The following is a 141,793-nucleotide window of genomic DNA, read 5'->3' on the forward strand; positions in this document are numbered from 1 at the left end:
TTCCATGCTAGCATGGGTAACACTGGATTCAGTGAGGTAGATTTTCTACAGCTGGATGCCTTTCTAATTGCCAATCAACACCTGATTCCAATGAAAGTTAATATATTTTCTCATGGTTGAACATTTTCATGGACAATTGGAGCTGAAGGTCACTACTTGTATGACAGTGATGCTCATTTACGACTATTATGCAATGTAGGAGATACAAACACACACATGCATATACATAGAATTGGCTTCTTTCAGTTTCCATTAACCAAATCCATTCTTGAGCTTCTTCCAGTTTCTGTTGACCAAATCCATTTGCAAGACTTTGGCCAGGAGTTATAACAGAAGGCATTTGCCCAAGGTCTGACAGAGTGAGACTGAACTCAAAACCAAATGGTTGGGAAAATAACTTAACCACATGACCATGCCAGCACCTCTCTAGCTTATCAAAATTGGATGAAATCAGCATTAAAAAAAAACAAAAAGCAAACAAATAGTCAGGGTTAGTTTGAATAACATTTTTATTTACAGCTTTTTTCCTCCAGCAATATCTGAAAGGATGTATATATATATAAAATAGTGTATTGCACAGTAAGTTTATACACCTCGTCTCACAGCTATTTGAAGATAAGTAGTATTCAATTAAACAAATATGATAATAATATATTTTCTTAAATAATAATAGAGATAATAATAATGAACAGCAGCAATTAAACAACTTTCTTTTTGATAAAAGCAATTAAAGCGGAACTATTTTAACATCAAATTAAAATCTGTTATAAATACATGATTATTTCTCGATATGTTTTTTTTAATTATGTTTATTTATCATTATGAAACAGAAAACAATTTTTTTTTAAACATCAGTACCATTTTAGGATGAATTTAGTTTTACCTTATAAATCCTTAATAAAACTATGGCTAGAACTAGGGACATTCCTCTTAAAGCTCATACCTATAGGGCTTGTTGTGTAATAGATATAATTACACCCGAGCTAATTATGATTTCTTCTGATAATGTTGAGAGGAAAGACCCTATATTTTGGAAGTGGTAATTGTTATAATATCCACACTTTTTCTCAAGTGCATTGGCAATGGAAGTGAATTAAAATAACTTGAACTGTAAACTGAAATCTAGCTGCAGTTTTAGCTTACCAGAAATTTCTGCTGAACATACTAGAGTGTGGCAGAAAAAGCTCCCACATTTTATATGGCCATTTGTATGGCACTAGTGAAATTAAAGCTGTTGTTTTACCATATCTTTTTTTTTTTTTTACTATCATGTTTTAGATTGGTGCACACCATGCTGATACTTTTCAAGTATATATTAAAAGAGGTGAATCTGGGAGTGTTTTTGTCACACCCTGTACAACAACACAATAATAATAATAATAGATTTTCATTCTGAAAGTCAGTTTTGCCCAAATAATTTCAAAATACACACACACACACACACCTTCTTTCCCTAGATGTTCTAAAATGCTTTCCTTTCAGAATATAAATTTAATAAAGTAAGTCAATTTTGAAGGATTTCATTGACTTAAAAAAAAAGAAAAGCTGGATTGACAATGGCTATTGATTTGTTTTTATTTTATTTAATTTTAGATATCTGAACTGACCTCACTATATTGGTGGTACTGTTGTGGCAGGATTAAGGATTTGAACCCAGAACTGCTATAGGTAGAACTAAATATTTTATGGCATTTAGTCTAGTGCTCAGTCAACTTGACCATCTACTCTCCCCTTGGAGATCAACAAATATAATTAATTAAAAGAATATTCAAAGAAAGGCGTTGTTTGTATTTTTTGTCTTGTTTTTCTTTTTCCAAAGAAACTCCACTATTTACAAAGATTGAGGAATGAAAAACAATGTCCTGTAAGGATCATGATGATGTAAGGTCTACTGTGTATCACCTTACTGTCTTGAGAGAAAGAAAGCTGTGCATAATAAGTCTGCTCAGTGAATCAATGACAGCAAACTCAAATTGGAAATCCAGTGGATCATTAAAATGAGGAGATCAATTTAGAGATTACTTCGATTAGAATCAATCCAATTAAGTAGACAAATCCACTATTAGCTGATCTATTATTGAGAAAATTATTAAAGCTTACACTTCAGCCAATGCAAAGAATTGCTTGCTAACAAACAATTTAAACAAGTTAGTACATGAACATAGTCTATGTAGTAACATAAAATGTGACCAATGGTTGAACTACCATTTAAATCGGGATTAAATTAAGACAGAGATCAAACCACAATTGTTCTGAATTTTCCGCTTTTCAAAATACAGAAAAATTGCAATCTGTAATGTCCTATTGTTATCATCATCATCGTCGTCACCACTCTCAAACTGGTCAGCATTATTATTATTATTATAGTGTGAGGCAAGATTTTAGTGAACCAAGTTCACAATTTTTTCCCTTTTTTTAAACGTGAGGTTGTAACCTCTGTACCTTACTAAACCCTTGGGAAAAGAATGAAGACATCAACTTTTCATTTCAACAAATTATCAAGGGTCCATATATATTTAAAAAAATTTTACTTTAAAAAATGTAAAAATATTATAATTATTATTATAAATCTGAAACCCAGGAAATGACAATTAATTGCTTTAAGAAAACACAGAAGAATACAAAATATTTATATGATTTAAAACAACTCAGCTGAAGAATGAAAGTGTCAACTGTAATTTATGATATACAGCTACGTCATACAGACCATTTCATAATAATAATAACATATTCCATGAATTCATGTAAATGATACCAATGCTCCAGCATGGCCACACGCAACAGGCTGAGACCATAAAGAAGAACAGATCTTTACATAATCTTAACCACCATGGAAGAATTATGTGACCCATGCTAGCATGGAAAAAAATGAATGTAAAAACAAATGAATATATATATATATATCATTACCATCATATATAGGAATGTATAGGGAAATAAGGTCCAGGAGAATACCAAATCAGCACTCCATGTGATATACTAACAGAATATATAAAGAAATCAGAAACTATATATATATATATTATACACACACATTCTTTTGAGATTTAAGTTTTCCTTTGTAGAATTGAAGCTGGTCCCTAACAAAATAATCTATGGATTTGTTAACGAGAGACTTAATGTTTGCAAATATGTATTTGAAGATGCAGGTGATAATGGTGTCTTTATATAGCTAATAATTTACTGTTTATTTTTAATGTTTTTTTTTTTCAGTTACCACTGTCAATCAGATCAGTATACACTGTGTGTTTGCTGTTGAAACATTTATCAAGAACGGTGAATCTGAGAAGTTTCTTTTTCTAAACTCTGTATATGAGTGTGAGATTAATCTTTATAAATGTATATGCATATGTCATATGTACACATGTAATTGTGTATGTCTATATATATATATATATATATATATATATATATATAGGAAGGTTAAATGGGAAGATAGTTTTTGTGTGTGGCAAATGCTCAGGAGCAATAAACACTGAAAATGTGCAGAAAACAGCTGCCGTCACATTTCAGGGGGAAAAACTACAAGTAGTTGATAGTTTGTTCCTAGGTGACCAAGTCAGTAGCAGAGGAATGCTCTGAAAGTGTAGCTGCTAGTATAAGAATACCTTGAGCAAAGTTCAGAGAGCTCCTACCTCTGCTAGTGACAAAGGGCCTCTCACTCAGAGTAAAAGGTAGACTGTATGATGCATGTGTGCGAACAGCCAAGCTACATGGCAGTGAAACATGGGCCGTGGCTGCTGAGGAGATGCCTAAGCTTGCAAGGAATGAAGCCAGTATGCTCCACTGGATGTGTAATGTCAGTGTGCATACATGACAGAGCGTAAGCATCCTGAGAGAAAAGTTGGACTTAAGCATCAGTTGTGGTGTGCAAGAGAGACAACTGCGCTGGTATGGTCATGTATTGAGAATGAATGAGGACAGCTGTGTAAAAAAGTGTCACACGCTAGCAGTGGAGACATGGGATGAGGTGGTGAAGCACGACCTTCAGACATTGGGCCTCACTGAGGCAATGACAAGTGACCAAGACCTTTGGAGATATGCTGTGCTTGAGAAGACCTGGCAAGCCAAGTGAGACCATAACCGAGGCCTATGGCTGTGCAGCATTACCAGCCCATTTAAGAATACTTTTCAATCATTGGGCAATAAACTGTGCTTGTGAAGGCCTGTTGAGGTAAGTGAAATCGTTGTCATGGCCAATGACAGTACCCCTGATTAGCACCCATGCCAATGACATGTTAAAAGCACCATTAGAGCATGATTGTTGCCAGTGTCGCCTGACTGGCTCCTGTGCCAGTGGCACGTAAAAAGCACTATTCAAGCATGATCATTGCCAGCATCGTCTGAATGGCTCGTGTGCCGGTGGCAGGTAAAAAGCACCATTCGAGTGTGGTTGTTGCCAGTGCCACCTAACTGGTTCCTGTGCAGGTGGCATGTAAAAAGCACCATTTGAGCATGGTTGATGCCAGTACTGCCTGAATGGGCCTCGTACTGGTGGCACATAAAAAGCACCCACTACAGTTTCGGAGAGGTTGGCATTAGGAAGGGCATCCAGCTGTAGAAACTTTGCAAGATCAGATTGGAGCCTGGTGCAGCCTTCTGGCTTGCCAGCCCTCAGTCAAACTGTCCAATCCATGCCAGCATGAAAAGTGGACATCATGATATACGTCTATATCTATGTATACTTATTTTCATTTCAGGAAACTCAAACAGCAAATTGAAGAATTTAGAGAATGCAAATCAGGCCTGTTTGTCTTTCCCTTTTAAAAAAAATCTGATCGCATCATAGCCCAGTGCATCTATAATAATAATAATAACCCTTTCTACTATAGGCACAAGGCCTGAAATTTGAGGTGGGGGACTAGCCGATTACATCGACCCAAGTGTTTCACTGGTACTTAATTTATAGATCCTGAAAGGATGAAAAGCGAAGTTGACCTCAGCAGAATTTGAACTCAGAACGTAAAGACAGGTAAAATGTCACTAAGCATTTTGCCTGGCATGCTAATGATTCAGCCAGCTCACTACCTTAATAATAATAATAATAATAATAATAATAATAATAATAATGATGATCTGTTCTACTATAGGCACAAAGCCTGAAATTTTGGGAGAAGGGGCAAGTTGATTACATTGACCCCATTGTCCAACTGGTAGTTATTTTATCAAACCTGATAGGATGAAAGGCAAAGTCAACCTTGGCAGAATTTGAGCTCAGAATGTAGTAAAGACGAATGAAATGCCACTAAGCATTTTGTCCAGTATGCTAAACAATTCTGCCAGCTCACCACTTTAGGTACAAATGTGAACATATAGGCAGGATACAACAAAAGCTGTAAGGTTTGTCAAGTTAATCACAGATGTATTCCCCACCCCCTTTTAGACAAGACATTCATCACCACTGGACAGCTGACCTCATCAAAAGTGCATGACATTTTTTTCTCCTGCCCCCTAGAATGATATATCTATTATGTTTGCAATTGATTTTTATTTTTAAAGGTGTAGCTATATTCTGGTTCTAGAGTCTCTCTGCATGAGTATCAAGTCAATTCTTCCTGAGACTGGTATTATCAACAGCTTGGAAAATGAAGTTGTCTATGTATGAATTTATGTATGAGCATATATATATACATATATATATATATATGTGTGTGTGTGTGTGTGGGGGGGGGTCTGTTAATATGTGCTTATGTATATAGCTGCATGGTTAAGAAGTTCTATTGACTACATGATTTTTGGCTTAGTACCACTACATGGTGCCTTGAGCAAGTGTCTTTTACAATAGCCAGACCAATCAATACATTACAAAAGAATGATAGATGGAAACTGTGTGCCAGCCTACTGTGTGTGTGTGTGTGTGTGTGTGTGTGTGTGTGTGTGTGTGTGTGTGTGTGTGTGTGTGTGTGTGTGTGTTCATCTGTCACTGCTTGGCAATTGGTGTTGGTTTGTTTCTGCCCTTGTCACCTTGTGGTTCAGCAAAAGTAACTAATAAAATAAGTGTCAAGCTCAAACAGAATAAGTGAGGTCAAATTGATTGACTAAACCCTTCAATGCGAAGCCCCACCATGGTGGTAGTCTGAAACAAGTGAAAGAATAAAAAGAATGTACGTGTGTGTGTGTGTGTACACATCTTCATGTATATGTATACCTACATATGTGTAAATGTATAAGCATGCCAGCATACATGTGTGTGTGTGTGTGTGTGTGTATATATATATATATATACACATACACACGTCTACACACACAACCAAATATACATATACGTGCATATGTATTGTTTACAAATAATAATATATTTTAGTTCCCTATTTCTTTGATATTCAGTCACACCAGAGAAAATGTGATGAAATAAATTTACAAGAAAAAAAAAAATCATTTTTTAAACAATATTACATTTTTCAAAAAGCTTTGAATTATTCCCAAGTAATATAGAGTAACAAAAATGGAATTTTATTTAAATGCATGAAATATTTGGAAAAAAACCCCAAAAAACAATGTATTAAAGGTACTGTTTATATATGTGGAGGTTCACTTATTTGATGTGCAGTACATTATCTCATCTGTACAATATACTGCACATAATTGCGTATATATAAGTATGTGTATTCAACTGCAGTGATTGAACAATCATATTGATTTATAGACAATTTCTAGTTATCTTTGTAAAACAACATATTTACAACGTTTTGGAACAGGTTCCTTATAATCTCCCATCAATAAGTGGAGAATGTTTGTTCATTATATTGTGCTTCTTCTGCTTACAGTAATAAAATACTCATTTAATTACAGCTGGGCCAGCTAGTGCAATGAGAGTAAGATATCATTACCATGGATACTGCAGAAAGCTATTATTGATAGGATTTAAATCATCAATCCTTTCAGCTGGTAGAATAACGCCCGTCTATTACCTCTGATTATCTGTGCAAATGCTTTTGTTGTTGTTATGGAGATTCAATGCAACAAATTAAGTTGAAGTCATAGACTGGCTTCAACTCAAATTGACATAAGATTTGAAACTTCTGAGAAAAACTTGAACATGAAGACTGTGCCGCAAACAAGTTTGGTAGAATAGTCTGCATTCTGTTCAGTATATGGCTCCATACCGAAAAAGCTGCTCCACTGGAACCAACTATACAGATCAATAACACCAATGCTAAGCTATACCATGTAATACATAGCAGCTGACATCAACAGAGGTATTTTATGATATACACATCAGATTAAGACTAGAGACACTAAAGGATGGGGGGTAATAAGGGGTTTTTAAATAAAACATAATACAACAAAAAATGCAGCCAGTTGTTGCATTCATGTAGAATAAGATTACATTTCAGACATTACTAGCCAGGTTCGGGCCGGGCTATGTAAAACATTGTTAATCAGGTAGGGTTTATTAAATACATGACAAGAAATTGTAATTGTTTTACTTTTAAAAATATTATTTTGTCAACACTTCATAAGTCAAGAGTAAATTGATAAAACTTAAAATGAAAAGTGAGAAGGAGGAGAGAGAGGATAAGATGTAATATAGTAGCATTTGTGAGTTGTAAGTTTAGTTGGAATAAAGTGTGAAGATGTTAGAAAATTGGACCAAAATTCTGAAACTAGAAAGGAATGTTGAACAAGAAGTAGCACTGAACATTTCAGAAAAACAATTGCTTCTAATTTAGGTACAGGGCCAGCAATTTATGGGATGGGGGAAGGAATGGTTAATCAATATCATCAACTCCAGTATATGACATGTTAGTGACTTTTCTTTGTAGTTTAGTTTTGTATAGAATGAAAAGCAAAGTTAACTTCAGCAGGATTTGAACTCTAAATGTAAAGAACCAGTTCAAATACCATAAAGTATTTTGTTTCAACAAGTGAATGATTCTGCTAGCTCGCTATCTTTATTTCAGATAAATAATGATTTCTGACCAAACACAAACACAGCAACACTGACACAATGACAAATGCCCCAAATACAACAGACACAATTTTTGTAGTAAAGAAGGAATTATTAAGGTCAATGCTGTCCTAATGTAACCAATCATACCTAAACTGGTAGAAGCAGGAACATATTAATGGGTCACCCTATACAATTGGTAGTTTTCAAACATATTTTTCACTCACATTTGGTGCACTTTGCACATTAACTTAATAATAAAGGCATTTAGAAAATTATATATTTAGGTGCAGGCATGGTTGCTTCCCAACCACATGGTTCTGGGTTCAGTCCCACTGTGAGGCACCTTGGGTAAGTGTCTTCCACTATAGCCTTGGGCTGTCCAAAGCTTTGTGAGAAGATTTGGTGGACAGAAACTGAAAAGAAGACCACCATATGTGTGTGCATGTGTCTATGTTTCTGTGCTTGTTTCCCATCACCATCTGACAACCAATGTTGGTGTGTTGACATCCCTGTAACTTGGCAGTTCTACAAAGAAGGCTGCTAGAATAAGTACAAGGTTAAAAAAAAATAATAAGTACAGGGGTTGATTTGTTTAACTAAACTTCTTCAAGGCAGTGCCCCAGTATGGTCAGAGTGTAATGACTGGAACCAGTAAGAGATAAAAGACATTTCTTTGTTTTAACCTATAAATAATGGATAATAATGAACTAGTATGTTCCTTAATCAATACAACATCGATATCACAACTTCATATTTAGAATTTTAGTCAGCATTTCTCATATATTTTAAATAGACCTGGAAGTGTTCATCTATTTAAAATCTTTATAATTTGTTACCTAAGGCAGTAAATTGGCATAGTCAATAGAGCATCAGATAGAATACTCTGTGGTATTTATTCTGATGCTCTGTACTCAGAATTCAAATCCATTTAAGGTCAAATTCCCTCCACTCCAGAATTCCCAACCCACTTGACTCTTCATCTCATATTCAATCCACCAGGCTTTGCACTAATTTCTGTACTCAATTCTTCTTTATCAATGTAAATCCTCTCCCCACCCACCTAGATTTTCCTCTCTGCTCAAGTCTTTCCCCCACACACACATTGACTACAAATGATCAAGAAGACAACCAGGCAAGAAGTTGAGAGTTGCATGCTGACTGTGTAAGATTTAGTAAGGGACATGGGAAACTCAGAGTAGCAACAGAGAGTATCTCAGCACTATACAGATACATACCTACATATACTTCCTTATATATATATATATATATATATATATATATAGGAAAATGAAAAAAAGCCAGAATGCTGAACTGGAAGCATATTTTAATAAAGATTTCTTCTAACCGGTTTTCATTGCGAAAAAGCAAATTATCAAGAAGGAGAATGAAAATGTTTTTTTACAAAGAAGTACAAAATGAAGAAAATAATATATAAAACAATAATATATAAAAAAAAAAAAAAATAAATATACCCATACATTATATTGTCTTTGAGCTTTTGTAGTTCAATAGTAGTTCATGTATAAACTGGTAGGAAAAATAAGGATGCATGAGAGTTGAGAGTTTTGTTAGGTTTAAAAAAAGGGTTAAAAGTTTGTGTTAAGCAGGAAATGTGGTGTCAAAACAGGAAGTGTGTGTAAGGGGAGACAAGTGTTTTTAGTTGGAGGTATATTTATTTATTTATTTTTTTATATATTATTGTTTTATATATTATTTTCTTCATTTTGTACTTCTTTGTAAAAAAACATTTTCATTCTCCTTCTTGATAATTTGCTTTTTCGCAATGAAAACCGGTTAGAAGAAATCTTTATTAAAATATGCTTCCAGTTCAGCATTCTGGCTTTTTTTCATTTTCCTATTATTTCTCCACGTGCGGTTAACACAACCCCACTTTTTACTGACTTATATATATATATATATATATGTACACACACACACATACATGTATGTATATAATGTATCTGCATATATGTATGTATATGAATGTAAACAAGGGGGTGCTGAAAAGTTCCTGGTTTTAAGGTATCACGAAAGGCCTGGTTGGAGGCCCAACCTTCTGAGTTCTTTTATAGGGCTTAGAAAAATTGAAGGCCCAATACAGTGTGTGAATCTGAGAGGGAAATATGTTGAATAAAATCATAATTAACTGATCTTCCTGTGTTTCCTTTTACCCAAAACCAGGAACTTTTCAGTAACCTCTCATATATATATGTGTGTGTGTGTGTGTGTGTGTGTGTGTGTGTGTGTACATATATATATACATACCCATGAATGTATACATGCATATATATATATATATATATATATATATATATATATAAACATACACATATGCAAATATATAGGCATATATACACACATCACCATAATTTGACATCCATCCTTCATGTGCCAATATCTACCTTGGCATGGCTTCTACAGCTAGATACATTTCCTAATGCGAGACACTTTAGACTGTATCGGGTGCTTTTTATACCGAAATAGCTCCAGTGAGGTTGCCATGTAACTCACAAGACTAAAGATCTCCATCATCTGAGTGAAAGCATAATTGAGAGAGATGCAGCTTTGTACTGCATATCAAGAGGTTGAAATATGAAAGAAGAGTCAGCAACAAGTTCTTTGGGAGGTTTTTTTGCTGTAGAGGAGATACATGGAAACCCCACAATACATAAAAGTCAGCAGGAGTAAATGGGATAAAGCTGCTGAGAGGAGCCATGAGAAATGTTTCTATATTATGAGAGGCAAGAATTTCGAAACAAATAAGACATTAAGGTGGCAAGCAGGCAAAATCTTACAAAATGTTTAGCGCCAATCTTCTGACTCCTTACATTTAAAGATCAAATCCTTAAGCAGTTACATATCAAAATAAGTGATGAGGTGTCAGAGTGTACCCTCAAAATACAAGGAGGTAAACAGAAGAGAGAGAAATAATGGACATAATGATGGTGATATTCTGAACTGAGAATAATTTCTATTACTAATCAGACTTTTGTGTTAAGCATTGCTCATGCTTTACAACAGGCTGAGAATGCTGATACACAAGTACAAGGGTCGATTTGTTTGACTAAACTTCTTCAAGATGGTGCCCCAGTATGGCCATAGTCTAATGACTGAGACCAGTAAGAGATAAAAGACATTTATTTGTTTTAGCCTATAAATATAAATAATGGATAATTATGAACTACCGTGTTCTTTATTCAATAAAACATTGATATGATGATTTCACATTTAAAATTTTAGTTGGTATTTCTAATATTTTTTAAAATACACCTGAAAGTGTTCATTTGTTTAAAATCTTTTTAGGCACAAGGCCAGCAATTTGAGGGAGTGGATAAGTTGATTACATTGACCCCCATACTCAATAGGTACTTATTTTACCGACTTTAAAAGGGTGAAAGGGTTGACCACTGTGGAATTTGAATTCAGAACATAAAGATAGATGAAAAATGCTGCTAACAATTCTGCCAGGTTGTCACCTTATCTACATATAAAATACTGGGTTGCTTAGTCGTTATGAAAAAGAAAATTATATATATAAAACTTATAATGAAAAATAATGGAAAAAAAATATATATATAATTGAGAAAAGAGAGAAAGGAAGAGGGTGTATACATATGTGTATGTGTTTGTGTATATGTTCCAGTCCAAATATCCATATTTGTGACTAAATATGTGAAGTTAATGTATGTTAGCGCCTACTATATGTATGTCTGTTGCATTAATGTGATGATGATTTCAGATTTAAGTTAGTGTATATGGAGGGAGACTATATTTATTGTACAAGTTTGTAGAAGTGTGCATGCATATATGTATAAGGGCTTCACATTGCATTACCAATGACTAATTTCAATGATTCTTTCTAGCAATGGCTTTGCTTGTGTATGAGAAAGCAGCCACTATGTATGTAAGTATGGCTCTTCCTTTTGGGCAAATGCATAGCTATGCAAAGCCTTTCTTCATTTTAAAAAGCTTTGAGTTTAGACATTGCTTGATTTTTAACATCTCTATTATGTGTTGTATACTATGCTTGTTCATAGCCAAGAAAAGCAAAAATACTCAATGAAAAATTTCATGGAATGAAGACATGTGTTAAAATGGGTGGTAACTCTATAAACACTGGCTGCAAGAGGCAACCATCACTGCCAAGTCTGTGCAAAAATGTGTAGGTTGCTAGCAAGACTGAAAAACGCATCTGTTGCACTCATGTTTAAGAGAACAATCAAGCAAAGGCACTGCTTGAAATTGAGTTGCAACCAACGTGCATGCATGCATGCATGTATGTATATGTATGTGTGTGTGTGTGTATATATATATATATATATATATATATATATTCATTAGAAATGCAGAGACGCCTATAATAGGACATCTACTCGCTAGAAATAGCAGCAAAAATACTACATACCACAAAAGTTAGGGATAATTTCGAAAGGAAATGAAAAATAAAAACTTTTACCAATCTATATTCTGTACCATGGTTTCAAGTCAATTTTAGTAAGATAAAGATTTTAGTAAGATAATATTAATATATATATATATATATATATATATACACATACATACATATATACATATATATAGGTGGGGGTGAAAACTACTTTTGAAACATTTGACTTTATTAGCTAGTAAAATACTTAGAAACATACTTCAACTGATAATAGACATATTTTTGCATGGATGTCTGTGAAAGAGATTCATATTGTGTGTGTGTGAGTGTGTGTGTGTGTGTGTGTGTGTGTGCGTGTAATAGTTATGTGTTAAGATCCAAGAGACACTAACTCATATTAGTGAGGGTATTTAGATATAAAATAGGAATGAAACAATAATTTCTATATTAAAATGAATGTAATAATTAATGCACGAAAACTAAAATGTAAACTCTTGACTTACCATATTTGCCAGCGTATAAGATGCACTGTTTTTTTTATTTTTAAATGTATCAAAAAATTGTCCTGTATCTAATGTGGTCATATGATGGATGGGAGACTGCATGTTGTAGGCTAGTGATCCAGATAAACATAAATCTGCTTAGTAAAATAATTGTTACTAATAATAAAATATAAAAAACAAGCCAAAATATCACAGACTGTTAGCACAAACTTAGGAAAACTTACTTATAATAGGTTGGCAGTTATGTGGAGAGGACACATCATCCCATTATACCCCCTTCCTCAGCATACATAACCCAGATCTGATATGCATCTTACTTTATTTAATGAAATTTGTTACTTTTAAAAAACAGTTTTTAATAGTCTAAAATTTTCCCAGAAAGATGAAAGGAATGTTAACAAACTTAGCAAACTTTCACCCACTCTCAGATGCTGGCAATGCACGGATGATGACAAAACCAGAGATGGTGCAACACCATAGTGGCTGATTGTGGTTACATAAAACATCACAGCCAAAATATAAATAACTATAAAGTCGAACTATGAGAAGATGAAATTAAAATATGATATTCCCATAAAATAGTTTATCTATGACACACTTAGGGTTTCAAATTTTATTGCTGTATGCTATCAATATCGTTTTTTTACTTTCAGAGAATCATATTTTCCCCAACAAAACCAGGGGTATGTTTTATGCAAGGGTGTGTTTTATATGCTGGCAAATATGGTAAAGGGTTGAAGATAGGATTTTAAAGACTAATCTCAGAGCTCTGGTTCAGTTGGCATGACACCGACACCAACTCCACCTTCATGAGCACACATCGAAGCAGCAAAAGTCCATGTGTCCATTTCAGGGTCATACATCTCAACTGAGTTCAGGTTAGCCACACCATCATAGCCACCAATAGCATAGAGCTTGCCACATGTTGCAACAAGCGCCACTCTGCTACGTTTCAAGTTCATATGTTTTACGTACGTCCATGTTTGTGTGCAAGGATCGTAACGCTCTACCGTTCGCAGAAATACAGATCCATCGTAGCCACCGGCAGCATAGAGCTTGCCATTGAGGGTAGCCACTCCCAGACGGCATCGCTTGGACTGCATGGGTTGAACCATCCACCAGGTGTTTGTCGCTGGGTTGTAGCACTCAACCTGCAATAAAGAAAATATCCAGTTCCAGAAAATAAGACTCTTACTATAGGCATTCTATAAATATTTCCTTAGAAATAGAGCAACTGCCCTTGTTGTGACAAATATTACATACTATGGAACACTTAACTAGCAAAAGGTTTGTCTTATTAGGTAAGGTTAACTGCTAAGTCAGCTATAATGGCTCAAGGCTCTTAAAATGTTGCAATGGAAAAATACAAAAAGAACCTAGTTTAATCATGAAGAAAGATCAACAAGTTTGGAACTTTGAGTGGAAAACAAAAATTTCCCATAAATTCTAATGTTTTCTTTTTCTTACAAATATTAATAATGCGAAATGGCATGATTTAGAAGATTGCTTCCCAATCACGTGGTCTTAGGTTCAGTCCCCGTGTATGGTACTTTAGGTAAGTAACTTCTATTATAGTTCTAGGTCAGTCAAAGCCTTGTGAATGGATTTGGTAGACAGAAACTAAAAGAAGCCAATCACGAGAGTGTGCAAGCATGTGTGTGAACCCTTATGTTGACAACATGTGATGCTTGTAAACAAGTGTCACTGTCATACAAGCAATGTTGTTGATTTCTGATCTTTCATAAAAAACATGCATGGCCAAGCGAAAATATTACTTTGCTTGGAAATAGGTGAGGATTGGCAACAGGAAGGGGGTCCAGCCTTAGAAAATCTGCCACAACAAATTCTGTTTGACTCATGCAAGCATGAAAAAGTGGACATTATATGATGATGATGATGAATATTAGAAAAGCTTAATTTACAACAAGGTTAATTCAGCACTTGATCAACAATCCAGCTGTGACCTTTCCATCTTTCATAGAAAGATCTTTCAAATTTTCAACCTTTTTGAGAAACAGGGTGTTTATTATATGAAGTAAACCATAGCAATAACATAGAAGCATCCTCTGTGGCAATAATTCACAGGAGGTATCTGATATTTTGACAGGAACCACTACAGTTTTGTGAAATGGTCACTACAATCTGATAGGTTTTTTTTGAAGAGTTTACTTTAAAACCTCTATGACTCAACCAATTTAATATGCTAACTGTTCGGACTATCTGATAAAAAAAATATTTGAAATATTCTCTTACAGAGTCAAATATCGAAAGACCATCATGTCCTCCGCAAGCATATATCTCTTCGTCTAAAACAGCTACTCCTGCTGCACTGCGGTGCTTTAACATATTGGAAATAATTGTCCACCTGAAAAAATATAAACAAATAATAGTTTGGAAATATCCACTGGAATAAGTTCAAATACTACCATGGAGTAATGGCAGTGGTTAGGTAATAAGGAGGTTGAGTAAATTCCCAAATATAAGAACACTTAGGACATTCTACTTCATGAACAATAGTTCAAATACCATGGGGAGGGGAGGGCCTTTGTCTGAGAGTAAAAAGATAGGAATAAGAAAATACATTTAACCATAGGTGTTAAACCATACACATCTATTGCTTGTGCCACTGAATAACACCAAGAAACAAGAACAATAAAATAAAATATAGAAGATACCTACACATTGATCTTTGGATCATAGACTTCTACAGATCGTAGAGAAGACACACCATCATAGCCGCCACAGATGTAGAGTTTCCTTCCAAGGGATGCAGCACCAAGGGCACTGAAATAATTGTGAAATAAAATTCTTGATTAGAGGTAGAATTACTTCAATATATTCTGAGATAGCAGCCATACATTAATATTTTAATACTTGTTTCTGATTTATTCACAAGGATAGCAACTTTGATGGGAGGGGATCAGACGATTTCATCAACCCCTAGAACTTGCTTGGTACTTTGAGACCTTTGGAAATGGGCTGTGCGTGAGAAGACCCGGCAAGCCAAGTAAGATCGTTGCCAGTGCCCCTGGACTGGTTCTTGTGCGGGTGGCACATGAGATGCACCATTTTGAGCGTGGCCGTTGCCAGTACCGCCTGACTGGCTCCTGTAGGATTTTCGAGCGAGATCGTTGCCAGTGCCCCTGGACTGGCTTGTGCGGGTGGCACATAAAAGACACCATTTCGAGCGTGGCCGTTTTCGTGCGGGTGACACGTAAAAGCACCCACTACACTCTCTGAGTGGTTGGCGTTAGGAAGGGCATCCAGCTGTAGAAACTCTGCCAAATCAGACTGGAGCCTGGTGTTGCCATCCGGTTTCACCAGTCCTCAGTCAAATCGTCCAACCCATGCTAGCATGGAAAGCGGACGTTAAACGATGATGATGATGAAAGGGTGAAAGGCAAAGTTGACTTTAGCAACATGTGAACTGAAACTGTAAAGAGCAGGAACGGATATAGAAAAGCATATTGTCCAACACTCTAACCATTCTGCCAGCTTGCCACCTTAGTAAACATTTTAATAATAGTACAAGCAAAAGGGCTAGGTTTAGAATTTGTTTTTGTTTGGTGTTTGACATCTATTGTTTTCTGTTTCCAATGAGAGAATGTTTGAGTAAATTTAATATATTTTATATTCATTTACCTTGTTTTATTAGGAGTAGCAAATTGGTTTAACTGCTTATTTTTTAAACATTCAACCTTCAAATGAGAATGAAGCTTGTTAGCAAATCAGACTGAAACAAGTTCAGTTAGATGTCATAACAGGGTGTCTGTAGTGGTAAGCACTGCAGCACCTTACCTCACTGATATTGAGCACTCAATAATGCAAAAATGTGAAAATTCAGTTGGTCTTCAATTTAAAGAAAAAATAACTGTAAATTGTCCACAAAAATTTCAAAATTATAATAGTGTATGAATGCTTATATGATGATGAACTTATTCGCAACTACCACACAATATCAAACAAAGGACACGGACATATAGGTAACAATCTCAGTATTCCAAGTTAGCAAACTGGCTTTGATACCAAGTTGTAGTTAGTTCCCTTTACTTTCAATCTTACTGATCCTAAGAAAAGGTATGAACATTGCAATTCAAATACAGCCATCTTCTAAAAGACCAAGATTTAATGTTTTCGTTACAATATTTCATTTAAAATACACTGCATTTATTTCCAGTTACTTGGAAGATACAGAATTCAGTAAAATAAACTTGTTATCAAGCTGCAAGTGTCTTCAACTATAACTCCAGGCTAACCTAAGCTTTGTGAGTGGTTTTGATAGAGAGAAACTGAAAAAAAAACATTGCATATGTATGTGTGTATTTGTCCTTTTGGGAGACGGAAACTGAAAGAAGCTCCTTGTGTGTGTGTGCGTGAGTGTGAGTATGTGTGTGTGTAAGTATGTATGTAAGAGAGAGAGTGTGCATGCGTGAGTGTGTTTGTGTGTATTTATGTGAGTGTGTGGATGTATGTCTCCTTCTCTCTATCTCTTTGTTTTGGCAACACAAAATCAATATAAATGGGTGTCACTATCATATTAGTGGTGTCTCTCATGCCCAGTGCTGGGCAAATATTTCCTAATTTAAAAAAAGGTGACGTTGGTACATCCATTGTAGAGTATAAAAGTAAACAAGTAAAGGAATAAAGGTTGATGAACTTATACTTTTTAAATCAGTGACTTTCATTTCAGTAAAAGACGGAAATTTTTATTTCAATCAAAATGGGTTATACATATAAAAAAAAACTATCCAGTGAGCTTGTTAAAAAATATATATATATTAGTAACAGAAGCAGTATTTAATACCAAGAGGTAATATTTATTCCTACTTTAAATGTGGATATTCTCTGTTAGTACAAAGTATACTGCAATAGATAACATGAGAGAAACTCTCATATTGGCTTTTGGTGCAAAATGCACTCTTGTTCATATTGTAAGTGGGGAGATAAATTCCCACCACTTCTAGCACCAAAACCACCAGATCATGTGATTTCAACCTTCCTTGGTCTTGTCAATGGTGGGTGCTCAATCACTAGAGATAGCAGTGACTCATCTCTCCACCAACAATATATAGAAAACAGTGCCAGAATAGGCCCCAAGGTCATGATTATTCAGTGATATTGTTAAAAAATATATATTTGCAACAGAGGCAGTACTAACACCGAGAGGTAATATTTATTCCCACTTAAACATAGATGTTCTTTTAGAACAAAGTATGGTGCAGTAGATACTTTGAAAAATTATATAAGTCTACATGTTATTAAATGAAAGTTCCTCTAATCATTTCTTCAGACTAAGTTATGACCAGAGGTAAAGGTAGTGGTTTTCACCAGGTCCAGGTGAGGGTGGGTAACAAGAAAGACATGTGGCCACAGAAAATTTGCTTCAACAAATTCTGACTGACCCATACAAGTATGGAAAAGTGGACATTAAAAGGCTATGATGATGATGACTTGTTTTGAAGTACAAATAAAATGGATCTGTTTATAAATATGGCCACATTATCGGATGGACATATGTTATGTGACACTATATACACTGGAAGGTGTTGTACATTTAAGAAAATCGGTATATATAAAATATCAGGCTTAAATAATTCTATATTTTAGTGTCTGTGTATGAAATCTCCAGCATCAACTTAAGGAGTACAGTAGTTGTTTCTAAGGGAGATAATTCTTATAATTTTTTTAACAGGAAAACTAGTTCTTAGTAGCTGGCTGGTATTTCTGGTTGTAACTGAACTTTTATAAAGTAATTATTGATTTCTAACATAGGTTAGGACATAAAATTTTAAGAGCGATGTATAATCAATATTTAGTTTCTCAACACTACTTTATTTCATTGACACCAAAATTATGATAGGTGAAGTTGACATCATTTACTCAGTATAAAAGGCTGTAATTAAATCATCGTCCACTTTTTCAAGCTTGCATGAATCAGATCGAATTCTTTGAGACATATTTTCAATGTTCAAATGCCTTACCTGTCGCCAACTCTCACCTGTTTCCAAGCAAGGTAATATTTTGCTATGGTCAGACATGTTTTTTTGACATTAATTGGAAATGAATGACAGTGTATGAATGCTTATATGATGGTGAACTTGTTTGCAACTACCACACAATATCAAACAAAGGACACAGACATATAGGTATATAAATATGTGTGTGTGTATATATATATATATATATATGATGGGCTTCTTTCAGTTTCTGTCTACCATATCTATCCTCAAGGTTGTGGTCAACCAAGGACTAGAGCAGAAGACACTTGCTGCACTGTGAAGTCAAACTCAAAACCATGTGGCTGGGAAGCAAACATTCTAACTGCACAGCCATGCCTGTGCCTTGTCAAAACATAAAATAATAAAGTTAAATTGGAATAATGAATTGAAAGTGTGATTAAACAATTGAAGCCAAAAGAAACTTAGAAAAATTATTGGTTTCAAATTTTGCACAAGGCCAACAATTTTGGGGTAAGGGGTAAGTCTTTTACATTGACCCGTGATCAACTGGTACTTTTTTTTATCAAACCCGAAAGGATGAAAAGCAAAGTTGACCTTAGTGGAATTTGAACTCAGGACATATATATAGATAAAATGCAGCTAAGTATTTTGCCTGATGTACTAACGAGTCTGTCAGCTTACTGCCTTAAACCTAGAAAATATTAAAATTTTTTAACTATAAGAAAATGTATTTAAAGCAAATTGAATCTATTTTTCACTACACAAATAGGCACAGGTGTGAGTATATAGTTGAGAGGTTTACTTCTCAACCACATTGTTTCAAGTTCAGTGTTATTGTACCTTGCATGGTACCTTAAGCAAGTGTCTTCTACTATAGACCCAGGCAGACTAAAGCTTTAAGTAGATTTGGTAGATGGAAACTGAAAGAAGCCCATCTTTTCTGTATGTGTGTGTGCGTGCACATGCACACACTAGAGTCTCTCTTGACATTGCATGATATTAGTAAAGGAGCATCACAGTCATATAAGAGGTGTCCATTTCCAATCTTCCATGAAAATAAATCTGGCTAGGGCAAATACGACTTTATTTGGAAACAGGTGAAGGTTGGTGACAGGAAGGACATCTGGGACCCATGTGAACATAGGAAAGTGGATGTTATAATGATAATTAATATACAATTTTTTAAAATTGTTATTTAATTATTTTTCTTTTTAAAGAAAGGTGGGTAATGGAGTAGCAAGCTTGAACTAAATATCTTGAAAGAGTTAGTATGTCTTCTAACAATCAGAATTCCTAAGTTTTAATTCCTCTGAAACTAACTCAAATGCCAGAAATATATTGGCATTAGTTTTAAATCCATTACACTCTTTTACTCCAAAATAATAACTTTTCACCTAAGAGTGAATAATGTGGTCTCGTGATAATAAACTCAAAGCTTGCTAGTAGTTTTAATGCTGCCACAGATACATTATTTCCTAATTCTCTCCAACAACAAAATAATCATATCTAATAACATAATATCAACAGACACAGGCCTCTCTGTGTTTAAGAAGTTCACTTCTCAATCACATGGTTCTGGATTCAATGCTACTGCATAAAACTTTGGGCAAATGTCTTCTATAGCCTCAGGCTAACCAAAGCCTTATGAGTGGTTTGGTAGACAAAAACTGATAAAAGCCTGTCGTGTGTGTTTTCTCCCCTTGTTTCGACATCTTATGATAGAGATGAGTGAATGTTACTATCATGCATGCAGTGGTCATTTGTTTTCAGTCTTCTTTGAAAACATTTCCAGTTTGGGATGATATTACATTACCTAGAAACAGGTGAGGGTTGGTTACAAGAAGGGCATCTGGCTGTAGAAAACCTGCTACAATAAACTCTGTCTGCCCCATGGATATTAAAATAATGATGATGGTGAATCCCATGAACAAATAATATATTATTTAGTGTGATAATACTTATAAGATCCTTTCACAGGTTACATAGTTCAATGCTGATGATGTCAGTAGAGGAAAATGTGGCAGGGAAGGAATTTTAGCGAGTTGTAGTTCTGTGAAAGAAGGATAAAAGACAAAAATGCTTAGTAAAAGTTGGTGTAATGGAATGAGAGGCGAAGGTACTATAACTGGTTTAGATGATGAAAGTACCCTAGCAAATTCTGTTTTTGATCCTTCAATGTTAAAGTAAGTACCAGTACTATACTTGACGAACTAATAAACTACATCTTTGCTCTAAAAACCTTCAGTTTTATATAAATCAATATAGATTTGTAAGAACGGAAATTAGAAATAGCTTACCTTCTTTTACAGTTCATAGATGCAACTTTCCTCCATCGTTTTGTATCAGGCTTAAATACTTCAACTGTACTCAGCCTATCTTGACCATCATATCCTCCAATGGCATAAAGCTTTGCTACAAAAATCAACAGTGATATTTGTTTTACTAGCGAACAATTTTCAAAAGAACAAATTTTTAATTGTCTTTACATCTGTATTACCTGCTAGCTTTTTATTTTGTCTTTTTATTGGTTTCATCTGCAAGAAAAGACTGTAGCCATGGTCCTCACAGGCTCTCCAAGATTAATAAGACTGATATCATTAGCCCTTGTTACCATATTTCCGCTAAAATACTGCTTTGTTTCTATCAATTTTGAACATAATGAAAAACTTAGTGAAATGACTTGTTATTAAGGTGGTGTTTGGAACATAACATGAAATTTTAATGGAAAGTTATAATTTAATCACTTTAAAACAGGAAGTTTGTATCACAGAACAGAAGCAATCTCAGGCAGATTGGCATGAAGAAGGTTGACATTCCTCTTGGAAAGTTGCAAGTCAATGGCTGCAGGGAAGGCTGACATTGAGACAAGGAAGGACTACCAATAGTGCCTGAACACAGGTAGCACATGATCAGCCAGCAGCAAGGGTAAGAGGCCATCCACTGTGGTAGTAGTAGAAAAGGCTAAGAGAGGAAATAGCAGGTTTGTGGGCCAGAAATTGGATTGTAATGATGAGCAGCTAACATTTGGGACAAAATATTACAAATCCAAGTGAATTGCTATTCAATCAGCATTGTGCATCCAATTTTAAACTAAGAACTTCTCCTTACAGTGCTGATACAGTGAGAAGGTGAAAAATTCAATACAGGACTGTATTTGCTTGTTCCTGTTATTCTTTAATATTACTCAGGTGATTGAGACCACACAACACTATAGAATAGTGGGATCACAGCACTATAGAATAGTAGGATCAACGTCATAGAATAGTAGTACTATACAACACCAATTTAACAATGTCTTTCCCAAATAATGAAAGGCCTAGCAAACTGAACTGATTAGAAGTCAAACTTGCTTCAGCAAAATCCTAACCAATGTTAAAATGAGAATCTAATGATAAAGTGTTACCTCAGCAGCAACATCACCAATGTCTCACCTAAATTTACTCACAAACAAGACAATATGATGAATATATTTTTGTTACTTAATCAAGGGATAGATGATGTATGTCCATGATATGTACAAGTCCTCTCAAATGGTGAGATTAATGTAGATTGATATTTATAGAGAAAACATAACCATGGAGAAAGAGTCGCCTTACTGTTGTCCCAGACAGGAAAGATTGAGAAGCGCTTATTTTGGTGTTTATTGAGACAGTAATGATGACAAGAGGAGGGATGTGTTTATGAAGTGATAGTGCAAAATAAGTATCTCAGAAGAACACAAGCCCCTATAGTGGGAATAACTGAAGCAGTTAGAAGAATCAGTACAGCTGTGAGCTAGAGATTGTAGAGATTATGTTTGTGAGTGGTCTTTATTTTCTAAATGTTGTGTCAGATATTAGTGCATGTAACTGCAACATGATCCCAGATATGTGAGAGCAGTTCTTTAACCCTTTTGTTATCATATTTCTATTGAAAAACACAGCTGATATTTCAAATAATTTTGAAAATAATGAAGAACTTGGTAAAAAAAATTGTGTCATTATTCAGCTGGTGCTTGGAATATAAACTAATATGAAAATTTGATGGAAGGTTTTCAATTAAGATCACTTTAAATGGAAAGTTTGTGTTAGAGAATCAAGGGCAATGTCAGGTAGGTTGGTATGAAAAGGGTTAAATGTGGGATGCATTTATGAAAGTTTTTCAGTAGCTGAAGAGACATTTAAAATTCATAGATGAAAGTATTAATATATTCATGGTGCAGGAATGGTTGTGTTTTTAAGAAGCTTACTTCCCAAACACACTGGTTTGTATTCAGTCCTTCTGCATGGCACCTGGGGTAAATGTTTTCTACTACAGCTCCAGGCTAACCAAACCCTTAAGAGTGGATTTGGTAGATGGTAACACACACACACACATATATAAATATATATACAACATGGAAGTTTGCCATATACAGATCATCATCATCATCATCATTTTGCATCCATTTTCCATGCTGGCATAGTTTGACTGAAACTGGTAAGCCAGAGAGCTGCACCAGGCTCTAGTCTGTTTTGGCTTGGTGTCTACAGCTAGATGCCCTTCCTAACACCAACCGCTCCATAGAGTGTACTGGGTACCTTTTATGTATAGCCAATACAGGTGCCTTTAACATCTCACTGGAATGGGTGCCTTTAGCATGTCACCGACATGGGTGCTTTTATGTGTCACTGGCATAGATGCCTTTTACATGTCACCAGCATGGATGCCTCACATGTGTCATTGTCATGGCTGCCTCACACATGGCACCAGCACTTGTGCCATTCAAGTGTCACTGGCCATGATTATGATTTTACTTAGCTTGACATGTCTTCTCAAGTACAATAAATTGCCAAAAGTTTTAGTCACTTATATACATGCTTATAAATGTAAGTAAATATGTGGTATGTATGCGTGAGTGTTCGTGTCTCCTTGCATTGATAATGTGTGATAGCTGTAAATGAGAATCAACATCATACAAATGGTGTCCTTTATTTTCCATCTTCCATGAAAGTATATCCCTCCATGGGGAAATATTATGTTGCTCAGAAACAAGTGAGGGTGGCAGAAAAGACATCCAGCTTTAAAGAAAGTCAGTTTCAATGAATTCTGTCTGGTCCATGCAAACATGGAAAAAATAGGTGTTAAAATGATGATGATGATGATTTTTATTATTAATAATGGTTTTGAGTTTTGGCACAAAACCAGCAAGTTTGGGGAAGTGGAGAAGTCGATTACATCAGTTCTAGTCCTTATCTTATTTCATTGGCTCTGAAAGAGTGAAAAGCAAAGTCAACATCAGCAGAATTTGAACTCGGAACATAAAGACAGATGAAATGCCACTAAACATTTAGCCTGGTGTGCTAACGATCCTGCCAGCTCACTACGCTGTTTATCATTAGTAATAACAGTAGTGAAGGTAACAGTTCAACAATCTACTAAATCACACATATTTGATACACACACAGAGCAGTAATGACAGCAGAAATAGCAGCAATAGTTTTCTTGACATACGGTAGCACAATTATAGTAAATTATAACTAATGAAACTGCTTTCATATGAAGAAGGTATTTAGTAACTTACAATTAAGGACAGCCACACCAACTCGACTGCGCATGGTACTCATGGCTTCAGCTATTTTCCATCTTCTGTTCACAGGGTCAAAACATTCCACTGTACTGAGAGAATCCCCTGTAGAGGTACAAAGTAGAATTAAGAGAATCGTCCAAACACTTCTCTTTGATTCAGACATAAAATGAAAATAAATTTCTGCAGCTCTGGAGCTTTCTTGATGTATAAAATCATAAATATGGTTATAAAATGTATCAGTGTTGTCAAAATAGTCTAGATGTGATGCTATAATCCCTAGGATGTCTAACTAATTTTTAGCGTAGTGGTTAGGCATATATTCTTCTTAGTGTGTTCACAATATATAAAGTAGGTTGCAAGTTTAGACAATGATCACACTAAAGTTTCATTGAGGTTTTCAAATATTTTATTTATCAGCTTTGTTATACTTACAAATGTACATCCAATAAATTAATGGAACAACATTCACTGATAGTAACAGTTAGGAATCTTCTGAATATAACTTGCTAGATAATATTATGAAAGTAGTACAAGGAATTTAAGCCACTGCATATGATTCATGTGCATTACTCAACACTACCAGTTACGTTTGGTGCTTTTGTTGAATATAATACAAACATGTTAAGTAAGAAAAGTGAAGAGGGGTAGAGACAAGTGATATAGATCCCTCTAGATGGCTGAGTGACTCTGGCCTGAGGTTGACTCTGCCAGCTTTTTATAAACATAAGCCAGATTCTAGAATCTTTGGTCAAACAGTTTGGCAAGAAAACTTGATGCATTACTTTGAAGTTTGCTGTATCAATCATAAGTCAGCCAGTATTGATTGACCAAGGCATATTTATGAAGACATTCATGTCTTTTATAACAATGCTTTTCCTTTTATGGAGATACATTAGGTCATGGTTCTGAATTGAAGAATCTGAAAGTTATACTCCAAAACTCAACAGGGGTTTCACAACAAAATCAAATGATAAGATTTGGTCGAGAATAAAATATTAATCAAACAATAAGATTTGGTCAATCAATAAAATATTTTATTTCATCCAGGATCAGTCTCCCAATTGGAGAGTTAGCAATGGTGGGCATTATAAGGAACACTATAAATTGGTGGCTCTCAACCATTTTTTTGCTTATGGATCCCTTTGGTTTTTATTTTACTCAGGTGAACCTTCATAGCCAATCAATGTTTAAAAAAATCGTATTATATTTTGATACTTAAATATTATAAGGAATTGTATTAAAAAAATTGTTAAAATATTTTGTGTAGTGTCAAAGTATAATCAATTTGTTGCACATAAATCTTAACAAGAAAATCTTATGTGGGCTTCCAAGGGTCATCTGGACTCCACTTGAGAACCACTGATATAAATGATTGTAGTTGATTTTACTTACCTGAGGAAGTTAATCCTCCAACAGCATATATTATTCCTGGTATATCAGTACAGCAGCGGGGCCGTGTCTTGAATGTTTGAAGTAGTGGGCGTCTTTCTGGCATCAAATGATAATCTTTAGCTTCATCCAGTAAGTCTCTACAAGTTTAAAACATTGAATAAAACGAGCTGCTCAACAAGTGATATCCATAAATCTTCATAATAAAGTAAAGAAAAGAACAACAAACACATCAAGTAAAAGAAGTTTTGCTTTCCAGCCACATGGTTCCAGGTTCAGTCCCACTGTGTGGCACCTTGAGCAAGTGTTTTCTACTCTAGCCTTGGGCTGACCAAAGCCTTGTGAGTGAATTTGGTAGATGAAAATCAAAGAAGCCCGTCATATATGTGTGTGTGTGTGTGTGTGTGTGTGTGTGTGTGTGTGTGTGTGTGTGTGTGTGTGTGTGTGTGTGTATGTATTTGTGTCTGTATTTGGACCCCTACCATTGCTTGACAACTGATGTTGGTGTGTTTATGTCCCCGTAACTTAGCTGTTTGGCAGAGGCCACTAGAATTATGACTAGGCTTACAAAGAATAAGTCCTGGGTTCGATTTGTTTGACTAAAAGGTGGTGCTCCAGCAAGGCCACAGTCAAATGACAAACAAGTAAAAGAATAAAAGAATTGGCAGTTGAGAATTTCCTTTGTTTATCAAGTATTTAAAAGCAATCAAGTGATAAAGAGGGACAAAACAGTACAGTAGTCACATTAAAGGATTAACTACTCAAATCTGAGGTAGTGCTCAGTATTAGAAATTACATCTTAAGAAATAGACAATGTGTCTATATTTTGACACTAACATTAGCAATGACCTTGCATTTGAATATTTCAACCCTTTAGAAAGACTTTTACTGCTTTCTGTATTTGGCAGGTTACCAGCAAATACAGTTGGGTATGAATATGAGGTGATACATAAAAGGCACTCGCGCTGGTGGCACGTGAGAGGCACTCGCGCTGGTGGCACGTGAGAGGCACTCGCGCTGGTGGCACGTGAGAGGCACTCGCGCTGGTGACACGTGAGAGGCACTCGCGCTGGTGGCACGTGAGAGGCACTCGCGCTGGTGGCACGTGAGAGGCACTCGCGCTGGTGGCACGTGAGAGGCACTCGCGCTGGTGGCACGTGAGAGGCACTCGCGCTGGTGGCACGTGAGAGGCACTCGCGCTGGTGGCACGTGAGAGGCACTCGCGCTGGTGGCACGTGAGAGGCACTCGCGCTGGTGGCACGTGAGAGGCACTCGCGCTGGTGGCACGTGAGAGGCACTCGCGCTGGTGGCACGTGAGAGGCACTCGCGCTGGTGGCACGTGAGAGGCACTCGCGCTGGTGGCACGTGAGAGGCACTCGCGCTGGTGGCACGTGAGAGGCACTCGCGCTGGTGGCACGTGAGAGGCACTCGCGCTGGTGGCACGTGAGAGGCACTCGCGCTGGTGGCACGTGAAAGGCACTCGCGCTGGTGGCACGTGAAAGGCACTCGCGCTGGTGGCACGTGAAAGGCACTCGCGCTGGTGGCACGTGAAAGGCACTCGCGCTGGTGGCACGTGAAAGGCACTCTTGCTGGTGACACGTGAAAGGCACTCTTGCTGGTGACACGTGAAAGGCACTCACGCTGGTGGCACATAAAAGGCACTCATGCTGGTGGCGCATATAAGGTGTTTTTTTATGTGGCCACAGGCATGGATGCATTTATGCATCATGGGTGCATTTACACAGCACTGGCATGGGTGTATTAACACAGCACTGGCACAGGTGTTTTTTAAGTGGTACTGGCACCTGAAAGAACAAGCCTACATGTGTGGAAGACAGCGATTTTACTTAGACAGATGTAGTAATAACAAAAGTCATGTACATATAATTTACCTGCATGGTATAGAACTCTTTATCAATTCTTCTGGGGCAACGTAGTCTGAAAGGTACTGTGGCGTCAGCAAAGGAAGGCGGACTTTTACCATAAGTTCAGGTAGAGCTTCTTTTCTTAATACAGGGTTTCTTTTTACCCAGGCGATCACAGCTTCAAATACCTATAACATAACATCAGATATTTTTTTCTTTTACTTCTTTCAGTCTTTAGGCTGGAGCACTGCCTATATATATTTATTACAATTCATCACTACTACCAACATCATCATGATCATTTTAATATTGTTTTTACTTTTCGGGTTTCTTTTTCATGCAAAGGTATATTGGATGTGAACAGGCATAGCTGTGTGTTAAGAAGCTTGCTTCTCAACTACATGGTTCCAGGTTCAGTCCCACTGCATGGCACCTTGGGCAAGTGTCTTCTATAGCCTCGGGCCAACCAAGGCCTTGTGAGTAGATTTAGCAGACAGAACTGAAAGAAGCCTATTGTGTGTGTGTGTGTGTGTGTCCTACCACCACTTGACAATCAGTGTTGGCATGTTTATGTCCCTATAACTTAGCGGTTTGGTGAAAGAGACCGACAGAATAAGTACCTGGCTTCAAAAAATATAAGCATTGGGGTCAACTCGTTCACTAAAAATTCTTTAAGCTGGTACCCCAGCATGGCCACAGTCTGATGACTGAAACAAATAAAAGAATAAAAAGAAAAGGCCACAGTACAATATATTACAATTCCTTTTAATTCTGTATTATACTGAAGTTGGTCTACTTCTTACTGTTCTGTATTAAAATTGGGTGGAGAGTAGCTACTCTAGAACAAAACTGATAGATATTTCTAAATAACCTTTCTGGTTAGTGTCTGTGGTAAAAGAAATACACCATTTCACTCCGTTTTTAGTTGATAGCAGAAACAGCATCCAATCACAAAGTCACAGACAAACCAAATGTGTAGAACAATAATTAGTTGTTCAATTCAGATTACCAGAAGTGTATTAAGCCACTAGTTGCATATCAACTATCAGTAAATTCTCTTTTCTAGAAGAAACCTAAAATAAATGTGTATGAAAGTTCCAAGGTTACAAGTAACATAATGATAACAAATGATAGTAAGTTAATAAATATGCATAGAAAACCATATCTATATCAATATAAACACTTGAAACAGAATGACATTAAAATAACAATGTGTATGTCATTTATAATGTATATACATATGTAGAACAGCACTGGCTGTAGGATTTTGTCTTAGAGAAACTTCAGTTTAGAGACAGTTCCTTCTGAATTATGTCAGAAGACCATTAGACACCAGCATTCAGATTAATTTCATCTCCTCAGTGACAGACACTCCTGGTTATTTGAAACTTTGAGAAATGATTCAATTAGTTTAATCTTTCTTAAGGCACACCACTTACCTCTGCCTTTCAAATTGCTGAATTTAGGTAGAAGAGAACTACAGAAGAAGAATATAAACGAGATTGTACATAGAACAACCCCATTCACATAACTGAGCAGCTTGTTGCTTATATCATCATTTCAAAAGGCTGAAAGCCAGTAATCAAACTACTGAATCTACTTTCAAAGCAAGATTAAATATATGCTTATTAAAAATATAGATGCGACTCCATCATTACCACCATCATCAATATTATTATCATTACCTCCATCAGCATCATTATTATTACCATTTTTATATCTGCTTTTCCATGCTGATATGAATCAGACAGCTGTTTTTGAGGCAGTGTTTTGCAATCAGATGGTTTTTCTGATGCCACCTCCTTTAGCCACTTCATGCCAAATGCAGAGTGACAGTATACCTATTCTAAAAACCAAGATATATAACTATCACATAATTCATAAGCTATACTCTCTTGTTACTCTAGCTAATAAGATAATAACATCTCAGATTAAAACAACGTTCTGTGCAGGTATGTACTAATAATTTCTTCATAATACCTCTCTTTTGATCATTTGTATCTTTAGTGTTCTTTCTAACTTCTTACATCATTGTCAGTTCTAAAAGTATCAAAGTCTAATATTTGACTCCATCCTCCTAAATCTTGTCATTGATTAGTTTGTTATTATTGATTATGGCTAAGTGGTTAGAGCATTGGGCTCACAATCATAAGGCAGTGAGTTTGATTCCCAGACCGGACTGTGTGTTATGTTCTTGAGCAAGACACTTTATTTCATGTTGTTCTAGTTCACTCAGTTGTAGAAACGAGTTGCGATGTCACTGGTGCCAAGCTGTATTGACCTTTGCCTTTCCCTTGGATAACATCGGTGACCTTGAAAATGGAGGCTGGGTATGGGCAACTGCTGGTCTTCTATAAACAACCTTGCCTGGACTTGTGCCTTGAAGGACAACTTCCTAGGTGCAATTTCATGGTCATTCATGACCGAAGGGGGTCATTACCTTTTTTCAGCCTATTATTGATTAGACAAAGGGTCTAACCAAGTTAACATTTACCTTCAAAGTCAGGAACAGAAAACCCCCTCACTCACAAGAGAAATTTTGCACACATTCAAAATTTAAACCACCCATTGTCAAAGCCTCTAAAAACAAAAGGAAAAAAATTAGTTTAAGCCTAAAGACAAAAACAGTAGCATAATGCAAGGTGTATATCTATACATTTAAAAGTAAAAATCTTTCATTTTTCTCAGCATAGATGAACACTCACAGGTTCTATTCTATACAGGCAATTCACACCTGAAACTAAAAAGGTGTCCCACCCCTCTTCTAACCCCTTTGATATCAAAAGTGATCTGAATTAAGACTTTCTATTTAAATTTCATGTTAATTTGTGTTTCAAACATTTCAAACACCAGCTTAATAACAACAAAGTTATTTCAATTAAATTCTCCTTTATTTTCAAAAGTAATTGAAACAAAGTGATTTTCAACAGAAATATGGTAACAAGAGGGTTAAAGTGATATAAATTAAAACTTCAAAATTTTATGTTAATTTGTTTCAAACTCCAGCTTGGTACATGGAAACAGAAAGAAGCCTGCCATATATATGTGTATGTGTGTTTGAGCCTATATTTGTCCACCACCACTGCTATCAACCGGTGTTGATGTGCTTACACCCCTATAACTCAGCAGTTCAGCAAAAGAGACAGATAGAATAAGTACCAAGCTTATAAAAAAAAGTACTGGGGCTGATTCATACAAAATTTTTCAGGGCAGTGCCCCAGTATGACCAAAGTCTAATGACTGAAACAAGTTAAAGATAGAAGATAAAAACCTATATTTTAACATTGTTTTTAGTGGTGGAGGGCAGTTATTTTAAATAGAAATAACCTAAAGAAGGAACCAAATAAATACAGTTAGATATATCCCCAATTACTTGAGATGCTTTGCTTTGATCCTTTTTTCTGAAAAACTTACCAATTCTTCTGTTTTTACATGCAGTTCATCACGAGAAATTATCTCTAAAATTTCAGCTTTGTCAAGATTCAGGAATTCCTCAGAATTGGCAACATCTTTGAAATGTTTCTGAATGTACTTGTTCGCAGCCTCCACTAAGCTGGGGCACATGTACTGTTCACCAAAACTACGAATTCCAAGGCAATTCTGCGGATGAAGTCTATATAGAAAATGGAAAAAAAAAAAAAATTTTTTAATGGATTTAAAAAAAAATAAATATAAGAGAAAATGTTTTAGGAGTGTTTAACTAATTATACCAAACACAGTATATTACTGGTATTTTATCATATTGACTAAGCGAAATGAAAGACAAGGGGACCTAGATTTGAAGTCAAGATATATAAAAAATATAAAAGAATAAAGCTATAAGGGATTTCTTCTGATAATGCGATTGTTTCTGCCAGCTTTCTTGAATAACAGAGAGAGAATAAATGAAGAATTAAGGTTTAAGTAAAAGATTAAGATAATAGTGCGTCTCTATAAAATAGATAAATAAGATAAAGAAAAAAGAAGAAAATGGGCAAGAAAGGAAGAAAGAAAATAGGCGCTAAGAACAAATAGGAGATAGAAAACAGAGAAGAAAGCCAAAGTGAAAGTGTGATAGAAGAGAAGAGTAATAGAGGAGAATAAGAGAGCTAGAAGGGGGGAGGGCGAGAAAAGAAAGTTACCAATTCAATAATTCTTTCTAATCTTGGTACAAGGCTAGTAATTTTTTGAGGGGAGGGGTAAATAAAATTATATTGAGCCCACTGCTCAACTGGTACTTATTTTATTGATCCTGAATGGATGAAAGGCAAAGTCGACTGGCAGCATTTAAAATTCAGAATGTAAAGAACTGGAAGAAATGCTGCAAAAGCATGTTGTCCAGCATGTTAATGATTCTGTCAGCTTGTCAGCTTTACCAATTTAATAAAGATAAAGCTATTTCAGTAAATGCTTCATTATTTTAAAAATGAATTGAAATAAAGACAGTATGTTTCAACAGAAATATGATGGTTAACATAAGTGTTATTTTAGACAAAATCAGAGATAAACGGAAATTGTATCAGTTGAATATTTACCTGGTCTTCAGAAAATTACAACAAGCTTCTTTAACACATTGCAGCTGAAGAAAACAAGATGCCACTAGCAGAGATTGGACCGTGTTTATGTTGATTTCCAGACGACCATTGTAGGCAAAATTCACAAGTGATTCCAATGCACTGAGGAAATAAAAGACATAATGGTTCAATGAGCTAACATGAAATATTAATATTTTTATGTAACAAGGACACAAGAAATGGTGTAGGGGTGGGGCTTTAGTAGAGGAAATGAAGTGCATTAGCTTTAACTTGAGTTTGAAACTAAGTTTCTCACAGTTCACTGGTAACTTACCTTTTATCAGAAGATACTCGTCAAAGAAATAACACAATATGTTACATATTTTACATCATTTCTTCACACAAGATGAACATGGTTAAAGAAATGCAAGCAAATGTGGCTATGTGGTAAGAAGTTTGTTTCCTAACCACATGGTTCCAGGTTCAGTCCCATTGTGTGGCATGTTGGGCAAGTGTCTTCTATTATAGCCCCAGGCTGACCAAAGCCTTGCGAACAAACTTGGTAGATTGAAATTGGAAGAAGCTTGTTGAATATGTGTGAGTGGGTGCGCATATCTTTGTGTCTGTGTTTGTCCCCCACCACTGCTTGACGACCAGTGTGGGTTTGTTTATGTCCCCATAACTTAGCAGTTTGGCAATAAGGCCTGATAGAATAAGTACCAGGCTTTAAAAAATAATTAGTGGGATTGGTTAATTCAATTAAAAATTCTTCAAGGCAGTGCCCCAGCATGGTTGCAGTCTAATGACTGACACAATTAATTTACAGATGGATGTGCTTCTTAAACTCTAAAATATTGTAACATGTTCCATATAACCTATAGCCATGAGGGTGCATGGCCTAGTGGTTAGGGTGTTGCACTCACAACTGAGAGACTATGATTTCAATTTCTAGACTGGGTGGTGCATTGTGTCCTTGAGCAAAACACTATCTCATGTTGCTCTGTGATCACTTTGACACCTAATTAGAAAATCTCTATAAGACAGGTCTTCTCAAGCACAGTATATTGCCAAAAGTCTTGGTCACTTGTCACTGTCTCTATGAAGCCCAAAGTTTGAAGGGTGCTTTTTACATGCCTCCTGCATGGGTACCAGATATGTGACACTGGCATCAGCAACAACTACGATTTCACTTGGCTTAGCAAAGTAACTAATTAGAAAATCTCTATAAGATATGAAAGTAACTATACTGAAAAGTAATGTTTATCACCCTATCAATATGACTGTTTGATGTTACTACTGTTTTTAACCTCAGGAAGAGCCTCTTCCAGCTGGTTATCAATGCAATATGCACCCTGCTTGCAATATATACTGGATGCAGATTGCATTGATAACCAGCTGGAGGAGGCTCTTCCTGGGGTTAAAAATGGTAGTAACATCAAATAACCATATTGATGTAGTAATAAACATTACTTATATATATATATATATATATATATATATAATAACATAGTCTGCCATGGACACCTGTGCTTTGGTTCTTTCTTTCTTTTTCTTTTCTTCCTCCCTTTGTCACTTTTGCTATGAATTAAATTAATGAATTCAACGGGATACACCATCTGCAAGTAGTTGGGTTCAGCATATTATCCTCCATTTTCTAATTGTTACACAAATTTTGGGTAAAACCTCCACTTTTACCCGCTCCCATTGATTGCACCTAGTATAGCACTAGCGTAGCAATAATTGGGTACCCTCCCAGCAGTATACTAACTCTCTCACGTTATATATATATATATATATATATATATATTTGTTCCTGGAGGTCACTTGTAAAGTGAAAACTCATAAAGCAAAGCAATAATTTCCCATACTACCAATGTTAGAAATCATAATTCGTTCCTAGAAAAATATTTTACGTGTAAAATTTATAATACTCGTAAATAAATGGCAATAAAACAATAGTAGAATGTAGAGAATATTTTATGTAAAGTAAAAAACATGTCAAGATCATTTATAATAAAAAAATATTATTATTATAATCGTTTTCTGAAGCACTTTCACTCGCACTAGACTCATGTACACCATCACTTGTAGGCACGATCGCTGATTTACACGCACTTGTAGATTTCCTTTTAAAAAACAAGTCTAGAGTTGTTTGTTTAGGTTTTTTTTTTTTGCTCTCTATAAATTTCTCAGTAACATGCAGAAGCAGTTATGGTGGTAGAAACTTTTGCACTTCATTCAAAATTTGGATCTTGTGTTTGAAAAATAAAACTTGTAAACCCAGCATCTCAAAGTGGATCCTCTTAAAGTGAGGTATACTGTATATACACATATATACATGTGTGTGTCATTGGAGCAACTTTTGTTCCCTACCACCACTTGACAACTGGTATTGGCATGTTTATGTCTCCATAACTTAACAGTTTGGCAAGAGACACCAACAGAATAAATACCAGGAATTTAAAAAAAGATATATTAGGGTCAATTTGTTTGATTAAAATCCTTCAAGGTGATGCCCTAGCATGGTCGCAGTCTAATGATTGAAACATGTAAAAGATAAAGAAAAGATAAAAGGGATCTTTTCTGCTTGGCTGAACCTGTAAAATTTCAAAGTTTAATGAAAATTTTAAAATTTGGTGTATTGATGTAATTTTCCAAGCTGAATCTCAGGGGCTAATTCACTTTTTCCAGTAAAATTCTTAAAAAAAGTTACAAAGGTTTAAAGTTTGATCATTTTTACTCATTCAGAAAAACAAGATTTGGAAGCTGTCATTTTGTGCTTGACTGTATGTGTTCTCAATTGTAAACAAATGAAATATTGGTAGAATTCTGCTTTATGCACACCATATAACCCTTCATAACTTTTCTTATTTGTTGGAATTTTCAGAAAATTTTTGTGAATTTGTATTCTACACATGGGAATTCACATGCTTATGCAAAAACCATAAAAAAAAATTCAAAAGAATTTTTTTTTAAAAATCAGTGCGTGATTTAAGACCTATATATCTATTATTTGTAGAACATCTCACAAACACCTCATATCTCATGTGTTTTAAGCATTTAATAAGTGAAAAATGACTATGTGGCCAAGCAGCTTAGTAACAGCCTCGCTTGTTACTATGAAAACAGACACCTATATGTCTGTGGCTTTCAAATGGCTAAAATTACTCAAAATTTGTGAACTTTAAAAGCTATTAACTCTTTATTTATTGATTTCTGGTGAAAATGAATTTCCTGTCAATGATTACCATACAAAACTATACCAAGACACCAAACATGAAATCAACTGGAACAGAAATTGAAGAAATTGAAAAGTGGCAGCCAAACAGAAAAGATCCAATAAAAGACATATTTGAATTATGTATTAGAAGCAGTTCTGGAGTAAAAATATTATCAACATAACATAATGTACATTATGTTATGTTGATAATTATGTTGATAAAGCCAGAAGCTGTGGGTTTTGTCTGGGGAAAACATTGTGTGTGGCAGATGCACAAGGGCAATAAACACTGATGATGTACAGAAAACAGATTCCATCACATGCCAAAGGTAAAAACTAGAAGTAGTTGATAGCTTCCTCTACCTAGGTAATCAAGTCTGTAGTGGGGGTGGTTGCTCTGAGAGTGTAGCGGCTAGAATAGCCTGGGCAAAGTTCAGGGAGCTCCTACCTCTGCTGGCAACTAAAGGCTTCTCGCTCAGAATGAACGGTAGACTGTATGATGCATGTGTGCGAACTGCAATGCTAGATGGCAGTGATACATGGGCCATGAATGCTGAGGACATGCATAGACTTGAAGGAAATGAAGCTAGTATGATCCGCTGGATGTGTAATGTCAGTGTGCATACACGACAGAGTGTAAGCGCCCTGAGAGAAAAGTTGGGCATAAGAAGCATCAAATGTGGTGTGCAAGAGAGGTGAGTGCACTGGTATGGCCATGTGTTACATATGAAGGAAGGCAGCTGTGTGAGGAAGTGCCAGTCCCTAACTGTAGAAGGAACATGTGGAAGAGGTAGATCCAGGAAGACATAGGATGAGGTGGTGAAGCATGATCTTTGAACATTAGGCCTCACAGAGGCAATGGCAGGAGACCAGGACTGTAGGAGATACGCTGTGATTGAGAAGACCTGGCAACTAAAGTGAGATTGCAGCTACGCATATCCAGCCCTATTAAGAACACTTCTGATGTGTTGGGCGATATGATATGCTTGAGAAGACCTGTTGAGTCAAGTAAAACCAATATCGTAGCTGGAGCTGGTACCCGCTGACTGGCTCCTGTGCTGATGACACATAAAAAGCACCATCCGAACATGGCTGATGCTAGTACCCCTTGACTGGCTCCTGTGCCGGTGGCACATAAAAAGCACCATCTAAACGTGATCGTTGCCAGGCCCGCCTTATTAACTCCTGTGTTGGTGGCATGTAAAAAGCACCCACTACACTCTCAGAGTGGTTGGCATTAGGAAGGGCATCCAGCTGAAGAAAATCTGTCAGACCAGATTGGAGCCTACTACAGCCGCTAGCTCCTCAGACCTCAGTCAAACCATCCAAACATGCCAGCATGGAAAACGGACATTAATTGATGATGATGATGATGTTTGTATGCTTGTCCCCGCCACCATCACTTGACAACCAATGTTGGTGTGTTTATGTCCCTATAACTTAGCAGTTCGGCAAAGAGACCGATAGAATAAGTACTAGGCTTACAAAGAATAAGTCCTGGGGTCGATTTGTTCCACTAAAGGCAGTGCTCCAGCATGGCCCCAGTCAAATGACTGAAACAAGTAAAAGAATAAAAGAACATATATAGTTTAGAGATCCAATATAGGTAGAATCAACAAAAAAAGTACTCCATTCAGTGAAAGATAAATATCAATTTAATACACATATCAGATGAACTGCTAATAGCTTTATGCTTTTATGATACTTTAAATAGGCATATTTATAGAATACACTGTGTATCTCCAAGCAATTTTTCAAGCTCTTTTTATGCATTTGTTATATTTTAAAAACTAGGATGCTGGACAGTGAGAAAATAAGGAAAAAATCGAGAGAAGGTTGATATAAAAAATGGAATGATAAGAAAGAAAGGTAACACCTAAAATATCACTAAATAGCATGCTAATAAAAACAGTATGAATAAAGCATGAAAATAGTAAACTTAATAGTTGGACTATAAGAAAATAAATGAAACAACTGTTGTTACCTGGATTCGATACCATGCATAAGGATTTCATCTTGTTTTGACTCTACCATATCATGAGTAAACATAGAATGGAAGTAAGGGATGGTAGCCGCAAGGATAATTCTGTGGGCAGTGAATTTTTGGTCTCCAACCTGAAATATCGTAAACAAAACAGTGAGAATATAAAATTGTACTTGTTGTCATTTTAGAGATTACTTCAAACTTGCATGGGTTAGATGCAATTCATGGGGGCAGATTTCCTACAGCCAAATGTCCTTCTTGTCATTAATCCACACTTGTTTCTCAATGGCTAGATATGTTTCTATAGAAGATTGGAAAGAAATGACACTGCTTGTATGATGGTAATGCTCATTTACAACTAATATGTGAAGGTGCATGGCCTAGTGGTTTGGGGGTTGTACTCACTCATGACTGCATGAACGTGGGTTCGATTCCTAGACCGAGCAGCACGTGTTCTTGAGCAAAATACTTCATTTTACATTGCTTTAATCCCCCTTTTAATCAGGGGAAATGTTGGCCTGCTTGTCTAGCCAGCAGAGTGGCATCAATTGAAGGCTAAAACAATGCAAAGTGCATTGTGACCAGTGATGTATAACAACATTTGATAATCTGGTCGGTCATATGATCATGTGATGTGATGTCATTATAAAACACAAACATACATACACATAAATCTATTTCATTATCATCATCTTATGTATATCATCATCATCATCATCATCATCGTTTAACGTCCGCTTTCCATGCTAGCATGGGTTGGACGATTTGACTGAGGACTGGTGAAACCGGATGGCAACACCAGGCTCCAGTATATATATATATATATATATGATCCTACCAAATTCACTTGCAAAGACTTTGGTCAACCAAAGAAGGCACTTGGCTGAGGTACCACACATTAGGACTGAACCTGAAACTATGTAGTCAAGAAGTAAACTTCTTATCCACACAGCCATGTCTGTACATATGTTTCTAATACTAACTGATGTAGAAGTTGGGGGATAGAGAATAAAAGAGAGATACAGAGAGAGTTAACAAAAAGGTTCATCATGAGTGCACATATGAGGCTTGGTGACAGGCAATGAATAAAAGAATGCATGCTACATACAAAGTGAGAAGGAATCATAGACATGAAGGAGAGGGACTCAATGACAGAGTAGATATGGGAGGAATTATACATGTAAGAAATTAATTTAATTTTAAGTGCTCCGCTGTACGTTGACTATCATACCACACAAAATGCCCAACTAAGTTTAATAAATTTCTCTAGCTTTTAATCACTCATCATTCTCTTATCTAACTTGTAATACTAACATGTTTACATGTGATGTTAATATGTATTTTGAGTTAAAATAACTTTTGTGGCTTATAATTCTTTAGATTTTTCAATAACTTTTCAAATAATATTACATACCCTTCATATTTCCATACTTTGCTATGATCCTCGCCTTGCTAAAAACTCAAGTCTCATACTACTATTTCTCTCTCTATCTCTTGTGTATGGTGATGTTGACCACTGATTATAATTCTTTAAATTTTCCAATAACTTATCAAACTGTATTACATACACCTTGTGTTTCTAAACTTTGCTATGCTCCTTGCCTCACTAAAAGCCTCAAGTCCCTTACTGCTATCTCTCTCTCTCTATCTCTTGCATGTGGCGATGCTGGCCATTGCTTGATGCGCCCACCCATTCTCACCCCCACCACCACTACTGGAAATCTCTTATACCTGAAATGCCAACAGAGCTCTGCCTCACTTCTGTACCAGAAGACTTGCATACCTCTGTCCCTCCAACCCACCTACCTCTCTGTCTATACATAGTGGACTAACCAATAATAGCTCATTTACTTAACTTAAACATTGACCTTTCAATTGCTTGATTTTTGCACAAGGAATGACAAAGAGAAGGAATGCAGAAGAAATCTGAAAGAAAATTCTATCAAAACTGCAAATGAACCAGGATTTGACATTGCAGAAACTGTTGGAAGAGTGTGACAGGATAATAAATTAAGGCATGACATGGAAGAAATTCAATGAAAGAGCGTTTCCACATAAGAGTAGTGCAAAAAAAGTTGGAAGACAAAGTGTTGCAGGAAAAACAGAAAAAATATTGGGATGTAGACCAATGTATGGCACATGGTGGGATGCACCTGAAAAAAGATTGCATAAAAAGCAAAGTGTTTTTGCTGCGGGTTTACAGGACATATAAAATCGCACTGCAAAACTAGAATGATAGGAAAATGGAACAAGAAAAATAAATATTTTGTCAGCAGGAAAAGTTGTGATTACAACAAACAGAAAATTTGTATCACAACCATAAATGAGAAAACATGGGAACAAATGGGTAAACCAAAATTATATAGTTCAAACAAAAGAATGTATGGTGTTACAGGAAGAAAATTATATTTCACATGTGACTATGTTTGTAATATCATGTTCAAAGGTCGAACCAAAAAAGTGAATGTGTTGAAAAATCCATGCATTTATTTAGCACCAAATGTATGGAGAAATTCAATTTATGGGATGCACCCATAAGCACTTTGTGCAATAGTGTAAACAGAGCAGTTAAACGATCGAATGAGGTTGATGAACTGATACAAAAAAAGTGACGTGGAACATTGTGTGTGAACTGCCAGTAATTTTGGAAGAAATAAAAAGAATTGCAAAAAAATGAAAAATTTTATTAATGAGACTAAAAGAAAACTGTGGTTGACAAAAGGAAATAAAAAAAAGGTCTGATGCAAAGAGCCACCAAGATGTGAACGTGTACTCTAGGTATGATGGTGCACTAATGTATGCTCAGAGGGTGGTCATATCACATATATTACAGAAAACACTGCTAAAGGAGTTTCATGTGGGACACCCATGCATTTCTAGAATGAAAGCACTGATGCAAAATTTCATATACAGGCCAAGCATGGATAAGAAAGTTGAAAACCTGGTAAAAGGCTGCTGAGGATGTGCGCTGGCAGTAAAACTACCAACTACAAAATGTGAAACTTAGCTGGAAATGAAAATACCATGGTCCCGATTGCATATTGATTTTGCAGGCCTGGTAAATGGATATTATTACTTAATAGTAGTGGACAGCTACACAAAATGGCGAGGTATAAACAACCAACCTCATAGCTGGTAATAAACTTCTTACATGAGCTGTTTGCAAGATTTGGTATACTAGATATAATTGTCTCTGATAACAGAACACAGTTTGTATCCTGTGAGTTTAAAAGATTCTGCGAGATGCTCACGGCAGAACATAAAACTATAGCACTGCATCACCCTGGATTGAATGGAAGGGCTGAACAGTTTGTGGACACTTTAAGAGAGCTTTAAAGAAAGCTAATAAGGAAGCCATGGACAAGGTCACAATCCAACAATTCTTAAGGTAACTCTTAGGGTAATTCTTAGGGTAACTCTGAACCTAAATGTGCCAGAAGGAAGTTCACCAGCAGAATTAATGTTTGCCAGAAAGGTGAAGTTAGTATTCAATAAACTGTTACCAGTGAAGAAAAAATACGTGCTAGTAAAGATATGCTAAAATTCTTTAGAATCAGTGATAAGGCATATGTAAGAATGTACAAAAATGGCAAGCAATATTGGGAAGAAGGAGAAATTGTAACATACATAGGAAGAATAATGTATGGTGTAAGAAGCAGAAATGGAATGGAAAGGAGACATAGAAATCAGCTTAAGGAAAGATTCCTAGAAAAGGAACCAACAAGAATAGAATTACTGATGGATTGGCTATATGACACTTTTCAGGTTCCAACACCGTTAAGAGAAATTGAAACCACACATACAAGGAAAAGGAAGAACATTGGATTCCTAAAAGTAGACTCTAAGAAGAAAAGATATTGAGGGTATATTTTAATATATATACATATATACACATATATAAAGCAAAGGTGGGGGTGAATAAAAGAAATTGATTGTTAATAAAAAAAATTTTAAGGGGTGATGTATAGTGAAACTGTACACCCCGCCCGGTAAAAAGTGCTAGTAGTCAGCCATTATAAATAGACCAGTAGCCGGTCGACAGTAGAAGGTCAAGAATGTGAAGAAGGTCGAGAGTACGTAGAGTATGTGTTAGACTGTGTTGATAGTTGTGTCTGAACTGATATAGTAATTATACTGTGATATTGAGTGAACATTATTATGATCCAACCTTTTGAGGATAATAACACTGAATGACTGGGGGGGGGGGCGTACAGTGCCAGACAGAAACATTCTATCAACGACTTCAGAATATAACAAAATCTGTCAGAGTAACAACCGTCATCAAAAGATGGATACCACAGTGGCAAAAGATGGCTTTACAACAATTATTTTACTTGTTTCAGTCATTTAACTGCAGCCATGCTGGAGTACTGCTTTAAATAGTTTTAATCAAAGAAGTCAACCCCAGGACTTATTCTTTATAAGCCCAGTACTTATTCTATTGGTTATTTTTGGTGAACTGCTAAGTTACAGGGACATAAACACACCAACATCGGTTATCAAGCAATGGTGGGTGGACAAAACACAAATACAAAGACACACATAAATATATATTATATATATATATATATATATATATATATGCACAACAGGCTTTTTTTACTTTCCATCTACCAAATCCACTAACAAGGCTTTGGTTAGCCCAAGACTATAATAGAAAACATTTGCCCAAAGTGCCATGTAGTGGGACTGAACCTGGAACCATGTGGCTGAGAAGCAAGCTTCTTACCACACAGCCACACCTGCACTATATATATATATATATATATATATATATATATATATATATATATATATAAACAATATATGAGTATATGCATATATATGTACATGTATGTACATACCTTCATCTACATGTACATATAGATACATAACTGGGTACATGACGTGGCAAAAGAACATGGACAAAATGATAAACAAGGTACAACAAACAAGCAAGCCACATAGAAACATCTTCATCAGCTGCCACCATTAAAACACCGGCGTTTCGAAGAATTAAGGCAGTACGCATCGTTGAAATGGTTCTTCCCATGAACACAAATTAAATTATTTTCGTGGAGGGTAGTGACAATCATTGCTAGAAATAACAGCAGGTAAGTTTTCAGTGCTCTGTAAAATTTCACTGAATATTTACATGCAGAGATGTGTGCAGGCAGTGAATATAGGAAAATTCTGTTTTACCTCTACGGAGACCATTAGTGGAATAAAGGGTAACTCAGTACTGTAGTTTCAAACTCTTCAGATCATGTGCGAGTATGCCCAAGTCTTATTTGTTATCATCAGTTGAGTCTACCACAAACGACCAAATTTTAAAATATCCTCTACATCTCTGCCTGTTTACTCGGCTGATAGCCCCAGTCATAATCAGAACAAAAGATCAGTGAAAAATATGCAAGAAAATATAAATATCATTAAAATAATATTAATATCCAGCAAGAATAAAGCACCATATAGGTAGAATTATAACTATATGCTTTATATATATATATAATTCTACCTATATGGTGCTTTATTCTTGCTGGATATTAATATTATCTTAATGATAATAACAATAATAATAATAATAATAATAATAAATATATATATATATATATATATATATATATATATAAGGAAACAATAAGATAAAGAGACCAATGGCAAAGGTAGAATTATATTTTATGTATAAGTCTTACAGCTGTTTCAGGGAAAATCCAATGTATCCCTTCATCGGAAACGGTAATAGTAGAAGAATGGATTATTACATCTATAAGAGGAGAATTGTAGTAAGAAGTGAGAGCGATGCGCTGAAAAAGAACAAAGAAGAAAAAGTACTTGGAGTATATATAGTTCCATTCCAACAGTAGACATCCATGTAAAGAATCCTTGTGGGTATTTTCCGGAGATAATTGTAGTTGCAAAGGTGGATATGATACGATATATATCCACCTTTGCAACTACAGTTATCTCCGGAAAATACCCACAAGGATTCTTTACATAGATGTCTACTGTTGGAATGGAACTATACTCCAAGTACTTTTTCTTCTTTGTTCTTTTTTCAGCGCATCGCTCTCACTTCTTACTACAAATCTCCTCTTATAGATGTAATAATCCATTCTTCTACTATTACCGTCTCCGATGCAGGGATACATTGGATTTTCACTGAAACAGCTGTAAGACTTTATACATAAAATATAATTCTACCTTTGCCATTGGTCTCTTTATCTTATTCTTTTTTATATATACGCACACACTAATACACGACCCATGTTATATTCCCCACTCATGTTACAACCACGTCAGAGGCAAAACTAGTCGGTATACGGCACTTATTCGGTATTACCTGTATCGTTAGGGTTTGGTTGACTCCAATACCCTTCATATATATATATATATATATATATATATATATACACTTAGTAATAATCTTATAACCAGGTGTACACCTTGTAGCATGCTGTTTAAAGCCTGCTATCTGATGTCAGCAACAGTATGGAGGTATAAGCCACTGGATTTACTTCAGATATTCCTTTCTGTCTGTAGAGTTTATATAAAAAGATGAGACAGAAAATAGAATTCACAAAACTCTTATTCAGAACCACTATGATCGTTTCAACTTATCATGCACCTGCACCTCACAGATGAGATGTTGTACAATCAATTGTCATGCATCACAGGTGCAGATGTACATTGAAGCAGCAATGAACTTAATGAAAGCCAATTAGGGCCAAATAATAATAAAGGAAAAACTAATAGCAGAAATACTGAGAATGGAAGAAAAAGAATAATGAAGCATTAAATAGAGAACTAAAGAACAATTGAACCTCCAGAGATAAAGATGTATGTCCTCTACAAAAGTGATGCATGCATCATAACATAATATACAAATGCACAGTAAGCATCAGAGGTGCTGCATATAGGTAGATAAGGGTCTTTGCAGATTTTTTTCAAAAATAGACATTGCAACCATGTTGCTTGTTTCAATAGAATTGATAAGAAACATTCTACCTCATTAGCAGGCCTTATATGGAGACTAAAGGAAGATACAATAAAATAAAGTATTACTTGGTCCATCATAAAAAATGCATTTCCATATGATACTTTTTATAGGAATTGCCATCTATGCTTGGAGGAATCCTTGTGCACTTTATTGAATAAAGAGAACTTAGTCAACAGATGCTCTGAGACTTAACCACAGACTCAAGATGTAACCACAGACTGAAGTATACATTTTCATCATATCATAGGGACAATTATTATTATTAATTATCTCTAGTTAGCAAGCTTAATTTTTCTTCCTGTTTATACACACTAACATATCTCTTGACTAAATATACTATGTATTTGATTTTCAAAATTTTCCAAAATAACTTGATGTTTAAACTGGATATGTATGCATATAAATATATCCATGTACTCATGCATGTGAATATATGTGGATACAGATATATAGCTATGTGTGTGTGCAGGTGTATTATATATATATGTATAACATTTCTTTCAGCCATTTCTGCAGCCAATGTTAGTTGGTGCATATGAAAGGAATTCCGAAAATAATATTCGTCATCTTCATAGCACATTCGATCTAGTACAGGGAGCTTCATCAGAGTGAGTACAAATACATAAAATAGAATAAAATAAATGAAAAGAAGAGGGAAGAAGAAAGAACAGAGCCTAGAGATGAGGCCAGAAGGCTCAGTATATTAAAATCATACCATCTTGCAGCATGGAGCTTGAAGTCAATAAGTAAAAGAGTGAACTAGGAAATATTTATGGGTTATTTCTATATGAAGGGGAACCAGGGTGCTTAAATAGTAGTGAAATGAAGCTAGTACTAAAATAAGACTGGAATTACCAATATGTCTAGAAAAAGAATAGTACTGGTGATGTCATGAATAGGGCTAATTAATATTTATCCACAAACAAAAACTGTAGAGTTCTTATAATGGTGTTCTTACTGAAATATTTTAGAGACCACCACCTGTTGTCTGTAATAGAGTTGACTAAAGTCCATCCATCTCTACAATTGGTCAGTTATATTTAAACCAGGGGCAAATTTAAGACCGTTACAGGGGTAGATATAAATAAAGAAGAAAATGAACCAGTAAATAAAGGGTGCAGGGGAGAAGACTGTGACATAAGTAGCACTAGGACACTTATGCCCTTCTACAACAGCTAGGCCTAGTGCTTTGACAGTTCCATTTCAGGTAATTATAACAACAGTGAAAAAAATATCAATGTTAATTTATGGATGCATTTGGGCATATCTATGTCTGTACTATCTGACAATTGCAAAAGAACATTAAAAAAAAATAATTCAAAACTCTACAAAAGTCCGGTACAAATTCTTCATTGTTCAAAATGTTTACTTTTTACTCAGCCTGATATTTACAAGTCAGAGGGGGTGAGAGCTTTCACTGAGGCAAGTTTGGAGATCCTGCTTTTCAGGAAAACTGATATATAATGGAGCCCATGCAACCAATGACAATCCAAGATGTTCATCCATTGTTTTGATGATTCAACAACCAACAGAACTTGTAATGTTTGTTTTGATCCACTATACCACTTTACGAAGGAATAAAGTCCCAATGTTATTTTAAAGATGGCTTCTTTTGCTACTTATACAAATGAACACACAAAATATATTATTCCATGATTCTTCAGTAAAACCTGGGAAACTTCTTTTGAAAAAAAAACTTTTGTGTACAACAACAAACATTCATAATCGTTATCATTCTCACTATAGACCTTTTGAAACAGTGAGGAATTGTGAGCATGTACCTTGATTATATTTACTTCAGTGATAACAGCACTCATCAATTTGTTAAGTCTACCATTTAGTTTATTAGCAACCATTTGTTGCCTGTGGATTATAGAGTGTGCCGTAAACACTAGGTAAAACTTTCTCAATAAAACAAAGCTGTGGTAACAACCTACCATCAATGGTGTCCCATCTATTGCTTAAAAACAAAATACTGACTCTTTGTTTGTATCTGTTTCTAGCTGTCTTTCAAATAGCTCTTGTTGAAGGAAACATAAGTAAGAAACATACTTTTATTGCTTGTTTGCTTATAAGCTAAGTTTGGTTGTTCTAAGTATGTTGTACAATATATATTCAATGTTATAGTATTCCACATTTTGAAAGATTTGTAATATGCCTTTACGGAGAAAAAGTTTTGAACTTCCATTTCTTCATTTTAAAAAGTCATGGATCAAAAAATTTTGAAGGAAGTCCTTCCGTGAATGTTTTAAAATATGGTATACTATAAAATGTGGTAAAACCTAACCCCCTACTCACCCCACAAAAATGAGAAATTCCAATTTATGTAAGACAGTTATTCTGAAAGTCAAACAAATGATTAAATGTCTTTCATTTTGAATTTGTAATGATAGAATTTCTAACACAATTTGAAAAAACTGTAGGAAACATCAAAAAACAAAAGATATTATTATATTTGGGGATGGTCATATTTTTGTCAATTAAATACATGCACTGTATACTTGTTCTTCACTTCAGCTTTATTATTATTGTTATTATTTTAGTGTCTTTTGTCTAAGCTCTTTTGTCACACATCCTGTGACCTCTTCAATGACTATTTATCCCAGGTGCCTCCTTTTACGTGGCATGAAGAGTCGCTGAAGAGGTCACAGGATGTGTGACTAAAGACACTAAAATAATAATAAAGCTGAAGTGAATACTAAGTATACAGTGCATGTGTTTACTTGGCAAAAATATGACCATCCCCAGATATAACAACATATATATATATTTTTGTATTAATATTTAACAGAAGTAATAGAGTGACTCAAGGTCCAAGAGTTTCATGCGTTGGCACAATAAGTGTCAATGCACGAAACTCTTGGACAATAAGTGCCAATGCACAAAACTCTCAGACCTTGCGGCACTATTACTTTTACTAAATATTAATAAAAATATACATATACTCATATTTTGAGTTCTATTTTTCATGTTTGCACCAATATATATATATGTATATATATATATATATACATATATATATATATATATACCCATATTCCTTTCATTTTGTTGTTGTGGTTGTCGACTACCTTATCTAATGTGTTCTTTCTTTGTTTTTAAAAATGGTAAGGTGTGATTTGAGGGTGGTTTCACTACGATTTCTCGCAAGTCAAGTGACCATGTAAAGGTTTCTTTGTCGCCCTTTCAGCTGGTGGAGAGGGCTTATATGAAAAAGATCTGTTGATGTGTATTCTTCTTTGCTACACATTGATGTCTGGCTGTTCAAAATTCTACTGGAGTTGATTTAATACACACTGGAACAGTGGTTTTTCAACCAGGGTCCAACAGAAGAATTTATTGTTAAAATTCACAGGCTCTAAATTTGATATACTTCTACAATACACAAAATATTTCAACAATTTTTTTTATACAATTCCTAATATTTAATTATAAAAATAAAATAGGATATTTTTTAAGCATCAAATGGCTATGGGGCTCCAGTAGAGTACAATAGAAATCAGGGTGGGGTGGTCTTTAGGTAAAAGTTGGTTGAAAACCACTACTCTAAAAGGGAGAAAGAAGAGAGATGTCTGAGTGAATGAGGAAATGAACTTGCACCTAATGGATTTATAAGTTCACATAATTATTTTTTTACTTGTTTCAGATTGCAGTCATGCTGGGACACCACCTTGAAGAATTAAGTTGAATAAATCAACCCCAGCACTTAAACTGTTTTTTTTTAAAGCCTGGTACTTATTCTATCGGTCTCTTTGGCAGGAACCTCTAAGGTATGGGAACATAAACACACCAACACTGGTTGCTATTCGGTGGTGGGGGACAAACACACACATATATATATACATCATGTAAAAGGCATTCAGTCCACACTGTAAAGTGGTTGGCATTTTGGAAGGGTATCCAGCTATAAAAAGCATGTGAAAAATTGACCTTACCTGTGCTGGGAAGGACCTCCAGCCACAGAAACCATGCCAAAACAAACACAGAATGTCTGGTGCAGTCTTCTGCTTGGGCAGCTCCTGTTGAATTGTCCAACTTATGCCAGCATGGAAGGCGAATATTAATCAATGATGATGATGATGATGATGATATATATATATATGTATATATAGCAATATCAAAGGCAGGTTAACTAGTAAGTTAGTTTTTGTTTGTGGCAGATGTTCAGGTGCAATAAAAACTGTAAACAAACAGGAAACAACTTCTATCTCATTCCAAGGTGAAAAACTAGAGGTAGTCGATAGCTTCCGCTATCTGGGTGACCAAGTTAGTAGTGGGGGTGGGTGCGCTGAAAGTGTAGCTGCTAGAATAAGAATAGCCTGGGCAAAGTTTAGAGAGCTCTTACCCCTGCTGGCGACAAAGGGACTCTCACTCAGAGTAAAAGGCAGAATGTATGACGCATGTGTACGAACAGCAATGCTACATGGCAGTGAAACATGCGCTGTAACTGCTGAGGACATACGTAAGCTTGCAAGGAATGAAGCCAGTATGCTCCGTTGGATGTGTAATGTCAATGTGAATACCCGTCAGAGTGTAAGTATCTTGAGAGAAAAGCTGAACATTAGAAGCATCAGATGTGGTGTGCAAGAGAGACGATTGCACTGGTATGGACATGTGGTGAGAATGGATGAGGATAGCTGCCTGAAAAAGTGCCACACCCTAACAGTTGAGGGAACCCGTGGAAGAGGTAGGTCCAGGAAGACCTGGGCTGAGGTGGTGAGGCAAGACCTTCGTACATTGGGCCTCACCGAGGCGATGACTACTGACCGAGACCTTTGGAAGTGTGCTGTGCGTGAGAAGACCCGGCAAGCCAAGTAAGATCGTTGCCAGTGCCCCTGGACTGGCTCTTGTGCGGGTGGCACATGAGATGCACCATTTTCAGCGTGGCCGTTGCCAGTACCGCCTGACTGGCTCCCGTAGGATTTTCGAGTGAGATCGTTGCCAGTGCCCCTGGACTGGCTTGTGCGGGTGGCACATAAAAGACACCATTTCGAGCGTGGCCGTTGCCAGTATCGCCTGACTGGCCTTCGTGTGGGTGACACGTAGAAGCACCTACTACACTCTCTGAGTGGTTGGCGTTAGGAAGGGCATCCAGCTGTAGAAACTCTGCTAAATTTAGATTGGAGCCTGGTGTTGCCATCCGGTTTCACCAGTCCTCAGTCAAATCGTCCAACCCATGCTAGCATGGAAAGCGGATGTTAAACGATGATGATGATATATATATAATTACAAATTAAAAGGGTAAAGGTTTATCAATTTATTAATAAACCAACAATTAATAATCTTTACCAAGCCCTTCGGTATGTAAGCACCATTATCGGTGGAGAACTTATTTAAAAGTTCATATACATTTATAAACATAATTAAGGGATCAGCAAATATTTATGTTTATATATATATATATATATATATATATATATATATCTATATAGATTGGAGCAATCATGAGTATAATCAGCCGAAATTGCGAAGATAATCTGGTACTCGACTGAGGAAAGAAAACTTTGAATGACCCGTCCTTGTTTCCTTTGTATCATCTATCTGGATGTTTTATTGTCCCATTTTTGTATCACCTAACTGTCTGGATGTTTTGCGTTCTTGTCTCATTTTGTATTTTATATATATATATATATATAATTTAAATATAGGAAAATCTTTATAAGAATTTATGAAGTAGTTAGCGTGAAAAAAACCTCATAAGAGAAAAATTTATTAATTATTCCCTATAAATATATTAATTTATATTAAGGGCATTACTATACATAAATGCCTCACGCTAGGAGGGACTATAAAAGTCAAACTACCATAATAAACATGGTAGTTTGACTTTTAGAGTCCCTCCTAGCCGGAGACATTTATGTATAGTAATGCCCTTAATATATATATATATATCATCATCATCATCGTTTAACGTCCGCTTTCCATGCTAGCATGGGTTGGACGATTTGACTGAGGACTGGTGAAACCGGATGGCAACACCAGGCTCCAATCTAATTTGGCAGAGTTTCTACAGCTGGATGCCCTTTCTAACGCCAACCACTCAGAGAGTGTAGTGGGTGCTTTTACGTGTCACCCGCACGAAAACGGCCACGCTCGAAATGGTGTCTTTTATGTGCCACCCGCACAAGCCAGTCCAGGGGCACTGGCAACGATCTCACTCGAAAATCCTACGGGAGCCAGTCAGGCGGTACTGGCAACGGCCACGCTCAAAATGGTGCATCTCATGTGCCACCCGCACAAGAGCCAGTCCAGGGGCACTGGCAACGATCTTACTTGGCTTGCCGGGTCTTCTCACGCACAGCACATTTCCAAAGGTCTCGGTCAGTAGTCATCGCCTCGGTGAGGCCCAATGTACGAAGGTCTTGCCTCACCACCTCAGCCCAGGTCTTCCTGGGCCTACCTCTTCCACGGGTTCCCTCAACTGTTAGGGTGTGGCACTTTTTCACGCAGCTATCCTCATCCATTCTCACCACATGTCCATACCAGCGCAATCGTCTCTCTTGCACACCACATCTGATGCTTCTAATGTTCAGCTTTTCTCTCAAGATACTTACACTGACGGGTATTCACATTGACATTACACATCCAACGGAGCATACTGGCTTCATTCCTTGCGAGCTTACGTATGTCCTCAGCAGTTACAGCGCATGTTTCACTGCCATGTAGCATGGCTGTTCGTACGCATGCGTCATACAGTCTGCCTTTTACTCTGAGTGAGAGTCCCTTTGTCGCCAGCAGGGACACATACAGCAGGCTTCTTTCAGTTTCCATCTACTAAGTACACTCACAAGGCTTTGGCTGGCCTGAGGCTATAGTAGAAGACACCTACCCAAGGTGCTACAAGAAAGGACTTAACCTGGAACCATGTGGTTGGGAAGCAAACTTCTTACCACACAACCATGCCTGAGTGAATATTTCGTTTTCTGGGTAGAATGCTTTGTTGGTTCGAGTTCATATACATACAAGATCAAATGAATTGTTACCTATGATAGAATAATATCTGATCATGGGAAGATTTACTTTACATACACTAAGTGCTATGAAACTGGAATTAAGTGCCAGAAATACTCCAAAGAATCTTCTTTACAACTAGAATATATTCATATTAAAGTTGGTCTTTCATGAAACCAACAAGACTTTGTACACGAGGTTAGGCTTAGTCACTTTTGCAAGGAGTGTGGGGAACAAAACTCTAAGATGAGGCGTGAATGTTCATGTTTTTCTCAATAACGTCGAGTGAGTGAAGTAAAAAGGTTTCAGATACATGGTTTCCTTTAAGTGCACTTACTGTAGGGTGCCACTCACGAGGTAGTACCACACTTTAATAAAACTAATCAAAGGAATTTTTACATCAGAAGTGGGTAGGAGCACTCTTAGTACCAGGGGCGAATTGCAAAGTTAGAACTTGTGGAATGCATCTGTACTGAGAAAAATAAAATGAAGTTGTAAGTTCACAAATTCTTAATTATGCAACTTAAATTAAATTATTGTTTAGATCTTAAAACTATTTTTTTTCTAGTGTTTTTTAGAGACTTCGTAAGTGGATACCTTCAAATTTTAAGGCGAGCAGGGTTACCCACCCCTGTTCAACGTGGTCACTCTACTCACTAAAAATAACAGCTAAATCTTCCTCAAACCATTCTCCACGCGTTTAAAGGATACATGAAATAATGTAATTCGGAGTACGCTGTGACTGAAAAAAATAATATGACGTGATGGTCATGGTTAGATATCTTGGATAGAATCCAGGTAAAAAAGTCACAGGGGTTTTGTCTGGATCCCATAAATTGTGACTTTATTACCGGTCACCCTTGGATCATTGGCTGACTTTGTGGCTAGACAACAGCCATCAATAATTAACTTTTCAATTAATTAGGTAATACGGAGCTTAATAGAGTACGTGGGTGACAAATTTCAATCGAGAGCTTAACAAAGATGTTACTTACCTTTAGTGTTACATCACAGAGTTTCCCTTTTCGACGGATGTCTTCGATGGCCGGAAAGGCATTAGTAGGTAAATTGTTGTTGATGTAGACAGCAGATTCTTCTGACGTGGTCTCCCCACATAACCCTGGCAACTGGGTCCCGGCCCCAACACCGGTTGCAATCAGGGATGAAGATGTGGAGGGCGTTGTCGCCATAGACGACAGCGGCGAGGGTGCTGCCGCAGCGGCAGCACCCCTCAAGGCCGCCACCGTGGCCCAGGGTGGGAATATATCTTGCTCCAACTCCTCGGCACACCAAGCCGACGGTACCTCGCTGTTGCTTGGTACACATTCGGCTCCAGGCTGTTGTTGATCCAGAATTGCTGTTTAACGAAACAATATTAAAGAGATAATAATATCAGTGTAACAAAGTAGAGAAAACAGCAGGTCTGTGAGAACCTAGTTGTTCAATAGTTCTGACATCCTGGTGTTCTTTGTAATAACTGATTTAGAATAATGAGCTTTCTTCACTGATTCTTATTGGTGACAGTCAATATTGTTAGTTCAGATTCCGTAATCTCATTATCTCCGGATGTTTATTCTGCTTCAGTTAATTACAGCTTTAGCGCGAAACAATATAATATTCTAAATGACTGTAACTGGTCTACTTATCATTGTCAAGAAGAAATATTTCGAAATGTTTTTTGCCACCTATAATAATACATTAGCTGTATTTCTTTGGATAATCCATCGTCTGTCCGAAGAGGTAGAAGTTTGTTGACTTGAAGATTAGAATATTGTTGTTCTAACACCAGTCCCAGTGGTTCAAACGATGGAACTGGTTGGTAGTACAATCTTCGATTAGGAAAGAATGAATGCTGCATTGGGGAGAGAGAGGGTGAGAGAAATGAAGTGACCTGTTTCAAGACACACAACACATCCTCACTTTTTTCACTTCTTCACTGACCCTAATATTCAACAGGCAGTTTTCAAGTAATAATAATCCTCATTTCATGTCTTCGGCAATTCTTTGTTGAATCAGTTGCAACCCGACATTAGTAGACAATTTCGAAGAACTGTGACGACTATTCAGAACAGATTCCTGACTATTTATACTTTCCTTTCAAACGACGGACAAGACACTCCGAGGCTACAAATTACATATTTGGGTAAGTTATCATAATAATAATTGGTTACATCCGTGATAATATCACTTTTTCTACTTGAAGTTAATTGGTTCATGTAAATTTCTTATCAGCCAGAAGCAGCACCGACTGATTCTTCTTTTTATAGTTATCTCCCCTTCATTGACAAAGCAATTCTTCCTGGACGGAAGTTTCTTTTAATTCTGCTCATCTCTTTAATCTTTATCCTCTAATCCATGTTTATTGTACATTCGGCCCTATACTGACGGGTGACAGTCTTATAAAATAGTTACCATTTCGACAGGGAGAAACTTAAAATCTCTGCTATTCATTTGAAGTGAAAGTATAGGGATTCTTAAAAAAAAAAAATGAACTTATTGTATACAATGCTGAGATGTACTGCAACTCATCGGAAAACATTAAATGGGGCGGCGTGGGGGACAGAGCGGATATATAAGTTAAAAAAAAAAAAAGACAGTAATGGAGGCTAGAAGTATATGCACAGCACAAAGAATTAAACAGGAAATAGAAAAAAAGTGGAATAAGGGTATATAGGTACGTCAAGTATTTGCTTGAATAAATTCTGTGCGACTTTATTGTTTGATTTGAGTAAATATATTAATTATATATTGCTATTATATTGATAATGAGGATAAGATTCTCCATCATCCTTCAACATCATAATTTTGCTAGCTGTAAAGGAAAAAGGATACAAACTTTGGAAAAATCGGTTAGATACATTAAATAACAACAAATCAATATTATGCACACGCCACATGACCATATTCATCACATGACTAAACCAGCACAGATCTCCTTCTTGCTCACTACATCTGATTCTTCTTATACCTAATTTTTCCCTCAATGACTTTGCTGTACATATACACAAACTTTGTACATTCAACGAAACATGCTAGCTTCATTCCTCTCTAGTCTTTGCGTTCAGTGCCCACATCTCACTATGTTCCATTGTTGGTACACAGGCATCATACAATATAACTTTTACTCGGAGAAAAGACCTTTTGCTTCCAACAGAGGTAATAGCTTTCTGAAATTTCTCCATCCTATTCTTATTCTGGCAACTATACTTTGACTACTAATTAGATCACCCATCTACTATCTCTTGCACATGTTCCATATACAAAGACTATTTTCTATGTTAGTCTTCCTGTGATTCCACAGCATCTCGTGTATCCCATACCTTTCCTACATATTGAGCAGGGCCATTTACCTGAAGGGAGTATAGTCCTGTCTTTTTTCTTAATTTACTAGTTTAAGGTCCTTTTTGATTCCAGATTTTGTTTCCACACCTGGAATTTCTTTCCTAATTATATTGCAGACTCTGCTATGAGAACAAGCTCAGCATAAAGTAATTTCTAGGGGTAACCAATCTTAAATTCCTTTGTTATGACCTGTGCGTCAATAATGAATAGGAGGGGATTGAGAACTGAGCCCTGGTGAACTCCTACCTGCACTCTAAATTCATGGCTAATTCTACATTACTGACAGCTGCCCTGTACGTGGCTTGTACAGCTTTCCCCAGCCATTCATCTATTCCTATCTTCCTCATAGTACAAGGGACTCTGCCAAAGGCTTTCTGCAGGTCAACAAATGCCAAGTACAATGGCTTACTCTTTGCTAAATACTTCTGCAGCTGTTTTACTAAATAGCATCTATAGTTATTCTCCCTGGCATAAAACCAAGCTGCAACTCATCTAGTCTAATTCTGCTCCTAATTAATTAGGTTATAACTCTATTTGTAACTTTCATGACCTCTATAATTACTTCTATCTAAGGCACCTCCTTTACCATTGTAACAGTTGACTAAAGTGTTACACCAGTTATTGAATATGACACCTTCCTATATAACTTGATTAAACTATACAGTTGTTTAGGTCATATCCTACTCTATCAGATATTTTAGGTATCTTAGTGATAATTCCTGATGGACCAGAGTTTTGTTTTTGCCTTCTTATCCATAATTGCCATCTATCATACCGCTATTAACTAGGACAGATGGTCATTCTGTTGGATCAACATTAGGGAGACTCACTTTGTCCCATTCATTTTCCATATTTAATAGCCTTTCACAGTAATGCTTCCATACTGCCTTCTTTTTAGAATCACTAAATGCAAACATGCCGTTATCCACTTCTTGCCCACAACATCGTGGCTGGCTGGTTGTTTGAAGTTAGATATAGATGTATGTTTGCTATTTGATATGAATTTTTATAGTGTTATTGTATTACTTGTAATGAGAAAAGAGATATTTAATAACCTAGAACAGAAGAGAAATTAAAGGAACTTTTGTGAACAGAAATGTCAGGGATTTATTTATCTGATATGCTTGAGTAATAGTATATTATTCGATGACACTTGTTTTGAAGTATGCAATGATGGTTGATCAACATCATGACTTTTTCCTTCAAAAGCTGATACCTACGACTGACAACAAGTTTCATGGAGGTAATGCTGAATACAATGCTTTGCTTGCAGATTTGAATTCACAATTAAGTATCCTATCCTTTTTATGCAACTTCTACATGAAACTCCTGTGGATTTAATTCCTATTCTTCATTACTGTCTTCTTCTCCTTCATGATGATGATGATGATAAGAATAACATTGATTTCAAATTTTGGCACAAAGCCAGCAAGTTTGAGGGAGTGGGTATGTTGAACTCAGAACATAAAGACGGATGAAATGTCGCTAACCATTTTTCTTGGTGTGCTAATGATTCTGCCAGCTCGCCACCTTAATAATAATAACAAAATTCATTTGAATGAGTCATAGAATTCATTGATGCAGGTTTTTTTTACAACTAGACACCCTTCTTGCTGCCAACCCTTTGTGCTTTCTAAAGTTGGATGTGTTTTCATGGAATATTGGAAACAAAGGACATTGCTTGTATGATAGTGGCTCTCATTTCCAGCTATTGTGTAATTTCAAGATAAGGAAGCAAAAAAATATACACACACTCACACATAAACATATGTATAATGGGCTTCTTAGTTTCCATCTACCAGATCTACTTACAAGGCTTTCTTTGGTCCAGGGCTATAGAAGTTGCTTACCCAAGGTGCCATGCAGTGCAACTGAACCTGAGATCATATACTTAGGAAGTGAACTTCTTAAATCACATAGCCATTCCTGTACGTATACTATTTTATCAAACACTTATACACAAATTATAGCAGTAGTATCTTACTTCACAAAAAGAAGAAATACTTGCAAATGCTATGGGAATGAAAATATATTCTTACAAAAAATTAATATAAATAATATGTTGGTATTTCCATCATTGCAAAAATGTTGAAAAATTATGTAACAGTAATGGGTGTGGTAAAAAAAATATTTGAATAATTGTTTCAACATTAAACCTTTTGGAGCCAACATATTTGAGATATGTGTGTGTGTGTGTGTATACATACATACAGGCATACACACACACATACCTACATACTATAAGTACACTTCATGATAATGCCTTAACTCACTAAAGAATCACTCTATATACAAACAATGGCACTGCTCTACTACAAACTATGGACGAAAAAATATATTCACACAAAATGTAGATTATGTAAAAGTAATATATGTTCAGTCCACTATGTCACCTTGGGCAAGTGTCTTCTACAATGACCTTGGATTGACCAAAGCTTTGCGAGTGGATTTGGTAGACGGAAACTGAAAGAAGCCTGGTACACTATGTTGGAGTTAGGAAAGGCATCCTGTTGTGGTCTCTTAGCAAGGAAATTCATGTTCTTTTAACATGCAAAGTACTGCATCAGTTGTCAGAGGATGCAGGTGATAAACACTTTTCCATGGTGGCCCGCCATCAAATACTCCAAAGATCTAGTCTCATGGTTAACACCTTGGGAGGCTGATCAGTCAGCTGGTTCCTAAGCCTGTATCCTCTTCTTACCCAGTTCATAACTGATGCTCTAGCAACCACAAGATTTCACCAAGCCTATTCATTGGTGACTAAATGTGATACATTCACAGATGAAAAGTAGTTGTTAGAAATAATTCTTGAATCTCCTCCACATCAAACCAAATTAAACAATGTTGCTGAGCATCCAGACAATTTTCCTTTCATTTTTAATTCATGAACTCTCGTTTAATCCTCTAAGATTCACATTACTGCATTGTTTCATACTTTGAGGTTTCAATGATGTGATTGTTTATTTTTAGAAAGACATTTTAGGGTAGGTGTGAGAGGCCAGATCTGTCTAGTCTGAACATAAAACAAGTAGAATATTGTGGCTGGATATGATAGGTTTAAATTCTATAGGGTTAACTTGAACTCAACTCCTCACCTCCCACTAAAAGATATACTATAGATAATGTTCCTCTCCAAGACATAAAATCTTTCACTCCATCTCTGCAGTCCAAGTTTCACCTTATACTCACAGTTTAATATTATTTTACTATTACACCTGTCTCATGAAACATGTGTGATAGAAAATATATTGAAAAAAATCACAGAATTAGAAAACAAAAACATAAAACAATGAAAGTTTGGGGCCCCAAAATATTTTCATAGTAGGAAACAACTACTCAATTTCTTGCTCTTTTCCTTTTCCATGATAGCTATTTCAAAAATCTGCCAATCAGAGATTACACCTGCTTCACAAAATGGATGTAACAGTAAAAATTTACTCGCACTTCAATTTATCTAAAAATTGAATTGGCATATATAGACATACCAGTCTTTCTGCCAGTCCTCTTCCTTATCATCATCATCTCCACCACCACCACCACCATCATTTTAATGCCCATTTTTCCACACTTGCACCAGTCAAACAAAATTTGTTGAGGCAGACTTCCTACAGTTGAATGGCCTTCTTTCCACCAAACCCTCGCCTATTTCCAAGCAAGGTAATATTTCCTATGATCAGACTTGTTTGTCACAAAAGACTGCAAACAAATGACAAAGCTTGTATGACAGTGATGGTTATTTACAACCATCAAATGATGTCAAGGCAAGGGTACACACACACACACACATCTTTATGTTTTTCAGCAATCACCAATCTTGTTGATATAGTTTTATAACCTGCATAAGGCACACACTCATATACATCTTGTTTCTTTATAATCTGAATTTCCTTATGCGTAGCATCAATGACTTCTTTTTCTTGTTTCTTTGCTGCAGTGAGTAAAACACCACGTTTATACTAATCTACTTCAACAGTCATCTCTCTCCATTGGTTCACATGATCTCTCTTAACCCTTTCGTTATGAACCCGGCTGAAACCAGCTCTGGATCTGTAGTACAAATGTCTTATTTTCATAAGTTTTGAATTAAAATCTTTCACCAAACCTTAGTCCCAATTTATGTTCCTAACACTAGCTGAATGATAACTAAGTTATTTTACTAAATTCTTTCTTATATTTAAAATTAATTGAAAGAAACACAGAGCGTCTCAAAATAAATACAGTAACGAAAGGGTTTATAGGAAAGTGGGTTATACATCATTAGATGTACACCTGACTTTCTTATATTAAATTAGGTATTAACGGCAACGCTGAACTCCAGACTATCAACACAAACAACATTCATTCATGGTGGCAAATATACATCTTTATTCTTGTTTGTTGAGACGTCTTCGGTGTGTGAGAACATGGTTGTTGGGACGTTGGTATATTGATGTGAGCTGTCTAGCGTGAGTTCGAAAGATGGAGAGACAGCTAGACACGTCCTTGCTCAATCGCTGGCCAGCAAGAAAGAGATCGATCAAAGCGGGAAAGCTTGGATGTCTAATTCCACGCATGCGTGAGACTACGCATGCGCACAGCGTTACTACAGGGCTCCCTTGCCAGTGCGGAACGCACGATAATATAATTCTGTTGGAACGCCTGAGGCAGGATGGCCACTGAAAACCACCCACAAGATGTAGCACAAACACACACAAAGAAAATGAAAGAAATGAAATGTACACTCGTGTGATACATGCATGCAATGTACAAATTGAAGGAATGAAAGAAAAACATGCAATATGGTGGGTCCCTGGTGGTGGGGTTGTTGGCGCACGACATTGTGGTAGACAGTACATTGATGGAGAAGACGGCGCAGGAACTGTAATATAGCTGTTCTGTATGTGTGGTGGTAATGATGTCCAGTTGAAACTGTTGGCGACGTCGGGGGAATGCTTGTAGTTGGTAGTAGTAGTTGATGTCATCACTGTAAAACTGGCTGTTCTGTATGTGTGGTGGTAATGTTGACAGTGGTGTTCGAAAAGGTACGCTGTTACAGACGGTCGACAGACACACTCTGTACGACCATTAGCGTCGACCTTGATGAGATTTTTAACCCAAGACTACGGGTTGCGAGTAAAAGGAGAAATGGTGACGAATGGAAAAACAGAGGACTCCTTTTATTTAAATGTGTCACACGGTTGAACACAAAATAATATATCAAAGATGATATACATGATATGTTATACTACGATAACATATGGCCAGTAAAAGGGAGACGATAGAAGATGATAAACACAACCGTATAAAATGAATAACAAGAGATATTTGTTGTGGCATAAAAGATGTATGTGTATGTGAGAGTGTGAATGCGACATATAAGAACATAATAAAAGACAGGCCGTCGTACAAAGAAAAGTGGTGTTTGAGTGATACATGTATATGTATGAGAGATATTACAGCAGATAGAAAGTCAGTACACGTGAGAGTTTTATACCAAGTTCTTGAGTACACAATTGGAAGTATCGCAGGCTGAAATCTCTTGTCTGTTTATTATCGTGGTGAAGCTAAGTCACCTAACATAATCGAAGAGAGAGATGTGCTGTGGTGGTTTAGTTTGGTGTACATAGTAAGTCGTGTTGACTATGCTTGGAGATGTTGGTGGCGTTGGTGGTCATCGTTGCTTGGTAGTTCAGTCTCCATGGCCGCATTTGTTCTTTAGTCGGGGTCACCAGTTATAGGTTGGTAGTCCAGAATCCATGGCCGCGTTTGTTTCTTAGTCGGGGTCACCACTTTATAGGAAAGTGTTAAATAGCTCAGCGGGCTGCGTATTTGAATCACGTCGGAGGGTCACCACTTTATAGGAATAGTGGTTATCAGTTATATAGAAATAGTTGTTATTGTAGCTCAGCGGGCTGCGTGTCTGAATCACGTCGGAGGGTCACCACTTTATAGGAATGGTGGTTATTGTAGCTCAGCGGGCTGCGTGTTTGAATCATGTCGGAGGGTCACCACTTTATAGGAAAGTGGGTTATACATCATTAGATGTACACCTGACTTTCCTATATTAAATTATGAATTGAACGGAACGCTGAACTCCAAACTGTCAACACAAACAATTTTTATTCATGGTGGCAAATATACATCTTTATTCTTGTTTGTTGAGACGTCTTCGGTGTGTGAGAACATGGTTGTTGGGACGTTGGTATATTGATGTGAGCTGTCTAGCGTGAGTTCGAAAGATGGAGAGACAGCTAGACACGTCCTTGCTCAATCGCTGGCCAGCAAGAAAGAGGTCGATCAAAGCGGGAAAGCTTGGATGTTTAATTCCACGCATGCGTGAGACTACGCATGCGCACAGCGTTACTACAGGTTAATACAACTAGGATGTTCATTCTCTTCTTTCGGTCTTATATTCAACCAATGACTATTCTCCTTTTTGATCTTAGTTGTGTTATCATAGTTTTACCTTTTACTCCTCACATCCATTCAATTATATTCCATCTTTCCATTCCTACCTGGTTTTCCAGCTCTGTCTTTTAAACGAGCATTAACGTCATTGTCTCCTTTGTTCTCACCACCATCTTCCTAATCCAGGACTTCATTCAGTCCTAACATATGTTCTACACTTTTAGCTTCTCTAATCACAACTTCTGTCTTTGTTGTTGCACAGCTTCAGTATCTGATATGGATGCATTCTGTAAAATTAACTTCCTCTGCTCAACACCTTAACACGATTATTCCATCCTTCAAAGTTTTGTGATCTATAATAATTCTGGTCACCAGCAACAAAATTTTCATCAGCTAATTCCTCACTTTAGACCTCAATGCTCTCCATATTATTTCTTTGACCTCACCTTCCAATAAACTCCTGTATTCTAATTATGTCAGTAGTTGTTATGGATTCCAGGGCAGGTAACTGGTCAGTCAGAACTGATGTTATGTTAATATCAAAGCAAAATACAAGTTCATATGGACTGTCCTGAGTAATTCAAAATGCATTGTTAGCACTGACAGCCACTATGCCAATGCAATCTCTGGTTCACACATCAAATGTTCTCTGTATTGTTTGCACAAACATCAAGTTGTGTTCCTCTACTATGTAACAGTACAGGTTTCAAGTGTTTAGTTTTCATTCATCTATCTGTAATATTATTGGTTTACAAAATTTTTTTTTTGCTCTGCGATAAGGATGTGAATAGATTTTTTTTTACTAATTTTGATGTGGTTAGATTCAATTTTCTGAACTGTTTTGCTCTATCATCTCTTGTTTTGTTTTGCTTTCACATATGCCATTTTAATTATACTGCATATAAATTCAAAATATTATGTGTTTATTTCATCTATTACAAAGGCATATTACAGAAAAAACACAGCATAGATACAGAACATTGATGGAACTAAGTTACTTGGATAATACAATACATACAAATCATAGTACAGCAGATGGTCAGAAGTGAGTTTTTTTGGATAATCTCGTGTACTTTGCCTCCAGGTTGTCCTGCAAGGGCATCCAGCAAAAGCCCTCTATTATGCTGGGGTTCCACTTGCCTTGGTAGTTGCTCTCCATCTAAGTGACATATTGGTGGAACCTTCCTCCATGCTCATTGCTCACTGCACTGACCTTCAGAGAAAAGAAGTGGAGGTAGGAGTGGAGAAAGTGAAGTTTGAGTGACTTTCAGCATCCCATATCCTCATAAGGCTGTAACAGCTTCTCAATACACTCTTGGTACCTGTCTGTTACCAAGGAAGCCATGGCAGACTGACTTAAATGTTTCCCATGCTCTCAGTTCCTTTAAAGTAAGAAGCTCATCAAAGTTCTTATCCTTCAGCACCTCTCAGATCTGAGCTTAGCAGAACTCAGAGCTGGGAACAGAGTTCACAAATGTTGGAAGGCAGCACCATTTTTGTCCATGGCCTCCACAAAATTCTTCATTAAACCAAATTTGATATGAAGAGGAGGAAGAAGCACCTTGTTCATGTACACCAGAAGATTTTCTTGGACACTGTGTTCACCAGACACAAAAGTGTTCCTAGATCTCCAGTCCTTCTGCTTGTAGTGCTTGGACACAGCCTGACTGTCCCAGAGACAGAGAAAGTAACAGTACTTTGTGAAGCCCACTTGCATACCCATAAGGAGCCCAATGACTATGAGGTCCCTGCAGAGACTCCACTGATATTGACTGTACTTGACAACTTCCAAAAGGAGCTCCATATTGTCATACAACTCCTTCAGATGGACTGAGTAGGCAATGGGAATGCTGGAGTATTTATTCCCATTGTGCAGGAGCACAGCCTTCAGACTTTGCTTGGAAGAGTCTCTGAAAAGACGTCAGTCTGAGGGATTGTGTGAGAAACCAAGGAAGGTGAACAAGCCAGTGACATTTGTGCAGTAGCACAACCTATTTTCCATGTCAAAGAATGAAGTAAAGTCCTGGTGATCCTTACATCTGTTAATTATTAAATCATCATAGTTTTCAACTCTATGATTTCCAAGTAAGTTCTGTACAACTAATACAAATGAATCCCATGCCGTCAGCTCAAATGGATTCAGTTTACCTCTGAATTTGTTATCAGATATCAATTCTCTGGTCTCAGGTCCAATAAAAATGCCTGCTTTCAGTTTTGTGTCACTTTTCTCGGCACCAAATTGTACTTTTAGATACTGGAAGCCATAACCACTGTGTGTCATTGCTCTTACAAAGTTTTTCATGAGGCCGAGTTTGATGTGAAGGGGTGGAAGGAAGATATTTTGTGGGTCTACCAGTGGCATATGCTGCACATTGTACCGACTAACTATGTGTTCATCTCTTTTAGGCTAGTCTTTTACAGTGTAATGATTGCTGTCATCGTGGCTGTTCCAAAAACACAAGAAGCACATATTTTGGTATATCCCAGCTGCAGTCCCAGGAGGAGGGAAACCACCTTTAAATCACCACAAATATTCCACTTATGAACTTTCAGAATGAGTTCCATTGATCCGTAAGTTTCTTCCATACTGACAACATGACCTACAGGAATGGAAGGTTTTACATTACCATTATGTAACAACATGGCTTTGAGGCTAACCTTACTCAAGTCTATAAACATTTTCCATTCATTAGCCACATGTACATGTCCTAGTTTTTGCATGAGTGCATTAGTGTCAGTAGAGAAACAAGCATTATTCTCTTGCTTGTAAAAGACAGATAAGCCTTCATGACGAGAATGGAAAATAGAAATTTTTGTACCTTGCTGTAGGAGATTCTGTTGTTGTAGTTTGGATTCCAAAACTTCTGCCTTCTCCTTTGACAATACTAGGTCTCTTGCTAAATCATTCAAATATTCTTGATTAAACTAGCCTGGCTCATTTTTCTTAGAATCAGCTATGTACTTTTTGTTGATAGGAGAGTTAGGGGGACATGTGAGAGGGGAACTGTGACAGGGTTCTCGAAGTCATGTGGGACCGGTTTTAGAGCAGACTTACAATCTGCATACACAATTTTTGCTTTAGTCTTCTTTGAGAAACCACTAATATTAGTCATGCAAAAGTAACAATCAGAGACATGATCGATTGGCTCATGCCATACCATTGGTTCAGCGAAAGGCATTCCCTTCCGTTTTCCATTCAGCCACTGTGTAACACATAGTGCAGCATATATGTCTTGGCCCCCAACTTTACACCCAAAATAATATTTATAGGCAATTTTTAGTTTGGTGGCAATATTCTTCCACTGGTCACACACAGCAAATTTTCCACAGACAACAAAAGTTGTCTGGGTGATTCACACAGCTTCTCCTATTCATGATCTAACACAACGGACACAGTTAAAACAATAATCATGCAGAGCGAGAGATACACATACCACACGTGACAGCAGCGCAAACGACACCAAGAGTTACCAAGAACAAACTGACGTATTTGGCATTGCACACAATACGTCAGCGCTATCTATTGCTAAATTAAATAATGAACTTTCTCATCGTTTGTTTTATTGCTGTTATTTCTTTAATTTTAATTTTGAATTAAAACCGCTTTCATTTTAGTGAATTTTATAACACAGCCTATATCTAGCCGAAAGTATAGTTATAATCTTGCGCATAACTAAAAATCCTGACGTGCTGCAAGAATTCTGAGTGCAGATTCGGAATCAGCATCCTTGATATAGTCTAAAACACATGCTTTTACCCCAGTAACAAAATCGTTGTTGTCCAGTGTAATTAATATTTGAACCAAGGGCAACAACTCATGATATAAGCAACAAAGGAAACACGACCAACAGCTAACAGAGAATCGTTTCATAGTTCTAGGTTAGTAATTGATAATATATTTTAAATATTTTATAAGAACAATTAAATTTTAAGCAATATAAAAATAATAATATTTATTCATGTATATGTATGTATAATGAAGTATTTTAAACAACTTAGCTATTATATAATGATATATATATTTCTTTATAACAATATATTTTAAACACCATAACAATTGCTTCTAATTCAGGTATAAGGCCACAAATTTTGAAAGGAAGGGGCGATTCAATTACATTAACCTCCAGTACTTGACTGGTACTTTATTTTATTAACTCAAAAAGGATAAAGACAAATCTGACCTTGGTGGGATTTGAACTCAGAAGTATTACTGCAAGACATTTTGTTCAATATTCAAACTATTCTGCCAATCCTTCACACTTTTAAGCCCCATAATAATGTATATATTCGATATAATAATGTGTAGGTTTTAAGCAATACAGAAATTATATATATATATGGGCAAACATGCTTTGTAACCAGTAACAAAAAATCATTGAAAGACTTTGAATAATAAGTAATCAATTACTATGCAAACTGTAATATTATTTTTCATGAATTTGTTTTAAGAGATAATCATTATAAGTAATAACATTATATAGTAGTACAGTGTGATAGTATGATAAAGGAGACGATTGTCATAGCCAGCTGCTAGATAACATTACAATGAGTCAAAAAACCCATGGAATGATGTTGGAATCACAGTAGAGGTAGGCACTTCACATGTAGCAATGACTTCCATTGTAGATGCATTCAAAATAGTCAAGTAACAAGGAGAGTTAATGTCAATGCTGATTACAGGAATCAGTAATACACCTAAGAAAAAAAAAGATAAGATATATTTAAAATGATAGCAACAAAAATATTTTCAAGCAAAATGTGTATATATATATATATATATATATATATATATTTATCATCGTTTAACGTCAGTGGGACTGAACCCAAAAGCATGAAGTTGGGAAACAAGCATCTTGACCATAGAACCATGTCTGAATCTTTATGAAATTGTAAATAAAAACCAGACTCTTCGATGGTGGCCATTGGCAGAAAAATCCATTTGTTAAGTATGCAAATATGACTAAGTTCATATGCCAAGGTAGAGGTGCATAACTTAGTGGTTAGAGTGTTGGATTCACAAATGCAAGATTATGGTTTTGATTCCTGGGCAGTGTGACATATTGTGTTCTTGAGCAAAGCACTTCATTTCATGTTGCTCCAGTCCACTCAGCTAGCAAAAATGAATAAATTTTGCAATGGACAAGTGTCCTGTCCAGGTGAGAAATCTATATTGCATAGCAATCGAGAAACCAGCCCTATGAGTTTATATGACTCAGGAAGGAACTTTATACCGTATCCTATTATATGCCATGGGAAGATATGTTGTTACTGATGTTTTGTACAAATCTCTTCATTGGAGAGAGAACATTTAAAATAAATTTTACTTCAATTTAATTTAAATCCATATTCTGCTACTACAATAAATATTAAAAAAATATTTTTTAAATATTCTCTCCCCAATGAAAGTAACATCAATATTTTTATATCGCCATAAAGAATTTATCCAAATTTACAATTTTTACTTCATAAAGGCTTTATCAGTTGGTTGAGACAGTTTTTTCAGTTTTATTATATCACCTTGTTCAGCAACATGGTCCTTTTCAGAGACTTCAAGACTGGCAGCAAGAAAGAAGTCACATCCTGGTCTGAGAATAGGCCCATTGCTTATAACAACATGAGCTCTGCTTAAAGCACCCAAAGATCTAGTGATGGCATAAACCATACAGAGTGGTCACTTTAAATATATATGCATGTTTGCTGCAGTCAAAGATATGTTACATATAACCCTCTTGATACTAACTTGCCTGAGACAATTCCTGGTTCTATGATACAAATTCCCAATCCAAAATGATCTAATTTAAAACTTTCCATTAAAATTTCATGTTAATTTGTGTTTCAAACACCAGCTTAATAATGGTAGAGTTAATTTATTAAACTCTTCATTATTTTCAAAAATTATTGAAACAAAGAGACAGTCATTATAAGTAATAACATTATATAGTAGTACAGTGTCATAATAGGATAAAGGAGGGTGATTGTCATAGCCAGCTGCTAGATAACATTACAATGAGTAAAAAAACCATGGAATGATGTTGGAATCACAGTAGAGGTAGGCACTTCACATGTAGCAATGACTTCCATTGTAGACGCATTCATGCTTTCAACAAAAATATGGTAACAAGAGTGTTAAGGAAGTGGGTGATTAATATGGCTACTGCATAAGCTGGCTAAAACCCATGCAATGCCACTGTTTCTGATAAACAAAAAATCTTGTATTTAAACTGAGACTGAGCTGAATATAAGAAAATATTAATGTCACAAGTGATTCTAAAATAAAAGATGTCTTCAGTTAAGCTAAGGTACTTAAAGTATGACACCAATTTAATTGGTAATAATTTAAATCATGTAAATTGTTATCAAGTGATTTTTCTCTTTATATTAAATTCAATTAGAAATAATAAATATTTTTCTTCAGGAAGTACTCACCATCATCTTCTTCTTTAGCATCAGGTGTTGCAACAAACACAGGTTCTCCAAGACTATTCCCTTTTGGATCCTTGTGAAAAATCTTGGTTCGTTTAACAGTATCAATTTTGGTAACCTGACATTTGAAAAAGGATATTTTCAGATACATAATGTCATCTTTAATATTAACATAACTTTTTCAAAAGCCAATGAATGACAAAGCTTCTATAAAGGCTCTCCTTAAAGTGGGTGATACCACTTCCTGGGGAGCAATGGAAAATGGGTACTGAAGACAAAGGTGATAGGGAAGGAGATCATAGATGCATCAGTACAGGTTTTTTTAGCTTTTGTCACTTATTTAAAAATTAACTTTAAAAAATGTAAATGTAGTAACGATAAACTGTTTTTTTAGCCACAATCGCAACATTGATAATAACAATATCAACAATAATAACAAGACTTCAAAATGTGAACAAGTAAATAAACAAAATCCAATTTTACCACCTTACACATAAATGATAAACAATTCACTAAACTATAACTGAAAAGACAATGTCAAAATTTGTCGGTATTTCCATACATGAAATAAAAACAGCCACTTTTTATATATACATATATATACATAAATTAAAGGAAGGAGAAAACAAAACCAAGACAGGACAAACTTATCAGATCATTTAAAATATTTCAATTAATGTAAAAGGGAAAATAAAAGTAAATAATGTCTTACAGGTAATGTGTGTGTGTATGTATATATATGTATGTGTATATATATATATATATATATATATATATATATATATATACAGTAAATCCCCAAAAACAAAGAACACAAAAAAAAACAAAACAAAACAACAACGCGAGGACATGGTACATGTAAAGTATTAGCAGATGCTCAGGGAAGGAAAGAAAGGTAGTTTTACATTTCAAGCAAAGCTCTTCTTCAGAAACAGAGGAAAGTCCAATAGAAAAGGAAGACGGAGGAAAAAAAAATCGCCAACTATTCACGTGGTTACATTTTGGTGACAGGAAGGGTATATATATATATATATATATATATATATATATATATATATATATATATATATACATATATACACATATATATATATACATACACACATTACCTGTAAGACATTATTTATTTTTATTTTCCCTTTTACATTAATTGAAATATTTTAAATGATCTGGTAAGCTTGTCCTGTCTTGGTTTTGTTTTCCTCTTCCTTTAATCTATATATATGCGTGTATATATCTATATATATATATATATATATATATATATATACACACACACACACACACAGTCAGGACATTACGTAATGTTACAGGTGCAGTGGCTGTCTTTAGTTTGACTAAAAATACTTCAAGGTGATGCCCAACTTCACAAACAGAGTCATTTGCTTGCTGTCAACTATGAAAGTATGTCTAGGCTGTTTGACAAACTCGACATCTTGCAGTCTTTGTAAACAAAAGGCTCATTTTGGCATCATTTGTTTCCAGATCTCTAAATAAGCATCATCATCATCGTTTAACGTCCACCTTCCATGCTAGCATGGGTTGGACGATTTGACTGAGGACTGGTGAAACCGGATGGCTACACCAGGCTCCAATCTGATTTGGCAGAGTTTCTACAGCTGGATGCCCTTCCTAATGCCAACCATTCTGAGAGTGTAGTGAGTGCTTTTACGTGCCACCCGCATGAGGCCAGTCAGGCGGTACTGGCAATGGCCACACTCTAATGGTGTATTTTATGTGCCACCCGCACAAGAGCCAGTCCAGGGGTACTGGCAACGATCTTGCTCGAAAGTCCTTACATATGCCACGGGCACAAGTGCCAGAAAGGCGATGCTGGGCACAGGTGCCATCCTGATTTTGCTTTCGCTTGCCCCAATAAGTCTTTCGTGTCCAATGAAGGAGATGACGTTGGCATGGGTGCCAGTCGTCGAATTTAGTTCAGTTTCGATTTCACTTGCATGTCTGAACTATTTGTTGTCCAATACATTGGAAGATTATGACACATGGAATATGGTGGAGGTTGGTGACAGGAAGGGTACCCAGCTATAGAAAACTCTGCCTATCCAAGTATTGTAAAGTAAGCATTAAAAAAACAATAATGATGATGGCAACGATGATAGTAAATACAACTATAGATTTCAACTGGTAGCTATGTGGAGGAGTATATATGAAGTACAATAGTAGGGTGATACTGAGGTAAGTTGTCATCTACATCAAATTAGTACCTGGAACTAAATTACTCTGGCTTGATATTACATATATATATATATATATATATATATATATATATATATATATATATATATATATACATACATTAAAAATTTAGGGGCAAGGGTTCGGAGAGTTATAACAAAGAGGAGTATTGACTCTAAGCAATAGATGGGGAGGGGTGCACTGACTCATAGCAAAGGGAACATTGACTAAGGGCTAGGAAAAGAAAAGGAGTGACAGTTAAAAAAGTTTGAGAAATACTATTCTAAAGTTTCACATAACCTGCTAGAAAGAGCAGCGAAATATCCCTTGCATGATATTTTACCACTACCACCACCACCACCACCACCACCACCACCACCATCATCTTTTAACATCCATTTTCCATACTGGCATGGATTTGACGATTTGACTGAAAACTGGTATGCTAGGGTGCTGCACCAGGTTCCAATCTGATTTGGTATGATTTCTATAGCTGGATGCCCTTCCTAATGCCAACCACTCCAAGGGTGTAGCATCTAATGAAAAAGAAATTGAATGGACACATTGGATAATGCAGATTATGATACATTATTCCCCAAAACAAAGAAGAGATGGTCATGACTGGAATGCCTTCAACATCACTTGTATGACAATGGCACTTGTTTTCATGCATCACATGATGACAAAACAAGGGGTCCCCCCCCCCCCCACACACACACTAGGCTTCTTTCAGTTTTAATCAACCAAATCCACTCAAAAGGTTAGGGAAATTCGGGGTTAAAGCAGAAGACACTCAAAATGCTGCACAGTGGGACTGAACCCAAAACTACATGGTTGGGAAACAAGCTTCTTAACCATACAGCCACACTTGCATCTATCCATGCTCGAACTTAAAACAGTTTATTAAAAAGCTGAATAAATGAATACTTACTGTATCTCTTAACAGAGAGCCATACCCATAGCGATACGGCTGTCCAACAAGAGTGGGATTTATGATTGGCAACTCAAAGATTGTTCTAGAGCTGACATCTGAAATACAAAATGATAGAATCATTGGTGCATGTTGGTGGAGTCATAAAACATATATACACAACTATTATTGAGACATTTATCTTGTTTTATTTATGCATAAATTACAGTGAGTATATATATATATATATATATATATATATATATATATATATATATATATATATATATATATATATATATATATATATACATACATGTATATATACATGTCCCATTATTATTCCTACTGTATTTGTGTAACATTTTTCGTTTTTTCTGTCCTTGTTTTTGCATACATTCACTGCTTTCTTCCAAGGAATCTAATGCTCTTAGCTTAGTTTTTCCTTGGGGCTGGCCAGATTGGAGCAATATTGAGAATAACCAGCCAAAATTGCAAGGATAATCTGGATCTCGACTGAAGAAAGAAAACTCCGAATGACCTGTCTGTGTTTTCTTTGTATCGTCTATCTGGATGTTTGGTCCCTTTCTTGTATCACCTAACTGTCTGGATGTTTTGTGTTCTTGTCCCATTATGTATTATTTATATATATATATATATATATATATATATATATATATATATATATATATATATATACACACACACACACACACATACATGCGTATGGTGAGAATGCATAGCCTAGTGCTTGCGATATTGCACTCATGATCATAAGACCAGGGTTTCAATTCTTGTGTTGTGCTCTTGAGCTAAGCGTTCCTTTTCATGTTGTTTGGTGATCACTTCAACATCTAATGTATGGTACACCATACACCTGTTCAAGCAATGTTGATTTGATGGAAGGAGTATGCAAATGTGCAGTACACACATTTCATCGCTGTAAACAAATCATTAGTGCAGGTTCAGCAAAAAATTGCAGAATATATATATATATGCGTGTGTGAGTCGTCTAAAAGACCATAAGTTAGGGAAAAGATGCACACGGATATCTGTCAGTAGAGTAGGTATATTATCTAAAATGTATAGTATTAAATATCCATCATGGCTGGTCTTTCTGATCTGTTTCGCGTAAAAAAATACAATGGAGTGGTAGGTAACAAACCGATTATATAACTTTACTCTCATCAGAGTTAGCTGATATGAAAAGTAATATGGCAACTGCTCTCTATTGTCAGAGGTGGATTATCACAACCAGTCAGTGGCTGCTGTGAAAAAGGTGGTGGAATGAAAAGATGCCAGGGGATTAATTTAGGAGTTATGTCCCTTGGTATGTTGTGAAGTCAGCAAGAGTATGGTTTACATCTTTTTATGATCTTTCACTTTATGCTGTACTCTGTGGCACTTTCTTTCAAAGTCCAGATGTGCTTGGCTAGGTTTGTGGTGTTACGTCTCTCTGGGATGTTGAAGGAGGACTTGTGGTTATTAAAGCAGCTCACCCTATAGTGCAACACCAATGAAGTCATTACATAGTTTAAGGCCAACAGCAGTAGGAGTAGAGATATGTTTACCCAATTTGATACTGTGGACTTCTGTCCATCTATATCAAGAGAGCTTCTGTTAGAGGCATGGAACTTCACTAGATCCCACACTGAAGTCAATGACGAGGACATATGCATTATCATGCACACCAGAAGAACCCTACTCTTCAGTAAGAAGTCTGCTTGAACCAAATGCATTGACCCAGAAGGCTCCTTTGACGTGGCAATGGGTGCTTTTAACAGTGCATGACCTAGTAGGTCTCTTCATTCTAGATATACTAAAAAAGAAATTCCCTTCAACTAGCTTTGACCTCTACTGGGACAACGTGCTGGCAATATCGAGGGCGGGGTCTAATGGCCACATACTACATAGGCTAAGAAAGGATCACACAGGCACCATAAACTCTCTCAGACCAAAGGTCACTATAGAGACCAGCCTGAAAATGGTGGACTTTCTTGATGTGACCCTGGACCTGGAATCAGGTGCCTATAGGTTTGTTAGGAAATTAAATGAGTTGTCTTACATTAACACAGGTTCCTGCCATCCAGCCACAGTGTTCAGGAACTTGGTTAAGGGTGTCAGCAGGAGAATCTCCAGCTGGTCTTCAAGCAAAGAGATCTTTCATGCTGCCACCCTGTACTACAACCGGTCTCTGACTGCCAGTGGTTTCAAGGATAGTATGTTACATTTGATAGACACTTTTCCCGAACCAATAGATTCAACAAAATGTTTAATAGACATACTCTGAGATTATCCTTTAGTTGTGCACCTAGTGTAAAATAGATTTTAGTAGGTAGGCCCAGACCCGAAGTTGAGGCAGGATGCTCATGCAGGAGTAACACAACTTGTCCACTAAACGACCACTGCAATACAGAAACAGCTGTTTACGAGGCAGAAGTAACAGCAACAGGACCCAAATGGACAACAGAGCATGCTGTAGTATGTGGAGGCAATGGAAGGCCCATTCAGAACCTGCTTTATTAACCACAAGTCCTCATTCAACATCCATGAGAGACATAACATCATAATTGTAGCTAAGCACATCTGGACTTTGAAAGAAAGTGCCATAGTGTACAGCATAAAGTGTAAGATCCAAAAAAGATGCAAACCATACTTCAATAGCAGTAGGAAGTGCAGATTTATGACTGGCTGAGACGAGAGCAATTTTAAAAGGTACCTAATGTCTGGATGTTTACCTGAACAGCAGGAGTGAGGTGTTTAATCCGTGCCCGCATGTACTTGCATGCCCCACTATGCCTTGACCTTCCTCCAATGCCCTTGAGCTTGACAAAACGAGTTTGACCAAAACACACATCAAGGCACTCATGTACACACATCCCTATAAAGCGGACACACACACACTCCTATAAGGTGGACATGCACACACCCCACAAAATAAACTGTTTCCCCCACCCCAACACATACCCCTTCACACAAATTGTACCCCTATATATACAGACCCCCCACACACATACATTACACACCGCACACTAACATAAACCTCCATCCCCCACCCACAACTTTATCCTTTACAGAAAGAAAACAGACCAACAATCACAGCTATATACACCTACACCCACTGGGAAAAATTATGCATATGACACCATTACACATACCACAAACCCCATCTCCACAGGAGCACCATATTAATAATACACACCTTCCCCACTTCAAGATAACTCTTGCTGGCTTCACAGCATACCAAGGGACATAACTCCTAAACTAATCCCCTAGCCCATTTGTCGTTCCACCACCTTTTACACAACAGCTGCTGTCTGGTTGTGCTAATCCACCTCCAACAATAGAGAGCGGTCACATTATTCCCTTCCATATTGGCTAACTCTGATGAGTGTAAAGTTATATAATCAGTTTGTTACCTAACACTCCATCATATGTTTTACACGAAACCGATTGGTAAAATCAGCCGTGATGGCTATTTAATACTATATTTTTTGGATAATATATATATATAGATATATATACATACACACACACATATAATGTAAGTGGGTTTCTGCACACATTCTGTGAACTAAGTTCCACTTGCTCTTGGTATCCCACACTAACATCATATCCAACAATGACATTATTGCAAAGTAAACTTCGTAGCCATTATGCTATATCTATGTCAATAAAATGGCGAGGAAACTTTTGGAACCTCAAATTTGAAGCTCAGTATGGACAATTCTTCAGTATAATTATCAATCACTCCCAAAATTGCAAACAAAACCCCAGCAACATTGTGGTACAGATAATGAGTTCAATAAATTTGTTGGAGTATTTTATGCAAAATATTTTATTTTACCTGAAGGATCATCATTTAAATAATCACAAGTAAGGAAAATGCTGCCATTGGCTCTCTTGACAGCTGTAGCTTTACTTCCTTCCAGAGTTACGAGATTAGTTCCAACAGGTGTCTAAAATATGAAAGCATTATAACCTTTCAGAATAGTGAGCAATGCAAAGTATACAGTCTAGCATCAGTGAATGAATGTTCGCTTTTGTTTTTGCTTTCCAAGGTTTTTAATATGATAACATGCATTAAAACTGATATTGTATTTTGAGAGGGTCATACTATCAATAAAAGCACATGCACTCGTTATATTTCACTTCAGTTATATAATTAATCAATTGATCACATAAAATACACCATTTTGAGCGTGGCCATTGCCAGTACCGCCTGACTGGCCTTCGTGCCGGTGGCATGTAAAAGCACCCACTACATTCTCTGAGTGGTTGGCGTTAGGAAGGGCATCCAGCTGTAGAAACTCTGCCAAATCAGATTGGAGCCTTGTGTAGACATCTGGTTTCACCAGTCCTCAGTCAAATCGTCCAACCCATGCTAGCATGGAAAGCGGACGTTAAACGACGATGATAATGATGATGATGATCAATATCAATTAGTCTATGAAACCTGGGGCCACATGGTTAGGAAGCAAGTTTACAGCCATGCCTCCACCTGTAACCATGCAAAATGAATAGAATTAAAAAATGCATAATGTAATGATTAAAGAAATTGTTCTGTCATTTAGAGAGAGAGTCTCAGATTTATAAGAGGATTTCCCATGAAGTGGAGTGAGTGTTGTTGGCCATTCTCCATGAAAATGCTATTGTGGTCATTACCGCAGGTCACAGCTGAGCACATTACTTGCTCTGGGGTATGTAGCCCATCACCTCTTCCCACTCCATTTTACGCTTCTGTACCCCTTCCTTTTTTTCTTTTCTTTCTTTTCCTTTCTTATATCTCTTTTTTTCCTGTTACTTTGTATTTAACCCTTTAAAATTCAGATTATTCTGCCAAATGTTCATTTGAATTAATCAAGCATTGTTTAGTAGCTTCAAGATTTTGATGACTGCATAATTTTAGAACGACATCGTGAGGTAGGTGTGAAAGGCCACATCTGGCCAGTTTGAACATAAAACAGGTAGAATATTTGGCAAAGATATGGCTGGTTTAAAAGCTAAATGGTTAAATAAGAGGATGCTAATGAAGATTGTAAGATGTTTTTCTCAAGAGCTCAACGATATAAGTGAAGTGAAATAATTACAATTAGGAATAAAAACTAGAATAATAACAGGCTCTGCTTATCATCTAAAAGTGATGTGTTTATAAAGTGTTGATGAAAATATTGCATCTTACCTCTTTGTTGACATCTAGTGGGAGAACATATCGCATAAAAAATGCAGTTGCATCAATTTCTGTGCTTTTTTCCAAACTTCTTACATAAAGACGTTGAACAACGTTTGAATCATTATAACCACATAAATCAACAACTAAATGACCTTTCTCTTCAAAGCAGTTTATAAAATGGAAGCAGAACATGTTTTCTGCACGGTACGCTATTTTCAGCCTTTCTCCATTTTCCTTTTGCAAAACATCAAACACGACCTGAAAAATGTATAAATATTGAACTTTAAAAAAATTTCCAGGTCTAAATGGCTGGAGAGGAAACATTATCAGGAAACAAGTTTTAGATTAATGTGGTTTTGAAGATGAGTGGTTGGGTGATGGTATAGGTGCAGATGTGGCAGTGTAGTTAACAACAGTGAATGAATAGTCGCTTTTGTTTCTCAAGATTTTTGATATGATAGCATGTATTAAAACTGATTTTGTATTTTGAGAGGGTCATATTGCCAATAAAAGCTCATGCACTGGTTATATTTCACTTCAATTATATTACCTATCAATTAGATAATTAATCAATCAATAAATATCAATTAGCCAATGGTTTTAGTTTCATTCTGCATGGTAATTTTATTAAGCATCTTCTCCTAAGCCAACCAAAACCTTGTGAGTGGATTCTAAAACAAAAACTATATTCATGTATCTTCTTTTTCCTCCTCCTCGTCGTTTTAACATTCACTTTTCTATGATTGCATGGGTCAGGTGAATTTTTTTCTTATTGCCACATATCTTTCTACTTCAACCCTCATCTGTTTCCAAGTAATATTTCCCCATGACCAAACATGTTTTTATGGAAGATTGGAAATGAAGGAGACTGTCTGTCTGTCTGTCTGTCTGTCTGTCTGTCTGTCTGTCTGTCTGTCTGTCTGTCTGTCTGTCTGTCTGTATGTATGTATGTATGTTATTGTATCTGAAGAGAATCATTCTCTACATGCATGCATGTATGTAGAGAATGATTCTCTCCAGACACAATAAAATATACTTCAACACACAAATTTCACATAAAGAATCTTGCAAACCAAATACAAAAATGAAATATATATATATATATATATATATATATATATATATATATATATATATCACCATCATCATCATCGATTAACGTCTGTTTTCCATGCTGGCATGGGCTGGACGTTTTGACTGAGGTCTAGAGAGCCAGTGGCTACACCAGCCTATTTTTTTATTCCTTTATATGTTTTAGTTATTTGACTGCAGCCATAATGGGGTACTGCCTTGAAAGGTTTTAGTTGAAGAAACTGACCCCAGGACTTATTCTTTTCAAGCCTAGTACTTATTCTATTGGTCTCTTTTTCTGAACTGCTAAGTTATGAGGATGTCAACATACCAACACAAGTTGCCAAGCAATGGTGGTGGACAAACACAGACAGATACACACACACATGCACGCACACAGACACACACACATGCATGCACACAGACACACACACATGCATGCACACAGACACACACACATGCACGCACACAGACACACACACATATATAGATACGATAGGCTTCTTTCAGTTTCCATCTACCAAATCCACTCACAAGGATTTGGTTGGACTGAGGCTGTAGTAGAAGTCACTTGCCTAAGCTGCCGTGCAGTGGGACTGAACCTGGAACCATGTGATTGGGAAGCAAAGCATCACCCTCGTTCAAGGGATGTTTGCTAACAATCTTCTGAGATAACGACAGTAACAACTGGTAATGACGACAGCAAAGGCAATAATGACAATGATCATGTACCAAATACTCTTTGTGGAATATCATATTCCACAAAGGGTGTCTGGTACATTTCTCTTGTTTTCTGTCACTAAAATATTGATCTACATAGAGATAAAACTCAAACATTAATGTTACAGTTGCTGTTAAAGAATCTCGTTTTGTTTTAAGGTGGATGATTATTTAACTGATTAACACACTTGTTGCCAAATTTCCATTGAAATACACTGCCTTTGTTTAAATTAATTTAGAGAATTTAGTAAAATGACTTTGTTATTATTAAACTGGAATTTGGATCATAAACTGATATAAATTTTTGATGGAAGGTTTCTATTTAGAACACTAAATTATTTAAAATTATTTACATTACAGCCACCAGAAAATATATATACATATGCCTGCATGATGGGCTTCTTTCAGTTTCCATCTACTAAATCCACTCACAAGGCTTTGGTTGGCCCAAAGGTATAGTAGAAGACACTTGCCCAAAGTGCCTGATGAAGAATTGAGTAAAATATCTTTTTTCACATTTAAGCTGGTATTTGCAGTATAAATTAAGATGACATCTTGGTGGAAGTTTTTTTATTTTGATCACCTTAAACAGGAAGTTTGTATTGTAGAATCAGAGGCAGTTTTGGGCAGGTTGATATCAAAAGGGTTTTCCTTTCTTTTTCTATTCTTTTACCTCTTTCAGCCATTGTACCACAGCCATTCTAGGGCACTGCCTTGAAAAGTTTTAATATGAATGGGGCAAGATTTACTAAAGAGACAATTTTGAAAAACAGGATAAATTAAAGCCTTTACTATATAAATGGTTAAATGAATAATTTGTAAGTTTATGAGATCAAATTTAATTAACCCATTAACATATAAACTGGCCACATCCAGCTCAAATATTTAACCTACTTTATGTTCAAACTGGCCAGATCTGGTTTCCCACACCTACACTACACTGTCATTCTAAAAATAAAGAGTCATATTATTGAACTCTTAAAGCCATGGAATAATGCATGGTTAATTCAAAACAAGGGGAACAAGTAAGCATTACATTTCACTATGAAGGTATATGGTTCAGTGGTTAGAACATCAGATTCACAATCATGTGGTAGTGACTTTGATTTCTGGACTGTTCTGTGTGTTGTGTTCTTGAGCAAGACACTTTATTTCTTGTTGCTCCAATTCACTCAGCTGTAGAAATGGGTTGTGATGTCACTGGTGCCAAGCTGTATTGGCTTTTACCTTTCCCTTGGACAACATTGGTGGCATGAAGAAGGGGGGCAAGTCTGCATGGATGACTGCTGGTCTTCCATAAACAACTTTGCCTGGATTTGTGCCTTGGAGGGTAACTTTTTAGTTCACCTGAGGGGTGGGGTCTTTACCCTTTTTTTTTACATTTGACTGAGTAATCCGAATGCTAAAGAGTTAATTATTTTATTGTTTCATGGAAGAACACATTATTATTCTAAATTGCTTACAGTTGATGCCTCCATCAACAATAGGAAGTAGATACCAGTTTCAAGAAAAGTTACCTTTATTAGATACTAGCATTTTCGAGAAGGCCCATCAAGCTAAGTAAAATCGTTGGTAACCAGTGCCAATGACACATGTAAAAGGCACCTGTGCTAGTGGCACGTAAAGGGCACCTATGCCTGTGACACAGAGAGGGTACCTGTACTGGTGACACATTAAAGGCACCTGTGCTGGTGACATGTAAAAGGCACTTGTGCCAGTGACACATAAAAGACACCCAGTACACTCTGTGGAGTAGTTGGTATTAGGAAGGCATTGAGCTGTAGAAACCAAGCCAAAACAGACTGGAACCTGGGGCAGCTCTCTGGCTTACCAGTTCCTGTCAAACCATTTAACCCATGCCAGCATGGAAAACAGATGCTAAATAATGATGGTGATGAGGGTGATGATGATGATGTTTTTATTAGAGAGAGATTTAAACACTAGACACAAGTCTTATGAATGGACCCTTATAATTCATATGGGAGGTTAGACAGTGATGAATTATCAAGCAACAAGATCTAACAAAACATTTATGAAGACATTACACATTTTTTCTTATGAAATGAAACTAAGTTAATGCACTAAGTTCTAATGAAACAATCTCTTATACTTAAACCCATCAAATCTTGCAGGATGCACGGTGACTTCACTACCGCTGTTGGTACAAAAGAAAGAGACAAAAAAAAGCATCCTGTAATGTGGTTGGTGTTAGGAAGAGCTTTCAGTCATAGAAACCATGTCAAAGGAGCTAGTGGACCATAACGTAGTCCTTAGACCCACTGGATCCTGTCAGTCTGTTCAACCAATGCTAGCATGGAATAAGGAAGTTAATATTTATCTCCACTTAAACATGGATGTTTCATTAAAACAAACTTTACTGTAGTAGTTGTCATGAGAGAAATTCTCACATTGGCTTTTTGGTGCAAAATGCATTTTTGTTTATATTGGTAGCAGGGGAGATAAATCCCCATTACCTCCAATGCTGAGACCACCAAAGCACATGATTTTGACCTTGTTTGGTCTTGTCAATGATGAACACTCACATGATCTGGTGGTCTCAGTGCTGAAGGTATCAGGGATTTATCTCCCCACTGGTGAGATAAACAAGAGAGCATTTTGCACCAAAATGATGACTTTATTGATGATGGTGATGATTAGAGATAGACAGAAATGTTATATGTGAGTGTGAATATGTGTGTGTGTGTGTGTGTGAGAGAGAGAGAGAAGGAAAGAGAGAGAAAGAGTAAAGAGCATCTACATGAGGTACTTAAGTTTCATGTGTATACATACCTCCTCTTTATCAAACACTGATAAGCACTCCACGAAGGCATTGCCTAAGATCTTAGCAAAAGCAGCTTTGAAAAGGTTGAAGCATAAGTTCTGTTCCAGAATGATAAAGTAATTTTCTGACATTCCAAAACTGTGGCTATATGAATAATAAGATTTCCATCTTGATGGCACACTTCCGACAATACGGAGGTTATCAAATGGCTTGGCATCTATCAAATAAAAACAAACAATATTTAGATAGTTGTAAATACCTTTACTCAACCACATATTTCCTATTTTGTTCCTTCTACCTTTCACCATCTTTGAGGCAGCTTCATGATCCCATCCTCCCAGAACTTGGCATCTTTTTGGGTTATGAACAAGTCTAAGTAGTTTTTACACTCTTTTAATGAATCAAAGTTCTTCCTATTAAGATAATTTTACAGGGATTGGAATACATGATAATCTTAAGGTGCAAGGTCAGGTGAGTACAGTGGGTGGAGACATCCCATCCAAGCTACACTAATTTCCATCTGGTCTGCAAAGAAATGTGCAGTCTAGTGTTGTCCTGGATGTAAGATGACACCCTTTCAGTAGGCCAATTCTGGACGTTTTTCATCAATTGCTTCTATTAATCAGTCTAATTAGGAACAATCATAGTCTGAATTTAATGTCTGATTTTGTGGAAGTAGTTCATAATATACAATGTTCTTTTACTCCCATCACATACAGAGCATCACCTTCTTCAGATACAGACCATCTTTTGGAGAGGCTGAAGGCAGTTCATTTCGTTTTCCTCAGGAGCTTTTTTTGGTTTATGATAATATAAATAATCCATTTCTCATCACACATGATTATTCTTTTCAAAAGTGGATAATTTTTGTTTCATCTGAGCAGAGAATTGTAGATGGAAATGTGCTCTGTTAGGTTATGAGGCATCCAAATGTCATAGTGATCCAAATAGCCAAGTGTTTTTAAATGCATTATAACACTGACATTAGATACATGGAGAACCTCAGTGATGACCCCTTCATTACACTAGATGTTAAGACACCTGAAAGTCATAGAAAGGTGATAAAATTCACCTCCAATTCCATTCAGGAGTGATGGATACTTATATTTGGCCATTTTTGTGACTTATCGATGACTTTCAGGTGTTTTAATATTACAGTGAACCAGCAAACAAACAAAACACATACACTGAGTATGTGTGGTTGATAATGTTTACAACACTAGTGTTGCTTTTAATTAGTTATTGAACATATGTATGTATGTTTATGTTTGCATATGCATGTATGCTTGTGCCTCTTTGTCTCGACCTGTCATCAAAGTGGTGTCATTTATTTCCAGTCATCCATGAAAATATATGCAGTCATGGAGAAATATTACCTTATTTGGAAACAGATGAGTATTGGTAACCGGAAGAGTATCTGACTGTTGAAATTCTACTTCAACAAATGACAACTCACCTATGCAAGTATGGAAAAGTGGACATAAAATGATGATAATAATAATGATGATGATGATGATGATGATGTTGATACTCCTAACACCTCACTTCATCTTAAGGTATCCAGCTCACAATCAATTCCTAGCAGCAAATTATTTCACATTGCTCTAGTCCACTCAGCTGGTAAAAACGAGTAGTACCTGAATCTGAAAGGGCCAGCCTCGCCACATTCAGTGTCATGTTGAATCTCCCTGAGAACTATATTAAGGCTACTCATGTCCGTGGAGTGCTCAGTCAGTTGCATGTTAATTTCATGAGCAGGCTGTTCTGTTGATGTGATCAACTGGAACCCTTGTTGTCATAACAGAGAGAATACCAGTTAGTTAGTAACAAAAGTAAATTCCCAAATTCAAATAACACTACAAACCTTTGTTGTCATTTGGTTCACTTGCTATGATGTTGTAGGCCATATTTTTATTTTTGAAGTTTGATCCTAGGTTGTATATTGTTCCATTCTGGTCCTTAAGCGGGTGAGCAGTGGCAGAGTGGACAGCAGTTAAATTGTTTAGTTTAACCTGGAAGTAAGCATATTGGTTTCCTTTTAGATACAAGGATAATTCTTTTATAAGAAAAATGAAATATGGATTTGTGCATTTCTGTACCTTGTGGCTTCAGATTCACTCCCACTGCACAGCACTTGGGCAAGTGCTTTTGGCTCTAGCCAAGGTCTTATGAGTGGATTTAGTAGAAAGAAACAGACATGTTCTCATGGAAGATTGAGAATGAAGGACACTTCTTGTATGACAGGGATACTCATTTACAGCTATCACATAAAATCAAGGCAAGCAGACAGTAACAGACACACACATGCATATACACACACACATACATATATGAGAAGCTTCTTTTAGCTGTCTACCAAATCCCCAAATCCACTCACAAGGCTTTGATTGGCCCAGGGCTATGGTAGAAGACACTTGCCCAAGGTGTCATGCAGTGGGACTGGACCTGAGACCAAGTGGTAGGGAAATAAACTTCTTACCATAGAGCCATGCCTATGCCTAAATAAAAATAGAAAACAAACATGCTTTAACTGAAATGTTGTAGCTCATTTCTATGATGTCCTTAAGAATTCCTTAAAAGAAAAGGAAATTAAGATGTTTTTACAAACTCAACAAGTGCAGGTATGGCTGTGTGGTAAGAAGCTCGCTTCCCAACCACATAGTTCCAGGTTCAGTCCCACTGCATTATACTTTGAGCAAGTGTCTTCTATTATAACCTTCGGCCAACCAAAACCTTGTGAGTAAACTTAAATAGATGGGAATCTGAAAGAAGCCCATTGCATGCATGCATGCATACATACATACATACATACATACATACATACATACATATATATATGTTTATATTTCTGTGTGTATGTACTTGTGTTATTGTTTGTCCCCCTATAATTGCTTGACAACTGATGTTGGAGTGTTTACGTATCTGTGACCTAGTGGTTCAGGGAAAAAGATCGATAGAATAAGTACTAGGCTTACAAAGTATAAACCCTGGGATCGATTTTTGTGACTAAAACCTTTGTAGGCAGTTCTCCAGCAAAGCCACAGTCAAATGACTGAAATAAGTAAAAATAAAAGAATAAAAGAAAAGATACATACTGTGTCAACTGGATCCAGTGAATCAGGGTCAATTTGTAGGACTTTGTCAACTTCTGTCATAGTAAAGAATGCATCACCATGTTTGACAACATTCACAGATGTATTGTCAGTGAATTCGTCTATTTTAAAGTAGGAGAAAAACCTAGAAAATAAAAGCACGACAAAATAGAAATGATGGTAAAATTGAGAATTCAGAAAACAAAGACAGACAAAATACTACTAAGCATTTCGCCCAGCATGCTAACATTTCTGTCAGCTCGCTGCCTTAAATATACACTTATATCTATTTATACAATGGGCTTCTTTCAGCTTCTGTCTACCAAAGCTTTGGTTGGCCCAAGTCTATAGTAGAACACTCTTGCTCAAGATGCTATGTAGTGGGACTGAACCCATAATCATGTGTTAGGGAAATAAACCTTTTAATCATTTTGTGGGGTTCTTTGAGACTTCATTAAGGGGCAACTTCAAATTTGTAGTTAGGTGAAATTTTACCTATATCTGTTTTTTTTTTTCCACTTCAGCTCTAGTGTCAATAACAACTTAAGATAAGAAATACAGTAAAATAATAAATAGATGAATTATTAAATAAATGAAGAATTACAAACAGTAGACAAAAACAGAATGGTAGAGTGATGAATCTAAAATGCTTTTTGTGCAGTGATTAGTTTCTTCCCTCTATGTTCTAAGTTCAAATCCAACAGAACCAAATTAGAGTTGCTAGAGTAAGTACCAAGCATGGAGAAATGTTGATTTCATTCACTACACATCTAAAGATATGAATTCTTTGACTACTACTACTACTACTACTACTACTGCTACCAGCAGCAGCAGCAGCACCACCACCACCACCACCACCACCATTATTAGTACTACTACTAGCGCTGCTGCTACTGTTGCTACTACCACCATTACCAGCATCACCAGCACCAGCACCATCAGATCTACTACTACTATTGCTCTCTGTTACTAGCAAACTGAGAAAATCTGTTTTACCTGGAAAAAATACTTTTGCAAGGATCTGGCAGAGCAACTTTTCCAAACTGGCTGTAAACGAGGCGGTTGGCTTTCACAGAATCATTCCAAGTTTTGCTGCGTAATATACGGTTCTTATATAAAACCCGACCATCTTTGATGTCATAGCGACTAATGGCAGCTAAACCATCAAACAAGTGATTCAACTTAGTTTCGCCAACTTCAAATACTCCAGCACCATTTCGGTAAAGACTACCATTCAACCAAGCTGGCACAGTACCTGAAAATAAATGACAGATAGTTTTATTTAATATTTGGTTTATGTTATTTCCATGAATAAATAAACAAGATGAAGAGAAAGCTTAAAGAAAATCTTAAAGTTGACAATGTCCGAGTAAAGCTTTTGGTGAAAGCATGTAGCTTGGTGGTTAGAGTATTTGGCTCAGAATCCTAAGGTCGTGAGTTCAATTTCTGGTGATGCGTTGTGTCCTTGAGCAAGATACTTTATTTCATGTTGCTCCAGTCCACTCACCTGGCAAAAATAAGTAGCACCTGTATTTGAAAGGGTCAGCCTTGTCACACTCTGTGTCACATTGAATCTCTCAAAGGACTACATTAAGGGTACATTTAATCTTGAAATTCTTTATCAAAGATAATATTTTTAAATGAAATAAAGCTGTATTCATTGAATTAGATATGTAATTTAAACTATTAAGTAATGAAATGTACTTTGAATATTGATTGTTTATCTGTAGCACAGTACTTAAGACAAAACACTGTAATAAACACATTTATTTAATTTCACTTCTCTTAAAAAGTTACCTTTCAGCATCATCACCAGAATTTAGCATCTACTTTCTACGCTGGCATGGGTTAGACGGTTTAACTGAATCTGATAAGCTGGAGAGTTGCACCAGGTTCCAATCTGATTTGGCATGGTTTCTACAGCTAGATACCCCTCCTAGTTGGTATTAGGAAACATACTAAATGATGATGATGAGGAAAGATAACTTTTTAAGAGGAATGAAATAGTATTCTATCAAAAAGAATATGCCTTCATTAAGAATAATTTCAGACTATTCAGAGCAACTTTCCAGCCTGGGCAATGCCAGATATTCTGGAAGGTGCAACTGTGATAAGTACAAGAATGGCTGCATGATTAAGGTTATAGAGTACAGGGATTACTGTATGGTTAAATAGTTTTCTTCCCAACTATGTAGTTTCAGGTTCAGTCCCACAGTGCAGCACCTTGGGTAAGTGACTTTTACAATAATCCCAGTGTATTTATCAGAAAGAAACAGAAAGAAGTTAATTATATACATAATCATCATTGTTTGATGTTTGTCTTTGATACTGGCCTGGGTTGAGTGGTCTGACAGAATCCAACAAGTTAGAGGACTGCACCAAGCTCCAATATTTGCTTTGATATGGTTTCTATGGCTAGATGACCTTCCTAAGGGGATTACTTTACCTGTGTACTGGGTGCTTTTTTTCATGATGCTGCCAACTAGTGAGGCCACCAAATAACTTGCAAGGCAAAACCCTTCACTGAGTGGTGGTGTACTATTGAAAATGGGCAGCTTTATGCTGGATGATGATAGAGATTAAGGTAAGATAGAGAATTAGGAACAGGTGACTTATGGTAGAGGAGACACACAGCTACTCCAATTGGAAAGAAAGAAAGAAAAGATGGTGGTGATAGTGTCAAGGTATACCCTTAGAGTACAAGAAAATACAAATGAGAGAGAAATGGAACAGGACCAAATAGGGTAAGTAAATATATGCATATGTATGTGTGAGTCCGTTTATATATTCTCTGAATACTGCAAGTCCCTGTCAAAAAATCATCCACTGGTACTGTACTATCCTCCATCTTCTCAACAATATTGCCCAGTTTTTGAATTCAATACCTCTACAACTTGTAGGCAAGCTTATAAAATCTAAAAACAGTATAACACCCATGACCTTCAGAATCAGGTTTTCATTTTTAGAAATGTCAAAGTATCTGCATCAGTTGTTAGCTGCTAGAAAAATTGTATCCTTCAAAAATTCCATGCTTCCTGAAATTTACTAACATTACTTCTTGATGTATCTATACACCCTTTCCTCATAATAGCTTTTACACTTCACTTTTCAAATTTTTTTAATGCTTTTTTTTTCTGTTACTATGCCTGTTTCCTGTCCCTGCTTTTAAACTTCTCTGATGAGTTGCATCTGAGCATTGCATTCATTAAGCTCATTATTGTTATTTTTCTGATGAGGATGACTTTGCCTCTCATACTTTTAGGGTCAATAAAATAAGTACTGGCTAAACACTGGGGTTGAAGTAGTCGTCTAACCCTGATCCCCTGAAATTTCAGGCACTGTGCCTATAACAGAAAGGATTACAATGGTTGTAAAGCAAGCTTCTTAACCACATATATGACCGTGCCTGTACCTATCATAACTAAAATTTCTAGAAGCTAAATGATGATAATGATGAAAAATAACTTTTTAAGAGAAATGAAATTAAATAAATCTGTTTATTACAGTTTATTGTCTAAAGTATTGTACTACAGATAAGCAATCAATATTCAAAGTACATTTCACTGGCTATATCTGTGATTAAGAAGCTTGTTTTGCAACAATGTGGTTTCAGGTTCGGTCCCATTGTGCAGCACCTATTATAATCCTTTCTATTAGCTGCATTTCATCTGTCCTTATGTTCAGAGTTCAAATTTACCTTCATCCTTTTGGGGGTCAATAAAATAAGTTGTAGTTGGGTACTGCAGATCGATGTAATTAACTATCCCTTCTCCCAAAATTTCAGGCCTTGTACCTAAAGTAGAAAGGATTATTATTATAATAGTTATTAAGGCGGCATGCTGTCACAACCACTAGTATGCTGGGCAAAATGCTGCTAAGCATTTTGTCTGTCTTTATGTTCTGAGTTCAAATTCCACCAAGGTTGACTTTGTTTTGATCCTTTTGAGGTCAATAGAATAGGTACCAGTTAAGCTCTGGGGTTGATGTAATCAACTTGCACCTCCCCCCAAATTTCTGGCCTTGTGCCTATAGTAGAAAAGATTATTATTATTATTATTATTAGTAGTAGTAGTAGTAATAGTAGTAGCAAGTCGACAAGCTGGCAGAATCATTATCACATCAGAAAAAATGCTTTGCAGCATTTCTTCTGACTCTTTATGTTCTGAGTTTTAATACTACACAACATTGTCTTTCATCCTTTTGGGGTTGATAAAATAAAGTGCCAGTAAAGTACTGGGGGTTGATATAACTGACCACCCCTTTCCTCAACTCCTAGCTTTGTGCCAAAATTTGAAACAGTTATTATTTTTATTATTATTAAAATGTGAATCATTTATTACCCTTCCACCATTCACTACATTCACCCCACATCCTTCCCAATCTCTAGTCATCATCTACTCTTCCTTATTTTTCATCCAACAATTTATCATCGGCACGTAAAAAGCACCATTTGAGCGTGGTTGTTGCCAGTGCTGCCTGACTGGATCCTGTGCCAGTGGCACATAAAAAGCACCATTCAAGCATGGTCGATGTCAGTACTGCCTGACTGACCCGCGTGCCGGTGGCATGTAAAAAGCACCCACTACACTCTCGGAGTGGTTGGTATTAGGAAGGGCATCCAGCTGTAGAAACCTTGCCAGATCAGATTGGAGCCTGATACAGCCTTCTGGCTTGCCAGTCCTTAGTCAAACCGCCCAACCCATGCCAGCATGGAAAGTAGATGTTAAACGATGATGATAATTATGATTATTCTTATGATTGTTGTTGTTAAGGTGGTGAGCTGGCAGAATTGTTAGCATGCCGGGTAAAATGCTTAGTGGAATTTTGTCTGTCTTTATGTTCTGAGTTCAAATTTGGCTGAGGTTATCTGTGCCTTTGATCCTTTCAGGGTCGATAAAATAAGTACCAGTTGAGCACCGAAGTCAATATAATTGACTTTCCTCCTCCCCTGAAATTGTCAGAGCCTTAATTTAATACAAATATAGTGGTCTGATTTAGTGAGGCTTTTAAAACAAACATATAGCAGAAAATTGATTTGCAAAGTCCATTGCGTGTTAGCTAAAACTCATAATATGTCTCCATGCGTGTCACTGTTTAAATTTCAATGGAGAAATACACATTAACAATAGACAGCATAATTAGAAAAATAAAACGATCTAGAGTAAATAGATCAAATGAACTTAATGGCTGTTTGTATGGACTTGTAATGTATACAAATGTAATGTATATTGAGAATGAATCTAATGTAATATATCCTCTTATCATATTACTTGTTTCAGTCATTGACCTGTGATCACACTAGGGCACCACCTTGAATATATACATCATATATAGATGCAAGTATGACTGTGTAGTAAGAAGCTTGCTTTCCAACCATATGGTTCTGGGTTCAGTCCCACTGTGTGGCACCTTGGGCAACCCACTTCTAGTGTAGCTTCAGGCCAACCAAAGCCTTCTGAGTGGATTTGGTTGACAGAAATGGAAAGAAACCCATCATGTATGTATGTATATATCTATATATATAAAAATGAGAATGTGTGTCTGTGTGTGTGTGTGTGTATGTGTGTGTGTTTCCCTAAAACTCGAGAACTACACAACCAATTTCATTCAAATTTTACACATGCATTACTTAGGGTACCGGTTGTGTTTTAGTAAAAAAAAATGTTTAACTTCTTGCATAGTTCGAGCCCACAGAAACATAACATCTCCTCTACTATTTAAGTATTACGTGTCAAAAGTGAAACAAAAACACTCATGTCAAATACTTTCACTTTAAAAATGAAACTATTCCACTAACTGAAACAATCACATTTCGATACTGTAATGACAGATACTTTCACTTTAATGGTTTCAGAGAGAGAGATGTATATGTATATGTACATGTATATGTATAGATATATATAGAGATATAGATCTATATGCATACATGTATATGTATACATATGTGTAGATGTATATATATAGATATACATGTAATATGTACACATATATCCACATATATACACTCACACACACACACATACGCATGCACACAAACACACACATTAGTCGTTTTTTTTTTTTTTATCCAAAACTACGTCAAAAGTACTGAATGGATCTTTATGAAATTTGGAAATTATATTCTATGCATAACGGCCATAACTCCCATGAAAATTCATATATTTTTGATGTTGATGAAATTTTAACCATACATATTACACACAAATAAAGTAATATTTCTAAAATTTCTTCTTCTTAGAAGTTACAAAGACCCCTTCATGGGGACTTCACACCCACAATTTAGTCATTTTTCCTAAGCAAAGACGAATACAGTTGTACTATTGGAACCTATAGGGCCACCCAAACATAACAGATGAGCATTATTTGTAATTCAACGGTACAACAGTGTAAGACTATCCTTTCAGATATACTTACATTGTGATTTCTGCAATGTGGTGCATAAATTGTCAAGTAAATGAGATGCATTTTTGCCTCCACTGATTCACTTGCAAAGTGTTGAGTAAAATTATTTTGTTGCAGACCTCCTTTGAGTTTTTTTATTATCACTGAGTCACACATAGTCTCCAGTTGGTAACATTGATTTCAAGGCCTTCCCAGATGAGTGACTGGTTGTTCTAAGACATTTATTGATTGTAAATATTTTCTGCCCAGTTACCTATCGGTATAGTGGTCATTTGCAAACTCCAGAGGCGACACTTTCATTTCCCTTTACTCCAAACGTCACACATTCTTATTTCAATTGGGTCATGCCCTTCCAGCTGCTATAGATCTGTAATGCATCTTACAGCTGTGCTTGTCACCTGTATCGTGAGGAATCCTACATTGGGGAGTAATAACGACTATGCTCGGGTAGCCGACTGATTATCGTGATCATTCATCTTTTGGTTTCCTGTAGCTTTACTCTTTTACAAACCCAGTGAACATACATATATTTCCCATTTCAAAGAAATTCAAACAATACATATTACACCCAAGTTAAAAACATTCCCAACAATTCAACTTCTCTGGTTGACATTAACACACCTAGGGGCCTTAACTCCTACATTTTTCAGCTCATTCTTCATGAGCAAAATCCTTTTTACAGGGTCCATAACACTAGAATTTTCGAATATGCTCATAAATATCAGATATATAAAGATGAGAATATGTGTCTGTGTGAATCCATAAAACTCGAGAACTACACAACCAATTTCATTTGAAATTAACAGATGCCTTACTTAGGGTCCATGTAGTGTCTTAGGCCAAAACAATCTTTAACTTCTTGCATAGTTCGAGCCCACACCAATATCATATCTCCTCCACTATTTCAGTATTACATGTCAAAAGTGAAACAATAACATCACTCTACTGTAATGTCAGATACTTTCACTTTCACACTGAAACTATTCCACTATTTCAGTATTACATCTCAAAAGTGAAACAATAACATGTCGCTACTGTAATTTCAAATACTTTCAATTTCATACTGAAACTATTGAAGGGAAACTATACTCTTACATATATACAGGTATACTGTAAGACCCAAGTTAAAAACATTCCCAACAATTCAACTTCTCTGGTTGACATTAACACACCCACCCCCAAGAGGGGCCTTCATTCCCACATTTTAGAGCTCCATGAGCTCCATTTTTCAGGAGCAAAATCCTTTTTACAGGTTCCAGAAGACTGAAATTTTGGAATATGTGCATAAAGATTAATAGTATGGGATACATGTCTCATGATTAGAATTTTTTAGGGTGTGTAAAGAGGGAAAGAACCCTCATGTGCAATTTTGATGAAATTCGAATCATATGTATTCCAGTTCCTTACAGGAAATATAAGAGAAAAGTCTCATCCTTCAATTGCATGTAACACGGGCAACGCCGGGTATCTCTGCTAATATATATATATATATATATATATATATATAAGATATTGGTACAACAATGCACCAATATTTACCAGAAATAGCAGTTAATAATATACGACGCTATAGTAAAGCTTCACTGTATATATATACTGGCAAAATGTTATCTGTCGGTAAGCATAAAAAATTTCATCTTACCTGTAGGAAGAACATTAAATAAATGTACAACCCATATGTGGATAATCTAGGACCTAGGTTTGGAACTTTCCAAATTACATTTGCTAACGTAAATTTGATTAGTTCTCATCAGCTAGATTTACCTAGATAAAACCTTAAATGTTGCTACATCAATACCAAATATATGTTTGGATGTCTTTGTGTCTGTGTTTGCTCCCCCCTCTGCCACTTGACAACTGGTGTTGGTTTGTTTGGCAAAAGTTTGTTTGGCAAAAGTTAAAAACATGTAAATAATTCATATTATTATATTTAATAATAAATAAATTACTTATAAATAAATGTCTGCATTAATGCAAAATGCAAAAAATCTTTCCAGATAAAGCAGAATTTATATGGATATATGTTTGTATATGTGCATGCACATATATGTATATATGTTGCTTTAACTTTATATGTCTATGTGCATTTATGTGTACATGTATATGTGTATATGTGTATATAAATAATATATATATATATATATATATATATATATATATATATATATATATATATATATATATATGCATATATACATACGTATATGTACATACTTACATCTATACGTATATATATATATATATATATATATATATATATATATATATATATACACGTGGGCACAGGACATCATGTACAACAAAAAATTACGAAGTACAAGTACAAGGAATCTGAACTACTTTTTCGAACAACGAAAGGCACAAATGGAAAATAAGACAAACAACACAAAGAATGACCCTTCATCAGTTGTTGGCTGTTTTTCTACTCTCATATTTCGAGCACTTAACAACAATATACGCTTTTGATAAAACAGTTGCTCCATGTACTCATACTTCACAATTTTTTGTTGTACACGTTTTGTGATGCCCTGTGCCCACATATGCATATATGTATATATATATATATATATATATATATATATATAGAGAGAGAGAGAGAGAGAGAGATGTAAGCATGTACATATACATATGTATATATATATATATATATATATATATATATATACAAATATATATATTATTTATATATATATATATAAAATATATTCTTTTATTTGTTTCAGTCATTTGACTGCGGCCATGCTGGACCATCGCTTTTAGTTGAACAAACTGACCCCAGGACTTATCCTTGGTAAGCCTAGTACTTATTTTATCAGTCTCTATTGCTGAACCACTAAGTTATGGCGACGTAAACACACCAACATCAGTTGTCAAGGGTACAAACACAGAAACCTAAACATACACACACACACACACACACATACATACAACAGGCTTATTTCAGTTTTCGCCTTACCAAAATTACTCACAAAGCTATAGTAGAAGACACTTGCCCAAGGTGCCATGCAGTAGTACTGAACCTGGAATCATATGGTTGGTAAGCTAGCTACTTACTACACAGCCAGTCCTGTGCCTCTTACCACACAGCCACTCCTGCGGTAAATTTATGTCTTTAACTATGTATGTATATATGGCTATATCTATATTAATCTATAATTGTATATCTTTATGTATATATGTACAATTCTATAGGTATGTATATAACTATATCTACTCTTTGTCTATATATATGTATATCTATGTAACACTATGTATGTATATGTATGTTTATATGTGTTTTTGTGTATGTATATGTGTGTGTGTGTGTGTGTGTGTGTGTGTGTGTGTTTGTGTGTATGTGTATGTGTATATACAGTGGAGGGAAATAAATATTCGTACATGTCAAAATTCTTTATTTATTTAATTTCTAATGAACATAAATGGGATATACCAATACTATATTTGCATATACATACATAAACTATTTATTATTATTATTATTATTATTATTATTATTTTCTCTAGGCATAGGAGGGGCTGTGTGATAAGTAGCTTGCTTACGAACCCCATGGTTCTGGGTTCAGTTCCACTGTGTGGCAACTTGGGCAAGTGTCTTGTACTATATAGCCTCAAACCGACCAAAGACTTGTGAGTGGATTTGGTAGATGGAAACTGAAAGAAGCCCATCGTATATATGTATATATATATATGTATGTATGTATGTGTGTGTGTGTGTTTGTGTGACTGTGTTTGTGCCCCCAAACATCGCTTGACAACCGATGCTGGTGTGTTTACGTCCCCATAACTTAGCGGTTCGGCAAAAGAGACCGATAGAATAAGTACTAGGCTTACATAAGAATAAGTCCTGGGGTCGATTTGCTCGACTAAAGGTGGTGCTTCAGCATGGCCACAGTCAAATGACTGAAACAAGTAAAAGAGTAAAAGAGTAAAGAGTAAAAAAGATGTTTTAGTTTTTAGATTGTTAGTAATAAATATATCTTTTTTCTTTTATTGTAGTAATAATATTTACTAATTACTTTTTAATTATGCTAATAAAATTCCCTTCCATTTATTAGACTATTGTCTTATTATTTTATACCAATTCTATTATTATTTTCTTCCATAATCTTTCAAATTTTAACTTTGTATTCCTGTAATGTTATGTCGAGAATTTCGTATTTAACAAAAACTTTCTATCACCTGAAGGCGTAGCTTAAATTTTGCATTATTTTGGAAGATCTTTTATATTAAAGCAGACATGTAAGTAATTTATTTATTCATTATTAAATATAATACTATTTACTATTTTACTTGTTTCAGTCATTTGACTGTGGCCATGCTGGAACACCACCTTTAGTCGAGCAAATCGACCCCAGGACTTATTCTCTGTAAGCCTAGTACTTATTCTATCGATCTCTTTTGCCGAACCGCTAAGTTATGGGGACGTAAACACACCAACATCGGTTGTCAAGTGATGTTGGGGGGATAAACACAGACACACAAACATATACCCAACCATACATATATATATATACGACAGGCTTCTTTCAGTTTCCGTCTACCAAATTCACTCACAAGGCTTTGGTTGGCCCGAGGCTATAGTAGAAGACATTTGCCCAAGGTGCCACGCAGTGGGAATGAACCCAGAACCATGTGGTTGGTAAGCAAGCTACTTACCACACAGCCACTCCTGCGCCTATATAAATTATTTACATGTTTTTAAGCTACAAAACAATTTGCCGTGATATTTGAATTTTCTTGTTAAATAAAATTTTTATCAAACTATTTCTCTGTCATTTATGACTTAACACATTCCCTATCATTTTCTTTTGTATTGTATTATATATTCTATGTTTTGTCGAATGACACATTATAAAGAGCTTTTTTTATGAGTACTACCGGATTACTTTATATATATATATATATATATATATATATATATATATATATATATATATATATATATATATATATATATATACAAGGTTGAGGAGGGTATTGAATTTAACCAAACCCAAAAGATACAGGTAATACCGAGTAAGTGCTGTATACCGACTAGTTATGCCCCAGTCGTTGTATGAACAGGATTGGGGATTATAAGTCGTGTATTAGCGTGTGTGTGTATAAATATATAAAAGGATAAAGAGAGCAATGGTAAAGTTGGAAATATATTGGAAATATATTTTATGGATAAAATATATTTCCAATATATTTCCAACTTTACCATTGCTCTCTCTCTCTCTACACACATATATATATATATATATATATATATATATATATATATATATATATATATATATATATACACATATGTATGTATGATTCCTGTCTGTATGTAGGTGCATGTGTATGTAGGCATGTGTGTGTGCATCTGTGTGCACCTTTGTCTTTACATTGTGTGATGTTTGTAAACAAGTACCATGCATTTTCAATCTCCCTTGAAAAATGTGTCTGGATATGGGAAAAGTTTATCTGGCTTGGAAAGAAGTTAGGGTTGGTGACATAGAAAATCTGCCTCAATGAATCTCAAAGATGGAAAAGTGGACCTTAAAATGATGGTGATGAGGATGATGATGATGAGGAGGAGAAGGAGGATGGTGATGATGAGGATATGTTCTAAACATCATCTTAATGCTGAAAAATTTAGTTCTTTTACTAAATTCCTCCAAACTCTCGATTGTTTTCCAAATTAACTGAAATATAAGCTCTCAGTTTCATTTAGAATACGATCATGAAAGGTTTAAGAAGTTATGCCACCATAAATTATTAATCTAAACATTTTTCTTAGTTGGAGAAAGAAAATTCATAAAAATATTAAAAAAAAACCTAGGTGGCAATTGTTAGTAACTGTTAAAGGAAATTAGACTGTTATGAACACGTTCCAGTGTATTAACCAGAAACAGTTGCTCCTTGCCTATAAATAAAGATCAGATATTTCCCTAAGCATGTAAGTTTACTTTGAGAGATTAAGTTCATGAAATTGTTGCCCTCTTCTTCGAGAGTCACTAACAATGTCTGTTCATGATCTTGTTGTCTGTCTTTAGCTAAAAGGGAAATTTTAATAAAGGAATATTTTGAACAATATTCTGGCATCATTTCTTATCTTCTACGAGAGTTGACAAAGTTTTGGAATAGCTGTCACTGTCTTGTAGGGTAAGAAAAAAGCATATCATCATCATCATCATCATCGTTTAACGTCCACTTTCCATGCTAGCATGGGTTGGACGATTTGACTGAAGACTGGTGGAACCCGAAGGCTACACCAGGCTCCAATCTGATTTGGCAGAGTTTCTACAGCTGGATGCCCTTCCTAACGCCAACCACTCCGAGAGTGTAGTAGGTGCTTTTACGTGTCACCGGCATGAAGGCCAGTCAGGTGATACTGGCAACGGCTGAATTAACAAAAATACAGGGTAGGCAAATGTAGTAAAATTTTACTGCATATTGCAATCTTTGGGCACAATCTGGCAGCTTCAGCTATTGCACCAAGTGTATTTTCATACTTTGTGATTTTTCACCCATCCTGTACATAAAAAGTTTGGGAAAAAAATGTCTTTCGGAATTTTAATTCTAGCCAAGAAATCTCATCTAGGTGTATGTATAGCTTTGAATATATGCCATTAACTGGGCTAAAATACATCTGGCATTCACTTTACCTGCTGCTAGGATGGTTTTTATTTCCTTCCAAAATATACTGTTTTTAAACAGAACATATCCATAAGAAATGTTATTTCTGGATGAATACTGCAGTAACTTGTCTGTCAATAATACATATACATTAAAGATGATACATAGATGGCTATTGTAATTCAATACTATTTCAATGGCAAAAACCAGATTTTTATTCAGCTGGGCAGCTTTTGCAATATCGTTATTTCCTATATCAGAGGTGACAAATCTGGCTTTAAGTATACGTCACTGATAGAGCCAATAGGGCTGAAATGCATCTGGCAGTCTCGTCAGCTGTTGCTGGAATGATTTTCATCTCCCTGTTATAGTGTTTGAAAACACTATAACATCTCCAGAATAGGTTATCTCTGGATGAAACCTGCAGTAACTTGCCTGTCAATGATGTACATACATTAAGTGTGGTACATAGATGACTATACAAATTTTAAATAGTAAAGGGGAAAAAATGACTGCTGTATTTAATTTTTAAACCTGGTACTTATTGTATAGATAACTTTTACCAAATTGCTAAGTTATTGGGAACGCAAGCAAACCAACACCAGTGTAACGCGCGCGTGCTCACACACACACATGATGGACTACTTCCAGTTTCCGTCTACCAGATCCACTCAAAAAATTTTAGTTGATCAAGGACTATAATAGAAGATTCCTGTCTCTGTCGCACAGAGGGTTTGAACCTATGAACATAGTTTGGAAGCAAACTTAACTATACAGTCACGTCTGTGCCTATGGCTAAATAATTTCAGATAGAGTAAAGAAAACGTAGGAAGGTAAAAAAAAAGTCCTCGAGCTCAAATCTTTTGTCTCAGTGGTTCTCAGTCGGGGTTCATATAAGATTTGGGGGTTCCATGTAACAAAATAGTAAATTGGGGATCCACAATAATATTTTAAGGGCTCCTGGAAATTTTTCACTTTAGATGTATGTATTGGTATGTTTTGCAAGAAACAGCGAGGTTTCTTTCTCTTACATAGTTCAACCTACACAAGTTATTGTGTGAAAAATAAAATAGGAGTTTTGAAAAACGTTTCAATATAACTTAGTTTTTAAACATGGAATGGCTATGACGGTCCACCAGAATGAAACAGTAATCAAAATGTTCTATAGATAATAAATGGTTGAAAACCATTGCTTTATCTAATTCAGATCCAACAGTTGTCACATTAAATACGTGTCTATATAGGATGATTAATGACTTGTTCACATCAATCATTGCCTATGAGTCATTTTAATTAACGTAAACAGACAGATGCTCATATCAAACGAAACAACGAAAATCTCCTCTACGTGGCGGTTAAACTTACTAGAAATAGTAATTAAATTTTCGTGAAATCACACTCCTATACGTCTTCGAAGGAAGGACATTAATTAATGTGGTTCTCTGTATACACTGCCTCAATGGGAACATGGGAATGTCATTGCTGGGACAGCTTTGACCATAGGACTTGTCGATTAGATCTGATTTGGGGATAAACAACAACTACGACCCAAGTGTTTGTCATTGATCAGTTTTGATTAATTACAAAAATATTTCTAATTCTATCGCAAAGAATTTTTTTCATAAACGATAAAGTATTTTTGCGCAATAAAATATTGTTGTGTCTGGGGAGAGTCATACTGCCTTAATGTTATTGTTGTTTACGTAGTTTAAAACTGACACAACAGACTTACAATCAAAGGTAGGCATTCCAGTCATGACTATCACATCAGTTTGTATACTTAGGACTACTTTGAACAATATATTCTTTATTTTTAAATCGGTTTCGCTGTTATTACTAGCGTGTCGTGAGACCGCGAAGGGGTTTCTTCATTGTTGTTAGAAAGTGACACCACTCATACTGACATAGGAACAAGTGTCAATCGACTTCAGCATGTGATTGGTATTTCTATTTTATCGATCTCGATGATTTAACTAATTATCGATTGTTCCCCCAACAAAATTGTGGCCGTGTGCTGTTAATTTAAGAAATCATTATTATTAACAATTCAATGTGTGAAATAAATATGTAAAGAGTAGAATAATATTGAGAGATTCACTATGCAGTATAGTGAATTGAAAAACATGGATGGACTAACGTAATTCATGCAATTAGTAAACAAAACCTCCTTCTAGGAGTCTACTGATGTGACTTCTGGAGGGATGTTTTGTCTACTAATTGGGTAACCACAGTGAGAGAGAGAGAGATAAAGAGGAGGAACAAAGAAATATAATACTGGAAACAACAACGAAGATGCTTTCACCTGTTACTGTAGTTTCTACTGGTGATTTCGTCTCATTGTCCAGCGTTAGGGAGCGAAAAAGTACTGCCATAGTTGTTAACTATAAAACTCAACACCACTGACTAATTAAGATAAGACTAAACTGCTCGATCACAGACGGGCTTAAATAAAAGATAGCGAATCACTTAACAGAGACATGCCTGACGATAATAAACCTACTTTTTCCCCATGTTTGCCAAGCTAGTTTTTCGTTTATACTCTTTTTCACTGTTCCACCTTGTCCCCACTCGACTTTTCAGCTCCCGCCCCTCTCCCTCCCTGCCTCCTGTCTCTCCACACTAAACTGTCACTCGATGTATCGTGTCATTATAATTGATAGCAGAGTACTATAATTAAATGTGGTAAACCGAAAATAATTTTTAATCAATTGAAATTATAATCGCGGTGAGAAGAAAATTCACTAGTTCTAAAGAAAATTAATCTCCATAAGAACAAAAGAGAAAACAAAGTATTTGCGTGTGCGAGCGTGCGCGCGTGTATGTATGTATGTATGTATGGATGGATGGATGGATGGATGCATGTATGTATGCATGTATGTATGTATGTATGTATGTATGTATGTCAGGTCACATGTGAAGTCTCTCATGGGTGCTACTGGTAACATGGAATTCAGTACAACCTGTTGTATGGTTGGGCCATGTCCATGCAATTGAGTTTCAGAAGAGAGGTCTTCTCCATTGCCACATGTTGGTAGCGTTGAGAAATGAGGACAAACTCAGAAACAGCGATGACATAAATAGGACTGTGACAGCTGAAATTCCTGATGTCAATGATGATCCAGTCTTGCATGATTTACTGAAAAAATGCATGATACATGGTCTTTCTTCCCCTTGCATGGGAAATGGCTCATGTCAAAAGAAATTCCCTAAGTACTACAGAGATGAAATGCTTCTGAATTTGAATGGCTATCCAGAGTACAGAAGATGCAATACTGGAGTCACAGTTCAAGTTGGACATCACTCAGTTGACAATAGGAACGTTGTGTCGTACAATGCCTACCTGCTGAAAAAGTACAGAGCTCACATTAATGTAGAAATTTGTTCATCCGTGAAAAGCATTAAATATCTCTTCAAGTACATGTACAAGGGACATGACTGTGCTTCTGTTGAAGTAAGAGACAACCCAGCGGCATATCATGAGCAAAATCAAGCTCACAATGAAATTACTGATTATTTTGCTTGCCTATATGTTTCTCCTGCAGAAGCTATGTGGAGACTGTCAGAGTTCAAGCTACATGATACATTTCACGGTGTTTACAGACTTGCACAACATTTTGAAGATCAGAAAAGAGTTTACTTTCACAGAGGCAGTGCTCAGCAAGCTGCTCAGGTACAGAGGGACCATGACACTACTCTTACTGCATGATTTAAACTGACTGAGCATGATGATGATGCAAGGAACCACTTGTACCCTGATGTTCCCCTGCATTATGTGTTTAATGAGCACACTAGAACATGGACACCAAAGCAAAGGAATGCTATCACCAGTAGAATGTATACAGTGAGCCCTAGAGTCACAGAAAAATTTCACTTGCAAATGCTGTTTCTGCATGTTTCAGGCGCTGTGAGTTTCTTGGATTTTCACACTATAGAAGGAGAAATCTCACCAACATTTAAGGCAGCATGCCTGAGATATCGTCTTCTCTCAAACGATGACATACTGGATCATGCACTGCTAGAAGCTGCTACCTGTCGGATGCCCTTACAGTTGCTTATTATGTTTGCTGCCCTGTGTACGTATATGAACCCTGCAAATGCTCTTCACCTGTGGACCACTGACAAGGAATCCATGATTAAAGATTTCTTGCACCAAGGTTTTAATGCAGAACACATAGAAAACATGGCACTGCACTCAGTCGATGCAATTCTGATAGAAAATGGCATTAATTGTTTAGCAATTGGGCTGTCTGAGCCTATTGGAGTACCACAGCTTGACTATCATGAAAACCTCGATCACCCGGGCATTGCAGCACTTACTGATGAACAGAGACTGATTGCTAATGCTATGCTTGAATCTCTAGATAAGAATAGGAGAGGTGAGGTGCCCAACCACTCCTGTTTCTATGTAGATGCACAAGGAGGTTGTGGTAAAACTTATATATTTAATACCATAATTTCTTATCTGTGAAGGAACAACTGCAACATGTGCAGTGGTGTTTGGACAGGCATTGACTCTACACTACTGTCAGGTGGAAAGACTATCCATAGTTTGTTCAAGATGCTTACCCCACTCACGGAGGCCAGCGTTTATAATGTACCAGCCACTTCAGACCATGCAAATCATTTATGAAATCTGGATTTGATCATCTTGGATGAGGCTTCTATGATCCCTTCATTTGCACTTCATGCTATTGATAAAGCCTTGCTATATTGCCAAGAGGACCTACCTATATTGCCAAGAGGACCTCATGAGGCAATTATTGAAATCCATATTAAAAATTCTCCTTTATGACTGAATTTCATCCAATACAGATTAAGCCAGAACATCAGGACACCAGCAGATCAAAAGGAATTTGCAGCATGGCTCTTGCATCTTGGCAATGGAACATATACATCTTCACAAGATACTTATCTTGCTGTTGATGACATAGACGTGCCTCAAATTTCATGCATTGACAGCTCTCTGGTGGATGATATCTTCAACAACATTTCTGAGGAAGAGAGAACAAGCAGAGTAACTCTTTCGCCAAAGAACTCAGACTGCCTTCTGATCAATGAAGTAGTTTTGAGACAACTTCCAGGTGACTGCCGCACCTATTATAGTACAGCTAAATTTTGAAAGATGACCCTGCTGAGGCTGAGTGCCATCCACTTGAATTTCTAAACTCTTTGACACCATCAGGAATGCCTCCGCATAAATTGAGTTTAAAACCCAGCTCAGTAGTAATGTGTCTTTGTAACATTTCTATCCAGAATGGACTTTGCAATGGTACAAGACTGGAGGTGGTGGCCATACATCAACATTCAATCAAGGCTTCCTTGATTAGCGGCTCACTAATTGGCAGACGTGTTCTCATCCCCAGAATAAAGCAGGCTCTAAGTGACCCTAACTTGCCATTCACCTGTAGCCCATCTTTTATATCAAGACAACACACATTATCATTATTATTATTATTATTATTATTATTATTATTATTATTATTATAAAATTCAGTAGCTTAGTCCTATAATAGCCAAATTAGCTCTTGATTTCATACCATAAATTAGGAACCAACTGAAGAGGCCTCCAGCAACAAAGAACCCATGCCATACTATTCCTTTCAGCCATTTCTTGTTGGAGCTGGTTTTTAACTTTCTTGTTATGAAGCAATTGGTAATTTGGTTATTATGAGTTCATAATATTGTATTATATTAATATTAATAATATGCCCAATCTATTAACTAATATAGGAGTCCATGCTTTTTTGTGATTCATGCATATTTAGATTATTGTGCATGCTTTTATGTGTATTTACATATACATGTAAAAAATGCAACATCAACAAGATGCAGTAACCAAGAAAAAAGTCCAAATTATAATTTTTTTGTTTTTTTGTGGTCTCACACAGACATAGCTAGAGGTGCAAGCATGGCTGTGTAGTAGATGCTTGCTTCCCAATCATATTTTAGGAACTTTTACTCCTAACAAAGAAAGTTGAAATGTAGAAGGCAGATATTCTTCAAATACAAGAATAAAATGATGATAGGAATTTGCAAATACGGCCATAAGTCGTTTTAATCTTGATACTGCATGCAAATTACAGTATTTGTATAGAAAGAGATAAAGGCAGTTTCTGTGTGTTTGTATTCATATACAAGAGGTGGTTACGTTTGACCGTTACATCACTTGGAATCATAGCAGGAAGAAAATACGTCTAATCACTTTAGTTGCTCCGTCCAAAAGCTATAGGTTGAGAGGGGACTTTGCACCATTCACAGATCTGGTCAGGAGCCCTCAACAGGTTGTTCTGTAGGAATCTCCAGTTGTCTTCCACATTATGTGATGCTATATCCTCCCCTTTTTCATTGAAAGCTTTGAGTAATGCATCTCTAAATCTCTGTCTATTCACAGGATCCTTAAGCTTCCAGACCCCTCATTTCAATGCTGGTTGTCTTCTGGGCATCCATATAGCCCTGATCTGAAACTTGAAATAAAACTGAATACTGACTGACTAACTGACAGACAGACAGAATACATACATACATACAAACAAGGGGTTTGAGCTAAATTTGATGTTTTTTATGTCTTCTCTTTTCAGCGACAGCTGGAAAGCTATATGTGTGGCTGAAGGAATTGGTTCCTTGTCATATTTCCAGGAAATATCGGAAGTGGTGGTTGCTGGAGAGTGTCTATGACTTCAACAGTCCTAATTTTTGGCCTCTTAATTCCCTCATTTGCAATCCCATGGGTTATTATGTGTAGTGTACAGTTTGGAAAGACAACTGCTCTGATGCAACACCAAGGCCCAGCTAGTGACCAAGATCAAGGAAGTGTTTGATGATCTTTCCAGAGACACAGTGAGGAATGCGTGTGTTTGGTTCTAGAGCAGAGCTGTCTTGAGGCTGTGGGGCAAGCTGAGTGTTGGAACTTTGAGTAAACTGTTATCATCTAGCCATAATCTGGTTGATGTTTTTTGATTTTTTAAAAATACTTTTATTTTTGGATGGGATATTGTTTCCTTTTATGCAAACTGTCAGATTTATCCCAAACATCCTGCATTTAGATTACTATGTGTGCATGTGTGTGTTCTTTTGTTTATATTTACATACAGCTCTTTCTTTTACTGCAAATGTCATCAAAAAATGTTACCCGATCATATAAATATTAAAATCTGACTTCAATAAGATGCAGCAACCAAGAAAAAAGTCCAAATTATCAATCTTTTCATGCAGACATGACTATAGGTGTTAGCATGCTTGTGTAGTAAAAAGCTTGCTTTGCAACCATATGGTCTTTGGCTTAGTTCCACTGCTTGGTACCTTGGGCAAGTGTCTTCTATTATAGCCCCAAGCCAACCAAAACTTTCCATTTGATTCATGCCAGTATGGAAAAATGGATGTTAAACATTGATGACGACGATGATGATGATGATGATGACGATGATTTCAGTCTTATCTTAGAGTATATGCCAAATATAGTCCACGAGGAGCAGCTTTCACTTACAATGTAAGTATTAGTTGAAAGTACATTTTAATAAATATTTTGTTTGCCATGAACCAGTTATAGGCACAACAGCCAAAGGAATAAATAAAAGAAAGCATTCTAGATTTTCTGTAAAAGTACAAACTAGGTCTATAATAGTTTTGAAAGGTCAGGCTAATGACTGAAATATGAAAGAGGAGGCAGAGACTCAAGGAGGAAAACGAATGTATTTTATGCCATATGGATGTTATTGCTTTAACAGATGGGTGGTGATAATGAAATAAGTGTTTCTGGGATCTATTTCATTTTTTGGCACTGTAAAGTGTTTATGTTTAACTGTCAGAAAAAAAACCCAACGAAAACAAAGAAAACAGTAAGTTAAAAAATTCATTGCAAGGTATTTATGTGAAACTTGATGGGAGTAAAGATTAAAATGTGTCAAAGCTATTAAATATAGTATTATAAGAACCCAAAAAGCTCTTTATGAACTACAATGTGATACAAATTCTTGCAGCTAGTACTTCTGGAAGCTGAACAAGACTATTTTGGCTTGTGAGGCATATCATAACCGGATTAAGGAGTTTGTTCAGAGAGCTTTAACTGGCACTGTGTTAAATAACTGGTGGTGGTTGGCCCTCAAACGAACCATCCATTTGTCAATTAGGTTTAGTTGTTAGCTAAGCATAATAGAGCTAGAATAGAGTGTGACTTACTCAAGGATTTAGAAGAGGCATTGAGGTTGAGCTCTGCACCTCATGTTGTGGCGGTGTGATTGGCCTTGGACCGACACCTCAAAGCCAAGCATGAGGAATGTAGATTTTGGGCAAAAGTACATGCATTGGAGCATGAGGGAACTAACATTGCCAGATGGACCCGTATGGTAGAGACCCAGCATGGCAAGAGTGCTGCAATTAGGTCTTTGGTAAGCGAGCAAGAGTGTTTGGTTGAAGGACAGGACAAGATGAGTGAGGCATTTTACGAGCATTTTGCCCAATTGTTTGGGAAGAGCGGGATGCTAGACCATGGTGAGTCCCTTTGGGACTTCCTGGATGGTGGCCAGCATCTCTTGGCATGAGAGGCTGAGTGCTGTGAAGGGCCAATCACAGCCGAAGAGGTCATCAAGATACTTTCCAAGTGCCCTGGGAAGAAGTCAGCGGGACTTGATGGTTTACCCTATGTGTTTTATCAAAATATGCCAAACTTGTTCTGGCACCTATTGGCTAGAGTTTATGCCAACTGGCAGCAGAATGGGAGTATTCCCAAAGTTGTAAGTCAGTATTTGATAAACTACTGCCAGGAAGAAAACAAAAAATACAGAGAAACACTGAAAATAAAATGAAATATTTCAATATAGGTGACAAAGTGTGTTTTAAAAAGTATAAAAATGGCAAACAAAGTTGCGAAGAAAGAAAAATAACTAAATGTTTAGGAAGAATAACGTATATGGTAAAAGGGCATACATGGGAACATAACAGACATCTGAACCAAATGCAAAAGAGATTTACAGAAGAAAAAATAAGGCAGGAAGAGCCAATGGAAATGCTATATGACATGTTTGATGTTCCAGTACCACAAGAAACAGTTGAACCAGAGTGTACATCAACAAGAAAAAGAAAACAGATGGAAATGTTGAAAATTGAACCAAAAAGAAAAAAAATATTCCATTTCCTCCCCGAGGAAGTAAGAAAAAAAAAAAGGGCGGAGGAAGGTAGTAATAAATAAAAGTATTGACTCTCAGGGAAAGTTAAACTTAGAAAAGGGAGATGTTGTGGTGGAATCTGAATATCCCAATAAATGGATAAATGGACGGTTCTGAAATGTATAAATATGCGTGCATGCTGGAGATAGTAGAAGAGTGTCATATGCACAACTGTATGTTATACAGAGAGTTGTAGAAGCTATTAAGAAGAGATATTGTTAGATTACATGTTGGTGATTTGAACAGTTGGTAAATGAATATACCATAAGTCCACAACTACATTAAATCATCATAACAAAATGTTTGAAATTATTGGTTCCTCAAATGGTAAAGTCTTATATACAAGCTTTACCTTCCAAAATAGTGTTGGATAACTGATAAATATTAAATTTTCAAGGGCACAAATTTAGTACAGATGAAGTTACCTCTTCAATCACATACCTTCTTGGTATCACAAACGCAAGATTACTGTTTTTTAGTAGTAATGAAAGTCAGTTATGATGTCTTAAGTAAATGATGTTGATATTTTTAACAAGGCCTTAGAGCATTGCAGTTGAGATGTTAGGCAAAATATTAGTTGGTGTCAATAAATAAAGACCAAGACAAGACATTGTATCACCAATTATAGGTTAATGCTTCTGTTGTATTTCAGGAAAGCTTCCCTTTAACAAGTACATGATTAAAAATAAAACTCTTACTTCTTGGATTATTTTCTGCCTTATATTTGATAAAGAGAAGCTTTCCTGAAATATAACAAAATCATTAAACAACCTGTATAAGTGATACAATATCTTGTCTCTGCTTTTCTTTATTGGTGTCCACTTACATATTTTGCCTAATTTTTTAGCTGCATTGCTTTAGTGTTTTCTTAAAAATATCTACATTAATAACACACTGCAATGCTTCAAACAAATGAGAGTACTGTTTGGTCTTAAGCAATGTAAATTTTGTAAGCAAAAGCATCTCTGTAGAATTGTCAACTGCCATTTCCTTAATGAATACTGTCATTAATTACATGGAAAGAGAAATGAAAGAGCAGTGTCATCATTACTATCATCATCATCATCATCATCATAATCATCATCATCATCATCATCATCATCACCACCACCACCACCACCACCACCATCATCATCATCATCATCATCATCATCATCATCATCATCATCATCATCATCATCATCACCATCATCACCACCATCATCATCATCATCATCATCATCATCATCATCATCATCATCAACAACAACATCATCCCTGGGCTGAATGGTTTGACAAGATCTGATGAGTCCAAGAACTGTATTATGCTCCAATGTTTGCTTTAGAATGGTTTCTATGGTTAGATGTCTTTCCTAATGCCAACCACTTTATAATATGTATTATATCTTTTTTTTGTGTGATAGCATCAGCACAAATGAGATTACCAAGCAACTTGCAAGATTACAAACCCCAAGGGAGATAGCTTTATGCTTAGAGATGAGGAGATTAAAGTATGAGAGAAGGGACCAGAGCAAAAAAGGTTTTTTTGCTGTAGAGAAATTGCATGACTTAACATTATAAAAGAGATGGTGTGGTGGTCTGGATGGAACTGGAAAGAGGTAAAATATAGTGATGATGAGGTATCTGGGTGGACCCTAAAGGTATGAGATGAGTAGAAGTGAGTAGGAAGTGTGGGTGGGGTAGACACTGCAGGAGTACATTAGGAAAATGAGGATATGGTTAGAGATGAGAAATGGATGAGAGGGTGAAAAATAATTATGTACTGTACAGTGGCAGCTTGTAGATAAAATTAGTTGGGGTATTGCTTCAGAAAAATTTTAGCCATTGTTTTAATATTGTGTAAAAGGAAATAAACATATTAAAAGAAAATTTACACATAAACTTGGTTGGTTTGCATTTTAGCCACTGCTGGGTAGTGTATTTAATTTGTTCACTGAACACTGCTGTGAATTCCCACTTGTTTTTCAAAAATTCCCCCTAAATCCCAAAATAAGAGGGTAAATCTGCCCTATTTTTCAAATCCTGGCAGAAAAACTGTAGCTGGAAGCAGGATAATAATCTAATTCTACACTTTATCACAATCAAGAATATAAAAATGTTTTTAAGCACAACACATGTGGAGTCAAAAAGAAACACTAACTTTCAGCAGCACACCATGGTTGGCACTGTGTGAACCACAGTGCTCTCTCTCCTTAGTGTGCAGCTTCCTATCTTGGACATGTGAACATGCACACAACAGCCAAACACTGCATTGCTGGAACTGTGAAACACACAGTTCTACACAAGGATTTTTGTATTTCTTTCATAAACTAGGGGATGGCTACTGACATTAAGCTTAAGGATTATATAATGTACAAGTATAAAGAAAGAATTAAAGAAAAAAATGACTCATTATATTAAATGTTATTGATAATAACGAGTGGAAATTGGGGGTGATGCAGTTCCGCAGTGCCTATACACGAGCCGCTACTGGTATAGCATTAATTAAATATAGAACCCATTTTTAAAAGTAAAAGTAATACTCTGAACAATAATGATAGTTTGAAAATGAATGACGCAAAAAGTAGATACACATGAACTCACCCAGCCACCCTTACCCTAATTTCACCCCACCCACATTCAGTTGTTTACTGCAACTATGAACAGCTACAAGTGGCAATGACACATGCTGATTTTTAAGTACATAAAATATATACCTAAAGATAAAGATTAGCATGTTAAATTTTGTAAACTAAGATTACATGGGCAAGAAACAAAGGAAAAAAAGATATCATAATAAGTGATCTCTTAACTGAATTAAATATTGCAAAAGAATTATAACCTGGCACACCTTTGTTTGTCCCTCACTATATCCACCCTTGCATACCTCTGACTTCCATCTCTGTCACTGTGCTTCCCTGACTCTAACCCACTCTTAACATCGTCTCCCTATTTCTCATCTATCCATGGCTTATATAATACTGTTGCTCTCCACCCTATCCATTATCACCTCCTCCTCCTTGATCCATTCCTATTTACCTTTACCCACTCCCCTGACCAACTGAGACTCTCCACCGACCATACCTCCACTAGTATTCATCATTCACTGCATTCACTCCTGCTCCCGTGGCTAACCATTTCTCACTTTCCTTTTCAGACTCTTGTGAGCCTACTTATCCACTAATTATTTCCCCCTCTTCAGCTTGGGTAGCTATGTATCTTCTCTACAATAAGACATCTGTTCTTGTCCCCCTATCATACAAAACTGTCTTCCTCAATACTATACACCCCTACTAAGTCAAGGGGTCTCGACTGGTACCACAAGAAAAGAAAAAAAAAAGCCCAATGCATTCTGTAAAATGGATGACATTAGAGAGGACATCCAGTGAGGAAACCGTGTCAAAGTAGATTTTGGAGCTCAACACTATCCTTTGATTTGTCAGACCCTGTTGAACCATCCGACCCATGCCATGAAATGATGACGACATGGAAAGATTCTATTAAAAGCCATCAGACTGATCAACAGTAATAAATCACAGGATGTCACACCAAATCCATGGAGTAATTCTTATGAGGCATATAATTATGACCACCACAAAAGAGAGAAGCTCTTGTAAACTAAAAATGTGTGGTAAGAGGCTTGCTTCCCAACCACCTGACTCCAGGTCCTCTCCCACTGTGTGGCACCTTGGGTAAGTGTCTTCTACTTTAGCCTTGGGCCGACTAAAGTCTTATGAGTGGATTTGGTAGATGGAAACCGAAAGAAGCTTGTCATATGTGTGTGTGTGTATGTGTGTTTGTTCGTCACCACCATTTGACAACTTGTGCTGGTGTGTTTATGCCTCCATAACTTGGTGGTTAGTAAAAAGAGACTGATAAAATAAGTACCAGTCTTTAAAAAAAATAAGTACTGCAGTCAATTCAATCAACAAAAGAAAATTCTCCTCGGTTGTGCCCCAGCATGGCCACAGTCTAATGAATGAAACAAGCCCATGACAAAAGACAAATTCTTTGGTGACTTTATCAAAAGAATATGATCTTGCAAAAAAGAAAAGCTAGTTATAAAATCTGTATATCTAAAAATATTTAAAGTTTAGACAAAAATGTTTTAGTAAGTATAAAATATGCTTTTTAGCATGTGTTTTTATTTAGAATCTTTGATTTATTAGTAGGAAATTATGCCAACAGGAAAAAAACAATGACCATTAGTGCTCTTTGGACTTTGTCTCACTCATCCACTTTCCACTTAAGATTTGCTTGTAATAAACATGTGTTACGATCATTATTAGTAATGGAAATAAGGCAGTGAGCTGGCAGAATCGTTAGCACTCTGGACGGAATGCTTAGCAGTATTTTGCCCTTCGCTACGTTCTGAGTTCAAATTCAGCTGAGGTTGACTTTGCCTTTCATCCTTTCAGGGTCGATAAATTAAGTACAAGTTGAGTACTGGGGCTGATTTAATCAACTTAACCCTTCCCCACAAAGTTCAGGCCTTGTGCCTAGAGCAGAAAGAATTGTTAGCACATTGGACAAAATGCTCAGCAACATTTCATCCACCTTTATGTTCTCAGTTTGACTTTGCCTTTTATCCATTTGGGGTTAATTAAATAAGAACCAGGGGAGTATGGGTCAATGTAATTGACTAGCCCCCACCCACAAATTTCAGGCCTCATGCCTCTCCAGTAGAAAGGCTTCTATCTATACTACAGGGTGTTCAAAATGTCTCTCCACAGTAAGCATTTTATTGCAAGATAAATATTTATAAGATGATATAAGACTACAAAAGAATATAGTAGACTTTACAAAACTTAAAATTTTTTTAGAAGAGGTGTTGAAAGTGTCCTTCATTTTCAATACATAAGTTGACTCTTCTAAAAAATGTTGACTCTTCTAAAATAATATTAATTGACTCTTCTAAAAAGAAAAAAAATAATCACTATGGAGAGACTTTTTGAACACTCTGTATAATGGAGAAAGCTGCTTATTAATTAGGTATGTAACAATTACTAAAAGTACTAAAAGAAAGTAATTATTAAAGGGTTGATCATCTGGACATATTTTTTAATAAATTCATGTTCTAAGAAATTCCCTATAATTTCAAATTCTCAAGTTCATTGAATTTTTTAACTCCAATTTCTTGCAAATTTAAACATTCATTGCATTCACTGCAGAGTATTCTATTTTCATTTGCATTGTCTCTCACTTTGTCTTTTAAGTTTTAATTTGCTATTTGGAGAACGACAGTTTATTTTATTAATGTAAAAACATTTATTGAATGAAAATTTTTTAAAATACCTGTATAATTTTTGAACGCAGGGTAGCTGTGAGAAGAGCCTAGAAAGTTGGGTAATTACTACTAGAAGACGAGGAGAAAAAAGTTATTGACAAGTACTCGAAACTTGCACCTTATTCACAGTTTCCAAACATTCTATACCACTAAGCCAATATATACACAAACAAAAGGTGGTGAGCCGGCAGAAACATTGGCATGCCAGGCGAAATGCTTAGCAGTATTTCATCTGTTTTTATGTTCTGAGTTCAAATTCCACCAAAGTCGACATTGCCTTTCATCCTTTCGGGGTCGATAAATTAAGTACCAGTTGCGTACTGAGGCCGATACATCGACTGGCCCCGCCCCACCAAAATTTCGGGCCTTGTGCCTAGAGTAGAAAAGAATATATACACAAACAAGTTGCACGAGCGACTTCAACAGTGACGCACACACACACACACACACACACACACACACACACACACACATATACACACAAATGAAAGGCAATGAATGTGTGTGTGTGTTTGTGTACTCACTGACAAAACTTTGCGCTGCATTACTTTTGTGAAGTTTTGTCAGTGAACAGGTCGCGGTTTCAAAGCGACAAAAATATTTTGACACAAACAAATTTGTTGTCTCACAACATCCAGAAAAATGGATACTTTTTAACAAAATTTTCTACAAATACCTCTTAAATGTTGTGACTTCAGAGTATATAGGGATTTATGGGAAAGAATTTTTCTGAGAGGGTGGTGAGAGGAGTCTTGGAAAATTCACATGATCTGACTTTTTCCCTCATAACTTTCAGGAAGATGAGTATCTTTTAATCAAAATTTATACAAATCCCTTTCAAATGGCATAGATTACAATTATAAGGAAATTTGTGGGGAAAATTTTTTCGGGGATTTCCCCCATTGTTTTTAAACCACAGCCTTCTAAATGATAGGATTCGGCGGGAGGGGGTCATCTTTGTATGAAAAAGTTTAGCAGACTTTTTTTTTTACACCAAAAAATTTAAGGAAAATGTTAAATTTATAGGTGCAGGCATGGCTTTATGGTAAGAAGCTTGCTTCCCAACCACATGGTTCCAGGTTTAGTCCCACTGCATGGCACCATGGTCAAGTGTCTTCTACTATAGCCTTGGGTTGACCAAAGCCATGTGAGTGGATTTGACAGACGGAAACTGAAAAAAGCCCATCATAAATATCTGTATATAAATTTATGTGTGTGTGTCTTTGTGTCTGTGTTTGTCCCCACCACTATCATTGGACAACTGATGTTGGTGTGTTTACATCCTCATAATTTAGCACTTCAGCAAATGAGGCTTACGAAGAATAAGTATTGGGGTTGAATTTTTTGACTAAAACCTTTTAAGGCAATGTTCCAGTATAGCTACAGTCAAATGACTGAAAAATGTAAAAGAAAGAATATGAAATTCTTTGTATTTACATTATTTACAACTTTACATTTATTTTTACTATGCGCATCCCTATTGTTTACATCTAAACATTTGCCAATTACATATGCAAAATAGTAAGAGAAAGGAAATAGAGACTACTGAGGATATGCATAGGCTTGAAAGAAATGAAGCTAGTATGCTCTACTGGATACATAATGTCAGTGTGCTTACTTGACAGAGTGTAAATGCCCTGAGAGAAAAGTTGGACATAAGAAGCATCAGATGTGATGTGCAAGAGAGATGACTGCACTGGTATGGTCATGTGATGTGTATGGATGAGGACAGTGGAGGGAACCTGTGGAAGAATTAGACCTAGGAAGACATGGGATAAGGTGGTGAAGCACAACCTATGAATGTTGGGCCTCACAGAGGCAATGACAAGTGGCTGAGACCTTTGGAGATATGCCGTGCTTGAGAAGACCCAGCAAGCCAAGTGCGATTCGTGGCCGACGCCAGTGTTGCACAACCGGCCCATTTAAAAGTGCCCTTCAATCATTGGCCCATATACGGTGCTTGTGAAAACCTGTTGAACAAGTGATATTATAGTCATGGCTGATGCCAGTGCCACCTGACTGGCACCCATGCTAGTAATATGTAAAAACACTATTCGAGCATGGCCGATGCCTGTGCCACTTGACTGGCACCCATGCAAGTGGCACATAAAAAGCACCATTCGTGCGTGACCAATGCCATTGCTGCCTGACTGGCTCCCGTGCCAGTGGCACATAAAAGCACCCACTACACTGTAGAAACCTTGCCAAATCAGATAGGAGCCTGGTGCAGCTTCTCAGCCTGCCAGTTCTCAGTCAAACTGTCCAATCCATGCCAGCATGGGAAGTGGACGTTAAACAACAACGACAATGATGATGATGATGATGACTGTCTGCCAAGTCAGCCAATTGTGTAGTAGAGCTCTGCTCTTTTATAGGCATAAAAAATGGTCAGCACATTTGATGGTAGCCTCAAGGAAAAGAGTTGTCTCAACATTGAATCCTCAATCTTATCAATGGCAAAACACACTGACTAAAAGCTGAAATTGGCATATATCTGAAGAAATTTTATTTGCTGTAAAAATTGGCTTTGAGCTGAGAAATCCAAATTGAAAAATCTCCAGTATATGGAGGTGAAGCAAAAGACAAAGCAACCTGAATAGTTAGGCTATCACTATTTTCAGAATTAATCGATGAGACAGGTGAAGCTACCATTTTTATGAACAAATTAGTTGAAACCATGCAAATGAAAGGGTATGAAAAGATTAAATACTGGCTGTTACAACAAACCTGGGAAGGATAACATTCACTCCATAGTCAGTCATTCAAGAGAAGAGACTTTGCCCGGTGTTGAAAGTTGATTTTAACTGCTATTTTGAGCAAATGAAAGATGTCTAACCCTTTTAATAGTAAAAGCTTCAACAAGTGAGGGTTGCAGTGATAAAAGTCATTAGTAGTAGTGTCTATCTCCTTTAATCTTCACTTGTTGTTGTTGATAGTACTGACGAATTGATTTTCATGCTAGTGATGAGCCTGGTCTAATTTTACAACTTTTGCTGGCTTTGAACATCACTGAATGTCACTAGATGATGGACGTCTGGTCACCACTGTTACTATGGTGAAGGTGAACGTTACTGTTATGATGGTTGCTTGGTTGATGTTTTGTGGAGCTGGTAAATGAAGATATATTTCGTTGGCTGTATGAAGAAAACTTACGAAAATTTATTTGAGTTATTTATTGCTGGACATAAAGATATTTGGCATTGGCTATTTACAATTAACAAGATTAATAATTGCTGGCTGGGAGACAGACAACTGCTCTGAAATTATAAAAAGATATCTGTGTGACAACATGTAATCGTCCCCAAAATATGCAAAGTCAGCTTCACAAATCTCTAGAACTGTCAGCATAGCAAGAATAGAGGCACATGTCACTTAGCTGCCTTCAACATTTTGAGATTAAAAATGTCAAAAGTGGTTTTTTTTACAGGGTGCAAGAAGAACATTCTATAAAATAACATCCTGCAACAATTTCATGCTGATTGGTTGCTTAATAGACAGATCACATAAAACTGTAATGGTTCTTTCATTGTATCTGACGGGTTATCTGCAACAACATAATAAAATGATAAAAAAGGCTCCATTAAATCTGGGAGGGGTGCAAACAATTTGAAGGGGCTCCAAAACTTAAAAGAGCCTCAGCAGTTTCAGAATGGCTCAGTTAAATTTAATGACTTTTTAAATCTAAGAGGTTCCAATAACACAAAAGATCACTCAATAATTTTAAAGGCATTCTGTTGGATAAAAAATATTAAGTTAAAAAAATTACTAATTATATATTTTTTAAATTTCTAACTCCTAGCTTTAGGGTTCTTTGAGTTAAAGGGAGCCCCAATGCTGAGGGTTTTCTTTTACCTCTTTGGGAAGGAGCATATTAACCTAAATGTTAACTTCACCTAATCACTAAAGCTGTAAATAGATGTCATGAGGTAGTGCATTTTATTACTTGAAATAGCAAGGACAATATAAGTTTGACAAAGTGTTTTGTTGACTTCAATAAAGTAAATGTATCTAATTGTCTTTTGATGGATCTATCTAATTAATAACGTCAGACAATTATTTTTATTAATCTAACTTAGATGAATTAATTAGATATTTATAGATATTTGAAAAAGTCAGTACCATCGTCTAATTCTTTATGGTTATAAAATCTACAATAAAATTTATTGTAACGTTTCTTGGTAGAAATGTTAAACCTGTTTTGTGTTTAGTTGTTACAGTTCACTGTATAGGAAATAAGAACATCGTATAAATTAACTTTTTGCCTAATGTTCAAATTATTTTATAGATTTTGAAGGAGGCAACAGGGAACTATATTAACACACAGCTCTCAAACAGTTTTGAATCATTTTCATAATCATTCCCGAAGATAGAAGTGTGCTTTGTTCTCATTCGAGCTGCCTTTGATGGTCTTAGTGAAAATGTTCCCTCTGCGCCATAAATCTAATATAGAGAAATTCCTATCAAATTCATTGGGAATCAATAAAAATAACAAGATCTAATTGTCGGATATTCTTGATTGAAAACTTAGTAGAAACTTAAATCTGAATCAATATTGGTGGAGCTGTTTTATTAATGGGAAGTAACTTAAATTGAAAACAATATTGTAGTTATCTCCCCTTATTAAACATTGATACTGGAAGAAAATCGTCGTAACAGATCTGCACAATACGTACAAATAATGCAGTAAAGTATGATTGAAATATAATGTATTGATTATGCTTTTCCTAAAGACATTAGAAGAGTAAGCTGGCACTTAATTTTATCGACCTAGAAAGTTACCTTGGTGGAATTTGAACACAGAACGAAACGAAACCAACCACCATTGCAAAGCTTTTTGTCCTAAGATCTTACGATTTTACCAATTCGTCGCCTGAGTTCGAATCGCTGCATAGTTGATTTGAGGCCCACTCATCAAAATTGCTAAAGCAGATACCAGTACTACATCAGAATTGATTTAATGCACTCTACACCTCTTCTACTATCCATTTGCTTCGTCGAAACATTTCTCGTAATACAAGATATGAGTTTACAGTTAAAAGGTTTTCGGTGGACTTCAATGAACAAAAGGTAAATTTAGTCGTTCAGTTAAACATTTTTCTGTTCATTTACTCTTCTAATGTCTGTAGGAAAAGCATAATCAATACATTATAATTTTGAGAGGCATCCTGCACGAACGAGGACGTGGGAGAACTGTGTCTGCATAAGCGGACGACGTCACCATCATTGTCTCGAACACCAGGCACACCTGACCGGCATTATTCTAAAAGAATGTGAGGCAGTGACAGGAGAAAAAAAAATTAATCAAGGAAAGTCAGTGGGCCTGTCGCTCAGCATTTTGAGAGGCAAGTCCACGCTGTCCAATAATGTCGTTGGACGCTGGACCGGTTAAAATTACTTGGGATTTAGTTTAGTCCAGATCTCCAGGTGAAGAAGGACAGGGACGAGGTAACAAGAAAGGTAACCAATCTCACACTGAAATGGAGCGAGGAAAAAGTAAGTCTGAAAGGTCAGGCAGAAGCAACGAATGCAAATATCACCTCAGTTATATACTACTGCCTGATTGTCGTGCCCCAATTCACGTCTGTCTCGACTGGAACGCATACCCTTCTGCTTTCTGTGGAATGGACATATCCCATTGGTCAGTCGCTCCATTTATTGTCGGGGATTGGGCATGCCGTGGCTGCTGATGCAGACATTCGCTGAGGCTACAATATTTCCAGCGCTTTTTTGACGGTGAGCAAGTGTGGTCAGACTCGCTCTTTCGCATCTTGTTTCATTGATTGAGCTGCAATTCTGGATCATGTATAGACCTAGGCAAGGTGCCTGGCACCTAAAATATCGTAAAGTGCTCACAATCCTCTGTCAGTTGGGCAATGCAATCAGTGGTGGTTCCACTTTGGTGGGCAAGTGTGACGACGTTCTCGAAGCAACTCTTAGCCGTGACGAGTATCAACTAGCTGGTCTGTTTCTTAGGACTTTCGGGCCGGAGCCTATGGATAATTTCCAGAAATCTCTGGTCTGGAAGTGCTACCGGCGAGCATTGCCGATTCGAGATAAACTCTACAGGCATGAAAGTGCCGTCAGCCGGGCTTGCGCAAGATGTGCGCAGAGCGACGAAACTTCTCTGCACGCTCTTGTCAATTTCAGGGCATTGTTGATTCATGGGTTTAAGTCGGACAATGACTGCCACGTGTAGGACGGATCCAGCTATCGGCCGAGTCCATTCTTTGGCTGGAAAGGGCAGGCAGTGTTTATTTGTCTGGTAACCTTAGGAAAGAGGTTGTAGGATGGAGCAGATTGAAAGGGTTGAAAAAGACGGTGATGGCGGAGAGGGAAGTGCTGCTTCTCAACAATTTTATTGAAAGGTAGATGAACGTGGCAAGAAAGGTCCGTTCGAACGGGCCTACTCTAAGCATGCGCCCGTAGATTGAAGGAGGACCATGTGGAGAGGGCATTTGCCTTAGTGGTCAGGGCAACCGTGGCTTTATAGGGTCTCCATTTAGGAAGTCTCCCTCTTTTGGGGAAGTTTCCGTAGTTAGAATTTATAGTTATAATTTTTACTGTTTACACGCTACTATTTATGAAACTCCATTTTGTATTGTGCTGTACCGTCCCCAGTATTTTTTGTGAATCTTCAGTGGTAAATAAAATAAGTATTAGTATTCTTCTTCTAATTATTATTATTATTAGGGTGGCAAGCAGGCAGAATCGTTGCCGCGCCGGGCAAAATGCTTAGCGGCATCTTGTTCACCTTTATAGTCTGGGTTTAAATTCCGCCGAGGTCGACTTTGCTTTACATCCTTTCGGGGTTGATAAAATAAGTACTAGCTGAACACCAGGGTCGGTGCAATCGACTTAGCTCCTCTCCCAAAATGTCAGGCCTTGTATTTATAACAGAAAGGATTATTATTTAGGCGGTGAGCTGGCAGAAATGTTAGTACGCCAGGCAAAATTCTTAGGGGCATTTCGTCCGTCTTTACGATCTGAGTTCCAATTCTATCGTGGCCGACTTCACCTTTCATCTTTCGGGGTCGGTTAAACATATACCAGTTAAACAGGGGTCAATCTAATCGAGTAGCCCCATCTCCCAAAATATCAGGCTGTTATTAAAACGTTCGGTTCAGGGTCACGTGGTTGTGGCTTTAATACATGGATGAGGTGATGCTACATGCTCTTGAGCAAAGCATTTCATTTTATGTTCCTTCAGCTGTATACTAGTTGGTTTCTGGTGCAGCTGTTACAACGAGTCGAGCATGAGAGATCTGGGGTGTATTTAAGTATATTAGTAGGAAAGAAAGAAAAAAGCTTGGAAAATGTAAACAAACAACGACAGAAAGACCTCTCCTATTATATAGTCCCTTGAACTCATTTGCTCATAAATTGCTATGCTGAAAATATATTATGAACGAATGCACAAACGCGAATCTGCGGTTGTTGTGGGTCTTGAGAAAATGTGCTATATATTTGTTACAAAAAAAATTACGAAAGTCAGGGTAAGGTAGTCAACTGAAGGTTCATAGTAGAAATATTAAATCCGTTATATGCATATAAAGTCTGCAATGAAGAGTGGTTATGCACGAAATCTAGTTTTGAAACCTTACCATATATGCATACATAAATACACAATGTACGTACATATGTAATTATGTGTGTGTAGTAAATCTTCCATGTAGATAACTTAAATTTTGTTTAATTCCCCCGTTAGTTTGTTGTAAATTTTATTAACATTTCTGGCGTCTAGATTTCCTTATAACTCTTCTAGCCTCACCTAACTTCACATACCTTTTCCATTTATATTGTTTCAAAAACATTTAAATTGCTTTGGTTTTTACTGTGAAGTCACAACTCCTGTATTTTTCTGTTTACTGAATATTTAGGTTCTACTTTCATATTAATTTTTTGTGCTTATATTTTCTAATTTGTTAAAAATATCCAGGTAGGACAAAGTTGTGCCGATGGACGCATACTGGGACAGAAACCTGCACTAGCAGCTGTCCTTTTGCCTTCAGAAAAATTAATAAATAGATAAATAAATAACAGTATGAGAATTCTTGGCTTTAATATTAATTTTAAATTATGGCACAAGGCCAATAAGGTCGAGGGAGGGGACTAGCTGATTTCATCGACTCCGAGAGGATGGAAGGCAAAGTCGACTCCGGCGGCATCTGAACTTAGAACGTAAAGACAGACGAAACATATTTTCAGCATAGCAATTTATGAGTATATGAGTTCAAGGGACTATATAATAGGAGAGGTCTTTCTGTCGTTGTTGGTTTACATTTTCCAAGCTTTTTCTTTCTTTCCTACTAATATACTTAAATACACCTCAGCTCTCTCATGCTCGACTCGTTGTAACAGCTGCACCAGAAACCGACTATATAAAGACAGACGAACTTAGAACGTAAAAACAGACGAACTTAGAACGTAAAGACAGACGAACGTAAAGACACTTTTGCCTGGATCGATTGCGATTGTGCCAGCTCGCCACCTTTTACTTGACCTTAATATTATCTCATTTTAAGGCGGTGAACTGGCTGAATCATTAGCACGCCGGGTAAAATGCATAGCAGTATTTCGTCCGTATTTACGTTCTGAGTTCAAATTGGGCCGGTGTCGACTTTGCCTTTCATCCATTCAGGGTTGATAAAATAAGTACCAGTTGAGCATTGGTGTCGATTCAAGCGATTTGGCCCCTAGCCCCAAACTGTTGGCACTCTGCCAAAATTCGAAACCAGCATTATCTCACCTGAAGACAGTGAGTTGGCAGGATCATTAGCACGCCGGACAAAGTGCTTCGCGGTATTTTGTCCGTTTTCAGGTTCTGAATTCAAATCTCGCCGGGGTGGACTTTGCCTTTTATATATTCGTGGGAAATAAAATAAGTAACAGTTGAACACTGGAGGTCGAGGTAATCTACTTGCCCCTTCCCCGAAATTGCTGGCCTTGTGCCAAAAATCTGAACCCGATATTATCTTACTACTCGCATTTGATAGCAATAACCTCAAGTGAGAGTTTTAATAAATCTGGAAATTAACCGTTCTTCGTCTCTCCCTTGTGGTTATGTGTTGTACTAACGATCGTAAGATCGTCGTTTCGATTCCCATACCGGCGGTACGTTGTGTTCTTAGAGGCAAAATACCTAATTTTATATTCCTCCAGATCACTCAGCTGTCAACGAGTATCCCTTTGAACTGGTATTCCATTCAGGGAGAATGCTGGTCTGTCCGATTAGGCGTACACACACACACACACACACACACACACACACATATATATATATACGATGGGCCAAAAGTCACGCACCAAAGCACTGCCATTTTAAATATTATCTTATCATGATGGTGGCGGCGGCGGTGAGCTAGCAGAGTCGTCAGCACACTGGGCAACGTAGTTCCTAATTGTTTTTAAGAAACTTCGTGTTATCAGATTCCGTGACGCCACGAAAAGTTTCATCGCCGTGCATTATATTAAAACGAAGTCAGTATAAAACAGCTTTAATTTAGCGAAACTGTCAATATAAGGATGTTCAAGCTAGCTATTGTACCCGTTTAAAACTATGTAGATTTGATAATTCGATGGGTAAGTATGTCTTGGTCAGTGAAGATATTTACAGAAAATATAGTACCTCAAAAATTAAAAAGAATTGGTTAGAAAAATGACGTAAATATTGGTTACAAACGTTCGCACAAGGCCAGCAGGTTTGGTGGGAGGGGATTAAATCTACCCCACCAAGTGTTCAAGTGGTACTTATTTTATCGACCCCGAAAGGATGAAAGGGCAAAATCGACACCAGCGGAATCTGAAAAAGACAACAAACATTAATCCTTTCTTCTATAGGCACAAGGCCTGAAATTTTGGGGGAAGTGGCTTGTCGATTACATGGACTCCAGTGTTCAACTGGTACTTATTTTATCGACCTCGAAAGGATGAAAGGCAAAGTCGACCTCGGCGGAATTTGAGCTCAGACCGTAAAGACGGACAAAATGCCGCTAAGCATTTTGCCCGACGAGCTACGATTCTGCTACCTCTTCCCCCACTATGATCAAAAGAGTTACGTGAATCTATTTAGTCATATCATCAAGAGCTCGACGTCGGATGTTGCCAGAGAAGATTCAAAGACGATCACAATCTTAGCAACATCAACATTTCTTTTGAAGGAAAATTCGATTTTTAAGCTGCAAAAGTTACTGTATGATCGCAGAGTCTTTCTGCTTGAAGGTAATGTTGAGTCTCAAAGCCTCATACATGATGACCGAAAATATATTTCTACAGATTTCCTGTATCAGTAATTGATGGCTTTATTTTCTTTTATGGGGAAAAAAAAATTATGACAATATTTTGAAAAAAATTTTTTTTTTAATGTCGTGGTGCTTGTTATTTAAACATATGATGATGAATGGTTCAGTTAATCATTCCCAATATCAAAAGTAAGAGCTACTGAAATAAAATGGTAAAATAAAAATGGTAAATTAAAATCGCTTCTGTTACAGAATATTGAAGTTGGTCTCGGCCTTAATGCTAGAAGTAATCTTACCCGCAGAGGGATTTCTTACACACACACACACACACACAAACTGCTAACAGGCGATATATTCGTGCCAATATCACAGTATTACTTTTCTAAGGCCACCAACTTCGTTAATTTCCAGGCAATCGGATTACAGAATGCTGCAGAGTTCTATAAAATCGATAAATACTGCAAGCATTGTAGGTCACGTTCACTGGAACCGTTATTACACATCTATGACCGGTAAATCGTAGCTTACTTGCTAGATTGATATGTTAGACTGATTGAAGATAAGAGACATCTAATATAACTGAAGAAGTAAGCAAATGGACAGACCAAGACGTCACTAGCAATAGCAAAACGCCGCCGCCGCCAGGATAGGAAACATGAATATAACGTTTTCTGACAGATGTCTGAATGAATGCAATGATGGACGGACAAGAACATTATCGGGTATTAATAATATTGATTTCTTATATTGGCACAAGGAAACATTTGTAGTGAAGTTTTGATTAAACCAACCCCCGGTTACGTTCTCGTATTGAGAGATGATTAGTAAACTCAGGTGGGATTTGAATTCAGAACTGAAAGGCATAAAGTCCAATTTTTTTTTTTTTTTACCGTTCAACTATTTTAGAACATTGACATATGTCAGAGATCCGAAGAGGAAAAAAAAACAAAAAAACAAACTCCGCTGTGGTTAAGTGCAGGCTGCCATACACAATGTGGGCTGAAAATGTCTTATCAATTGAGTAATAAGCGTTTCAAATTTTGGAACAAGGTCAGCAATTTTAGTGGGAGAAAATTTGTAGATTGCATCGAAATCAGTACTTGACTGGTACTTTATTCTTTCGACCCTGAAAGATGAAAGGCAGAGTTGACCACATCGGTATTTGAACTCAGTGTGAAAGCCAAAAGGAATGTCTCTTAGTATTTTGTCAAACCTACTAGCATCTCAGCCAGCTTGTCGCCTTGACCTATTGAAATAATCGTTGAGAAGGAAAGCTAACTACAGAATTCGTGAAAATTTATTTCAAAATAGGGAGGCAACTCACGAATATATCAATAGCTAAAAACTTTAAAATGGAGTTATTCAGGTCATGGAGCACGATTGATCAGCTATGGTGGCAATTCTGAATATAATACTGTCTTAAGGAAATCAATTGAGTGGTTTGAGCATGGGTTACAATGCTTTCCAATGTTTCAGTTCTTTACGTTCTGAGTTCAAATATCACCGAATTCGATCTTACTATTCATCCATTCGAGGTCGATAAACGAAGTACTACTCAAGTACTGAAGTCGATTCACTCACAGGAAGAAATCGGTTGTGTTCAAACTCTGGGAAGGATGGGCTCCGCCAGATTTAAAAAAAGAAAAAATTCTAAAAACACGCCGTATGTTCCTACAGCGGGTCATACCTCTAGGACTCCGTCAGGAGTTGAGGGCCCCACCACCTCCAGTTATATAAAGACCTTTCCCAGAAGGGAATTCATTTGCAAATGAATTTTATACATAATTCCGATGAGTTGAGTTCAAGACCTCGTAAATAAATTGCAAATAAGTTATGAAATCGAATTTTAAAGCAACAATTGTAAATTGATGTAATAAAAAGGTTTTGTTAACTGCAGTTTCCATGCTCGAAATTGTAAAAACTGCAGGTAATTGTGAATTTTCAGGCATGCGTTTGAGAAAAGAAATAGCCTTCGGATTACCGAAATCTGATAGCCTGCACCAGTGTACGAGCTTAATGTAAAATCCATTGTTAACACCCAAATGAAATCATAATTAGCAGGTTGATCTAGCATCTCGGACAGATGAGAAATGTCTGAATAGCTGATTGTGGTTTAAAGTCAACGAAACTAAATAACATGAAAATAAGTCAACCTATAACTCAATGAGCACAACAATCATGTGTGTTAAGTACTACTACTGTTCGTTTGCTCACCCACTCGTGTATGTGTGACGCACAATATTTTTAAAATGCTTTGATTTAAATTGTTTCGGACGTTATGACTTATCAAACTAGTAACTGCTCTGTTCACAGTGGACTGCTGCTTTTATTTCTGAAATTCAATTTGCATGGTTTCAAGCCGTGTATGTCTCATTGACCAAAACCAGTTTTGCTACACATGTAGGGAATACGCATTCAAGGACTGTAGAAGGAAAGCGACACCACCCATAAAACAAGATACTAAGAAATGAAATGAATGGGAGATGAAGATAAATGTTTTGCAACATTTATTGTATGCAAAAGGTTGCATTGATTGGCTTTCCTTGTGGTCCAGTGATAAGCTGAAGCAAATGCCATTTGCCCTTCCAATGGCATGGCGGGAACAAAGCAACCATTCTACTGATTGCTGCTTTTGCGTTACTAATGTTGAAGGGTTCAGTAAGAAAACTGTATAGTATATCAAATACTATAATTTACCAGCTGCCATAAGACCACAGCCATATGAAGATGAAATTCCTCCAGTGTCAAGCAATCAACCATTGAGTTGAGTCAGATGATGATTCCAATGATGAAACTGGATGTGAAAAAGAGCTACATAAAGTTTTGCTGCTTCTTGTGCCCGTGGGAGAGTCGGCAGGACTGGTCAGTACGTCATGAATGGAAACTCTGGAATAAAAGCGCTCAATATGTACCACTAGTATCACCCGAGGTAATTGTGTTACCATCACCACCACATTAAATTTAGAATCCTCAAAAATTTTAAGTCACTAGATCTTAAGGGGGCAACCAATCAAGTTGTTTAAAGATAGTCCCTCGATTAAGCGAAGCGAAGTTTAAAGAAGGCGTGTTCGTTGGACCAGACACTTGTAAACTGAAGAAGAATCAAATTTTTATAGATTCATTGAATGACAAACTTATGATGCTGTCTTAAAGACAGTCAAAAACTTTTTAGGAAAGAACCGGAACCCGAATTACACGGTAGTCATAGCTGCTCTTTTGGATTAATTTGATGTGCAGGGTGTCAGAATGTCCTCGAAAATTCACATTTAAAAAAAAAAAAAAAATCACTTGGTTTTCTTTCCTTTGGACTTGAGCAAGATTAATTTTGAGCATTGTTAAAGATTTTCAAGGTAGAAAGGATGAGCCGGTACCCACATGATGACAAAGTTTTTGCTGGTTTCACTTTCGAACGTCAGGCTACTGGTCTTGACAGTGAAATCAATACTGTATTTTCTGTTGTAAGTTTCTTACAAGTGTATATTGTTATTTTAACAAGGATTGATTGTGGTTTAGTACATTAATAAATTGCAATGTTCATAAGATTAGTTTTTCTGTAAGTGTAGTATATGTTGGATATTTTGTAGATCAAAATGTAGTCATGAAACAAAACGGACTTCATATTCACAAAGAGCACCCTAAAATTAACTAATATCACCTAAAATAGTGTTTGCTAAAGAAATTAGTGTCATGCAGTGCAATTAAAAGATTTGCTAAATTTAAATAACTTTCCGACATCGGCACAAAAACCGAAATTTGGAGATTATATCGACCACAGTTACCAAACTAGTACTTAGTTTTGTCGATCCCAGAGAGATGAACGTCAAAGCTGGCCTCGGCAGGATTTGAACTCCGTATCTATTTCGGCTTTTTACGTTCTAAAAAGATTTACCCGTAATACCAAGAATACCACTAAATTAAAAAGGTACGAGAAAATCTCAACTGTGCCTTATGCATTGAGAAAGTGCTTTTATTGTAACAAATGGTGAGCTTAAAATAAAAACACTAAAATACAATTCCGTTCTTCTACGTTGAGAGTTCATCTTATGCCGGAGACGATAAAATAACCCATAATACGACTTTTTAAATAAGAACGTAAGCACAGGCCAGCATTTTGACACGTGCGCTTTTTTCTCTATTAATAAAAGGAAAAAAAAAAAAAAACTGTCTCAGATTTAAAGCACAGAGATACTTTTATGTTCAAATTGAAACGAGATTTCATTCTTTATATGAATGAAACGGATGTAAGTATAGAACATAACCGAAAAGTCAAATATTGAGCATTGTCCGTGTTAGCGTATTTAAATGTACAATAGATAAAAAAGCACCGATATTTTATAACTACGCATCAAATTGATTGGAAAAGGAGTAGTTTAAAATTTCCAATTGAAATCGGGAGAAAATGACAATCGTTGCATAAATAAACAACTGCTGTTCTTCGTATTAATTTATAAAGGAAAAATACAAAATATCAAGTACCACAGATCAGGATTACTCCTTCAAAAGTTTTAGTATAGGATTTCTTACCGAGGTAGATCAGGTATATAAAAGGTGTTATAGAAAAGTTCAGCAAGTTGATTTATTGTGAGGGATAAAATTGAATTTTTGGATACTGGCTTTTCTTTAGAGTAATACTTAAGGATTAATACCATTTATCACAAAATTGCAAATGAGAAAAGGAGTGGAGGATTGATGCTGGGAAGAAAAGCGAGGAGTTGTATGGGGACTGTCTGATGGAAGATGATATTTAGTGAGGAAATGGCAGTTACTATTTGTGACAAGATCCAAGTAGAGTAGAAAGAGATATGGTGAGAGTTATGTCAGATGGGAGATAAGTTAGAATACAAGGTAAAAGAGGGAAGAACACTTACACTAACACAGAAGTAGCCACAATGAAGATCGGAGAAAGGAAGATGCAACTAGCAGAAACTTGGGATTGGTAAGAAGTTCGGTGATGAAAGGACAGTTAAAAGGAACAAGAGAAAAAAAAAATCTTATTTACAACATTGTCTCCGTAAACATTTAAAACAAATATCTTTACGAATATCACAAATTAACGCATAATGTATGTTGTTTTATAAGTTTTTAGACTGCAGTTTGTGTTTGTAAACTTTCGAAAATATGAATTGAAAAGTGGCAATGGAAAAAAATAAATTTCATTGAAACAAAAACATTTTTTGCAGATGACATTTAACTGTTCGGTGTTCTTATGCAAAACTATATATTCAAATTAAAAGAAAAAGTGTACATTATACAGCCTTATTCCTTGATTAGCTCAATGAATTTTGGTCCTTTTTGATATCGGATGCGTTAGTGAATAAAAGAAAATACTTCGACCTAAGTCGACATTCTTAACCTTTCGTGGTGAAATTCTTTGAGAGGAGCGATTTTTTGAACTGCGTTTTGAATGAGAAAAAGATAGTTTCCCGTCACTTTCTTTATATTTCTCCTTCCGATGTTTACAAAGCGATTTAAGTAGAACATATTTGTAAAGTTTATTCTTGTCTTTGGCGAAATGCTTTTTAGGCGAACCAGAAGTTGCCGAATTTTTCTCGTCTAAAGAGGAATTCAATTTCATGCTTTCTTTTCTTTTTTCGCGGTGACGATACCGTGTTGGAGCAATCAGAGACATGGTTTAGTGAAATGTCTAAATCTGAGTTGATGATGTTACCGATAAACTAGTTCAGCGTCTTCCTATATAAATGATTTTCTCAACAAATCCATTTAATATAAAGACAGACTTTCATATCATCAAAATGGTTCCTTCCAAGTTCAACACCCGCTCATATTAAACTAGAAGTTTATAAATGTCTTTATGGCAAATTTGATGAAATAAAGAGGCCCATTAATGGTAATTACAGATTGACACGTGAAGTTACTAATGAAGAAAAAAAAAAAAAGATTTACATAGCATGCCGCCGTTAAAACGGAAAATAATGCTGTTTAACGGAGAGCTGTTTGTAATAAAACCGTTAAAATTTCTCAACAAAACAGGAATAAGTTCTGGATACAAAGGCTATGAGTTCTCTTCTAACTGACGCCTCACTACCCAATTGAAAGCAATAAATAACAAAGTGTCTAGCTATGACAAAGGGAAGCTTTTCCATTTGGAATAGAAACTCTGGCCCTTTACTCGTAACTTCGTCAATGTTCCCGTGATAGTTTTAATGACACTGCAACCGAATAGACGAGCACTTGGAGAGTCCAAATTTAGTCTCTATATAGATTCTCAGATGAAAGGAATGCGTGTTGCTCTCGCTATTAATATATTTGGTAAAGATATGACTGCTTAAGCTATAATATAAGGGTTTGGGTATCATTCTACTATTATACCCGTCTCGTGAGGCGGGTGCAGTGGTGTAAATTTAAAGAAAGAAAAAAAGAAAAGGATAAGGAATTGGGAGGAGGGTAAAAATATAAAACATTCAAATATTACATAAAAAAAAAAGAAAAAATCATGGACAGAAGGAAACAACCTCCCAGTTCCTTACCGCTTTCCTTTTTCACGAAAAGCTGTCGATCAATTATTACATTCGTCACGAGACGGGTGCAATTGTAAACATTTATCGGGCTTTGTGCTAATTACAAATAAAAACAATATTTCAGGGATTATTATACCTTTTGTAAAAGGCATGAGAACCACAAAATCCACTTTGCCTTAAAATATACGGCCTTATTAAGTTTTTTTAAAAGAAATCAATATTTTAATCGGTTTAAGCGAGTTTTTAGATGAAAAAAAAAAAAAAATCTCGATAAGTTGAGCTTGTTGAAATGCTTTCAATTTCTGGTTGAAGCTGTTAATGTTTCTGGGAAAATCAAGCTTTCCACTTGTTTTCCCCACTAAAACGTCATACCCTTTTTACCAAGTCAAAGAAAGAAAAAGAAAGCCATTTAAATGACTGCAGTGGATTTGTGTAAGAGCTAGCTGTGAGCTGATTTCACAACAGTTTTTCTATTCAAGAGCGGACCAATTCAACTAATGTTCTTGAGAACAGCATGAAAACTATTTAAACTAATTGATCGTATCTTATACTTTTGCTGATTAATATTTAAATAAAATCAATATTCATATAGTTATTGATTCTATAATAGTCTCATCACCTAAGAAGAAATATCACTCAAAGGCTTATTTAAAAATTACTCGATGTGTTGCTTTACTGGAGTGTTAGAAATGTAAAATGCACATCTAACAAAATAAAAACCATCACACTATCAACCTAAACTAAAATATACTTTGCTTCTGTTTTAAAAACAATATTTCTCACAACCGACACTTAACTGACGTTTTAAAGGTGCATATATATATATATATATATATATATATATATATATATATATATATATAAATCATTGGGCAGCAAAAAAAAAAAATTTTAGAAATTTTATTTACCACCAGTGGTCCAGCGAGAATAAGAATTAGTCAATAGACTATATATTATTCATTTAAAATACAGAGATGCCTATAATAGGACATCTAACCCTCTAGAAAGAGCAGCAAAAAACTCTATACCACAAAAATAGGGGTAATTTCGAAAGGGAATGAAAAATAAAAACATTTACCAATCTATTTTCCGTACCATGGTTTCAATATAAATATCAGAGTAAGAAAAAATTTAAGAAATTTTTACTACCAGTAGCCTAGCATGTAGAAAACTAGTCAATAGACTATATATTATTCATATAAATACAGTGTACATTTAAACACATAAGAGGTGACCATCATAGGATACCTAGTAAGCTAGAAGGAGTAGCCAAAATCCAAACCACTATTAGGGATAAATTTCGAAGGGAATGAAAAATAAAAGCATTTACCATCTATCCCCTGGACCATGGTTTTCTACATGCTAGGCCACTGGTAGTAAAAATTTCTAAAATTTTTTCTTACCCTGATATTTATTAATTATTGATAATCTTTGGCAAATTTTCGAAGAAATACTAGCATTATTTTTATTTGCTGCCGACAAAAAACTGCGCTTGCGCGGTGGATTTGAAAAATTATAATATATAAGCACGAAGCATATGCTGTATTGCTTCATATTTATATGTTAATCTTGGCGTACCTGCTGAAGAAAGCTCCGCCTAGCAAATTATTTTATTTGCTAATTTAGAGCTCGAAATCATGGTCCAGGAGATAGATGGTAAATGTTTTTATTTTTCATTCCTTTCGAAATTTATCCCTAATAGTGGTTTGGATTTTGGCTACTCCTTCTAGCATGCTAGGTGTTTAAATGTACACTGTAATTATATATATATATATAGTTGAAATTTATAGAAAAACAAAAGACGAAGACAAGTGTATAAACAACAAACAGGTATATTAGTTTAAAGCTCGGGAAGGTGAGAAAGTTTCTTACGTTTCGAGTCTACGCTCTTCAACAAAAAGGAACACAAGGAAATAAATAGAGAGAGAATAAAAAAATCTTTAGGAGTTAGCGGTCAACCATGGCGGCTGGCTGGACAAAGGTAGTTAGGAGAGTCAGGAAGAAGGGGATATAATAATGTATTGGTGATCCCAAAGCGAAGGTGCACGTGCGTATGTATGTGAGAGTGTGTAAGTGTGTGGGTATGGATAGGGGCTGGTGACTTTGAGGTGTGGATGTGTGCGTGTGTTTGTAATGTGTGGATGATGGTGTGGGTGCTAGGAAGTAGTTAGTGCTAGTGTGTGCGGGGTGGTGTGATGTGGTGTGGTGATGGTGTGTGGTGTGGCGTTGTTGGGGTGTGAGAATGCGAGGGCGGGATGTGAGGATGTGGGTGTAGGGGTGGGCCATGTGAGAGTGGGATGTGTAGGGGTATGGTGTGGTGGTGGGGCTGGGATATATAGGGGAGGGGTGTGGATGGAAGGGGTATCGATGAAGGGAGAAGGTGGGTAGGAGTGAAGAGAGGAAGTAGGTGTGAGATGAAGAGAGGAGAGGCGGTGAATCAGATGAAGAGGAGAGGGGAGTTGAGTCTATGTGGTGCAAAGGAGCGAAGAGAGAAGATTAATTTCTGTTCACGACGAAGGCGGGAAAGACAATCCCTGTGCAAAGACAATCCGAACACAGACAGGTGTTGTAATGAATGACCGGTAGAGCGGAAATGGCGCGAGACCAGGGTTTCGTTTCGTTGCCGAGTCTAATGTCTCGGAGGTGCTCCACGAACCAGTCAGCCAAGCGGCGTCCCGTTGACCGATGTACAGAGAATGACACAAAGAGCAGGAGATGCAGTAAATGACGTTGCTAGAAGTGCGTGTAAAGGAATCAGTGATATGATAGGGGCGATGATGGGTGCCTGTGAGGATGGTGGTGTTGGAGAGGTAGGATCAAATGCGGCAGCGTGGGCGGGAGCAGGGGAACGAGCCAGGTTGGGAGGTGGGGTTAGGGAAGAAACTGTGGACTAGGAGGTTACATAGGTTGTGGGCTCGTTTGAAGGGGGAGGGTAGGTTGGGGAAGATGTGCGAAGTGGAGGAGTCAGACTGGTGTCACCGGAAGGCTCGGAGAATGGTGCGTTGGAGGGGTAGTAGGTGAGGGGAAACGGGAGACGAGTAACGGCGGGGCGGGTGCGGGGAGAGAGCAGAGGCATGGTCCACGGAACGTGCTCTGGCCAGGGTGGTGTAGATAGTGGTGAAGGGATATTCACAAAGGATGAAGTGGCGAGCCATGAGTTGAGACTAAGTCTCAAAGTGATGGTAGTTACTGCAAAGCCTGCGCAGACGGAGGAATTGGGAGAAGGGATGGAGAGCTTGGTGTGGGTAGGGTGAGAGGAGGAGAAGTTGAGGTATGAGTGTGAGTCGGTGTGTTTGTAGTGGATGGAGGTAGTGAGAGTGGAGTTGTGTATGTTGACCGAAATGTTGAGAAAGGCAACGGAAGTGTTGGAAATGGTGCAGGAGAATTCTAGGGCAGAATGGAAGGTTTGGTCAAAAGAGAGGAAGTAGTCTCTTTGTTTGCGGGAGAGTGAGATCGCACCGATACAGTTATCAATATAACGACCGTATAGTGCGGGAGTGGGACTAGTGAATCTTGAAAATATTTGGGCCTCAACGTAGCCAACGAACAGGTTCGCATGGTTGGGGCCCATTCTCGTTCCCATGGCCACTTCTGAGATATCTTGGTAAAACTCTCCCGCGAACGAGAAGCAGTTGAAGGAGAGAACAAGTTCGGCCAGACGAAGAAGTGTGGACGTGTCAGGTTGGGGATTGGGTCGAAGGTCTAGGAAGTGTTTGAGGGCAAGAAGTCCTTCGTGGTGTGGGATCACTGTATATAGACTCTTGATATATATATATATATAAACGATTTATTGAAGTATATGTGGATTTGTATATTCACTTCTATTAACACACAGAGTAGTTTGTTTAACACTTTTCTATACTATTTTTCTGTGTACTTATATTTTCTGGGCTATTTGCAAATTATGTTCTCAAGTAGTGTAGGAAAAATTTTGGTCTTCATCAATGGTTTGTAATAGCGAGCTCACCGCAGGATTCAAAAAGGACTGTAATGAACTGACGAATTTCAGTTAATCTGAACCTTATGCTCTGAAGGCACCCACTTACGGCAACAGAGTTGTTTAAAATATCATGAAGTAATTTCCTTCTCCTGATTAAAGATTTTGGCACTAAACAGCATGGTTATGAAATCTAGATTGAATTCATTCTTTTTACTTTATTGATGGGATTTGATTCACAGAAGAACATCTCGGTTGATAAATGTACGAAATGCATCAGTCATTCTCTCTATCCTCATTAATTTAAATAATAGTAAAATAATACGGCGAGCTGGCAGAATCGTTAAGCACGCCAGGCAAAATACTTTACGGTATTTCGTACGTCTGCTTGTTCTGAGTTCAAATTCTGTCATGGTCGACTTTGCCTTTCAACCTTTCAGGGTCAATAGGTCAAGTACCAGTTGAACACTAGGGTCAATGTAATCGACTTAGCCACTTCCTAGAATTTGCTGGCCTTGTGCTAAAATTTGAAACCAATACAAATAATCTGTAGTGATTAGGAAAAAAATAGTAATTACCTTTTTATTTATCGTTCGATCGATCAGTCACCTAGTCTCACCAGAGTTCTTTTCTCGCCATTTTCGACCTCCTCAATAACATACCATCGCAAACGGCAGCAAAAGGACTCTGATGGAGTTAGCTAGCTGATTGATTTACCGAACGATTGATCAGACACTCCCTAAATTTAAAAGAAATTTTCTTGACAAAAATTATATAGAGAAGATCCATCAGATACTCCGTCATCCATCCTGACTACTTCCTTTCATGTAAAGGTTTCTATAACTGTAACGGAAATGAAAGATAAACAAAAAATACAGACATACAGGGATGCTTAAGATGATATGAAATAGAATCGTAAAACATTTCACGTACTTCTCTAATTTTTTAAAGAAATGTATGGAAATCACAAAGAACGTCGTTTCACTTCTCTGCTGTAGATGAGGCCTTGTAGCTGAGGCCTTGTAAGAAATCAATATTGCGGAAAATGTCTTGCATTATTTTTTCCGGTCAGTAAATCTAGATGTCAAAATATTTAAAGTTAAAATATGTCATACAGAAACAAAGGTAGTTATTTTTTGTAAAATACGATGGTTTAAAACGGTAGACGTAGCTCGTAAATAGCAAAAAAAAAAACAAAAAAAAAACGCGAATGTTGGTGGGTAAGATCAAAAGAAATCACAATGTATTTTCAATAATTTCAGTTTGACATTAATTTTTTTATTAAAAAAAAGATAAATAAAACAACAAAATGCAACAAAGAAATGTTTTTATTTGCAGTAAGAACAAGACTTGATATATGCTTAAACAAAGCTTATTTTCGAAAAACCAGGCACATGACGAAAATGTTTCATTACAAGATAGAGGTAGCTGAATCGATCTCAAAATTATTAGCACTTGTTTATTTTATCAAACACGGGCGGGATGAAAGGCAAAACCGAGTCTGGAAGGATTTGCAATCAGAGAACAAAAAGAGAAAAAAAATGAAAGAAAAGATCCCAACATTCCTGCTAATTTGTTACCTGGACCACATCATGAAACCCGCGAGATGGGGGTGGCTGTTGCAGCGAGTGTCGCTGGCCATTCTCCGCGGCAACGCCTTTGCAGTCATGTCCACGAGACGCAGCTGAACACGCCATTTTCTGGGGTGTACAACCCTTTTCTCCCCCCACCATTTTCTGCTGCTTATTTCCTCCGTTTTTCTCTTTTTTTTGTTTCCTTGGTGAGACAGTTTTAAGTTTTTTTTTTCTCGAAAATTTGATCTTTTTTACTTTTAATGCTTATTTTCTTTCTTTTCTTCCTGTAAACATATCTCTTATGTTTTACTTGTTTCAGTCATTAGACTGCGGCCATGCTGGGGCAGTGCCTTGAGGAATTTTTTAGTCGAACTAATCGACCCAGTACTTATTTTCTCTTTTTAAAGCGGTGGTGGGGAACAAAAACAGACGCACACACACATATGTATATATATATATATATATATATACGACAGGCTGCTTTCAGTTTCCGTTTACCAAATCTATTCACAAGTCTTTGGCCGGCTCGAGGCTATTGTAAAAAACACTAGCCCGAGGTGCCACGCAGTTGGACTGAACTCCGAACCATTTGGTTGGGAAGCAAACTTCGTACCACATTGCCACGCCTATATGTTGATATATAAATTAAAAGGTGTGTGCTGTTGAAATGATAATAAAAAAATATACATAAAAGAAATTTGTTACCTTCTGTATGTTGGGACTTATTTTCGAGAGACACAAACTGATACCGTAACAAAGGTATCAGCTGAGAACTCGGAGTAGCGTTATGTTCTCACCACGTAAGGAATATGAAGTCATTTAAAGAACCCATGCAACTGAAGTATAGCGTGCTTCAACACTTTGTACTGAAAAAGACTGATTTCTAATATTGGTACAACATCATAAATTTGGAAAGAGGACATTGTCAATTGAATAAATCTCAGTTCTTTTTATCGATGCCAGAAGAATGAAATACAGTAAAGTTAACGAGATTTTGACTTAAAAGGGTCGAAACTAACTTTCTCAAAGTACTGTGTTTGACAGATTAACGAGTTTATCAATCTGCTAAACATATAAACATCTATCTATCTATCTATTTGTTTATATTATTTATATGTAAAACGTCTTTCCTGTGTGAAACTTCGAGTTATTGATAAAACGAAATAATAACGAGGCCAAGTTTTGATTTCTTAAATTAAAATACCGCTATTATTATCAGGTAAAATATAAGGATTTTGAATCTATAATGTTAAAAATTTCACTTTGCGTTTCTGTTTAATTAATCACCGTTGACCTATACAACTGAATAAAAACAACAACAACAAAATCAAATTAATTTTGACATTAAGCAGTTCGATAAAATAGATTTTCATGGGAATTTAACATTTAAATGCTTGAATTCAGATTATATGGAAAAATTTTCATCTTTTGTCTTTTCTTTTCAGTATCTGCTTTATTTCGTATTTATGTGTGTGTGTGTATGTACAAAAGGCGAGCGAGTTACGTACATGTTTCTTGCATTGTGATAGAACCAACGTGTGAAAATATATCGAGACACTATCATGGTTGTACGAACGAAAGTCTATTTCTGTAGTGGTTGGTACAGTTGTATTTCCTTATCTAACTCTGAGATGTTCAGTTGTTAAATCATGTTTAATTATATATAAATGGAGTTCAAATGTCGCCTTTATTTGTCATCAATGTGGGGCTTGTTTTAATCATACCCTCACAGATATTGATTTTGAATTTAGCCAAAAAACAATAGGAATTAGTTGTAGCAGCACAGGTCGATGAGTTGGCAAGAAGCGTAGCAGAACTTACAATATTTAATCTATATTTTGAGATGGACTTATATCAAGTTCAACTTAATCAGAACATGCTAGAATGGCCTGGCGATCAACAAAGGTTAGGGCAAATGATTTTCGGTCTTTTACTAGTTGGCTTTAAAAGTTGAGTTTCCCTCCAATCCGTACTGTGTATATTGTTCAAAACTTTCAATCGAGTTTATTGGAGTCAACTTCCTTATTGGTTTTTAATAAGCAACCTCAGAGGGAATTTTTGTCTACTAATTGTTTCGGTAATCTCAGCTGATCGAACGTTTTTTAAACTTAATATATTACACACATGAGACGCTACCGTATCATTATATTTACACACGAACGAAGTCGTCACGAAATGCCAATGAGACCGATATTATGAGCTTCGGATAAAGATTTTATCGTAGTTGGTAGAGTACTGCCAATTACGGAGGAAAAAAATGCTATGAAATTATGCGAGCTCAAAGTTATTAAAATATTTATAACATCGATAAGGTTGGTGACCTTTTAAAGTTTCAACTAATTTATCTAACATTATATTTTGGTACGTAAATGTCACCAGTTGTAGATTGGGTGACTAACATGTAATTTGGTAAGACGGAGGGACACTGTTGTTTTAAGTTTAACTGGGTCAATTGCTTAATAGATATGTTTGAACAAACATTACTCATGACCACATTATCTAATATGCAATAAAGTTCAAGAGGAAAACAGTCTCCGGAAATCAGAGTTGTGGCGGAGGTATTGTTTTCACTCGTGTTTTTTTTGTTTGTTTGTCCGTGGACAAGATATCTCAAGAATTGCTGGATGGATTTGGATAAAACTTTCAGGGATGTTTGGCCTTGTGACTGACACGAACTGATTAGATTTTGAGATCGATCTGGTACCGGATAAGGATTCTGGATTATTTGTTAAACTGATGGGGATGCGGTGTCGAGATGTGGCTTTTTTCCCACTTTCGAAGACATTGAGTCGACCCCCTACTTTACATGGAGTCTTTCTCTGATTACCTCCCTTATATTACATTATATTATAATATATTATATTATCTTTATATTATAAAACGATTCTGGATTATTTTTCCGTTTTTTTTTTAACTTAATTTTTGAGAGCGGTCGGGTTCATTTTTAGTAATCTTGTTTGTGAGAGCAGTCGGATTTATTTCAGATATTCTCATTTTAAAATTCATCTCCAGCTAATCGTTGAAAAGGACGTCGCCGTCTCAGAGTAACAACTTGCTTGTTTGAGTTTGGTCGTTTTTGACCATGGTTGGATTGTTGAAGACTTTCACTTTGAAATTGTCCGTTGTTAAAATTGTTTTACATCACTGTTGAAGCGACTCGCGCGTAATTGTTTTTTGCTGTTGTTTTTTTACTGTTTTTTCCCCATTGTGGGGGTGAAAAGATAGCTTTTCATTATGGAAAGCTATGCAAAAACCGATGCAGTGGGAGCAACTACGCCGTTGGAAGCGAAGCAGATAAAAATGAATATGAACGATATTATAAGAAGTGAACAAATTGTGCAAAGAGAGGGAGTCGCAATAAAGCTGGTCCCTCCAGAGGAAACGGTCAACGATAAGAGCGATAGGACGGTGGTGTGTAAATGAAATTGAAATACTATCAGAAGACGATGTAGAGGAATCCTTGGGACCCCTGATGAAAACGGTAACTTCGTAAGCCGGGAGAAGAAGCATGGCACGGTGGAGGTGAGCCTCACGTTCTACTACTGTTTTACGTTCTGACAAGGTGACGCTGCTGCCTACGTACTAGGGTCAGGCGCAGTGTTCGGATTAGAATTGGAAGAATGCCGCAAGAAGTAAAGACAGTGGTCGGTGGTAGCTATTCTGGCTGCCACCGAGGAAAGTCCCGAATTGGGACCAGTGGGAAGAACGAGCATGTTAAACTGGTGGGGATGCGGTGTCGAGATGTGGTTTTTTCCACTTTCGAAGATATTGAGAGGACCCCCTACCAAATAGAGATTACAGGAGAAAGTTCCCTCAAAGTAATTGTTGAGGGCCGTCAACCGAATTGTTACCAATGTGGAGTGAGAGGCCATATGAGGACGCAGTGCCCCAAGCACAAGACTTCTTAGAGTGAGAAGGGTGTGGAGAGGGACCAACAAGAAGCGGAGATTGGAGTACTAATTGAAGCAATGAAAGACGGAGATGGCAAAAGCGATAAGGAGTGCGCCAGAGATACAGAGGAAGTGATACCGAAGGGAGACGGAACGAAAGCGGCAAAGGAGGGGAGCGACGGGTTTGTCAGATCCAAAAGGAGGAAAAAGGCGAAATCAAGAGAACACTTGCAGGGACCAGCAGTAGAACCAGGTAGAACGTCCAAAAAGGTAAGGAGCCGCCTATTTTCAAGCAGACGCAGACACTAGAGACGGAAACAAGAGAGAAAAAATCGGTGGAAGAGAAGGTAAAGCACGGGTTGAAAAACAAGGCATATGTGTTATATACTACCAAAAAGATGTAGATGTGGAAAGGAGGATATCCAAATGGAGAGGAGTAATAAGGGTGAAATTGCCGAGGGAGAATTTTAAGGAAGAAGAAAACTGTGTAATATTGAGTGTCGAAAGATACGACACGTTCCTAAATGGTGGTGGATAAAATAAGCGAAAAAGAACTTGAGGAGATGTTCAGGGAGGAGTTGCATGAGGAGGAGACATTGGTGAGGGCACCTGTTGTTCCGGTGGAGGATGAAAATCTAGAAATGCAACTGGTGGAAGAAAAGAAGAAGGTACCAGGAGCGGAGCAAGAAAAGAGAAAACTAATAAGAAAAGGAAAATTTCGATGGAATTTTGTTACGTACGCAAAAAGCAAAGAAACTGAAAAGAAAGTATTAAAGTTGAAACATATTATAAAAGTAAAGTTGCCTACGGATGAGTATTCCGAGAATGTGAAGGCCATCGTGGTTGACAAGGACACCTACAACAGACTAAAAGACATGCGTGGAGAAGGGATTGACCCACCAGGAGTGATGGCGGAGTTCGATGAATTGCCACCAGTAGTGGAGAAAAAAGATTTAGAACCTTTCATGAGATATTAAAAAAGGAAAAAAGTAAGTAAAATTGTTTTATTGAAAAAAGAAAGAAAAAAGTAAAATTGTTTCACTTTAAAAAAAAGAAGAAAAAACGAGATTAAGAGAAAACAAGATAATAGAACGATTGTAAATAGTTTATATAAACGTTCAAATGATACTGCATGGGAGTGGGGCCCATGCAGCCATTTCATTTTTCATTTTTATATAACATTTCATTTTCATTCGTTTTATGTTTTTTGTTCTCACTGTGGTGTTGTGCTTGTCTTTGTAGTGTCCCCTCTGTGTTGTAGCCGTAGTGCCAAAATAAAGTAACATTAGCGGAGGTTTGCGCTCTCTGAGTGCTCTTGTTTTACTTATATTAGTTTCAAATTTTGGCACAATGTAAGCAAGTTTTGGCGAGGAAGTAAGTTAATTACATCGACCCCAGTGTTAAATTGGGTGCTTATTTTATCGACTCCGAAATTATAAAAGTTAAAGTCGACAGAATTTGAACTCAGAACGTAAAGACGAACGAAATTCTGCTAAGTATTTTGCTCGACGCAGTGACAATTCTACCAGCTTACTACTCTAATCATTCTGCTTATATTACAAAATCAGTATCTTTCTGTCTTGAACTCTTAGATTTGCAACGTTGTTTTGAGAGCAGTGCCTTTCAAACGAGTTATTTTCACAGATTACATGTCTTTCGGGTGTAATTAAGAACATTTTCGTATTTTGATAGAAAACGAAATGAACGCTAAAAGAAAGAAATAAGATCCAGTATTGAATTTATGTTTGATGACTCATTCCATTTCTACATTGTATTTATGTGTAAAATTTATTTATCCTATACATAAGCGAGAGAAATAGAATCAGTTGCTTTGTCTTTAGTGATCAACGCTATCGTAGACGCAGTGGATTTTGCGATGTTTATAATTTTCCCAAAGGAATTAATTGAATAAGTGAAATATCTTTGAACGATAATTGAGTCCCGGACTAGGTTGATTATGTGTCTACCACCTTATATATAATGTACAACCCAAATACAATTATCCATACATTGTATCATCTCATTAACAAATGACAACAAATACAAACGGAATCACTTTATTACAAAAGATCTACTGGTGATCAGACATTTGACCCTATTATAGATAACTTCATATGACTATGAAAAATTCATCTGTTGCTTATGACTTCTCATAAGTTATGTCACTAAGGACCTGCTGATGATAACATCTAACAACCTAACATATTGCGAATGACCTGCTACAAATAATCCAGAGGCAAGTTGCAAAGTTTTTGCTGCTGATAAACTTATTAATGGTTATCTGGAATTGATAGCCTCACTTGCTACAGACAAATATATACCATTTTATAAAATAGCCTTTCTATAATTCGAACATAGAATGTTTAAATTCAAAAGCCAAAATCGCTGAGGAATATTGTTATTACTATATTTGCTAATAATCCTTTCTACTAAAAGAGCAAAACCTGAAATTTTGGGTTGAAGTGGGGGAAGGGCTAGACAATTACATCGATCCCGGCGCTCAACTAGTACTCATTTTTTCAACCCCGAAAGGATGGAAGGAAAAATCGACTTCGTCGGAATTTGAACTCAGAACGTAAAGACGGACGAAATACTGCTAAGCATTCTACCCGGCATGACAACGATTCTGCCAGATCGCCACCTTTAGCATGTTGAAATAATAAAAGAATTATCTTTAACAATGCATACTCATAACACTAAGCATTTTTGATATGCATACTACACTATTTTTTAAATGCATTGATGTGCGAATCAAGAAAATAGTGAATTGTCAAAGGATAATAACTGATTTTTAAAATTGAAATAATCACCGGTTGAGTACTGAGGTCGATCTAATCGATTTAGCCTCCTCCCCCGAAATTAATGGCCTTGCGCCAAAAATTTTAAATCACTATTTCAACATGCTAAGGCAGCGAGCAGGCAGAATCGTTAGTACGCCTGCAAAAAATACTTAGCGGTAGGTATTTCGTCTATTTTACGTTTTGAATTCAAATTCTGCCGAGCTCAACTTTACCTTTTATTCAGCTTAGCACCGGGGTCGATGTAATCGGCTCACACCATCCCCCCGAAATTTCTGACCTTGTTCAAAAATTTGAAACTGATTTTTCAACATGCTAAAATAACACAGCCTACTCTTTATTTTCATCAACATTATATCATATGTGTGGAGACGCAATGGCCCAGTGGTTAGGGCAGCGAACTCGCGGTCATAGGATCGCGGTTTCGATTCCCAGACCAGGCGTTGTGATTGTTTATTGAGCGAAAAACACCTAAAGCTCCACGAGGCTCCGGCAGGGGATGGTGGCGAACCCTGCTGTACTCATTCACCACAACTTTCTCTCACTCTTTCCTTCCTGTTTCTGTTGTACCTGTATTTCAAAGGGGCCAGCCTTGTCATACTGTGTCACGCTGAATATCCCCGAGAACTACGTTAAGGGTACACGTGTCTGTGGAGTGCTCAGCCACTTGCACGTTAATTTCACGAGTAGGCTGTTCCGTTGATCGGATCAACTGGAACCCTCGTAAGCGACGGAGTGCCAACAACAACAACATATCATATGCACATTCGAATAGTCGTTCTAAAATTTTGCATGGTTTATTAAAGCCCACTTCTGAAGAAGTGATAGGGGAATTTCTGAAATTTAGATGTGCTCTATAAACGAATCTAGTGATTGCACTCTCATTTTCAAATACACAGGCAAGAAATCTAAATGCCCTTTCCGACGTACAAAACGTAACATCTGTGAAAAGAATTCCTTACTTTGACCAACCAATCAATAAATCAACATCCCTGTTTTCTCAGTTATTCCTATTCTCCCGTTTAGGATACGAAGTTTATAAAACATTTATTGTAGTTTTGACAATTTCTTTCAGATATAGAAACTACCTATTTTCTAAAACATTACTGACTGAACAAAGTGTGCGCTAATGAATAATTAAAATAAAAGCTATTTCTTGAATTGTTTCACTAACTGTTCAAAACTAATTGAATTGTGGCTTTTAGGAAGGAAACAAGGAAATAATAATAACAATAAAGCCCCGTGATCTTTCACTGTCTGGAAATAACTTTATTACCAGTGAACTGTCCATTCATTAAAGATTTATTTGCCAATTCCTTTGTTTAGAGTTTGGGTGTTTGTTCATTTAGTAAAGTAGAGAAGCTCGAAGAAAGTTTTTTCATCTATACCTTACAGATTGGCTCATGAAAACGTCACACAAATCATATAAATTATAGTGTAAAATGTCATTTCTGTTAAAAGTTAGAATATTACACTCGATTCTAGTTCAAAGTTCAAAAAGGTCAGCAAAATATATTTAGAAAACAATATTACATAATAACAGTTATTTCTTTTTTTTTTGGTTTAGTTGGTTCATTTCAGTTTTAACAATTTCATTGGTGGATAAAAAATTAACGGAATATTTTGAACTGTGGTTGAACAGTAAGAATCGTAGCTGACTACTTGGTAACATGCCAACCTTCTAACTGTGGTGAACTGGGATATATGTATGTGTGTGTGTGTGTGATTGATATTAGCACCTGGAATTTTCTTCCTTAATTTTTTTCCATTTTGATTTGTTTCAATTTTCCCTTTTCTCTTGTGCAATTATGTTTGAAGGCTTAATTCAGAAACGTTAACACGTTTGTGTTGTATTGCCATTACCAAGTAAAGAATAGAGTGTAGAAACGAAACAAATGTATATCTCATTGTTTAATTAAACTACCATTTACAGAGTCTTTGATATGGGGAAGTTTGTGGGAATATTGTGTCTAAGAAAAGATTTAGATTTGTGGTAATGTTAGATTTATACGACCAAAGTAAACAAGGAAACAGAAAAAAGAGATATGTGTTACATGTATATATATATATATATATATATATATGCATATGTGTGTGTGTGTGTGTGTGTGTGTGTGTGTGTGTGTGTGTGTGACATGAAATCGGCTCTGTCAAGATCTGGGAAAGGATG

At 36.5% G+C, this 141,793-nt stretch overlaps 2 protein-coding genes and 1 long non-coding RNA gene across 3 annotated transcripts; 1 reads left to right on the forward strand and 2 right to left on the reverse strand.

Annotated features, from left to right (window-relative positions):
• Positions 1 to 12,492: 12,492 nt before the first annotated feature.
• On the reverse strand, positions 12,493 to 53,451 carry LOC106882616 (kelch-like protein 18). Its single transcript, XM_014933356.3, has 11 exons — positions 52,169 to 53,451; positions 37,244 to 37,374; positions 32,061 to 32,201; positions 30,961 to 31,159; positions 27,574 to 27,734; positions 25,685 to 25,821; positions 24,287 to 24,394; positions 21,042 to 21,156; positions 15,464 to 15,568; positions 15,038 to 15,149; positions 12,493 to 13,935 (listed from the first exon to the last, which is right to left on the reverse strand). The coding sequence occupies exons 1-11, from the start codon at positions 52,361 to 52,363 to the stop codon at positions 13,546 to 13,548; spliced, it is 1,794 nt and encodes a 597-aa protein (XP_014788842.1). The 5' UTR covers positions 52,364 to 53,451; the 3' UTR covers positions 12,493 to 13,545.
• LOC149134166 (uncharacterized) lies at positions 53,192 to 105,359 on the forward strand. The gene is made up of 3 exons (XR_016243140.1): positions 53,192 to 53,316; positions 92,395 to 92,462; positions 102,859 to 105,359. It is a non-coding gene; the product is annotated as an uncharacterized LOC149134166 (long non-coding RNA).
• Positions 64,829 to 98,901, reverse strand: LOC106882614 (retinal Mueller cells isomerohydrolase). Its single transcript, XM_089357563.1, has 10 exons — positions 98,583 to 98,901; positions 84,266 to 84,524; positions 83,273 to 83,414; positions 82,042 to 82,189; positions 80,186 to 80,394; positions 75,614 to 75,862; positions 74,279 to 74,390; positions 70,453 to 70,550; positions 67,329 to 67,443; positions 64,829 to 65,597 (listed from the first exon to the last, which is right to left on the reverse strand). The coding sequence occupies exons 1-10, from the start codon at positions 98,650 to 98,652 to the stop codon at positions 65,443 to 65,445; spliced, it is 1,557 nt and encodes a 518-aa protein (XP_089213689.1). The 5' UTR covers positions 98,653 to 98,901; the 3' UTR covers positions 64,829 to 65,442.
• Positions 105,360 to 141,793: the final 36,434 nt, after the last annotated feature.

The sequence above is a fragment of the Octopus bimaculoides genome, chromosome 9 (assembly GCF_046866305.1).
Source record: "Octopus bimaculoides isolate indiv1 chromosome 9, ASM4686630v1, whole genome shotgun sequence".
Taxonomy (NCBI): Eukaryota; Metazoa; Mollusca; class Cephalopoda; order Octopoda; family Octopodidae; genus Octopus; species Octopus bimaculoides.

Bases quoted from the DNA above. Each gene is read 5' to 3' on its own strand.
- LOC106882616 (XM_014933356.3), bottom strand. From the start codon at position 52,363: ATGGCGACAACGCCCTCCACATCTTCATCCCTGATTGCAACCGGTGTT. The intron at 32,202-37,243 runs GTAACAACAGTT...TTATTTCCTCAG, and splicing joins ATGCATGGTATCGAATCCAG to TGCATTGGAATCACTTGTGA. The intron at 13,936-15,037 runs GTAAGAGAATAT...TCTTTATTGCAG, and splicing joins GTCTTTCGATATTTGACTCT to GTTGAGTGCTACAACCCAGC.
- LOC106882614 (XM_089357563.1), bottom strand. From the start codon at position 98,652: ATGGCAGTACTTTTTCGCTCCCTAACGCTGGACAATGAGACGAAATCA. The intron at 84,525-98,582 runs GTGAAAGCATCT...ATTTATTTTCAG, and splicing joins AGTAGAAACTACAGTAACAG to GTACTGTGCCAGCTTGGTTG. The intron at 83,415-84,265 runs GTAAAACAGATT...TTTATTTTCTAG, and splicing joins TGCAAAAGTATTTTTTCCAG to GTTTTTCTCCTACTTTAAAA.